The sequence below is a fragment of the Mesocricetus auratus genome, unplaced genomic scaffold (genome assembly GCF_017639785.1).
Source record: "Mesocricetus auratus isolate SY011 unplaced genomic scaffold, BCM_Maur_2.0 Super-Scaffold_100010, whole genome shotgun sequence".
Taxonomy (NCBI): domain Eukaryota; kingdom Metazoa; phylum Chordata; class Mammalia; order Rodentia; family Cricetidae; genus Mesocricetus; species Mesocricetus auratus.
The window spans coordinates 29,152,827-29,254,640 of NW_024429194.1; the positions used below are offsets into that span (position 1 = coordinate 29,152,827).

Sequence of the window (101,814 nt, forward strand, 5' to 3'; positions counted from 1 at the left end):
TTCATTTAGTAATGGTTCATTTTAACTGTCAGCTGGATCAGCTTCACACATACCTAGTGCATTAGTGGTGCACACATTTGGGTGTGTCTGTGACATTTCCTGCAAGGATTGATGATGGGGGAAGATCTGAGAGACCCGGATCTGGCATTTCTGTCTTCTCAAGAAGACACCATTGGAGCAGAGTGTCTGACAGAAACAGCTTAAGGGAGAAAAGGAGGGCTGGGGCTCGCAGTTTCAATCAATCATGGCAGGGAAGTCACGGCAATGGGAACTTACCAGAGCCTCCTCACATCTCAGAGAACCAGAAAGCAAAAGGCTCAAGCTGGAATCAAGCTGAACTCAAGCTGGCTCTAACTCCCAAATGTCCAAGTCACAATAGCCTAAAAATACTAGTCATGCCTCCTGCCTGCCAACAATACCTAACCTGTCTAGAGACCAAGTATGCAAGCACATGCACATGGGGAGGGGACAGTCCATATGCAAACCATAGCAGTGGTGCTGCTAGGTTAAGGCCACATTTAGCCTTCTTAAGTGTCCTGTTTTCAAATACAATCATATTGGAAAGTTGGAGGCCACCCAGAAGTACTACCCCATGGGATCGGGTCTAGGACTGAATGAAAGAGGCAGGGAGGAGGGGGAGGAGGGGGAGGAGGGGGAGGACGGGGAAAGCAGCTGAGCAAGGGCATTTCTCTTTCCTACTTCCCAATTCACCCAAATGTGCTGGGAGTCATTCCTTCTTCCTTCTCCCATGATGGACAATACCCCTTGACACCATGATGCCAAATACACCTCTGTTCCCTTCAGTTCATTCTTGTTGGGTATTTTGTCACAACAAAAAGAAAGGTCACCAATAAATGCATCAACATGACACATGCACTAAAACTGCATCCTTCAAAATTGTTGTGTATCTTAGTAGCAACAAGCACACATAGTGTCCAGATCTGGGCTTCTAAATACCTTTTTTGCCAATGAAAGGAACCATAACTTCTTTGGGGATGGAAAGGCAATATAGGTAAGCCTGGCACATCTGGGTCTAAAGAGCAAAGAATGGGCAGAGGGTTAAGGGCACTTGAAAGGGATGCAGGAAGAGGCCCCAGGGGCTGAATATGGAAATTTGAGAGTGACAAAATGATACAGAAGTGTGGTATTGTAGCACAACCTAAAGTATAACACATTTGAATCCATATTAATGCAAATATATGGCTGAACTAAATAGGTGAAAAGAGATACATCTTTACTACAGAATAATTCTATTTAATATAAACAGATATCCCATCTGCAGAAGATGGAGTCTAACCTCCTTCTCTGTGAGGTAGACTTAGCCATGTGCATCATAAGAACAGTAGATAATGCCAACACCTGTTGACATGTCAATGTGGAAATGGGAAATCCTATATAGTCCCACTCCAAGATGAAGAGCCACAGGCTGACAATGCCTCCTGAGAGAAGAAGAAGAAGTTTCCTCCAGGCACAGGCTCCCATGTAAGATTGTCCTGTCCTTAGTGTTCAACCTGAGACACATGTACATATGAGCAAATTTAAATAGACTTAGTAGTTACACATATATGTGCATATGTGAACTGCTTAACAATAATAACCAAATAAGAGATCACAAATTTGGGAGGGAGGACGGGGAGGAGCTACAAGGAGAGAAAAGGGGACAAAATTAATATAGATGAGATCCTTAAAAAATAAAAGTAAATTCTTTTAAAATTATGGGCAATAGAAAGGGGGAAATAGTGACTTTCGGTGAAGAAGCACAGCAGATATAGCCTAAGCCAAATGACCAAGGGAACGCCCAAAATGAACCATATCTACTTCATGTAGCCCTGAGATGATTGTGAGGAGATGAAGTGAGAGGCTCATCTCTGGTCCTCTTCTCTAAGTTCTGAATCCCTGTCTAGTTATGAAGGACACTACACAAACGTAAACTGAGAGATATCCTACATGACACGACCATTGACTCCTAATTGTCAAGATCATGAAAAAGAGAAAAATGTCAAGAACTTGTCACAGTCTGTCACAAACTAGAGGAGACTAAAGGAACACAGTGACTAAACACAACAGGTCCTTTTATGGGAAACTGGAGTTGCAAGGAAACATTGAGGGGGATATTGGTGACTTCCAAATAAGTCTGATGGAGTTTAGTTCCTGGTGAGGTGACACAATTAATTTCTAAACTGTGACAAATAAGTAATTGGCACTCCATATTATCCTTTAAACTTTGTTATAAGCCTAGGAATCATCTCAAAAGACAATTTTTTTCATTGCTGACAAATAAAAGAGGCCAAGAACTAATATTCTAAAATTCATGTTTAGGGTGCTGATGTAAAGAAAAGCTTTTTGTTTTGAGAGAAGCCTTCCTGCCAGCCTGGTTCTAGAGCCGCATCAGTCCCAAATAAACACACAGGAGGCTATATTAATTATGAAGCTGTTGGCCTTGCTTGTTTCTTACTGGCTAGCTCTGACTTAAGTAATTACCCCATAATTGTTAATCTAAGTATTTCTCTTACCGGAGAATAGTTCCGGGCTTCCTACCCCATGGCGGTTACATCTTGAATCTTGTGTTTCTCTTACTCAGAGTCCTTCTGGACTCCTAGTCCCTCCTATCTAGATTCCCTATTGGCCAGACAGTGCTTTATTGAAAAATGCACAGGACTTCCCCAACATGCTGGAGATGTGATTTGGCAATTAAGAGTTCAGTTCCCAGGACCCATGCTGTGCAACTCACAGCCTCCTGTAAGCCTAGCTCCAGATGATCATCTAGACCCCACAGGCTCCTGCACTATGTGCACATAGCCCCCCACACACACCCCTGTCACCACACACAAACATACATACATATACATAATTAAGATAAGTAAATACGCATCTGTCCTTGTTCTAGGCAACAATGGTAAGGCTCTGAGTTGCCTGGGTTCCCCAAATGGTACCACTATCCCACTTTTACTTCCCTGGTTATAGCACTTTATGTTTATGCCTGGGTATAATGCTATCAGCTCATAGTAAAGGACTTTGTGACATCATAGCATAAACTTGATCTATTATTTGTTGTCATGTTATAGTGTCATCTCCCTGAAGAACCATAGGGAATGCTTTTGAGATTTAGTGCCAAGGACAGTCATGATTCTCTAAGTTGGCTTAGACCCTAGTTGCTAAGAAGCTTAAAGCCAATTCTGCCACACACCTCTAGGAGATTTAAGACATTAAGTACAGAGCCTGTGATCATTTCCCCTTTCTCTTCCCTCTGCTCGGTCTCCACACACAGAAATGGGGCTCTTTCTCTCTGGAACCTCAATGCCCGGCTTGGCACACTGTTTATCACACACGGTGCATCCTCCAAACATTTAACAGAACACCAAGGATATTCAAACTTCAAAGCAGTCTAATAAAACAGCAACTGTTCTCTTCATCATTTTACAGGTCAGGTAAGCAAACATGAGGGAGAAAAGTTATATAAACTGTCCGTGATACAGAAAGAGGGAGTGGTAGAACCTGATTGGAACCCACATAGCCTGACTCTGAAGCCAGTGTTATTAACCTTGGAATGCCAAGCAGTTTGTAAATGAGAAGGGGTGGGTGAGAGAAGAGAGACAGAGACAGAGACAGAAGCTAGGGAGTTTAATGTAAATATAAGATGATGCTATCTGTTGTTTATAACTTCATGATTTGGCATTTAAAAAAAAAAAGGCAGAACACTCTATATTCACCCCACTCAGAAACAATCTGCACCACTAAAAGACACATTGTTCATTCTTTAGATATCATTAAAATGCAAATATCACTTGAAGGGAAGAGAATCCAGTGTTAAAACTCACTTATCACCTCAGCTGGGCAGTCTTCTAGAAGCCTCAATTTGGATGACATCTAATGGGTGGAAAACCCAGCACTTCTCCTCGGGGTTCCCGGGAGACAGTTTCGAAGGCTACAGGAGGCTGCATAAGGCTGGGGCTGGAGGGGAGGAAGTCACAGCGAGCAGCACTGGAAAGCTGGGGAAACTGGCCCATGGGTAGGAGCCTCACCCATGTGGACTGTCCCTGGTGAGGCAGCTGGTTGATTCTGCAGGCCACTATGGACCAGCCAAGCAAAGCAAAGACTTAGAACCAGAGCCTGAAACCCTTGCCGTACCCCTTTCTGTTGACTTCCTCTGGACACTCCCTCTCTTGTCCCCATTTTCTCGAGCCATAGAATCTAAATGAGATACAATAGCCTCAAAAGAACCCGATTCAACTAAGGCACTGATTCCCACTTATTGCACGTGACATGGAACACTTAGGAGGCAGTGCATGATCAGGAAATCTAAGCTAGAATGATGGTCGTAATAGCTGCTGACTGAGAGTTTTCTGGGTATGTGTTTTTGTTTGTTTTTACATCATTTCATTCCAACTTCCTGGTGAGTCTGTGAGGTAATATGACCACTCCTTCAACCACAATTAATGGAAGGTTTAGAGGTATGTGGTGAACTGCCTAAGATTGCAGGTTAGTAGAGGAGAGAGCTGAGATATGAGCATTGATCTATCTGGCTCCAGGCACAGGCTCTTATCTCATTACCCCAGTCTCCTCTTGGTTTTCGTATGTCCTAGGACAAGTCAGTTGGTTTTCAGCTCCTAGCAAGTGAGATCAGCCTTCTTAAAGGCTAATGTTCATATGGCTCAACTAACACTCTAACATTATTCTAAGAAATAGATTGTTGGCCCAGAATAGTGGTGCACACTTTTCATCCCATTAATCAGGAGGCAGAAAGCAGAATTTCTGTGAATTCACCACCAGTCTGGTCAATGTAATGACTTCTAGGACAGCCACAGGTATGAAGTGAGACCCCACATCTCAAGAAAATAAATAACTAGGTAGATAGATAAGTAAAAGGTTATGAATGAAGTAGGTGTGGCAGGATCTGAGAGGCTATCAAGCAGGCAAGTTTCTGAGGTTGATGGCCTAGGGTGTACATCTTAAGAAATGGGACAAAGTCAGTTTTGATTAGTATGCATGAGGAATGGACCTCTTAACAAGTTCAGAGTCCCAGGAATGTCACTTTCGTCAATGTGAAGAATGGATTCCCACATGCATTCTTTAATGAGAATCTCAAGGATGATCCTGCAGGCCCCCTGTGGAATCCACTTTCACAAAGTAGGCTGAGTGATGTGTAAGGCCCCTTCCTCTCTCTAAAAGTCTTTGAAGATACACTCTATGTTAAGATGTAAGAGATACAGCTACTCAATGACTGACGCTGGCATTCTTGGTGCTTAGCTGTTTGTCACTAAGTCCTTTGGGGCAAAAGTCTCTAAAGTAGACTGGAGAGGCAGAAAGGGGTCCTTTGGATACCTCTTTATGTGATAATTGCCTCAAAAGTCACCATGGCTCTCTGTGTCTGGTGTAACAATAATTGGTTTCTATTCTTTAATAAGAGCCGGTCTTTCCTCAGAGCTTACTCGATGTGGGGTCAGTGTCACCCTCATTAAAGCCAAAACACTGTTCAAGAAGGGCTGATAAATGAAAGCAGGGCTCGGCCTCACCAATGAGACCCTGGTGACCTAGAAAAGAACTGGGATACAGGGGTGCCCTGTGGGCAGCCAGAGATGATTGAGAGTCTGATCATTAAAGACTGACTCATTATGATGATGATGATGAGTTCTTAACTCAGAAGTTATCCTGGGAATTAGGTTGTCTTTTCCTTGTGGCCTGAGTGAACTTTGTTGGCCCATGGGGTCTGCCCAAACATCTAAATGCAAATCGCCATAGTTCTTAGAAAGCTTATCTGGTCTGGCATGAAGTCAAGAACTTAAGAGGATAAATTCTTTCTTTCTGCAAAGAGCTGGACATCTCATGACACTTGTCTTCATCGCCCCTCCCCCTCTCTGATGCCTGTCAGTGGAGTCTGGGGAAACCCAGACTGCTGAGTATGGAAAGAATGAAACTGAGAGAGAAAAGTCATGATGGTTGTCTGAGAGAAAGGTGGTGGACTGTGCCCCCGGATGGTCAGAGTAGCCTGGTCCATGCCACAAATCTTCTTGAAATGTGACTTTGTGATTTACCTTATTATGAACAGAATTCCTGGTTCCCCCAAATTTGATATGTTAAAGCTCTAAACTCACTAGCATGACTGTATTTGAAGACAGAATATTTAAGAAAGTAATGAAGGCTAAATGAGGCCTTAAGTGGAGACCTTAACCCAGAAACGCTGGGTCTATGGCTTGCATGTGACATGGGCCCTCCCCAGGATCACATGCTTGCACACTTTGTTCCCCTTTGGTTTGGGAGGCTATGATGCAACTTCCGGGGAAGGAGGCATGGTTGGTGGAGTTGGGTCACTGAATATTGACCTGTGAGGGTTAGAATCAGCCCCACTTGTAGCTTGAGGTCTCTGCTTTCTAACTTGCTGAGATGTGAGAAGATTCTGATGGGCATTTCCATTGCCACGAACAGGGTTATGCCTTCCCTGTCGTGACTGACCATGAGCCAAAAGAAACATTTCCTACCTTAACTCATTTCTGATATCTCTCTGTCTCTGTCTCTGTCTCTCTCCCCCTCTCTCCCAGTCTATCTCCCTTCCCCCTTTGCCCCCCCCCACTCTCCCTCCCTTTCCCTCTCCCTCTCCCTTCCTCCACCTCTCTGGCAGGTGAGAAAGCAGCCATCTGCAAGGTACGTAGTCCAGAAAAATCACCACTGCTAACACCTTGTTCTTAGACTTCCAGCTTCCATAGACAAATGCTCATTGTCATGCTATTCAGACAATGGTATGAACAGACAGATGGCTATGCCTCTCAGCAAGAGGTAGAGTCTGCTCTTCCTCTTTGGATCTTAGATAGCCCATGACCTGCTTTGAACTGTGGCAACAGAAGTGACATTGTACCACATCCAAGTCTTTAAGAGAACTTTCAGCTTTGGTTTTCACCATCTGGGGGGGTTGAACTATAACACAAAGTCAAACTGCTACTATAAAAACCACAGAGAGGAGATGCTTTTGAGTATGAAGTATGACAAGATGGAAGAAGGAACATGAAGATGAGGAGGAACACTGAAGGCATCCACACCAAGGAGCCACACATGTGAGTGAGGTCATCTTCAATTTGCACCTGCACTAGCATGGTCAGACAGCACACAGTGAATTAGATACTACTCACCCAACTGAATTCTGCTAGGGCCAACACATAGAATTGTAAACAAGTATATGACGGTTGTTGTTAAAACTATGGAGATTTGGACTAATTGGCAATGCAATGCTAGACTTTAAAGGTGAGAAAGAGGGCCATTCAGAACGCAGAAAATGGCTTGAATAATGGCACACTGATAGAGAAATATGTAATATAATTATAGATAAATAATTCTGATTGATAAGAATAAAGAATATAAGAGGAAAATGAGAAGGTGATATTAGGAAAGTAGACTAGGTTAGACCTTGGGGCCTTTCACTGCACTTTTTTTATTCTGAGCAATTAAGATGTGTGTTGTAGAACATTATTTTAACTAGGCAAAGATGTGTTACATCTGTTTATGCTGAGGAATATTACTTTAACTGTGTAAAGCTGTGTTACATTTGTTTATGCTGCATTTGTTTAATGACATAAGGATGTGTGTTTGATTATGGAAAGATGTGTTGCACTTGCTTCATCTTGCCTGTGTAAGGCACCTGATTGGTCTAATAAAAAACTGAATGAATGACCAATAGGTAGGCAGGAGATGGATAGTTTGGGGCTGGCAGTCAGAGAGAATAAGTAGGAGGAGAAATCTAGGCAAAAGAAGAAGGAGAAGAGAACAAGGGGGAGAGAAGGGGACATGCCCAGGCAAGAATGTAGACAGCTGCCCGCCAGTCGGACACGAGAGGCAGTGTAAGTAAGATATACGGAACAAAAGAAAGTTAAAAGGCCATGAGGCAAAACGTAGATAAAGAGAAACAGGTTAATTCAAGTTAAGGAAAAAAAATGAGCCTAAGTTAGGCCCAGAATTCATAATTAATAAAAAGTCTTTATGTCATGATTTGGAAGCTTGTTGGTAACCCAAAAGAAAAGGCCTGGTACAGATGTGTCAGGTTCTCTGCTAAACCCTTTTCAAAATGGATGACCTCGTCATCACATGAACCTATGAGATTCTATAGTTATTCCACATTTTGCAAAAAAGGAAACAGGCTCGGAAATTAAGTTACCCTTACTAAGTAATGAGGCTAAGATCTGAAAGCAGGTATTCTACTTTGGGTTGTGAGCCTAACTTTGAACAGCTGAGCCATCTATTGGGCCAAACACAGGCTTTCTAATTCCAGAGCATTCACCCATCTCCTCTGCAGATGATTGCCTATGCCAAAGACAGGGCTGCCGTGACAAGAAGGGCATTATCTGAGCAGATAACAGACCCAACACTTCAGAAAGACTGAGCATCTGTAGACAGATTCTGGGAGCTGTAAGAGTAGGAAGGGGGACTTGGTGTGGTCTGAGTGTCAAGTAGTAGGGGTGTGAACTTGTTGGGGAAAATGTGGAAAGGAGATGACCAAGTGAGATTTGGGGAAGAAACACCAAGACTAAAGGGCCAAGGAAGAGTGCAAATTCGTTCTTTTCTTTATGGTGTCAGTCGTTCCTGTTAGCAAGCATGTGAAGGCAAAGTGGTTTGGGGATGGCAATGACTCATCTTGTTGGTCAGCTTAATGGGATTTAGAGTCACCATCGCAACAGACTTCTAGGCATGCCTGCAAGACACTGCCTAGATTAGGTTAACTGAGGTACAAAAGATCCACCCTAAATGTGAGTGGCATCACTCCATGGGCTTAACGTCCCAGACTGAAGGAAATAGAGGAAACTATCTGAGCCACCGGCATCCATTGCTCTCTGCTTCCTGGCTGCAGATGTGATGTGATCAGCTGCCTCAGGCTCCCGTTGTCATGACTTTCCTGCCATGACGGGCTGCACCTTTGATCTGTGAGCCAAAATAAACCCTTCGTTTGATTGCTTTTGTCAGGAGTTTTGCCACAGGATAAATAATAATACATGAACAGTGCTGTCTTGTTTGCTTTTAGACTTGTTAGGTGGGGTGTGATGGTGAAATAGTAAGTGGAGGTGCCTACTAGGCATTTGGTGGCATATATATGTATATAGAGAGATAAATATGTATGTAAGTATATATGCATATGTGTGTGTATACATGTACACACATATATGTGTACACATACACCTCAGTGATCCAGACTACCTACTGTTTAGGAATTCATACAGAACTCACCCATTCACAGGTATCCAGTAGTGTATCCATGAGAGGTCCTTAATTATTCTACAGAAATAAATCTTCATATAAAGTAGAAAGGGCTCACAGAAGCATGTGTTCCTAAGCTTCTACTCAGAAGGGCAGAGACAAGGACGGCGCTGAGACCCAGATGAGAACTCACAATCTCATTAAGCCAGAATGAGCAGGCTCCTAGCTACTCTTCCCAATCCTTGGAAGACTCAAAGTACTGGCAGGGAATCCAGTTAACTTGGTTAACCTCTAAGCTAGGGGAACCGGGGACAGTCTGACTTCTATTTCCAACAAGGTGGTACATGAAACAGGAGAAGGGCTTCACTGGGCAGAGGGATAGGAAGAATGGATAATGGCTGGCTACATATCTGTCACTGTGTATCCACTCTGGGAGAGTGGGAAAGCCAAGGCCAAAGGCAATCAGTGTCACCTACACAAAGAGGAAGATTTGGTGAGGGAACAGGCAAGCAAAGGAAATGGAAGGATTGCAAAGGACAGGCAAAGCACAAGAATTTAATAGTGCTGGAGGGTCACGAAGAATGATAAAAATCTACTGGGTTTAGCAATGCTACTGGTAACTTTGGGAAGAGAAGAATGGAGTGAGCAGCTCGTGAAGAGGGAGGGGAGACTAATGGTGGGCCTGAGTGGCTAGATTAGAGAAACTCACGGAAGCATCCACGGAGCAGTGATTAAAGAAGTGCTAGGCCCCTTGAAGTGGCAGGAACCACGGGGACTCTCAAAATGTGCGCCTTCTCCTGTGTTTGGTGAGATGTAACTAGAAAGTGATACCTAGCCGAGCACTTAGCAATGGCTGGGTGCTGAAGCTGTTGGTGAGAAGCAGACAATGAGAAAAACAAATCGACTCTCCGGCTTAATCAGTTTCAGAAGTTACAGAAAGAGGAAATTGGATTTACTCGGAAGCCAACTTTAGAGGGAAATAAAAAGACAAATGTCTTTTATAAGCTCAACAGGGACGAAACAGCAGTGCAACAGCCTCCGAAGGTAATTGTATAAGTGAACTGTTCTAAACGGTGTCCTTTCTCTGGGTTGGAACAGTCTTACAAAACAGAATTTGCATCCGTAATGTTGTGTAACAAGCGGCTTTGTGGCATAATATCTTTTAAATAGAGGGTAGATAGGAGAGGGGCAACTGTCACTATCTCAGTATCATAATCTCTCTCAGTCTTCCAGACAAAACACCATCACCCAGTTGGAAGCTAAAGACAGCTTTTACTCAAACACAAGGTCACTTTATGTGGGTCCACGGGGGAGCAGTGGAGGTGGGGTGGGGGGTTCACATTTATTCCATGGCACTCAGCACTGGACCTCATCCAAGAGAGGAAACGAGACTAAATAGATCATTTGTTTTATTCTGTTTGGGAATTTCTTGCGTCTCTCCCAACTGCAGCTTATGGACACAAAGCCAAACTCAGAGCCCTGGCTAGAGCTGGCTAAATGCCAGATCACTTTTATTTATTTATTTATTTATTTATTTGTTTGTTTGTTTGTTTGTTTGTTTGTTTGTTTAAAAAGCTAAATATAGCTTGAGGCTGTAGCCGGAGATTTGAGGCAGGCCACACAATCGCAGGACAAAATGAATAATTTCTTCTGTGAATGTGAACTTGGGAAGAGAGGGCCAGGTAGGAGTTAAGTGATTTGCGTTGCCCAAACAGAGTGGAGACAGAGAAGGGAAGGACACAGCACATGGAAGCACACGTCTTTGAGAAATATACCTGCAAGAAGGGCCAGATGCCGAGAGGAAGGTCTGCAGCTTGAGCCCTCGAGCAGCGGTAGGCGCATACCTTCTCTGGTCCTTCCCTCCGACTATGCATGGCAAAGTGCCTGACGGTGGGAATGGCATGGACAGCGGACCCTGGGCTTTTGCCACTGTCCTGCGTTGTGGGCATGAGGAAGTCAGGCCAACGCCAGCCCCGCGCACTCAGTAACCAACATCGTTGGTATTCCCAGCAGATCACACCGGCAGAATGAGTGAGGCTTTGTTTAGAATCCTTCCCTCTGGGGCAAGTTCACAATCAGTCTGGTCCAATGGCCAAGGAGAAAGAAGCATCCATGGCTGGGTTTATTGTAGTGTATTAGTTAACACCGCATCATGTCTTATTTCAGGACTGACAAGTTCAGTATTGCTCAAAATGTTTCTTCGACAAAAAGAGGGAAGTGAATGTCAGTCGTGAAAATGTAAACAAAAGAGGCATATCCTAAAGACTCCTGAGTAAGGAAAGTATTTGATAGGTGAAGAGTCCAGAGCAGTGGTTCTCAACCTACCTTACAATGCAACCCTTTAATACAGTCCCCAATGGTGTGGTGACCCCAACCATAAAATTATTCTCGTTGCTACTTCATAACTGTAATTATGCTACCGTTATGAATAGTAATGTAAGTATCTGATATAAAGGATACCTGATATTTGACCCCTGTGAAAGGGTCACTGCCACAGGGGTCACGACCGACAGGTTAAGTACTGCTGATCTAGAGCCTATTTATGCTCTAACTGGGAAAATAGGTTTTCCCCCTTAGAGACATTAGCTGAGTTATAAGACACTTAAACACTTCAGTGTTTGTACATCTCTCTCCAAACGATTAACTTTAGGAAAACTTCCCTGAAAAATTTAGAACTGCAAATAGCGTTTTAGATACAAACCACTGTATCTGTGTTAACATCTGAGAGTGGTGTTATGAAATGCCTTTACAAAATGTCACCCCTGAGAAAAACTGAGCAAGGTGTACAGGGATCTCCACCGCACACTTAAAACTAGCTCATTTAGCAACGTCAGTGTGAAGACGGTGTGACCAGAGAGGATGCGGAGAACCCAGCAAGCTATGGTTATGTCTTCATTCACACTTCTAGTGGCTTGTCTCTCTAGTAATTTCTTACATGCCTCCCTCCCACAGCACTTGGGCCCTAATCCAGGACCTTGTACCCATGAGGCAAACACTACTACCTAGCTACACTTACACTCCCAGGCCCTGATGCCCTCATCTGGAAAGCAGCTCTTGGACTTTTCAAACGGGGGAAGGGTTGGTTTCTCTCTGGGCTGTCTTCTCTCACCTCCTGGGACTAGACCCCATCTGAATTCTACCTATTCACAGCGCACCCTCCTAGGCAAAGGAAGCCACAACCCCATCATTACCACATCTGAAAGTCTCCTTTGAATCTGTGTATCTTATCTACACACATTTCTGAGCAATTGCTGAGTGTGGAACAATGCCCTGAGCACAGGTGATGCCCTGAGCTGAGAACTCTGTGAGTCTGGTCTCTCTCTGCTGCTCTCTGGTGACATATCCTGATGAGGGACAGAAGAAAGGCAGCAAGAAGCAAATAGGGCTGGTGGGGGAAATCAAATCATAATGAGGCTTATGAAGAAATTGATAGGGAAGGAAGTGACTTCAACTCAGAAGTCAAAGAAGGCTTCCCAGAGGAGATAAGATCTGACTTGTGACCAGAAGAATGAGAGTCATCTGTCAGGAGCATTTGGGACAAAGAGAATTTAAAAAGGGAGGGGGAATTTATAAACTGACATGACTGTAGAGTAAAGGAAGGGGTTTCTTTTCCGTGATTGCATTTCCTTATGGGGAGGATGCAAATCTCCCACAGAATTTTACCCTACAAGATGAACTGTGAAACACACACACACACACACACACACACACACACACACACACGGCCGTGCCACTGTGGCTGCAGAGTGATTTGAGTTACTCTGACAGTGAATGCAATTTATTTCAGGGCCCTGGGGAGAGTTGCTGCCTTTCTTCCTCACAGGGGCCAAGGTGGAGCCTGCTTGGGGGCGGGGGTCCTGTTGCACCAAAGGCAACAGAGATTACCATGAAAGTTGGGTCCCCACAAAACTCACTTGAGAAAAGGAGACTTAAGAAGGCAGAAAGGGAGACCCAGGTGACAGACCATGGGGCAGGACAGTCATCTGTTGATGGCCTCAGGTCTGCAGCACTTTCCTACTCATAAGGTCTCGTGAGCTGCAGGTACAGGTTCAGAAGACATGGATTCCCAGAGCGTTGAGAATGCCTCATGGTGTCACCACCAGCAAGGGGCCAGTTCTCTGGGTGCCCTTGCTTGTCATGTGCCTAGGAGTCTCACAGACAGCTGATCCCCTAAGCAGGACTAAGTTGGCTCAGGAGGGAGGACCTGTTCTAGACCTCTGTGTCCTGGAACAGTTATCCCCATCACCTGCAGGATTGTACATTGCCTTGGGGCTCCCCTTCTCTCTCCGAGTCCGGATGCAGCCAAGAAGACTCCTACAGCATCCCAGGGACACACCTCTGGTTTCGGTGTCGCCCACTCCTCTCCCCAACCCCACACGTCCATCTGGACTACCCACGTGTAGCTCGACCCCGGGTTGGCGCCGCACCTCGGGCCGGGCGCCTCTGGCCGGCGCATTCTGGGGACCCGGACACCGCCCCCACCCCTCGAGGGGGCTGCATCCGGAGGCCGCGGGTTCGGCAAGGGGGCGTCCTGGAGTCACCGGCGGTGCAGGGACGCTGCGGCCGGCTGCCACACAAAGGCGACGGCGGGAAGGCGGGGCGGGGCGGGCCGGGGGCGGGGGAGGCAGGAAGGGGCGGGGGCGGCGGCTGCGACGATAAAGCCCCCGCGCCGCCCGGCCGGCTAGTGCTGTGGTTGCACGGGAGCGCGGGCTGCACGCGTCCCCGCCGCCTGTCCCCACCGCTGCGCCGTCCTCCCTCCGGGCTCCGGCCGCCACCTGGGGATCCAAGCGAGGACGGGTGAGTACCGGCTGCGCGGTCCCGGCCGCTGGGAGGGGAGCCGGAGACTGTCCCCGGGGCTGCGCCGAGACTGGGCGCCGGGGCGGGAACTTTCTCGGGCCGCTGGGGCCACCGCTGTGAGCTCGCCTAGCTCCCGCGTCCCTATCCCCGAGGGCTGGGGCGTCCAGGTGTGCCCAAGACTTGGGAACGCTCGCCCAGCTTACGCGTGGCTGAGGTGAGTCCTGCAGGGCTGCAAACCGTGACCCTGAACCTGAGGCGCCTGGGCACTCACGGGTATCACCGATCCCGCACTTTGCTTGTGCGCTCCCGGGACGGGGACCAGGAGACCCACTCTCACTTGTTACCTTTGCCTTAGCAGCGTGGAGGTGGGTAGTGATTTGGGGGAAGGCTTCAGTTCACACTGGCCTTTGCAACAGGCTTATCCCTACTAAGCATAGCAGCTCTTTGCTATTATTCATTTCCATCATCTGTTGACCTAGTACGAGGCCGCTGCGTGACTCCAGGTAAGGTGAAAGTACTCAGAAATCCTGGGCGGAATTAGGTATTTAATTTGCCCCCAAGATGAGCAGAGGGAAAGCTGCTATTACATAAGACAGCACTCCACCTTCAGGTATTAGAGAAGGTACTGTTGAGGATTTTTAGTGTTTTAATGAACAAAACACAATCTCCGCGTGTCTCTCTTGAGAAATCTCAACGCGGCTGGATCTTGCTTTGACTACTTTGTAAAGAACGTTCTTATATTTAGCATCAACATAAAAAGGTGTTTGAAGGTTTGACTTTCTCTTTCAAGCTAGGAAGCAGTTTACTTCTCTGAACTGTTCTAGAACAGTTGATCTGGTAATTTGGTACTGTTGGAGATTTTGTATCAGAATGGGAATACAGATAACTGGGAGAAATGTCAGCGTTACCGATTTGTGTATCTGAAGCACACTTAGAAACTGAAGGTGCTTTCAACACTTTCTGTGGCTCTAAAACAGTAATTACACGCTGTTTGCAGCATTTAGGCAAAAAAAAAATTCTCAAGAGACATTCAACCGATAATGCTTCCATCAACCCTGGAGTTTTGGCTGTTTTTCAAAATAGTGTTTGAAAATTTTGTTCAGGGAAGGGTGACTCCTGAAGGTCATGAAACCATGTCATCTTTTTTTTTTCCGTTAAAAGAATCTATGTAGAAACCACTCCCTCCCCAAGAACATGGAATATTAGCACAATTTTGAAAAGACAAATTACTGCATCTCCAAAGTCTGTTAATTTTCAGCTTCACACGTAGATGACTTGACACTAGTCAGAGATGGCTGAAGATGGAAGGGTTGGAAGTGGGACGGTGACCTGACCAGGCTCCTGGTCCCTCTGGTAGATGACTTGACACTAGTCTGAGATGGCTGAAGATGGAAGGGTTGGAAGTGGGACGGTGGCCTGACCAGGCTCCTGGTCCCTCTGGTAGATGACTTGACACTAGTCTGAGATGGCTGAAGATGGAAGGGTTGGAAGTGGGACGGTGGCCTGACCAGGCTCCTGGTCCCTCTGGTAGATGACTTGACACTAGTCTGAGATGGCTGAAGATGGAAGGGTTGGAAGTGGGACGGTGGCCTGACCAGGCTCCTGGTCCCTCTGTGTTGCTGCCCTCTTCTAGCAATCCTTCTCCCGAGTGGCTAGGGACTCCAGCTCTTTCATCCTCCTGTGGTTGTGATGCTGCAGGCTCAATTCCGTGACCATCTCAGGTCCAGTGGTTTTCATCACTCTGTTCACTCTGTCCTCTCAACATGGTCAGGACTTGCCCTCACCTGGAGGTGTTCTGCCTCTGTCAGAAATGCTGGCATCTGCTAGGCATAGTAGTATGTGTTCCTATCCCAGCATGTGAGAGGCTGTGAGCCTGATCTATACCAGGTCTCTCTCTCTCTCTCTCTCTCTCTCTCTCTCTCTCTCTCTCTCTCTCTCTCTCTCTCTCTCTCTCTCTCTCTCTCTCTCCCTGTGTCTCTCTCCCTCCCTCTCTCCCTCCCTCCCTCCCTCCCCCTCCCCCTCCCTCCCTCCCTCCCTCCCCCCTCCCCCTCCCTCCCTCTCTCTCTCTTTCCCTCCCTCCCTCCCCCTCCCTCCCTCCCCCTCCCCCTCCCCCTCCCTCCCCCTCCCCCTCCCTCCCCCTCCCTCCCTCTCTCTCTCTTTCCCTCTCTCCCCCTCCCTCCCTCCCCCTCCCTCTCTCTCTCTCTTTCCCTCCCTCCCTCCCTCCCCCCTCTCTCTTTCCCTCCCTCCCTCCCTCCCTCTCTCCCTCCCCCCTCTCTCCCCATTAGGTTTAAACCCTAAGCTCCTCCTACTCCCCCAGGCTACAAACTGGCTCTCCTACAATAGTCTTCAACACAAAAGTTTTTCTGGTACTTTCCATGCCATCAGACTCTACAGGTGACCTGATGACCCATGCTCCTGAGAGAGTAAAGGGCACCAGACTTGTTCCCTGTGTTGCCTCTGGGCCACCCTGTAAGCATTTCCATATTTACCCACTCAGTCTCCCCAGGCCTGCGTGTGTGCCTGACATTTTCTTTCCACACTCTTCACCTTTGCTAAATACAGCAGGCCCTGAATTCCTGGGATTATCGCTCTTATAGGGGAAAACGACAGACAGAAAAGCATATCTGTGGTAAATCCTGTGGCGTAGAATGGCAGAGAAGTAATCAAGTAGAACTGGGAATTTGCAGCAGATGAGAGAAAAGGCTCCTTGTGTCAGTGACTAATGTCCCCAGCTGTGCCATGAATCCCAAGCCTCCCTCGCTCAGGAGTTTTACTCCTCTCCCTTACCTTCTGCTCCTTCTCTTGCTGTGAACCCCAGTCTATCTCAGCAGTAATTTCCCAATGCTCTAACTCCCTGGCATTTTCACCTTAACCCTGGTGATCACCAGATCATTCCACCATTCCTAAATTAGTTGTCACTTCCAAGTTTCTTGTCTTCTCAGGCTCTGAGAGTCTCCCCAGAACAGAAGAGCCAATAATTTCCTGATTGAGCTGTCTCCTGGGTGCCCGGCTGGTCTCTGCCATCTCCTGGGTGCCCGGCTGGTCTCTGTCGTCTCCTGAGTGCCCGGCTGGCCTCTGGCATTTGACACCAGACACTTCCTTCCATGCCTCCTACAACTTTTCTCCCTTCTGGTTTTCCTTCTGTCATCTCTTCTACTTTCTGTGGTTTTCCAACACTCTGCCTCTCCCTAATTAATGCTATTTGTAGAGTCTTTGCCTGAACCACGTTCCCAGTTTCACCTATCACCGTTATGAAGTGAGTCCTGGGACACCATCTAAGCTAAGAGCATTCTCTTATGCTCCAACCAGTTGCCAGCCTGGTGGTCGGAGACTGAGTTTATGTGTTTGCTTGCTGTATGCAGGTATACATGTATGCATCTGCATGCATGCACTGTTCGTGTTGTGTTTGTTTGTTTTGAGATATGCTTTCTCACTGGCTTCAAGCTCCACAGAAGACTAGACTGGCCAATGAGCCCAAGGGATCCTCTTGTCTCCCCTTCCTCAGCCCTGGGAGTACAAGTACACACCACCGCCATGCTCTTTATTTTTAATGCTAGTCCGGGGATTGAACTCATGTACCTGTACCTGTGCTTGAGTGGCAAGCACTTTGTCATCTAAGCCAATGGTTCTCAGTCTTCCTAATGCTGCCACCTTTTCATACAGTTCCTCAAGCGCGGATCCCATTTTGTTGCTGCTTCTTAACTCATTTTGCTACGGTTGTGAACTGTAATGTAAGTACCTGCTCTGCAGGATATCTGGTATTCCACCCCCAGGTTGAGAACCACTGATCTAAACTAACTCATCAGCCCCAGACGTTAGCCCCAGACTTTTATGCCTACCCTGTATGTCCCTCATTAGCCAAAGTTTTTTTTCTTAATGGCTACATAATTCCCTAAGGCATCCAAGTGGGAGCCCCCAGTAAAGCCTAATTTCTGCATATCCTGCTCTGACCAGTCACAGTCCTGCTGCTTCTCTGTGCTGTGAGATCCCATGAGCCGCCAGTCTGCTTGCTCGCCTCTGCTTTGCTTTCACATGTAGAAATGACAAAATGGTGGCCAGTGCACCACTGTCAGCTAGTAGACACATATTGGCCTGGATGAAATATACAGAAAGTTAAACTCATATTTAGATTTGTTCTGGAGATTCATATCTGGAGATAACATTGAATCTATCACTTCTCTTAAAAGGCAGAAGGCATGGACCCTCATGAGGCTTACATTCAATGCAGAACCCCTCAGCAGGTGTTAAGATGCTAGCACTTGTCTGTGCTGCTATCTGGTCCCTGTGGATCTGTGACCCCTCACTGACATCAGCTTTGTGGCCTTTGAGTTAGTAACTGCTGGCTGGGGCAGCTGTGGGCAGCCTGGGACTATAGAGGGCTTTTACTGCAAGTGCCCTGCACCGAGAGCTTTGCGTCCTGTCTGTCTTCCGTGTCGTTACTGTCTCAGGTCGCTACAGTTCCCCCATATCTGCCTGCATCCTGGCATAACCCAGTACCCCCTCTTGATGTGGAGGTCTCCACCACTCTGGAGTGACAGTGTTGTCCAGGAGATTCAGGCGAGTGCTCAGTGGTCTCTATGCAGGATTGTCCCTGAGGGTCTCAATGCTTGCACAGTGGCTCACAGAGAATTCTGGTATTACCTTACTCGTGTCCAGACTGCAGCCTGTGATGTTTCCACACGCCTCACCTGTGTTTTGAGGTAGACCATTAGGGAACCAAGGCTGTAAATACAGAAGTGTTACTCTGCCTGTGGCCCCTTGAGTTATCCTTCCGACCTTTCTCAGCCCCCCACTGCCTTCCTCGAGATCCACTGGCTGGGCCGCACATTACCTCTCATGGCTTGTGTGGGAGGGAATAATGCATTGTGGGCTGTGGTGTGCTTCTGATGGTGCTGTGTACCTTAGTGACTTTTTTTTTCATGTTTGTTTTGTTCTTGTCATGGTACTGGCTCTCTTTGGCCAAATTTGGTGAAAAGGACCCTAGACTGGATCTGAGCTATGTTGCCGACAGTCTCACCATGTAGAACTTGATTTCCTTCTGTATACAGTGGATATCACTGAAATAAATGACATTCCATGGTGTCTTATTAAATGTCTTATAGATTTTTTAAAAATCTATAACTTCTTGGCTTTCCTTTCTAATCTAGCTTTCTCGTAAATATCAAGTCTAGGTGACTTTTATTCATAAGTGCATTATTCTGTGCTTACATACCGTGAAGTTCCCGTCCATCTCTCCTTTATAATCCTGTGAAGTCATTTAGCATTAGAACTTAGAAATAGCACCATAGGCCAAGGGGAAGATTTAGTTGAAGTTTCTACTCAGAGGCAGTTATGAAATTGTTAAATGAATTAGGACCCTATGCTTGGATCTTTTTTGGGAGCCCGTTCCCCATGTATAAATGTTCTCAGTCTTCACTTCCAAACCATCTTTCTTCATGAATAGATTGCATGCCTGAGGTGGAAATCAATGTTGGTTAAAAAAAAATGCCCTTGGGAACTAAATGGAGTCAAGCATAGTAAACTGCATCTTGAGATTATTTCTTATCTGTACATTCACCATTTGTCTAAGAATGCTGAAAGCTTACTACGATTTTATTATTCTTCAGAGAAGCGCAGTCTTCTACTGAGTAGGCTGCGCCTTTTCCGTAGGCCACAAGACTGCTTTATTTTACTGTCTGATTTCTAGGTCTGGAGAAGCCCAGGCTGGAGAGGTTGCAACCCTCCTGAATGAATCTATTTATTTGCCAGGAATGGATACCAAGCCTTGAGCAGTCTCCTGTTTTGTAATACTGTTGGTGTATTTTTGACAAACATGTCTTCCATTGCATATTTGCGTCTCTCTCAAGGCTGAGTGGACATCCTAGTTCATGATCATATCAGGAACACCCAGATTCTTGCTGCTGTTTGACTTGGGACTCTACCTCTACTGATCCTTAAAAGAAAGAAAACGTGGACAAAAATTTAACATTAAGACATATGCACACACCTACTTATGAAAAAGCTGCAGGCATTTCTTGTTGTTGCTATAAACCTTGGTAGATACACTTGGGTTTTTTTTTTTTTTTTTGGTTTGGTTTGGTTCTTGTTATTTTTTTATACCTTTGCTTCTATGCTCCCTGACAGCTCCAGAAGAGGATTTGGGTTACTTAAGGAATTTCTCTTGAGAGTATACCAAAAATGGCATCAGGACCCTGCCACCCTCCTGCCCATCCTCCTCTGCAGATGCCAACACATCTAGCTATAGAAAAACAACCACCTGTTTTTATAGGCAGAATTCTAAAATGCATATGGGTAGCAAAGAGAGTTTATAAGAGTTTATAGCAAGCACGAAACACACTTGTGTTGTGTAAGGCACAACTGGGTTGAGGCTCTATATGGCAAAACGTTTGTCCATCCTGATGTCAAGCCCTTACAAACCATCAGGTGAGAGATTTAAAAGCATGGAAGGCGACAGCAAAGGCAAGTGACACCTTCCTTCAAGGGGGGTCATCTAGGCATAATAGAGATGCTTGCTGGTAAAATTCGTCTTTTTGTCAGTTTGGTTTTTATTTGTCGGTTTGTGTTCCTTCATATTCTGAGTACGGCTCTATGTGAGAAGTGCCTCTATTGAGGATTTGGTCTCTGTTCAGGTCATATAAAAAAGCTATTAACACCTGCATTGCCTTTTCCTTATAGTGCAAAACCCTCATCAGAACAACCCCAGCAGGAATGTTTTCCATAAGGGGCTCCCGCTGTTCACTTGCTGACCCTCAGATCTGACTCTGAAATTGAAACCTGAGACTCAGGGCCCCAAGGCTCACCTCTTCCTTTTGGTCTCTTGACTCCTCTCTCTTCTTTTCCTGGAAGATTGCAACTAGCTCCAGGCTTATCTCCCCCAGAGCCACATAATGAAGAGGGCAGGAGCTTACTTGCCCCTTCTAGTTGGGGGTGGGGGAGACGCTAGGAAGAAATCTGATTGGCTCAGTTCTGGCCTCTTGCCTTTCTCTGCACTGATGACTGCAGTTATGAGAATGGAGCTCTTAGGAGTGGTTGGATCTGAGTCAGGTGTTCTATGATGTGTAGGGTGCGGGTAGGGTGTGCTAAGCACACACGTTATCATCACGTGATGGATGCTCTTGTGGGACTCCTTGAACTCGCTGCCTACCTCTAGTATAGGAGCTAATATCTCTTCCACTCACACAGTTGTGAAAGAAGAGTGGAAAAGCGGGTGTGTCTGTGGTTATACAGCCTGTGTGTCGTGAAGGAGTTAGGTCTGTTAAGTTTGTGAAATGTGAGCTGATAGCAGAGGTCACCAGACTTCTGTCACTTCTCAGCAGTGTGTATATCTTCCCAAAGAGAAAATCTCCCAAATCACACCCTGCCTTCCAAGTCACTGCCCTTTCCCTAGGGTAAGATAGCCCAAGTGCACGAGGGAGGAATAGGCCGACACTTTTATGTCGTTTGAAGTACTGTGTTTATATCATTTGGCCTCCCAGTTTGTTCCTTAGACATGCCTCCCCACCCCCTAGACTGGAGTCTAAAATTAGTGCTGACCTTTGGATGGAGAATGCATTTATACACATTTCTAAGGACCAGTTTAGCCTGAGCTGGATAACATTCCACAGAACCAATAATGAGTGTAACCTGATTTTTAAACTCAACTCCATTAGGGATTTAACTTTACTTTCGTAAAGTTTATACTTTATTCAAAACTTGTCACTTCTGTATAGCAGAGACTTCCCCTCCTTCCCTTCCTCTGTTCCTCCTCCTCCATTTCCTCATCTCCCTCCTCCTCTGGATTTGGAGCCTCGTAGACTTTGTTCTGAATGTAGATCCCATCCGTTGCAAGCAGAACATAGCCAGGTTTCTAAGGTTTCCTAAGCCCCAGCGTTGTTTGTGAGTTGAGCATGAAGTCACTCACCTCTTGGGGGTTGTGAGGAGAGAGTGGAGAGTATATCTTAGGTAGCTGATGGAGTCTTAACAGGACAGAAGGTGGCCATGGTCATAGTTCTGGGTTGTATTTGCCATAGTGGTGTAGGTGAGTGCTTGACTTCCCCAAGATTCCTCTTCTGTGTGTCTCAGACCCGGTGAGTTACTTGCTCTGTGTATTTGGTACCCTTTGTACTCAGTCTCCCATCCTGTGACACCAAGCGGGCAACCCTCCCTGTGAGCAGTTTCAAGTCAACATTAAGTGACTTCCTCTATCTCTCCATACTTCAATGAGATGGTGGCCTCTCGCTGAGCCTGATTGTGTCTCTTCTTGCTAGCCAGTTTGCCCCAGGGATACTCTGTGTGTGCGTCCGAGTGAGTACTGGGATTCCACGTGGACCACCTCTCCCAAGACTCTTAAGTGTGTTCTGGGGATCCGAGCTCTGGTCCTCACATTCCTGTGGCAAACACTTTACCCAGAATCATCTCCCCAACTCAGAAATGACTGTTTTAAAGATGTACTGCATGAATTTAGAACACAAGTTCATTTAAGTATGATTGGATTCCCTAATTATACAAGAATTCTAAGAATGTTTAACAAGTATTCCCAGCTCAGACCTGCATTTTCTGCTGTAGCTGATAGAGTCGTCTTAGGGTTTTCTTGGAACTTAGCCATTTGAGACTTAATACAATGCTCTGAGTTAGTGCCGGCACCTGAGTTCTTGCTCTGACAATGGCGTGGAAGATGCCATGGAGTTTTGGTATGGTGGATAACTCAATTATAAAAGGATTTCCTTTCTAAAGACATGAGTTTTCTTTCTGCAATTAATTCACTAAGAGATTCACATCACTTTCTGCCAAATCTATGCTAGTTTCTTAATAAGACAAGTGGGTTAAAATAGCAATTTAGAAGAGTGACCAAAGATGCTCAGATATTCGTAATAAACCTATTCTTGTGCAACAGGGTGGTAAATTATGAATACTGAAGTGCTGATCATGTAAATGTGAATTAATTCAGCATAGTCGAAGGGCTGAAAACACAGTTGCTCCTGCAGGCATGAGTCACTTATTTGACTAAAATGTCTTTGTGCAAGGTAAGTCCACCTTTTGCATGTATGATGGCTAAGTTATGTTTTCCTGTCCCTCCCTTCTTGTTCTAGTTGTCTGTGTCTTATCTGTCCTGTGAGTACACACAAGACTATATTGGCTTTCTGCGTTCCTTTTACTGTGCCTGGCATAGAGGAGCTGAAAAGAAGCTCCAAGGAGAAGAAGGAAATGAAAAATTACCAGATGATCCATGTGTCAAGTACTGTTAGGCATTTTATACTTGACTTTGAGTAGTCTTAACAAGGTGGGTGTGGGTCATCGTTTAGAGTGAGAAATCAAGGGATGCAGATGTGTGGAGCATCCTTCTCAGATGCCCATGGATGGAAGAGAGTCTGGAGCCATGTGTCCCCGTGGAAGAAACTTTTTGTTCTGAATCACTATTTTCGGTGGTTGAGCAACAAGGCAGTACAGCTCATATAAAAAGGTCGGACATTGCTGGACAGGGGGTCACTGGGCTGTCAGAAGAACTTGGGTTTAAATCCCAGCCCCACGTGCATTCGCTGTGTGTAACCGATGTCAGGTGTTCACCTATCTATGCTCCATTTCCACAGGTGGGGAGTACACATGGTGGGAGTTTCCTCTCTTCATAAGAGAGAGGTCATGTCTGTCTCATTTCACACCAAAGGAGCTAGAAAATCCAGGGATTTAAATCCATGTCAAGGTTAGGGCTGTGACAGAACTCCCCTTTTCTGTTACTGTCATCTGTTGCTCTTGGGATGTCAAGTCTGGTTGTGGTTTTGCCACAGACTACCCTGCCTGCTTCCTACCCCTGATTGTATCCTTTGTGGGCTGTCCCATCCATTCCCTAGAAACGTGTGGCCACCACGTATCTCCTCTCTGTATTCACTCCCAGCATCCTGAAGACAAATCTGTCTTGAGAGTGGAAGAGATTCTACAAATGGAATGGTGATATGCATGTCCCTCCCATAACATCCAGAAATTGAAAGGCAGTTCTGTCACTGGGGTGAAACTCAACTTAAGAGCTGGATTTGAAGCACCTACTCAGTAAGAGTTAACTGGAGGCACCCAGATTTATGGTCGGGGCAGGCATCAGCCTTGGAGGTTCTCATCCACTTATGCTGAAAGCATGTCTGTGATCAAGATAACCTAGAACAGTGACCCATCATGGTGGCAGAAGGGAAGTGATCGCAGACTGCTCTACACCAGTGGTTCTCAACCTTCCTAATGCTGTGACCTTTTAATACAGTTCCTTATGTTGTGGGGACCCCCCCAGCCATAAAATGGTTTTGTTGCCACTTCAAAACTGTAGTTTTGCTACTGTTTTGAGTTGTAATGTAAACATCTGATATGCAGGATATCTATATGTGACCCCTGTGAAAGGGTCATTCAACGTCCAAAGGGGCCGTGACCCACCAGTTGAGGACAGCGTCTCAAGAGGGTACAAAAGCAACAGTGAAGGGGCTGGAGAGATGGCTCAGTAGTGAAGTGTTTGCTGCACATGTTCAAGGACCTGAGTTTGGAACCCCAGTGTTCGTGTAACATTTGCAGTGTGTATTTATCATCCCAGAATTGGGGAGACAAAGAGGCAGGTACTTGGGGCTAGCTGGCTACCTGTTCTAGTTGAAATGATTAAGGTCCAGGTTCAACAAGAAACCCCATGCCAAAAACTAAGATTGCAAGCAGTAGAGGAAGACACGTGACATTGCACAGCTACATGCATACTCATGTATACCACACAGACACATACAAATATACATGTTCAAAAGTGGCGTTCTAGTTTCCATGGAGTTGTTTTGCTCTTTATCATCTTGCACTGACTTGGTCAATATTCCCTCACCAGAGCAGACTTGATCCTGTGACCTCCATCCTGCCCCTACTTCTTTACCAGGTCAGTCATAAGCTGCTAACATTAATGACACTAATGAGGTGTTTGACGTGTCAGACTGGTTAGTGGTCAGTGTGGACTGAATTGTTGAGAAGACCACACTGGAGTCTCTCCCTCCTATGTCTCTTATAAAAGGAATCTAAAAAAGTAGTCTGTGATCTTGAAAGGCAGAGTAGCCGCTAATGTCCTGATGAGCCCTGGTCTGGGAAGGTCTCTCTGAATCCTTCACGTGGTCTGCAGCAGCTTATGGTTCTGTAGATGAAGAACCCAGACCCTCCACTTAAAAATACAGGCAAGTGACAGGATTTCCTCTGTGACATGAGGACAGTGATAGCCAGTCCTTAGGCAGCTGACTGGGAGGCCTCATGTAAAACCCTTCACGCAGAGAAGTGACTTAAATATCATAAGGATGTCTGTGAGGTAAGTCTATGCACAGGTGAAGGATGGGAATGGAAGTGATGAATGTGGGTGTCTAAATACCCTATGGGTAATATAGTCTTTGTTTCTTTTATTGTGTGTCCACAAAATTCCATTTGTCATAAACTTTGTTGTTGTTTTTTAATTGATTTGTTCCAATTAATTAAATTGATTTAATTGTTTGTTTGGCTCTCTGTAGACAACTCCTTTACAGAGGAGAAATTAGTTTGTACACAAAAGGTGAACGTTTTAGTGGATGACTCTGGAAAGTGTGACCCATTGCTCATAGGAAGCTTGTACTTTCATTTAGTATGTGTGGTTACAGAATAGGCACACATGGAATTGTGTGAACACTCAAAAAGATTGCATGATGGGCCAGGCCTGGGAACAGCATATATTGTCTCTTCTATTTTTCTAAGTTCACTTACATATTCAGCATAGGCCAAGAAATGTCATCCAGCTCTGGGGCTGGAATGATGAGGAAATGGATTAGCTGATATCCTAGTTAGGGTTACTATGTGATAAAACACCATGGCGAAAACAGCTTAGGGGGACATTGTTTATTTCAGCTTACACTTCCAGGTAGCGGTCCGTCACTGAGGGAAGTCAGGGCAGGAACTGAAACAGGAATCTGGTGGCAGGATGATGCAGAGGCCATGAAGGAGTGCTGCTTCCTGGCTTGCTCCCCATGACTTGCTTAGTCTGCTTTTCTTATAGCACCCAGCACCACCTGCCCAGAAGTGGTCCCACCCACAGTGGGCTGGGCTCCTCCATCAATCACTAATTAAGAAAATGACCTACAGGCTTGTCTACAGACTAACCTTATGGAAGCATTTTTTTCAGTTGGAGTCCCCTCTCTGATGATGCTAGCCTGTGCCAAGTTGACATAAAATTAGCCAGCACAGCTGAGGCCCTGCCTACTGTCAGGAAAAGACTACTAAAAGTCACCTTTTAGCATCATCAGTGCTGTCAATCATTGGCTCTAGGGGTCTGAAGGCAATTGTACTGATGTTCCCTCAGGGGCTTCTCACAGCAACCAAGTCAACATTTCAAAGTCAGTGCCTATAATGCGTCACTTGGTAAGGAGTTGTGGTGCCTGGGAACATAGTTAGGAACTACAGAAATGATAGCAAGTACTGGAGGATGACCAAGGAGAGGCCAAAATAAATTGCTTCATAGAAGATGGGGGTGGAAAGAAATGTGCTATTTGTAGCTCACAGTAGATGTGGGTTTCATGTCTTAGTCATACAGTTTGTTTAGTCTGGTTAACCCCCGACTTGTGACGGTAGTGAGGATCTTCTCATTGAGAAGAGAGGAAACTGAGTTTGCATGATAGTCATCCACACTTGGGAGTTAGAAGTCCATTAATGGAATAGTACATCGTCTAGAAGAGACAGTGTGGAGAGGGGTGTTGGGTGTACTGGAGATTCAGCTTCGGAGATGCCAGCTTTGAGAGAGACACACCCTACATGTATCCTTATGTCCATCTCTTTGGCTGTGTGACATGGCTGGGATAAATATCGTCTGCACATCTCATGTGTGATGTGACACGTCAACAAGACTGTGTCCCTTCTAGGAACTCGGTAAGTTTCCAAGGAAATCATTCACTTTCTGCATTGCTGCGGACTATCCTCTTTTCTTTAGAATATGTCCTATGACAAGAAGCTAAGCCAGGCTGCCCACCCTACTCGTTCCCTGATGCACCATCTATTCTAGAAGTTAGGTAAATGGAGAAAGTAAGCTTTTAGTTGGTGGGGCATGGACAGTTATTGTGGGCTCACCCCTACATTTAGTTCTTGTTTTTTCTTTTCTTTTGGTTTGTTTTATTTAGAAATGCTTGCTCTTTTGCCATAGCTTGGATCTGGCAGAGAAAAGTGGTCAATCCTATGAGGAAAAGCTCTCAGATTTATGTCATCACTCCTACCATAGCAGGTCCCTGAAGTAGAGAGTGGATGAAAAGGGTCAGCACTCACTGTGGAACAGGGAAACTAAGTCACTGAGCAGGTCTGCGATCTATGAAAACAGGCAAAGATGAGGCAGCAGGTCTGGGTTCCACGTGTGTGTTGAGTGACCTTAGACCTCTTGTAGGAAGTAGCTAAATGTCCCTCTTGTTGCCTCCTTCCTAGATGCCTTCAGAAGATGTCAGCATCTACAGTAGCAAGGGAAGTTGAGGCAAACCAAGGGAGGAAACTGAATTTGAAACCATGTTCCTATCACTTGAGGTGATTTCTAAGCTTTGGATAATTATTTTGGTTTCATGGTAAGGATGATTTATAAATATAGAATTATTTTTTTCTGTTGCTGTGATAAAACACTATGACCAAGAGCAGCTTATAGAAGAAAGGGCTTACTTTGGGGCTTACAATTTCAGAGGGTTAGGAGTCCTTGATGGGGGAATCTAAGGCACGCCAGTAGGAAGAGTGGCTGAGAGCTTATACCTTACAAGTGGCAGGCAGGCAGAGAGGAAAAGACTAGGAATGAGACAGAAGACAAGTCCTTTGGAAACCTCAAGTCCTGCTTCCAGGGACATACCTCCTCCAACAAGTCCACACCTCCTAACCCTGCCCAAACAGTTCCACCAGCTTGGGGAGCCAAGCATTCAAATATGTGAGCCTGTGGGAGCCCATTCTCATGCAGACAACCACAAGCAAGGCCTCCTCCCCTGCTTCTTACCCTTCTTTCCACTGCTCTGATTCGTTTGTTCACATATTCTTTGTGATGAAAGACTTGGAATCAAGACACTAAGATATTCCCTTACCCTTTGTACTGCCAGGGTAAACCCAGCACCTTTCACACACAGGGCAAGCATACTGTCGCTATATCCCCAGACCCACAAGAGCCACTCCCCTCTGCTTGCCCCTTTTCTTTACTTAGAAGTATTTCCAGATTAGTGCATTTGAACATGTGTGTGCATGCATGTGCATGTGTGTGTTTAGTTTAGTTTGGAAGGTGGCTCATAGAATTTGTCCCATCATTTATATGTTTGTAATGCTTTCTTGGCAGCTAGTTTTGCTTACTGTAACTCACCAGAAAGATCTGCTCAGGAAGTTTGACTGTACCAAACCTGGGTAGGCAGGCAGGAGACTTGCTTGAGACCCCCCAAAAGGGGACTAATATCATGGGGACACATCAATGAGTGCCATAGCTGACTTTACAGCAGCCATAGCAGTGGTAATAACAAATGCAAAACACTGGTTCCTGTTTCCTGGTGGAATCCATTTTAAGTGTGATGTCTTCAATGAATTTTGAGAACTTTTTAACACCTGAATGTTTAGTTTCTATGTCTGTTGGGGAACATGGATGTCTTAGGAATCTAATTTAGCTATATAGATCTTTTCTTTTCCTTCTCTCTCAGCTTCTATACTACAGGCTCAGCTTTTGGTTATGTTCCTTGGGCTTACCCTGGGGGAAAAGATAATAAATATTGTCTGGTGCTATGGGGAAGGGAAACGCATACAGCGAGTGATCAAATGATACTACATTTTTCTTACATGTCAAAAAAAATTGGCTGCTTAGATGACATTTCCTCCTGGGGTCCACAGCGTGAAGTGTGGGATGAAAGTTCAGAGTTTGTGGGTCCAAGCTCTAACTCTAATGCACAGTGGGGTCCATTCTATATGGAGAGATACCTTGCCCAGCCTAGACACAGGGGTGTGGGGGTGGAGAGGGGCCTTGGTCCTGCCTCAGTGAGATGATAGGGCAGACTTAGTAGACTTCCTAGGGAAGGCCTTACCCTCTCAGTGGAGGGGGAAGTGTGGGGAGCGGGAGGAGAGGAGGGAGGGAAAACTGGATTGGAATGTAAAATAAATTAAGAAAAAAGAGTTCAGAGTTTGTCAGGGTGCTCAGTGTTATTTAGAGTTAGAGAGACTAACAGTTACTAATCTCGCAGACATATGACAGGTAAACAGGGTCCTTTGCCTGAATAGCATGCCCCACAATGTGATGGTTCAGAGGCAGAGGCAGAAGGATCTTCATAAATTTAAGGTCAGCCTGACCTATTATTGAACTGCAGATACATCAGGACCACTTACCAAGACCTGTCTCAAAAAAATCAAAACTAAAGCACAATAACAACAAATCTTGAGTGATTGGTAAAGTGGTCCATACATTTGGTCTCAGCACAGAGCCGGATGGAGCTGTAAGATCATCTGAATGTACATAGCAAATTCCACATTTAAAAAAAATCATGTAAGTTAGTAACCCAGTTCATAGAACTAAAAACCCAAGGTAGTTCCATGTAGACTACTTCCTAGCCAGGAGGCACAGTAGGTTAGCTTATCAAAAGTTACACACAACTACATCTCTTCTGTTCTTATGTATAACTATAGATAATGTAAGAGTGTCACCCCTGGGGACAGGCTATTGAAATTTCTAACTTGTGAGTTCTTTTTGTCCTAATTTCATTTCTTATTTTATAGACCAAAGATGAGGGTTTAAAGTGTTACTGGAACTTCCTTACCCTCAGTAGATGTATATTTGATGTCCCTTGTGTTTCCTGACTTTAGAGTCTAATGATTTTTGTTCTATGCTGGTAGTTATTAGATACTAATTACTACCGCTATTGGTCCCTTGTGTCTGTGAAGGAGAGCAATGCGTCCCCTTCTGTTCATATGGTCTTCTACTTATTTACCATATGGTGGGACACTAATAATCAGTGTGTCCATTTATAAAGGCAAGTAGCTGCCTCCCTCATTGGCCTGAAGTTCTTCTTAATGTACGTCATTTTCTGTCTTGATTCTTTTTCCTTTAAGGACATCTGTCATTCATCTGTTCTGAAGGTTCTTGGTACAGGACCTCAATAACTGCTTTGTTAACTTGGGAAGTGCACTGCTACTTCAAAACCCGCAAAGCTCTCAGAAATGGAAGGTGGTCACACATTTCCTTACACCCTTCTTCCAAATAGCATATTTTAAATCCCAGCCTCTGTCTTCATCCCCATGTTGCTATCAACCATCCTGATGTGGAACATCCAAGGGGGTTTTGTGTCTTGAGTCATATAGTTCTGGGTGTTCTTGAGAACTCTGTTGTGCCCCCCTGGTGAGTATGGTCTTATGGCCAGTGCCTTCCCCTGCCAGGCATGCTGGCATCCTGCCTCCATTTTGACCTTTCTTCCCTAGGTCCCACAGGTTTGAACTAGGCAACTCTATGGAATGTTTGTTTTCTCAAGAAAAAGAGCTCCTTTCAAGCCATTGTTTTTACAAGTCACTTGGAGCCTTAAAAACCTCAATCATTAATTCACAGTGCTAAAATTTAGGAGTGGCTGGGGCTTCAGGCAAGCTATATTGAATTAAATGTGTAGAGCACTTTAAGACAGCATTTGATTGTACATTTAAAATAAGGAATGCAAATTGAAATTCCTCCTGGGTGCTTTAAATCATGCATTATATGTGCAGTATTTTCAATTAGCTACAGAAAAAAATTCCTTCAGTACAACTCTATTTTTACAGCTGGGAATTGCTCAAAGAACACAATTGACTATTTTATACATGTAAGATTTATTTAAATGACTTGTGGGGCATTTACAATTTAACCAATAATTGAAAATACTGTTGCAGGGTGGCAGGTAAAACTAGGAAGTCATTTTGCATTCCAGAGGAGGTGCTGTGAGCTCAATAGTGCCTTAGAGTGGGCTGGATAGGGAGTTATGGCAGCAGAGACTTGGTCCCTCACATTTCATACCTAGCTTTTGCTCCACTATAGAGAGAATGATTGGCTGTAAGGTGGTACTTTCAACTAGAACTTCCAGCTCTAAGGTATTATCCACTTTCTCTCTTTCTTTCTTTCCTTCTTTCTTTCTTTCTTTCTTTCTTTCTTTCTTTCTTTCTTTCTTCTTTTTTTATGTGCCAACCCAAATTAAAAGTCAGATGGGGTAAAAGGAAACACAGCTCATTCTCTGAGTCCTGCCCCACCTTCCCATTGTTTGCAATCATCTCACTTCATACATCACCAGGAATATTGATGCGGAAAGCAAGCTGAAACCACCAGGATGGACTAACCCACACCTCTATGGTGGTTTATAAGCCTGAATGGGGTGAGGCAGTTATAACGAATACTCCTACTGAAACAAATGATGTTGTAAATGGTTGTTCAGCCACACTGTACTGAAAACCATCACTATTCTGTTCCAGACAATGAATATAGGTTAATTAGGCGTTTTGTGCTCAGAATGGGAATGGTATCCATTTATTTCTAATTTTGGTAATAGTAGTTACCAACCAGGATCAATCTTCCCTCTATTTTCCAGGGATGTCTGTGAATGTCTCTACGAATGTAGTTACCACTATTGGGTAGAGAGGATGCCAAGAATCTCTTGGGAAAAGCCTAGAGATCCTGCTTAACAATTTATAATACACATCCCCTGACAACCAAGAGTCATCCAGCCCTGCCTGTGAAGTGTGCCACACATTTGTCAAATGTGTTGGACTTTATGAAATGGTCCATGGTGCACCGCTGAATTAAGTTGGTCTTTAGAGGCCTGGCCGCTTCTTTAATGCCTCGTTTGTATGTTGAAGCCCTGGGTGTCCATGTGCCATCCTAGATGCTAAGGAACAGTGATGGACAGGGCAGATAAAGGAACTAAGGGGAAACAAGATGATGTGTGTTGCATTTGAGAAGAACTTTATCATGGAAGCCTGATGCTGAAAAGAAATGGGCAGAATCAGTATACCTGGAGAAAGAAAGCTTGCACCTGGCTAGATAGTGACTTATAGACTGTAGAATGGACTCACAGTTGCTAATAGGAATATTGGGAAACCAGTGGAGAGTTTGGCACAGATATTTTGCAAAAGGTCATGCTCAGCTTTCCTTCTCAGCAGGCAGAGAGCAGTGTGGGTGGTGACGGGTACAGGAAGTCAGTGCTGCCTTCCAGAGAAGTTGGTGACTTAGACTAGACAAGGAGATGGAGAGAATATTTGAGATGCATTCCAGAAGGATAATGAATTTGTTGATGACTCTAACAGGATAAAAGAAAAGACAATTCCCAGACTTTTGGCTTGGATTCTTGGATGGGAAGTAGGTGGTGGGGGGTGCCAACTATTAAGATCTGGCAAATAGCAAGTTTAGTGGTTAGGACTAGCTCCTCCCCCTTCCTAGTATCTCCATGAAAATTGCTAAGGAATGTCTGTATTCAGGAACACTGTGTTTTGGGGTCCACTTACAAACACTTAAACCTTTTCTCCCAGATTGCCTGTTCTGGGGTCACCCTAATAGGCTTTTTACTGTGTACCACATTATTTATAAATGGTCTCTTTGGGTAGTTGTCAAGCATTTCCTGTTCCATGTTATTGTATCCATCTAAACAAACAACGCAGTTCTGAGAGTCAGCTTAAAATCCAGACAGCTGCCATTAAATCTCGTGACCGCCGAGACAGGGTTTGTCTGGTTGCACCACACTAAAGTCTTCAAAAATTGCTTGAATCTAATCGCACCATTTCGGTTTCAGGCTGGTAGGAAAACACTCTGTATTCATGAGTTTGACAGCCTTGGAAAAAAACAGTTTCCCAAGCTGACGTGGTGCTCCACAGTCATTTCTAATCCTGTCATGGAGACTGTAGATGAAACAACACAGTATGTTACCGCCCTGGGGATAGAGATCTGGGCCCAGATGCAAAGGTCCTGTAATGTCATATCCTAGACCTTTGACGCCCTCCTTCATTGAAGAAGTATTGGAAGTGGGTCAGTAATGGAAAAGAAAGACAAGTAAATAAAGAAGGCAACTTTCTCTTTGTTTCCAGGAACCTCTTTGAGTCTTTTGTTCTTGAAGTTAAGGTTAAGGTGGAGACCCTCAGAGAGTGAGGTAATCATCTCTGTCCACGATGGTCAGTAGTAGTGATGGCAGAAGCCAGCATTGATAGAGGTCTTAAGAACTGGCCTAAGCCAGAGAGATGTATCAGGCTGCTCTTCCAGAGAAGCTGGTTTGATTCCCAGCACCATCTCTAACTCCAGTTTCAGAGGACCTAATACCTTCTTTTGCCTTCAGTGCACGCAGGCAAAACACCCATCCGTTTAAAATAAAAATGAATCTCAATTCTGTTAAAAAACAACAACAACAAAAAGAAGTAGCCTTCAAACCTAAGACACATTGTGTTTCTCAATAACTATAATACCTCATATACCTTTACCCGGTCTATACAAATGCAGTACTTTGCATAACAGTGGAGCAACAGTACAACCAGCAAATTGACATGTGAAATCTACTCACCTCATTCGTACTGTACCAGTTTCACATGGTAAATAATTTTCCCTCAATATATATTTTTATTTAAATTAGAAACATGAATGCTTCACATGTCAATCCCAGCTCCCTCTCCCACCCCTCCTCCCCTGTCCCTCCACCAGCCCCCCACCAGTCCCCCACCCAATCCCCATATCATTCCCCAGGGAGGGTGAGGCCCTCCTTGGAGGGGTCTCCAGAGTCTGTTATTTTATCCAGGGCAGGACCTAGGCCCTTCCCCATGTGTCCAGGCTGAGAGAGCATCCCTCTATGTGGAATGGGCTCCAAAGCTCATTCGTACACCAACACATGGTAAAATTTATAAATATTTTCTCCTAGTTTTTTTTCATTCTTTTTATGTGTGCATGTGTGTGAGTGTGTGTGTATGTGTGTGTGTGTGTGTGTGTGTGTGTGTGTGTGTGTGTGTGTGTGTGTGTGTGTGTGTATGTACCAGAGGTTAACCTTAGTGTCATTCCACAGCAGCTACTCACCTTGCCTTTTGAGCAGGGACTCCTACTGGCATATGGCTCACTACATTGGCTGGGCTGACTGGTGGGCCAGTGAGCCCCAGGAATCTGAATGCTTACCCCATAACACTGTGTGGTTGCAAGCCCACACCATCATACCCAGTATTTCATGCAGATGCTAAGGACCAAGGGAAAACTTAGACCTTCATGTCTGAGCATCAAGTACATTCTCCAGCTGAGCCGTCTCCCCAGCCTATTTACAGGATCTTTTTTGAAGAACAAAAGGTCTTTATTTTTACTAACTTTTCTGTTTATCGGTTTTACCTTTTATGATGATAATGATGCTTATAGTGTGAGATCTGAGAAAGACTGGAGTTGGTCCTGCCTCTTACACTGTGCAGTTTCTGATGGCTGTGAGCGGGCAGTGGAGGAAGGTGGACACAGGTATGAGGGGTACCTTAACTGCTCTCTAGTTTGGGCTTTGGTGTGTGTTGCCCGTGAGCAGGGTTTCCCACTCCAGGGTCACCTGTGCCTTGCAGACTGAAAAGTGACGATGGCATAAACAGTGAAGAAACAAAGCCATCAAAGGCATTTTACCCTCCAGACCATCTTAAGGGAAGACTTTCTGACATCTCGCCCTGCTCCTTAGACTAGTTATATACAGCTCATTCTCCAGGCTCTACCGGGGTGGGCAGAGCTTTCCTCGGACTGTTATAGGCCCTCTCTGTGTGGATGTGGCTGGCTTCCATTGCTTGTCCAGCCTACTTGCTTTCAGAGCATTTGTACCAAAGATAGGTAAAAATGAATTCAAGTATTGCCTCAGTAGCATGATGCTTTGATTAAAGTCTTCTTCTCTAAAGCAGGGCCTACCAACCTCTCTGTTCTGTTGACTCACTGGACTGTGTCATTCCTCATTGTTGGGGGCTTTTGATGGCTCTCAGTGTCCCTGGCTTCTCCTGGGGATTCCACAGGACTTTTCTCCCCACCCTTATATGTTTCTGAGAATCACAAATGTCTTTAGATGATGTCCAAGGGTCCAGACCACTTGGTTGAGAACCCTGAGGAGAGATGCTAATGTTTGTGATTTGGTCATCGATTTGACATGCATGTTGAAACAGCAGATACACCTCATCAATGCCATTATCACACGCTATTAAAAGGTGCTGGCACCAAGGCCCGAAACGAGACCAGTGTACTACCTTAGTATTTGTGGAATGGAGGACTGGATAGCTGTGCTTAAAATCCAAAAAATCTTAATACTACCTGACTTTAGGGGAGCCAAGAGGCTTAGCTGGGATATTGAGCCCCAGCAGTCTGAATCCCTCTCTGCATGGTTGAATGTGGATTTCCTTACCCACTACCCCCCACTGACTGAAATAGGAGCACAAGGGCCTTCAGGTTCCTGCCTGATTAACGCCCACATCCTCTGTTAGTGCTGTCAAAACTAGGCCTCGCAGCTCAGGAAAAAAAAAAAAGCATCTCTATAACATCTTTGCAGGGCTTGGATGTCACCTACCCATTTACTGGTCTGCTAAAGAAGACATCCTTCCCCATGAAGATGGAAACTCACACACACACACACACACACACACACACACACACACACACACACACACACACACACACACACACACACCTTCACTTTTTAGGGTAATTTGACATGGGGTCATCTTGAGACTTAATTCATAATTTATTTCCTGGCTAGACAGACAGGTCCCCTCAGATGAAGGAGGGAGTAGAGTTGGGGCTCAGAGTTGCTTAGCTCAGCAGGTCCTGGAGAGAAGCAGTTCAGAGAGTGCCAGGGAATGAGTCCAGAGGTGTGAAACAGCACGGGGTGTGCATGAACGTTAAGGGTCTTCTCTCTGTACTTGGCTGTTCCATTCCCGAACCCGACTGATAGAGGAGCTTTGGTTTAGCAAAAACAAGCAGCCACAGGGAGAGAGCTGACAGTCAGTGGGAAGGAGGACAGACCAAGGGCAGGAGGTGTGATGCCACTCGGCTTCCTGCTGCTGCCCTTCGGAGCGTTTAGGGAAATAACCGCCCAGTGACTCAGTCTGGTATTACCATCTCCCCAGGCTTCTTGCTGGAAGCAGCAGCTCATTAGGATGCCTGCACCTCTGCTTCCGGCCTCACAGCTCTTCCACTGGCTGTGGCAAACTGGAGGTGGCACACTGGATGAGGTGAACTATCAGTCTGAAGGCATGATTGCCTTCTAGGATGCACCAACATAATTGGCTGGATTCCTTCCTCTTCCACACAGGCAATTTTCAGGGTAAAAAAAAAAAAAAAACCAGAAAACCATGATGTAAATTGGTGCCATTGCTGTTGTGGCTTTGGCTATGATTATAAATGAAGGGAAGTCAGTGACATTGTGGTATGGCCTGGGCAGAGGAGGAATGTGAGTTCTTCTGTGCATCCATGGGTTCTCTTGGAGTTCTGAGGCATGAGGTGTGGGAGCTGGTCCATCCCCTGAGGCATGAGGTGTGGGAGCTGGTGCATCCCCTGAGAGTGTCTACCCACAAGGTGCTGTATCCTTGGTCTCCACCCACTAGGTGGCATAACACCACTTACCCAAGCAGTATGACAACCAGAAGTGTCTTCAAAAATCCCCTGGGGACAGAGTTGCCCCCACCCTGAATGAAAGCCACCGCCCTAGAGTAACAAACATTATGTTCAGTTTGGCACCCTTGAAAGCTGTGGTCACTTGTTTGTTCCAAGTGTTTGGTGAGGTAAGCCCAGGTAGAGGAACACAGTGTTTCTTCACCTTTTCCTTCACTGGCCTTTAAACTCCACCAAAGGAAGTACTGTGGCATATTAGCCAAGAATACAGGTTCTCAGCCATGAATGAGCTATGCAATCTAGAAGGGTTACTTAACTTTCTTCTTTTTTCTGGTCCCCAGCTTCCACCATTTGTAATATAGAAACAACTGATGCCTACTTCTTACGTGGAGGATTAAATTGAATTTTCAATGTAAAATACAGTGTCTGGCATTTAGTAGATGCTGTGTTCATTTATTCTGTTGCAGTGAAATACTACTGACTGGTGAGCTTATAAACAACAGAAATTTATTTCTCACAGATGTAAGTCAGAAAAGTCTACAGTGACTGGTAAGGGCTTGCTTTCTATTTGTAGGTGATACCTTCTAATTATTTCCTCTAGTTGTCTCTGGGGTCCCCTTTATACTGGCACTAATACCATTCATGAAGCCCCACTCCCAAGATCTAATCATCTCTCAAAGATATGCTTTTTGTTATTATTATCATTATTATTGAGACAGGGTTTCACTGTATTTCCCTGGTTGGTTTGGAATTCACTATGTAGACAAAGCTGGCCTTGAACTCACAGAGAGGCATGTCTGTCTCAGGAGTGCTGTGACTAAAGGCATGTGTGCACAAGAACCAGCTTCTGATAACATCACATTGCAGATTAGAACTTCAATAAATGAATTCTTAGAGGGTACACATATTCAGACTATAGCAGTGTGCATCCAGTTAATGATAGCTATTATTCCCAAGTACTTAACGGTGTAGCCTATAGATTTTAAGCAAGTTAGAATTGGGAAGAAGGATTTAATTGCCCCTGGCACATAAAATAGAAATGGAGCAGTTAACGTCCATTGAATTACAATTTGTTTCATAAGCATGTATTGAATCCTTTCTATAATCTAGGCACTATTCTAAATACATGGCATAAAATATTAATAAATAATTATCTTTATTTAAATGTCTGATATGGAGATGTAGAGACAAATAGATCAAGTTGCTCATCAGAGTAGAGCCGCCTCTGTTTATTGACAGAACATGGACAGCCTGTAACATTCACCGTAACGCATAAGAAAGGAGCTCACTGTGTTGTGTCCACATTTCTCTCTCTTCCCAGTAGATACCATTTTGTTACAGTTCTTCATGGTCTTCTGACTTACATCTTGTTCCTGTGCTCTGCAGCTTCCTCTGCTCCCTTTCCATCCAGCTTTCACCTTTCAGCTCATGTTGAATCCAACATCCTGTCCTGCATGTTTTTCTAAGCATGATGTGTGTTTCATTTCTGAAACTTTGCAAAATACATAGCGCTGTGCAGCATGAAATGGTTGTCAGGAACAGTGGTATAGTGGTAGCTCAATGATGTCCTTTAGTCTTTTTGCACATGAGTATAATTTTGCATAGCTGATTATATCACAAATAGTCTTGTTGTCAATTAAAGTGTATCTTTTCCAACCCTAGGGGAGGCCGAGGCACAAGATTGACCATTCTGAGGTCAGCCCAGGTTATATAGCAAAAGTATCTTAGCAACAAAAATAAATAGTCCAGTTACCCAGCATTAATTACCTCTGATACATGACTTCTTGGTTTTCATAACAGTGAGTGACACTGTTGGGTTGATGCCATTAACTACTAGTTTTGGGTGGTATAGGTTGTGTATGTCCTCCCAGAAGCAGCAAGGTGTTTGATAAGGAAGCCCTTCTAAATGAACCTAGCAGGGGAATGGGAAGAGAGAGACTTAGAAAAGGGAGAAAGAAACTGCCGGGCGGTGGTGGCTCAGGCACTTAATCCCAGCACTCGGGAGGTAGAGGCGGTGGATCTCTGTGAGTTCCAGACCAGCCTGGTCTACAAGAGCTAGTTCCAGGACAGCCTCCAAAACCACAGAGAAACCGTGTCTCGAAAAAAAAAAGGGGGGGGGGGAGCTAAGCAAGGCATGGTATCAGGGCCAAGTCCCACTACAGAGCTCATGGGCATTCTGGAGAGTCATTTACAGCAAGACCAGGAGTCAATGGCTATTAGCCTTCTGGGAGGAAATAGTGTCTGTAAACACTTAAGGCCCATGAAGAAAAGTGGGCTTTGCTTCCCACTGGCAGTTGTCCAAAGGTAGCAGGTGCAAACGGTTAGCAACGGAGCACACAAAAGCTAGAAGGCTGGTCTGCTGAGCTGCTAAAAGGCTACCCACAGTGCCCCTTCCATTGGAGATTTAGATTGCAATTAAAGTTGCCAGTTTAGCTGCTTATTGCAAACATTTTGCTTCTAGAAATAATCAGTTTTGGATGCAGATCTTGTCTTTTATTCTCTCACAGTTACTTTATAAAGGGAGTTTGCTGTTTAACAGGTACATGCTTTAAAAAAAATACATCTTTATTCCAGACTGGCTTTCAGAAATATTTAAAAAAAACATTCTTATAGCCCCTTGGTCTTCATAGTTTACCTCAATCAGCATTGAGTTCTCCTCAATGAGAGAGGACCCAGAGATAGCATCAGTGTTATTGCAAAAGACCACCGGTGAAGTTATGTTCATGGTCTGGCTTTGCGTATAGACTGAATTAACAGCATCTCAATGGGAGGTAAAGGAAACAAAAACGTATTTTAGGCTCAAACAGTAAAGGCACTTGCCACCAAGTCTCTTGGCCCGAGTTCAATCCCGGAACCACATGCCAGAAGGAACAAACTGATTCCTGTAAATTGCCCTGGGATCCCCACATGTGTGTCATGGTGCACTCTCCTTGCACAAATAATTAAAATGTAAAAACAGTTTTAAAAATGTATCTTAATTATATTATAATAAAAAACAGTTCCCTTTTTTATTAAAGTGCTAGTGAATTCACTATTATTTTGTATCCCCAAAGTACATTATCTGTTACACCTTTTTTTTTAATGCAATGAAATTGTTTTCCTGTTTTTTAAAAATGTAAGCCACTGGTCAATATCACTGTAGTACTGAAGACGTCTCTTGGTTGCTGGATTAGGAAATTCCCCATCTGAGGCATTACAGATTTAATGGCTTAAATTTGCACACTGAAAAGCATAGCCTACTATATGAATGGGTTTGGGGGGATATACACACCACCTTTGTCATCCCACCACTATCAAACACTGTATTCTTTCTTATACCGCACACCAAAATCCATTGCCCCACTCTGTTGCTTGTGTAAATCATCTTAAGAAACCGTAAAGACTCACGTTGAAGTAGTAGAGGAGAAAGCAGGCTTAATGAAGAGGGTCATTTGCTCTGAATCTCCTGGTGAGTGCATGGTAGAAATTGGATTTGAACCCCAAGCAAATTGAGTCTAAAACCTTGAAGAAAGTGGGGGATAAAATGTTCCTGATCTTGTATATTTGAAAGTAGACAACTAACAAATCCCCACAATCTTCTTTAGCCTACCCCCCCAAAGTCAGTATGAAAAATATATGGGTTAAAGGAACTGGGGTGCCAGAGTACACTTTATCAATAAAACATATCCCTTTCAGCCATTGCTGTCATACGTTTCAGTGGTTGAAAATGACTTTCCTAAGCATTTTTAGGCTGGTTCTTGACCTAGTCAATTAGTGTCATAGATCAAACATACACGCATACCTGTTGAATTCACATTAAAAAGAAAAAAACTACAAAGAACTTCGGAGAATTTAAGTTTCTCCATGGTAACCTGGAAAGGCATTTTAAAGTCACAGCAGCTCCAGCTGCCGTGTCCTGTTTGTCCCTCCCTAAGTTAAAAAGATGCTGACTCACATGGATTGTGCCATACTTATCAGAGATGCACATCATGATATGTTCTAGCTCGCTTGCTCTTCTGGTTTGGTTATCTTAAGGAAAACAAGGACAGCCGGAGGGACATTAATTTCAGGAATGGCTTTTAGAAGTTTCAGTTGTAGTCTTCTGGCTTCCATGTTTAAGCCTAGCCGCTTCTTGGCTTCATAGCCTTATTAATTCCAGTTACTTATGGATGAACCCTTCCTACTGCTTTGCAGAGGGCCTTAAATCTTCATAGACCAACTCCTGAAGGGTCTCTAGAGCACTGCTTGTGAAATGCTCTCGAGAGTTGGAAATATTTCTCTGCTGGTAAAAATATCAGTGGGAAATATTTGATCTTGAGCGTCACAACCTGTATAAAAGGTTTCCGTTTCTCCTTTGAGAAGTCCTCATCGAAAGCTATTGAGAGATGTGGTCCTTCTCATGAAATGTGGTTTGCAGGTGTGTTCCTACCAGTCATGTGCCCTTCAGAAGAATGGGGGCACAGGCAGACCAATGAGGGAGCGTCTCAGTGTGAAGAAGAGGCAGCTCAGAGCTTTCCCCGTTGGCTGTCTGTTGGACTGGGAAGAAGTGATGGAGGGAAACTGGGGGGTAGAGTGGGGAGGTGACCTTCCTTGCAATATTATCAGTTGCTATACAATCATTCCAGCTTCCTGGCATTATTGTGACCCTCCTTTTTACAATAGGCACAATTCAGGAGACTCGCTGATTTTTACACATTAGTAGTATACTTTAACCAGTATTACCAATTTTTAATGTCAGCTGGACTTCCCAATTTTGGCCTCATCTAATGAGCCCCCTGTGGTTTTCTTGGCCCTGGGAGTCAAGGCAATTTATGTGCAGGCAGTCTGCCTTTCAAGATTTGGAGACACCCCAGAGAACGACATAAATAAATGTGGCTCTTCAGTCTCTCCATCTCCCAGTATTGCTTCAGTTTACTTGGGATTTACGAGATGGGGGCGTTCTGATGCAATCTGTAAATAGTGTTTTACCCTAAAAGGAGCCAGAGAAGTGGCTGTCTATACTTGGAACAGGAAATATACAGATGAAGCTAAGGACATTTTGTCAAATTAGAAGACAAGGAAGCCGAGGACACTCCCTGATCAAATTGAATGTTTCAAGAATCAACCTAAGGTGACTTGATTCAACTCTCGACAAGAATAATATTTACAGTGAATCAAGTCTCTAGAAGATGTTGAAAACATGAGTTTGTAATGACCAGAAAACAGAACAGAACACTCTGGTGACCTCAGAACTGTTTGATGAAGCCATTTTGAATTGACTACTGTCTGGCATTTGTTCCACCTTCCCCACACATACTGAGGTTCAGGGTAGTCAGCTATGGAGGCTTTCTGTTTATCTAGATTCCTACTAGTGAAAGAAGCAAATTTCGTTATGAGAACACCTACCATTTTGGAACCTCTAATTTAAAAAAAAAAAAAAGGAGAAGGAGGAAGAAAAGGAGGAGGAGGTACTTGGGCAAGGATCCTGGTACAAAAGCAAAGCAGTTGACCTGAGCCTAACACCTTTGACAGCACCGTTGCAATCCAGCCTTCCCTGAAGAACTGCATTAGTCTAGGGGCTTAGCCTCTGGATCAAGGTTGCTGATAACCTTCCAGGTAGTAAGTTTTCTGTTCTTCAGGCCATACTGTCTCTGTTGTCAAGCACTCCACTCTGGTTCTATCAATTTTACCTAAGACATAGGAACGCAGTTATCAAATTCCTATGGTATTAGGACGACAGTTAAAAGTAAAGCAGCATAAGATTTGTGTTGTTGTTCTGAAAAAGATGGTCATCAACTTGTAATCTCTGGAGCTTATGGATATCTTGAATCAAATAAAGTTATACACATAACTGAAGACAATCAGGACAGTGTGAACGTTGGAGAATTAGTATATGAAGGCATTACTGATTTTGCTGAGTGATAATGATATTGTAGGTCTATATCCTATCTAGGGGGCACATGTTAGAATGGTGCCGAATGCTGTCCTATGATGTTTGTAGTTTGTTTCAGAATAATCTTTGACATGTAAGAGAGAAGCCATGAATTTGATCATTATCATCACTAAATGTTGAATATTGTAGACTTATATTTTGCCATTTATTTTATGTATATTTGAATATATGATTCAGTGTGTATACATATACATATGTGTATATGCACCACACATGTAGTTTATTATTGTTAGCTCTCCCAATATATTTTAGTGAGTGATGGAGGATAGACTATTGTCCTTTCTTTAGACACTCTAGAGTCCCCCAGAGCAGATAAGAAACATCCGGCCAAGTCTCAGAACCTGTAGGCTTCTGTTGTGTTTTTTTTTTCATACCAAACTGCTTATATAAACTTGCTATGTTAAATAGAGCATGTGGACATAGGATTATTGTCTGCTTGTGCTATGGATAAGGTATATTTTATATAAAAGTAGCTTGTTAAATAGAAAATTAGAAAATAAACACCACTGTTTACAAGACTATCTCATTTTCTGTTCTACAGAAGGGCAGCAATGAATCAGTCTAGGGCTCTGTTTGCAAGTCCTTATGCAGCCCAGGCTAGTGATGGACAGAGAGTTACAGAACTCAAGGCACATGACCAGCTCCCAGAGGGGTGGCACTGGAAACAGGACATTTGTGGTGAGGGTGAGGGCCCAGCCGTAGCAGCCCCTCTCTTTTTTCACATTTCCTGTTTAGTAACTCTAAATCCAGACTTGTATGTGCTGTCTCCTGAATTTCAGTTTCCTAAAGTATTTTTGGAACACCACATTCCAAACCAAATCCCGAGAAGTGGATTAGGCCCTCGCTCCTGCCTCTGATTGAGTGCTTGCCAATGGTGAGGCTCTAAATAGATCCTGTAGTCTCCAGGATTCTAAAGGTCCCTAGTTTTGACCTCCCTGTCTAGTGGGGAGTAGGTGGGACAGTTTGAAAACAAGCCAAATGAGAGGTGAGGAGAGAGGTGACATATTCACAGAGGAGGAGTCGGGAAGCTCTGGTGGTCACTAAGTGAACAACCGAGAAAAAAGGAAAGGAAAGGCCATCAAGAGAAAACAGTCCTAGAAGAAGAGACATTGGAGGCTGAAGGCCTCCGCAGCCCACCAGTGGGGGATTTTTGTTTATTTGTTTGTTTTTGAGGTCAAGAGAGTGTTGTGGACAGTTAGGGGGAAATAGGTAGCAAGTTACTGGAAGCCTGACAGTGAAATTGGCAGAGTTTCTGCTTTGCCTATGTAAATGTGACAGGTGAAGCCACTGAATCTATAGCATGTGTTTCTCTCATGACTCCATGGACACGTGACATACTTTCAAGTGTGCATTTTTTAATCTGGCATTTGCAGAACTAACAGCCTGTTATTCACTACGCTAAACCATGCTTACCACTTACTTCAGGAGCATTCCCCTTACTGGAAAGTGAAGAGGCTTGGAGTAGGAGAAAGCCAGCAATTGGAAAGCTGTGCCTGTGGCAGTAGTTTCATTGGTAGGCTTACAATCTCCCTCAATGATGGCCAAAAGCACATGAATTGCTTTTTATTGTTGTAAAAACGTTATTCAAGAAAGTGAAACACTCAAACAGATTTATGAACCTCTATATCTATGCTACCCAATACATTTGGGCCAAATACTTATTCTTTCTCTCATACCCAAGTTTGAAGAGTGATTTCTTTTAAAAATGAAAATAAACAGAAAGCATTTTTAAACCAGCCACACTTATTTCATGTAGAACAGTATCTATAGGGCCATGAGTGTATTTCATTATTAGGACTTACTCAAGCCTGAAGTAATGTATGATCCACTCTTACTCCAGGCTCAGGAGCTTATTCTTGGACATGTGTACAAGCCAGGTGACTTTAGATTTGAGAGCATTTGGCCAAGTAGAAGTTATGCCCAGAACGTCCATCAAAAATTGCCCTAATTCCAAGTTCCACACAGCCGGGAGACTGCCCAGTGTGCTTTTCAGAAGCCGAACATGGGCATCACTCAAAAACTTCCCTGGGCAAAGAAACCAAGAAAAATATTCCCACTATAATGAAACTGTTCTTTTAGGAAAAAGAAATTATAACTGAGCAAAAATTCTGGTAACTAAAGTAACTTTGTTTGGGAGACTGTCCGTGCTGATGCCAAGATATTCGGGCTGTCGGGAATTTTACTCTCATTGTCCTCCTTATTTCAAAACTCTCTCTCTCTCTCTCTCTCTCTCTCTCTCTCTCTCTCTCTCTCTCTCTCTCTCTCTCTCTCTCTCTCTCTCTCTCCCTCTCCCCCATCACTAAGGAGCTTTAAGCTACCAGTGACAAAACCAACATAATATCTTTTTGTGCCTTTCAAGTGTACAAATTCAACCATTTATTCAAATATCCCATCACCCAACAGAGTTTCTTAGGAGTCATTAACTGAGGTTGGTTGGGACAAACATTCTGCACATTTTTTTTGTTTTGTTTTTGTTATCACTTTGTGATATGTTAAATTTCAAAGAGGAAATGCATTCCTTGAGGGAGAAAAGGAAATCAGAGCTAACTCAGAGGAGTAAGTAAAGCTCCCATGGTCAGGGCTTGGAAGTCCTCCAATGTCCAACAGGCTCCAGGAAACTCGGGCAATTGTCGTTGTATTAGAGCCAGTCCAAGGTGCCAAAGTCAAAATAGGCCACTGCTGACCACAGCAGAGGCCCACGTGGGAGCGTATGTAGGTCACTTACACATTTTGAATTTAGACAGGCTGAATTTAAACAATTATTTCATAATTAAGCTCTGGAAAAACCGCAAATGTTCTGAATTTTTAGACTTTACCTATTTCACAATGTATAAGAAAATTACAACATGTGCTTAAATGGTCCTTAGTGACTCAGTACATGGATGACCAGGTGGGGAATTCAGATTGTGCTGACACTCCTTGCCCAGCCAGGATGCAGGCATTTCCTTGGACCAGTTTTGGAGTTCTCTGTGATGCTCAGGACTAAACACAAGCATTTCCACAACCACATTCAGTAAACTTTAGTTTGATGTAATGAAAAATAGTTAAATTAGAAATTGGTGCTCATCGTCCCTAGGACTTAATCCCACAAGTGTCTTTTGAGTATCAGGTATGCATGACCTACTGTGGGAAGTTCCCAAAACAGGGAAAGGAAGGCAGGAAGACATAGTTTACCCCACCCTGCCCACACTCTTTCTTCTTCCCATGGCCACTGATTTCCTCCCACTCCAGGTCACCTGTTTCTCCAAATGCTTCCCTCTGTAACCTCCCATAGGTGACAAGGGGGTTCCAATGGCACCACAGGAGATTTGTGCCTCTTGAAACCTCAGGCCTCTAAAGCAGGGATCAAATTAGTAACATCACAAATTCTGCCTTTGTTTTTGCTAAGTGCTGCCGTTGAGTTCTAACTTAATGGAAGTATTTGCTTTCCCATAAATACATGTAAACTCCTACCTCTGTCGTAGCCAAAGAAAGCACTGTCGGTGGCAATCAAGGACTGAAGCATTTTTAAAGCAAATGGCTATAATTGAAATTCTCAGTGTAAGTGATGCCATCCTCACAGTTTATGGATTTAGCAATTGTTCTGCCCTGTTGTAGCTTTAAAGCTACCACTGAAATTTGTTTTAATTAACAGCCCTGTAATTTAAAAAAGTTGTGTGGGGTACATTAAAAGAATCAAATCTGGGTGGTTATAAGAAAATCCCAACAACCTGAACCATTCGCTCTGTTTAAAACCCTCTAAGAAGTCTCTTGTGACCCTTGATTTCTGTCTACCTTGACCTCTATCAGATAGCCTACTTATTCTTCACCAGTCCCTTTGTCCTGCTGTCCCTTTGACTGGCGTGCTCCATCCATGTGTGGCTGGTTCTTTTCTCAATCTTCGACTGTCCTCATCTGTGTTCCTGCCACAGAGGTGACATTCCCTACAATGTGACCCTCCCGTGACCTTCATTCATCCACATTGCTTTGCTTTATGATCCTGGCTTTTATTCTGCTCTGAAGTTACCAAATAACTTGCTGGCTTATTTTCTCCATGTCTCTCTAGGACACTCTGAAAGGGCCAGGGTCACACCTCTCAGATTTACAGTTGTCCGTCTAGCACTTACAGTCGGGCTTGGCACATGGAAGACTTTTGGAAATAACACATCAAATGATTGACAGAGTTACAAGATTTAAATACTGGTTTCAGCCTAGTGCCTGGTACATACTAAGGACCCAGCAGATGGAAATTTACTGCTTTCCATCCCTGTCTGTCTAAACCCCCATGCATCTGATGTTCACTTATCATGAACACAGGAAATCAGACCTAGTTGAGTTCAGATTACTCATCCCTTTTTGTGTTCACAAAAGAGTGATGCATTTCTATCTGCTTTTTTTTTAGGCCGTCCTTGTTGGAAGGAACCATGAATTGGCATTTTCCCTTCTTCATCTTGACCACAGTGACTTTGTCTTCTGTGTACTCCCAGTTCAACTCTCTGTCTCTGGAGGAACTAGGCTCTGACACGGGGATCCAGGTTTTCAATCAGATCGTCAAGTCACGGCCTCACGAAAACATCGTCGTCTCCCCACATGGGATTGCGTCCATCCTGGGCATGCTGCAGCTGGGAGCTGATGGCAGAACGAAGAAGCAGCTCACGACGGTGATGAGATACAGCGTGAACGGTTCGTGTGCACTCTCTCCCTCCATTTGTGAGGCCTTGCCATAGAGTCCTGCACGGGAAGGGCCATGGCTTTGTCTCTGCTTAATCTGAGAAGCAGGGCAGTCAAGAAAAGTCATGCAGTGGCATCTGGAACATAGGGCCAGGGTCTTCTAAAGGAAAGATGACATGCCCGAAGTTAGGTTCTGTAGCTGTTGGGTTTTATGTTACCTCTGTCTGCCAGCACTGCTGTTTTCCTCCTAAGGGAAATCTTTGGTGTTGTAAGAAGCATCCTGGTAGAACATGCCCACATTAGAGACTGGTAGTATGGGAGCGAGCTGGCCAATGAGCTCTGGGATCTACCTTCCTCTGCTTCCCCAATGTTAGAATCATAGACATACTACCACACTGGCAGGTTTGCATAGATGCTAAGGATCCGAACTCAGATCCTCATGTTTATGTGGCAAGAACTTCACTGACTGAGCCATCATCTCCCCCAGCCTACCTTGTCTACTGATCTGAAGCCACTTACAAATCTGAAGTAAGAAGCTAAATGCCCAGCCGTGTCCAGCCACTGAACCTGGTAACTAACATGCTTCTAATCACAGCACTTGAGATGTGAGAAGCATTCAAGACCCTTCTGGATACATACCAAGCCTATCTCAAAGAGATAAAATGAACCTGGAGATGTAGCCCAGTGCTGGGACTGGGGCTTGCCTACCATATACAAAGCCCTGGGTTTGATATATAGTTCCACAAAAGGACAAACAAACAAACCAACCAACCAACCAAGTAACAACAAATACAGGTGAAGGATGATGAGAGGCTTAGTGTTACTGAAAGCTTGTTTTGAATTGCCTGCTTAGCCACCAGAACACGTATCTGCAGGCCGTATTTGTTAGTCCTCCCTTTCCACAACCATAGTGCCCGAGGAAACAGGACTGCTTCTGAGCTCTTCTTTGCTGTCAGGCACACTGAGTGAACAAGTCATGGTTCTTATCAAGGCGGCAGTTACCCCACTGGAAAGTGCCGGAGCTTTCTTGCCACATTCTCCTGCCCCTTCCAGCTGTTGAAGCTCTAAGACTCTTGGAGCTGGGTTAGTGGTAGAAGAATGCTTTTCCTTGGCTGTATCTGCTCATTCCCGCTTCCTTTGTGTTTTCCATGTGACCCTCATATGGGAGGGTCATATGTTGGGAGTCCCATGTGACCAGTGCTATCCCCTGTTGACAGAGAGTAGACTTTGCATGGTTTTGCAGTTTGCCCACCTATGGGATGTGAGGAAAGGCTGGGCTCTTGGAATGTCCTGTTCTGTCTCTGGCAGGGACGTTCAGGGTTGTTGGTGATTTATACCACCTTTGTGAGTCACTGCTTAAATTTATGGCCTTTCTTGCTGCTACCCAGGCCCTGTCAGCCAGCAAAGTTCCACAATAGCAACTGAGGTTGGGTCTTGTTTTGGTTTGGTTTTAAAGTTTATCCACCATGATTGGCATCTTCATGATGTTGGCCTGTTGGCTACCAATCTACCGCTACCTTTTTTCCCTCTAGCATTGCCAACAGTCATATGTAGAAGGTGATATCAGGGTTCATGATATACTTATGCATGCAGGAGGCCTTCTTTGGAGCTGGAGCTCCAACACTATTTGTTGTAGTGATATTCACCACAGAAGATGCAAGATTGTTTGAGGATATGAAAAATGAGCCCTGACCTTTTCCCTCAAGAAGTGTATTAGTTCCTTTTGTTCTTTGCTGGGACAAAATATCCTGACAAAAGCAGGTCAACAACAGGCAGGATTTATCTCAATTCACAATTTGAAGGAAAAATGATGACAGAGGAGCTAGCTGGAGGCAGATGGTCATGTTGCATCCCTAGTCAGGATGTAACAAAAAAAAAACCTAGTGTTCAGGTCACTTTCTCCTGTTTTATTATGTCTGGGTCCCAAGCTCAGGAGTTGGTACCTCCCAGGTGTAGGCTGAGTTTTACCATCTCAATCACCCCTCACAGGCATGCCATGAGGTTTTTAATGTGATTCTAGATCCTGCTAAGTTGACTGGCAATTGCTTATCACAAGGAGGGACTGTACATGTAGAGGGAGCAGAGTCAGAAAGTGCCAGGGCTGTAACTTGACCTTGGAGGTGACTTATGGCCCCCAAAGCCTGCTGTTTCATACAATGGTTTCCCGATAGGATGGTGTTAAGTTGGGTGAAGATTCCAAAGTCCGGTCCATGATGTAAAGCTCTCCTTGTGGATTGGGAGATGGCCTGGCCCTGGTATTCATGGAATCTGAGGAAGATGCATGTTCAGAATAACAAGTCATTCCTCAGACACTGCCAAGGTGACTCTGGAAGGATGCTATAGGACAGTATAATTTTGAAAAGACCTCAGGTGATTAGAGAAGTCCTGTAATTCAGTTCCCTGGGGACACCCATCTCACATCCTTATGACATATTTTTTCTCTTTTTTCGTGCCCCCCAAACTAAATGAAGCATGAATGAATGGCTCGTGTAAAATAAAGCTTATGTTGCCGTAAAATTAATTTCTTTACTTTCCAAGCTCAGTATCAAGTGAAAATCACAGTGTTCTGGTTGGCGGCACTTGACAATTTGTAACGGTCTTCCTAATGCTTATTTTATTCGTTGTCTTTTCTCCAAATTAGGAAAAAAAAATCACACTGTGAATCCTTGGCAAGAAAGGAAGTAGTGCTTAAGACTGTTAGGAAGGGAATCTGAATGAGGAAGCTTCCTGCCATTCATTTCTTCCATGGTTTCCAGTCCCCGAGTAGACCAGCATCCATGCTGACTACAAGGAGAACATCATAGCATCATAATATACTTGGTACAGGAAAAGTGGTCTTACAAGAACTTTTAGGAGTTTATTTTAATGCTATCCGTGTCTCCAGAGATATAGACCCTTTACAAGGCACACTTAGTCTCTTGTGACTCCTATCTTGCTTATTGTTATTATATGCTGTAGTACAAATGATAAGTGTGTGTATGTGATGTCTCCTTGCATGTATGAGTTTAAGAACACACATGTGCATCCATGGGAAGATTAGAAGCTGACATGGAGTTTCTTCCTTGATTGCTCTCAACCTTAAATATTCAGCCAGGGTCTCTCACTTGATCCCAAAGCTCACCAAATTGGCTTATGTAGCCAGCCACTTCTACTTAGGGACTCTCCTGTCTCCTCCTCTTTCTGCAGACTGGAATTGTAGGTGCCTAGCTTTTATGTGGGTGCTGGGGATCTGAATGCCAGTCCTTATGGGTTTCAGGACAATACTTGACCTGCTGAACCATCTTGTTTTTTAACAGTGTCTTGCTTTGTAGCCTAGGCTGACTTCAACCTAAACTCTTGCTTAATACTCTTGCCTTAGCCACTCAACTCCTGGGATTACAGGTTAAGCCACAATGCCCAACAAGAATTTTTTAATATGTAAATTATCATAAAATATTGCCATGTCTTCTGATTTCTCCTTCAGGAGTTGGTAAAGTGCTGAAGAAGATCAACAAGGCCATTGTCTCCAAGAAGAATAAAGACATTGTGACGGTGGCCAATGCTGTGTTTGTCAAGAATGGCTTTAAGATGGAAGTACCCTTTGCAGCCAGGAACAAAGAGGTGTTTCAGTGTGAAGTGCAGAATGTTAACTTCCAGGACCCAGTCTCTGCCTGTGATTCCATCAACTTTTGGGTTAAAAATGAAACCAGGGGTGAGTAGCTCTCCTATTATGTGCAGATTCACGTTTTTTTGTGAATGAAAGAGTAGAAACTCAGATTTTCAATGTAGTCTTCAAGACCGCTGCTTTCTCTACCAAGAACCGTGTGAGCTTAGGCAGGCTCTGACAGACGTCTTCATTCCCCATGACCCAAGTCTCAGTCTGCCTGCCTCCCCCACTCCATTAGGGTGGGGAGCAGAAAAGAACACAGCTGTCCCTACATCCTTTGCCTGCCCGCAGAGCCCTTACCCATGGGTTTAGCAGATTTCCTTGTTTGCCTTGTCTCTTCTTGCACCTACTCTTTCCTTGGCCTGGAACAGCCTTCTTAGGCTTTGGCTCTGTGTCTCCTGTGATCCCAGCATCATCTGCTGTCACCAAGCTGTAGGTCCCCCACCCTCCCCCACCCTGGCTTTGTTTGGCCTGTGATGACACTGCTTTGAAACCCCTCCATTATGGCATGTTCAGCATCACATAATGACTACTTGTTTAGATGACCCTTCTCATTAAATGGAGTTTTCCAGTGTTGGGGGGGGGGGGGGGTTTCAAACCTGCTGACTCGTCGTAAGCCGGAAGTCTCATTCAGGAGGAGCTTGGGCCCTATTGCAACAAAGCGAAGCTGTTTTCGTTTCATTTCTGTTGCTTGATAGAATATCCTGACAAAGATCAGTTAGGGAAGAAAGGGTTCATTTTAACTCACAATTCCAGACTCCAGGCCATCAGTGCAGGGAAGTCCGGCCAGAGTTTAAAGCAACATCGCATCCACACTCGTGAGCATAGAGACATAAACTCACACATACTCCATACTCAGCTAGCTCTCTCTCCTCCCGCACAGTCCAGGTCCACAAAACCAGGAAATGGTGCTGTTCACGTTCATGCTGGTTCTTCCTGCATCAGTTAAAGCTGTCAAGGCAGCCCTTTGTTGATTCATCCTTCGAAGGTGATTCTAGGTTTAACAGTTTAACAATCACAACTTAACACTCACAGATGATAAGACCAGAATGTGCTCTCCAAGTTAGAATCTTAAAAGAAGCAGAGACTCAATAGGGTAAACTCTGCCTATGGGGGAACAAGCTTCTTTTACAGGTAAAGAAGGACATAAGGTACAACGACATGACATCACATAGTCAGCATCAGCACCTGAACTAGGATTACCCAGGGACAGGTTTAAAGTACAGTTCCCTGGCCCCCAGCTTACCGGAAAAGAATTTCTAAGGGAGGGGCGGGGTACCTCCAGTCAGGCTCCATAACCCATCATCCTACTTATACATTTGAAAACGTGATCATCTCAGAGGAACTAATGAGGGGGGCGGGGTGGAGAAAGATGTGCAGGGAGTGAACCAGTAATTTTCTCTCAATTGCTCTACAAACTGGAGTCTACTCCCGAAACTGTGCTGCTATCAGAAGAAGAATAGTGTGTATGTCCAGGGCTGATTTTGTGATGCTGGATCATGTATGTCTGGTGGTAGCAGATTGCAGCAGATAACACACAGAAATGGCTCTGGGTCCTGATGCTGACTAAGTGATGTCATGTCCTTCTTTACCTGTAAAAAGATAGTGTTGCGTAGCGTTGGTGCACATCTGATGGAGCCCCTGACGACCTGTACTGGGAAGCTCAAGCAGGGTTTTTCAGTTCTGTGAGACCCAGATCCTTCTGTTAGTTTGTTCATGTGTGGAACATATAGGACTTTATACCCATGCTAAATAAACCCTCAAGCAATTAACTACATCCTTAGCCTGCAACTCCATCCTAACTTGAAATGAAATTCATAGATAATATATAGCAATATATCTATATATCATAGATATATATGTTCCCATTGCACACATTAACAGATTTTTATTAAAAAAATTTAAAAATGATAGAAAGAAAAACAAAAGGAATTTATACATGTGATTAAATAAATAGCTCTACCTTTGGGTCCAAGTACACATGAGTACATGGTATATTTTTATTTTAATATGTTCGCCAAATTCTCAGGATACGTGCGAACTGGCAGTAGTAGACTAAGTCAGGTATGTTATACTATGACACAAGGAACCACAGGCCGTCACCATTGCTGATGCAATTTGAACAGGAAAAAAGAAAACCAGCAAGAGACTTTCCTTATATCTCACAGTTATAATAACCCCAAGCAGGCTGCTTCCCAGGCTTTTCTGCTGTAATAACAAACAGACCTATCTTTCATTTCTTGTCATTAGCAATTATCATGACATAATTGAAAATCAGGGAACCACATGGGGCTTAGCAAAGAGAGTGACTCCCAGCTCTTAGTTACTACTGCCATCAATAACTGATGCAATTCTTTTAAATAATGGTGCAAAATTCTTGGTAAATTTCCAAGCTTGTCTCAAAGCAAACAAAATGGGAATATTTAGAAGTAGGAACTGAGAAGATGGCTCGGCGCTAAGAGCACTTGCTGCTCTTGCAGAGGACCAGAGTTCAGTTCCCAGCAACCATGCTGGCTGGCTTACAACTGCCTATGACTTCAGGTCTAGGGGAATCCAATCACTGCAGGCTACCATGAGTACCTGCACTCATGTGCACATACCCATATAGAGACATACCCGTACAGACATAGTTAAGAATCAATCTTTTATTATTTTTAAGATTCTCTGTTGTGCGGGGCTGTTTTGAATACCATGGAACGAACACGAGCCACTACCAGCTCAACCAAAGCGCAGCGCCAGGTCTCCAGACAAGCAACCTCTGTCCCCAAACTGCTAAGCTTGTCTGAGGACATGTGCTGCCTGCAGAGAGAGCTAGCTCCGGGGTGCTTTGCTCACCCTGCTACCCGTCTGACTTAGAGGCCTCTGCAGCCTCAGCTTCTCCCTGCCGCCAAGGCTTCTCTCATCCTCCCATCACAGACGCCCCGCCCCTTGACCCATGCATGCTGCAGCCTGAGTGCCTCCCGGCCTGGCCTGCTGCCCTCTGTAGCTCCAGATCAATTTTGTGCCGTCACAGGCGTGACACAGAACCTGCTGGCTGGGTTCTTTCTCAGTCTGAAGTCCATTCTGCCACTTAACAAATCGTCTGTGTAGCCTTGGTAACATGTCTGAACAGCCCCCTCCCCCTGCCTCAGCCCCTGATTTGCAGAACATATTGATATGTTAGTGATAACTGCCTGAATAATAGTCTCATGAAGGCTTTTTGGTAATGTGAATGATAGCACAGGGCCTGGCCCCTCACAAAGTGAGCTGTTTACACAGTGACTTGCTCATTGGTTCTCAACCTTGCTAATGCTGTGACCCTTTAATGCAGTTGCTCGTGCTATGGGGACCCGAGCCATAAAATTATTTTCGTTGCTACTTCATAACAGTAACAAAATTACAGCTATGAATTGCAATATAAATATCTGTGTTTTCATGTGGTCTTAGGTGACCCCTGTGAAAGAGTCATTGACACCCCCCCCCAAAGGAGTAGCAACCCACAGGTTGAGAACCACCAGAAATTCTGCTAGCTGGGGACCGTGGCCGCCATTTCAGATGTACCTTGCTTGCATTTGCTGCCACAGACTTGAATGCTTTCATTTCAGTGTGTTTGTTAAAATCGAAGCTTTGTGCTTTCCCGAATCCTTTTGGCATCTACCTCTAATCCTTAGCTCTTTGTGTGAGAGGGACCCACTTGGGACATACTAGGTAGCATCACATCCCAAGATGGATGGAGGAGAGTCAATCTGTATTTATGGCAACACGGTCTCTCGTGTGCTCCCTCACCTCTAACCTATCCATTTCTTACTGCTTTTTTTTTTATTTTTTATTTTTTGCCATTTCCTTTTTTATTTCACATACTGCCCTAAAAGTGACAATATAAGGCGTTGCATGTTTGTGGTTTTTTTTTTTCACTTTTTTTCCAAGATGAAGTATAATGTATCCCAGGTTGGTATTTGTGGGGACACCAGACCTTGAGCAGAGACCCACTTCCCCATCAGCCTGGGACCAGGCAGCTATAAGACAATGTTTACTAAAAACATGTTTACTAAAAACAATACAATGCCCAGGGCAATAAGTTCCTGAAAAGGGCTTGCCCACGGGAACCACCCTGTCCTCAACCTTTTCCAAAGACTAACCGCCTCTTCTGACCCACCCACCACCACCTCTGGTGTCAGGGTATATAATAACCAGCCAGAGTAGGAAAAAAGGAGAGCCTTCTTGAGGAGCCTTCTGGGTCTGTGTCATCAATCCCGACACTCTCCGCACATTCTCGGATATAGGCTGCGCAGCGGGCGCGGCAGGTATTGAACTCATTATCCAACAGAGGCTTGCCTTGAACTCTTGATTTCTTCTGCCTCTACTTCCTGAGTGCCAGGATTGCAGGTGTGCCCTGTGATACTCAACACCTAGCCCTGAGCCATAATTTATCTCCATAAAATGGTCTGAGGTTTCTTCTGCTTACTGAGCCCTGACTACATTCTGAAAAAGGAATAAAAATCCTTGCGGTGACGTGATGCATGGTGTAGCTGAGGGAAGCAGACTCGTTCAACGTGGCTAGAATGAACACCTTCGTGGTGGCTGGTGGCACTAACCCTCAGACTTTGCGGAAAGTGAGGGGCAAGGTGGGGAAGGGGGGTCAGGGTGCATCGGTTTTAAAAGAGAAGGATGGATTCAGTTGGGTAATGTTCTCTACAAGGGGCAGAAACAGCAGCTGAAGTACTGGGCATCAGCTTCAAGGAGTGCTGTTGGAGGACCCTGTTTGTGAGGCCCCCTTGCCCTGAACTGAATGGCTGATGGCTATTTATGGCCTGTAGTTGTCTCCCAGGGCCAGGCTTAGGTGGCAGCGATGCCCCCTTGTGGAAGGAAGAGCACTGAAGACACTGTGTGTCAGGCACCAGAAACTTCCTTCCCCTGTGATAATTGCCAGTTCCAGAGGCTTTCAGAGAGTATTAGGACTCCTCTTTCTTGAGTTTCATTATAAGAGACATGAAGGTCTCTGCTTGAATTAGACATCTGGCCTCCTTGGAAGCTGTTTATTTTACTCTCACCAATTTATTCGTGTGTGTGTGTGTGTGTGTGTGTGTGTGTGTGTGTGTGTTAAAATCTAGTGAACTAAATGTTAATATCTTTGGATTTAAGGAACCCCTATTTAATACACACACCTATACACGCCTACCTTTTTTTTAGTGCTCGTTGAGACAGGGTTTCTCTGTATAACAGTCCTGGCTGTCCTGGAACTTGCTCTGTAGACCAGATCTGCCTGCCTTGGCCTCCTGAGTGCTGGGATTAAAGGCATGCACCCACTCCTACCTTTAAACTTTATAAAACCTGAACATCAAGCATGGGTGACATTTGAAGGATTCTGCCAATACTCTAGAGCGAGAAAGTTTGTTTGTTTCTTCACTACTGATGCCACATCCTGGCATCCCAGCAAGAGAACACTTGCCTTCAAAGTCATTTCCTGTAGGCTAACCCCCTTTCTTCCCATCTCTGGGCTCTTAGTACATAGTTCAGTGCCTAGACCTTAAATGGGGACATGGTATTCAGTTTTAGTTCTTCTTGGAGTTTTCAGGATGCTTGTGATGACCAGGGATTGATCCAAGTGTTTGTGGCATCCTAGAAGAGATGAAGTTTAAAGCTTTGATGTTTCACAAGCTGGAATGTTTACTTTGATGGGGACTTCATGAACCTATCTGCTTAAAAACAAAGAGAAGCAAAAGCTATCTCATAAACACCAAGGACCCTCATCAGCAACCACATGACAGTTGTCAACAAAAATATCTAAAATAATTCTTAATTAAATACAGCTTATTCTAGACAGATAAAAATGTTCTAAATGTTGTAAATATTCTAAACACTGTGATTTCCTGAGCTGAAGTTTAGAAAACTCTTAATGAACCAGTACCAGTCTGATGATTTTAATTTGTTTTTAGTTTTACTTAGATTTTTTTTCAATTTGAGTGAGAATAATTAGTATAAAAAAGTGTGCTTTGTAAATGCAGGTGAGGAGCTGTTGGTATAGCTCAGCTGGTAGAGTGCTTGCTTAATTCAATTTCCAGTGCCACAGAAACAGGCATGGTGCCACACACAGAAATCCCACCACCTGGGAGGTGCAGGCAGGGGAGTCAGAAGTTCGGTTATTCTCAGCTACATAGAGTTTGGGCTACATGAGACCAGAATGTCTGATTTATGTTAACAAAACAAAACAAACAAACATACAAAAAACAACACATTTTTTTCTCTTGTCTCTGCAGCTAATTGCCCTCAATGTGACTTTCCATTCCTGATATTTTCCCTTGTTCTCGGACTTCACAGGTATGATTGACAACCTGCTTTCCCCGAATCTGATCGATGGTGCCCTTACCAGACTGGTGCTTGTTAATGCAGTGTATTTCAAGGGTTTGTGGAAATCCAGGTTTCAACCCGAGAGCACAAAGAAACGAACCTTCGTGGCAGGTGATGGGAAACCCTACCAAGTGCCCATGCTGGCCCAGCTCTCTGTGTTCCGTTCTGGTAAGTGCATGTTGGATGAGGTCTATTCTAGAATGTGCTGGTAGCAGAAAGGGACAGATCTTTGTTGGGGGTGGGGGTAGGCTGGGGGAGGTGGCTGTCACCTGGAATGCCTATATTCCACAGAGTGAATGAGGTTTCTCTGTGTAGCCCTGCCTGTCCTAGAACTCACTCTGTCTACCAGGCTGGTCTCAAACTCACAGAAATCTGCCTGCCTCTTCCTCCCAAGTGCTGGGATTAAAGGCATGTACCACCATCGCCAGGCAAGGCAAGATTTCTTAAAGCACATAAGTCTTTGTACCATGCAAAAAAGTTATGTATTAACACATCACATGTGTAGGCTTCTGGGTTGAAAAATGTAGGATGAAAAGATAATTAATAAAACCAATATAAATGGACATTGAACTTATGAAGGAATCTATCAAGCCACCATTAGAAAACTTACATTACTAAATAAAAATTATATTTCTTTTTCACTTCTCACATTATCAAAAGTTAGAAAAGCTAATAAAGCCCACTTGTGGCTACTACATGGGGTGGGCAGGCCCCTTGAGCAATTGCTGGTGGTAGGGACCTGTTACCTGAAGGACTTTCTCAATGTCATTACCCCAGCAACCCCACTCCATCCAGAGAACTTACTACCTGAAGGTAATCACACACTGGCAAATAGAAACCTGGTACAAAGCACCACTCAGGGCCTTGGAGTGTGTGTCTTTGGATTTAACCTACCTCAGATGGAAAATATTTAAAAAGAAACAACAGCATATCAACTGTACACAGTGATGTTTTTTGCCATTATCCCTAAACAATATTATGAAGCAGCTATTCACCTTGCATTAAGTTTGATAAGTAACAGGCAATTTAACATACTCAGTAGGATTTATATAGGTACATGAGAAGACCACATTTGGTATGAGGGAGCTCAGCATGCTGAACCTTGTGAATCCTGAGACATGGCTGTGCCCTGGAACACAGGTGGTAATTAGTTTAGATTTCCATAAATAGAAAGATTGTACAGCGTGTATCCGATTTCAGAAGGCAGGTTATAAACCAGAAGATGCTGATGAACCATGCATGCATAAATACTTTCTGTACATTTGTCTATACAGATGTGTCTTGGAGAACGTTCTGGAAAATGTTCACAGTGGTGGGCTTCGTATACACTTCCTCATTTGAAATTGAAATTTCCCGTGTTTGGATGTGCACGTGTCAGTGTGGTGTGTATGTGTATGGGTGGATGCCAGAAGAGGACATTGGGGGTGGGAGTCCTGCTCTGTTTCTCTCCACTTCATTCTTTTGAGACAGGATCTCTCACTGGGCCTTGAGCTAACAGTCAAGATGCTGCAAGCATCCTCCTGTCTCCCAGGTTTTACAAGGTCCTGGGGATTAGAACTCAGGTCCTCATGCTTGCCTGGCAAGCTTTCTTCCCCTCTCTCCAGCCCCTGAACTTTCTTTTTAAGGAATATGTGTCATCAACCATACAGATAGAGGAAAAAAATCTTCCACGCATGTTGTCGTTTCCACAACACAGATAACATGGCTGATTACTTTTTACATTTCACTTCACTGGAAACTCACCTTAAATCTCATTTTCCTGTCTGTATGGCAGGCTTCAAGTCTCCGATCTATACTGGACCCCCTGGGTGCCAAGTATCCCCTTCCCCCCCTTTTTTTTCTTTTTTATCTTCCCTTTAAAAAAAAAAAAAGAATTTACTAGACTGGGCGGTGGTAGTGTATGCCTTTAATCCCAGCACTCAGGAAGGCAGAGGCAGGCGGATCTCTGTGAGTTTGAGGCCAGCCAGGTCTACAAAGTGGGTTCCTAGACAGCTAGGGCTATTTCACAGAAGAGGAAAAAGAAAAAAACTGTATGTCTGAATCTCCCAGACGAATATCTAAAGAATCCTAGTGTTTTAATTTTCTGTTTTGCTTTCAACAGACTGTATAGGGATCCATTTAAAATAGAACACTTCTGTCTAGATAGGCACTGGGGGTGCTGCCAGCATTCCAAGGGTGTCCTCAAGCAGCATGGCCCAAGAGATTTCCCTGCCTCTGCCGCCCAAGTGCTGGGATTAAAGGAGTGTGTCATCGTCACCCTGCTGACATACAGTTTTTTTATAAGAAGGTAGCCTGCTCTTCTTAAGTATGTGATCTGTTCCCAGAGAGAAGCACGTGGGAGCCTATTCTGAGTCCAGAACTGACTTATCCAAGGACATGCATGTGTGCTGTTACCTCTGCTGTACACAAATGCATCTCTTTTGTGGTGCTGAGGATCGAACCCAGGGCCTTGGGTGGGCTACGTGATCACTCTATTACTAAACTGCACCCTCAGTTGCATTCTTATCAGTTAAGTTAGAGGAGAGGTGGGTGGGGGAAAAGGGAATGAGTGTCTCTCTCCCTTGATTTACTCACCCTCCTTTCCTATCTCCTTCCATCCTGTCTGCAGCTGAGGCTGCCTGTTGGGGCTCTCTTGCTCCCTGGCTTCCTGTGGGAGTGGCCAGTGTAGATACTACAGGGGACCAGAGAAGGGCTTGGGCATTGACTTCCCAGTCTCTCCCCACAATGGGCTGCAGCCTTCTTCCCACTGAAAGTCTCAGCTCCTTCCCGAGGAGTGTGATCAGGGATCCCTTTCCCTGTAGGTCACCCTACCCGCTAAGGCTGAGAATGGTGACCGCTGTCTATAACCAACCCATAGCAGTTGCTCTGTGTTCTTCCTGCGCTTTGTATAATGCCTTCACTAAGCCGTGCTTAGATGGCCCAGCCTGATGGCACATCTGTCTCCTGTCCACTGTGACCGCTGTACTGAGTCAGAACAGGGTCTGTGTAAGTGGTCTCACCTCTATCCCATTTCCTTAAATGTCAGGACAGTGAGCAGGGTGGGCTCATCCTTCTCTCCTCACTTTTGTGCCTGTCGTTGGGTCTACCTGGAATCTCAGCTTCTTTCTGGATTGTGTGGTGTAAGAGTGTCATACACTCCCTAGTTCACAACTTGGGTACCAAAGCAGCTTGTCGGGATAAGATGGGTTTATACGCCTGGGCCTATGAGGAGGATCCAGCAGGCTGCAGGGGCTCCAAGCAGGCATTCATTTTAATGACTGCAGACCTCTTAGCCTGTTGGCCATTCTGCCCATCTCCTCACCAATGCTACCAGCCAGGACTCAAGAGGCTGCTGGGCCCAAACCCGCAAGACTCTCACGGTGTCCTGTTGGGTGTTTCCTGGGCCTCAGCCATGTCTTAATTCCCTTAGCTAAAACACTGCCTTTCAAAGATTTGCCTTCTTTACTTCTCTCCCAAGATGTCCTCGGTGTCTCTGGAGAGGGAGGAAAATAAAAAGGGAGGACGGTGTTTCTGACTGAGCCTCCTAATGAATAAGCCTTCAAGGACAGATTTCTGTTTAGGAAGAGCTTTGACATACTATTTGGTGGAAGGGCATCAGGGTTCACTGCTAAACCAGCTGCCACATACATAAAGAGAAAGAAAATGTGCTCCTCTACTCCCACTTGGAGGATAAAACCCTTTTAAGCTCCATGTATATAATTTTTGACCTATTCTATAAATATGTAGGATGCATTAAAAGTCTTTTTGCATGCATAGGATCACACTGCAATGCTTATTCCGCAATCTATTTTATTACTTAGCTACTATAATCATTGAACTTTTTTTATCAATTTGTTAGGATTTACAAGACTGTTTTTAGCTGCACATTATTTCATAATATAAACTTATATAATATTTTTCTAGCTAGTTACTTTTTTCCTCTAATAGATAACCTGGCAGTGAGTGTTCTTATACATAAATTTGTAAAGGCTTTTATCACTATTCCTAGAGGAAATTTGCTTAAATAGGAATTGCTGATCAAAGTTGTTATAAATGCTCAGCTTAAATGCTTGAATTTATACTGTAGAGACCTTATCCTGGGGGAAAACACAACAAATGTGCAGGCTTCTCTGTATGTATATGTGTGCACTTGCTCATATGTGTGCAGGCTTCTCTGTATGTATATGTGTGCACATGCTCATATGTGTGCAGGCTTCTCTGTATGTATATGTGTGCACATGCTCATATGTGTGCAGGCTTCTCTGTATGTATATGTGTGCACATGCTCATATGTGTGCAGGCTTCTCTGTATGTATATGTGTGCACATGCTCATATGTATGCAGGCTTCTCTGTATGTATATGTGTGCACATGCTCATATGTGTGCAGGTATCTGGGTCTGAGGGTACATATGGAAGTCAGAGGTCCCCGTTTGGGCATATTCTGTAATCACTGTCTACCTTATTTTTTGAGGCAGGGTCTCCCACAGATTCAACTGGGTTAGCTGGCCACTGAGCCTCCAGGATTCACCTGTCCCTGCTTCCCCAGAACTAGAATTAGGAGTTTGCACTGTATCTGCATTTTTATATGGATGCTGGGAATTGAACTCATGTCCTCATGCTTCTGTGGCAAGAGCTTTACTAACTGAGATGTCCCCACAGTCTCCCATCTCTAGATCCCTTTCTTCATTTCCAGCTCATATCTTTCCACCAGTATTAATTCCCACTAAGTTGTGGTTCCCAAGACTAGGTGTATTCTTGTCCTTGCCTGCCAAGCTCTCCCAACATAGCTCTTTTATTGACTCACCTAGTTGGCTTGGACCTCGTTTCTTCCCCGTCAGCTGTCCTCAGGTCCGCTTTGGACTCTTAGTCTGTAATGTAGACAACCATACTCAAGAGGATCCATTTGTTGTTTCCGAATACATTTTACAGTTTCTATTCAAGTGGGGTCAGAAAATTCCCTTTGACTGGTAGCCAAAGATCATTATAGGGACAGCCATTTCTAATGCTTACCCGATAGTAGTTAAAATATTCTTCTTGATTTTCCAGACCATAAAGCTTTTGTAGCATTTCAATGAGTTGAGTTATGTCCTTCCTTGTAGGACTTAACATGGGAATCAGAATGCTATAAGAACCTTTCTAGAAGAAAAGGTCTCACTCCAAATGGATCTCCTAAGAAAAGTCTCCAATCTTAACACTTTTTAATCCTTGACTCTTAATTATGTCATTCATCTAAGAGAAAGGGCTTCTTTGTTTCTTTTTCGGAGTGAGGGAATTGCTTGTGTGTTATACACTATAGAAATTGTCCTCACAGAAGAGCACATGGTGTACTTGGAAGATACAGGGTTTTACACAGTTTAGAATATGACACTTTAAAGGGAAGACCTAGGACAGGCAGAGGCCTTGTGCCCTGACCCCAGCTCCCAAATAGCCTTTCCTGTATGGTTTGCCCTAATGGGGAAATGCACACCCATTGCCAATGTGTGGTTCCCCATGGTAGGTCAGCTCTATGTCTAAATTGAGAAGTAGCCAATCATTCCAGAAGTAAGGTAGCCAGGCATCATCCTGGCTGCACTCTATAGTCCCTGCGTCTGGCTGAGAGAGATCTTGTGCTTGAGGTTGGCCTGGAATCTATGGCAAGATCTTGTTTCAAAAACTGGTCGGGCACCATTTCCATCAGTATGAATGTTTGTGCTATGTGCCAAATTGTGCTGTGTGTTGCATGTGTACATTGTTTTGATGAATTTTACTGGAGTCATTGACTGAGTGAGCTGTTCAGATTGACTTTGAGTCCGGTTGGTTCTCTGTCTCTAGCCTGTGTTCTCAGTCTCACATTTGTCCTCTGTATGATGGGTTGGTATGGTAGTGCCTGGGGTGGGTGAGAGAACAGAGGTGGCCATCCATCTGCCCACTTCTCAAGCTGACGAGTACAGCATGGGTATGGGTAGATGCAGCCTGCTTGCCGGCACTGGTCACCCAATCTTGGGGTCAGACGCAGAGATAGAAAAGGTCAAACAGATGTGTGGCAGCATAGAATGGTAGCTTCAATCCTCTTTAGCTGAATTATACATACTTCTGTAGCAGCTAATCTCCCCAGGTCTTTGTTTTCTGCCCCAGAGCAATAATTTGGTAACTACTTCCCACATTACAGAGTTTCTAAGAATTAGCTCCACTAGAACTTGATGTTTTCCTCAAGGATTAAAGGGCTCATTAGGAGGTGATTTTTTTCTTCTCACTTTCTCATTGATTTTTCAGTTTCTACTGAGACCGTTTTATCAATCAGGCTAAATGTAAAGATGAAGAATACTAACTTTGATTCTTGGATCATCCCAACCCAGAATCCAGGCTGGTTTGAGCTTACAGCAATTCCAGGCTTAGTCAGGCCACACTGGATTCCTATGCTGTTTTACAGCCTAGTGCAGCCTATGGTTGGGGAGAACAAGAGATGCCACAAATCCCTGGAAAATTCTACGATCCTATGGTGGCTGTTCTAAGAGTACTTGTCACAGAACAAAGCTTGCTCTCAGTCTCTTGGCTGTCTTCTCTCTTTCTTTGACCTTCTGTCCTCTTACTCTGAAGGTGTGGCCTGTCTAAAATTCCTCACCTCAAAAGCTATGATTGGCCAAGGGCTTCCACCAAGAAAGGTCCAGTGAAAATGACAGGAGCTCACTTTTACTTTTCTCTTTCTTGTGTGGTACTTCATATAGAGGAGGTAGAGGAGGGTCTCATGGGCACCCTGCTTACTACTACATACATGTTTTCTCATGTTGTCATCCCAGCAACCTTACAAGGTCCATACTTTAATATCCCCACACTTCCGTCTGTGTAGAGGGATGGCACAGGGAGGCCATGTCACCTCACCAGGCTCACAGAGTTTATCTTTAAAGGTTCAATGTTTAATAAAGATTTTAGAAATCCCCCATCAATCTAGAAGTGCCAGCAGGGACCTTTTGACTGCCCAATTGTACTGTACAGTTCCTGCCATAGTCTGTTGTCGGTTGCTGTATTAGTTACTTTGCTTGTTGCTGTGAGGTAATACCTGACCAAAGCAGTCAAAGGAAGGTAGGGTTTATATTGGGTGGCATTTTGAAGGTGTAGTGCATCTTGGTGGGAAGTTAATGGAGGCAGGTGGTCATCCTGCATCTGCATTTGGGAAACAGAGATGAAACCTGGTACTCAGCTAACTTGTTCCTTTTTACTTTAAAACAGGTAACTATGAAAAGTGATGGGGCTGCTAATTGACTTCACTATAGAAATGCTTTTGCGGTGTCTTGCCTATGCCATCATATTGTACACCTTAAATACAATTCAGGGTGTTTTCTAAAACAAAGTAAAATGTAAAAGAAAATCTCAGAAGTTGCTTTAATTTATTCTTTTACCCATGTAAAGGTCAACCTCTTACAAAGCTCTGTGTGGTGAGTACCTAATGATCTACTTACATTCTATTCAGCAGAATTAAAGTGAGTTTAGCAATGCCCAGAGGCATTCTGTCTAGACTGAAGACAGAGAATTCTCCAACAGGGAAGAAAGAAGTCATTGTCCTTATCTTTGTCCTTCTGAGGGAGCTATTTGTAGCAAAGGGAGCTTTGTGGACTGGATTGCTGTCTTCTCCCTACAGCTTCCCTGGTGACCGCCAGCAACTTGTGCCCTGTCTAGAAGTCATCAGGCATACACTAAATGTGCCTCTGATTTCTCTAGGATCTACCAGCACCCCAAATGGCTTATGGTACAACTTCATTGAGCTGCCCTACCATGGTGAAAGCATCAGCATGTTGATCGCCCTGCCAACTGAGAGCTCCACCCCACTCTCTGCCATCATCCCTCACATCAGTACCAAGACCATTGATAGCTGGATGAACACCATGGTACCCAAGAGGATGCAGCTGGTCCTGCCCAAGCAAGTATCCCTTCCCTTGAAAGAAAGGATGCACTTCTCAAGGGATAATTGTCATATTGCATAGTAGAACCAGGGAACTAAGAAGGTTTGTATGTAGAATGTGTGTTTTGGGGGGGGAGACCAGGCTGTCTTTTCTAAAAGCATTCTCTGAGACCCTGCAGTGCCTGTTTCTGGTGTAGTAACAATGATACTCAAGGAAAGCGGGAGGCCTTGGCCTTAGTACCTCCTCACGGGTGCAAATTCATGAACTGTAACAATTTCCATTCAGAGAATTGAAAAGCACACACATATCTTCATTTAGTATGGATGAGAACACAGCAGTCTAAGGAGCTTGGTAAGATAAGGAATGTCATTGATAAGTCAGATATCAGCTAGACACTACTAAAGGCCAAAGCCATGAGGCTGTGATCAGTTAAGTTCTTTGCATCCACATTTAAGGCAGCTTTTCTTTTATACCCCCAAAGTAAATTATAGGTAGAATTTCTGATGTTATAACTCGAGGCTAGGGCAAAAATAGCCCCAGTTCTTGGTGCATCCTAATTCCTAACAGTTCAAACCAGCTCCAGCGTGCGGAGGGAGTGATGGAGTTTGTCTCCTTTGTGAACTTTTCATCATTACCAGCTTTCTGACTCTCCAGAGTGTCTGGCCACACCTCAGTGGCAGTAGAGAATTCTAAGAGCTATTAATTCTCTAGCCTGAGTTAAGTAGTCAAGAGTAGTACATTTATAAGCATTAGAACTCTTCCTCCCGAGGTGGGCGGAGTGGTGGCTGTGCGGTTAAGGGTGCTTACTACTCTTGCAGGGGATTTGGTCTCCAACACCCACGTGGTAGCACGCAGCCATCTTATAACTCTAGTTCCAGGGGATCTGGTGCCCTCCTCTGACTGCTTTTTTACCGTGTATACATGTGGATCACATAAAAACATGTAGACAAAATATTTACACATTTAAAAGATAAAGATGAATGCATCTTAAATGTTAACTGCATCCTAACCACTCTTATAGAAAGCCACTGAATAATGTTTAACCAAATATCTGATACGGAGTGCCATGTCCCATTGTCACGCTCACTGCGAGTGAGGGTATGTTGTCTACCTACCTGGCATTGGAATATCAGGGTTAGAAGTCAGACTACAGTTCAGAGTGGTGACAAAGGTCTCCCTTACAGCGTCTGCTTGTAAATAATGCACCGATTTTGTCATGTTCGAATCACTTACAGCATTTTGATCCTCACCATACTCTCTGTTCTCATGTAGATTTACAGCTGTGGCACAGACAGATCTGAAGGAACCACTGAAAGCCCTTGGCATTACTGAGATGTTTGAGCCATCAAAGGCAAATTTTGCAAAAATAACAAGTATGTCAAGTTGAAAACTTAAACTTCAAGAAAATGTTACGGGTCCTTATGTGCTCAAAAAGAAAAGTAAAAATTAGGAGTGTGTTGCCCCAACTCTGTGCAAGTTTTGATGTATTGTCAAAGGATGCTGTTGACTGTAAACCTGTCAACCACCTTTCATCATTTACTCCTTCATTTCAAGTGAGGCCCAAGGGACCACAAGAATAAGGACTTCTACATGTATTGCCTGTTATCCAAAAACTTGGGTCTTTTTTTTTCTTCTCTGTGCTGGGACTTGAACCCAGGACTGTGTGCTTGCTAGACTTGTGCTGTACTGCTGAGCAATATTTGTAACTCCAGAGTTTGTCTCTCAATTAGGACCTAGTTGTTCTTTAATTTTGAATACAAACTTTTCCCTTGGGTTTAAAAAAAATCTGAAGACTTTTTTTAATTCTAAAATATTAGTTTATTTCCACAGAGCAAGTATAGGCTTGCCTGTATCCAGAAATGTATTTTGTCGTATCTGAAATAACTCAATCAGTATGCCTGATTAGGACTGTCCTTCACCCAAGCAGCTATTAATAAGGCATGCCTTGTATCATCTCCCTGTATTTGCCATCCTCTGCAACTCTTCTTGGAGTTGTTTGAATGGTTCAGGTCTTTTACTTCTACATTTCCAACACTTTCCAAAGAAAGCTACAGCTCTGATATGCAAAGTACTCCAGCGAGTATTTTATCCCTTGACTGGTAGAGAATTGGTTTTATTACCAATTCCAGTGATATGCTCAAGAATGTTTGAGTACACACACGTGCACACGCGCACGCACACACACACACACATACACACACGCACGCACACAACCTTCGCTGGAACTGCAGGTCCACTCATCCCCAGCCCAGAACATTAGCATCACTTGTGACTGTGTTAGAAATGCATATCTTGGGTCTGATCCAGACCTCCTGAGTCACAACCTTTATTTTAATGGAATCCCTTGACCTAATAATATTTGAGAAGCACTTCTTGTTCAGAATCACCTGTTAGAGTCTGAATGCTAAACAGGAGGACCAGGGCTCCTAAATCTCCTTATGCTGTTCTCGTTCACCTTGTAGGTGACCTGAGTCACATAACACACTCCTCGTCACAATTAGTCATATGATGTAAAACCAGGTGACCCAAAAGAAGCACTTTGCTCTCCTCATCCAGACCCACGTCCCGTCAGCTCATGCTGACTGGAGTTGGTGTCCTCCTGGACATTGCTACCCCCTGGGAATTACTTGTGGCTTGGGCTCTGGCGAAAAGGAAATGAGGGTCCACACTTGAGGGTCCCCAAGACACTGCTGCAGTTCTGTGCCTGCCCCTTTCCAGGTTCCCTTCTCATATGACTGTGCTGGTGGCTGGGGCTGGGAAAGCCAGCACTTCCCTATGCCTAACTAACCATGTGACTATGGAAAGATTTCCTAACCTATGAGCCTCAGTTTCTGGGATGAACAGTCTATAATTTGACAATGCCATTGTCTTTCTTCGTCTGGAAAAATGGTATCTTTACAAATATCTATTCTTTTCATTCTTAGTGATTAATAGTGATCTGAGTTGAAACGATTAGATGTGCTAAAACATTTGGGGCCTGGGGATCCCTCCCAGAAGTAACAATTACAAATCATTTAGCAGAAATTGAAATCCACTGCAAATGACAGCCACCTGATGCCCTCAATCTGTGTCATGGTCAGAAGTTGCTTTGGAGCCTTTTTTACAAAACTGGAAGTTGCCATGGTTTTGCGGTTACTCCTGACACTGGAGATGGCATGCTCATTGAACAAGTGCTGATTTTGTGTTTTCTGGGAACAGGGTCAGAAAGCCTTCATGTCTCTCATATCTTGCAAAAAGCAAAAATTGAAGTCAGTGAAGACGGAACCAAAGCTTCGGCAGCCACAAGTAAGTGCTGGGTCACGTGACAAGGCCACTTCCAGCAGGGAAGCAGACACACTCCAGTGGACCCATCAGCTTAGCAAACTTTTAGGGAGACTCGTTTCCAGCTGAGAACTGGGGAGGACTGAGCATTGGGGGACAGCAGTGAGTATGGGTAGATGAAGTATTTCATGGTGATGAGGAGGAGGAGGTAGGAAAGCCCCTCCCCCTTTAGATGGAAACATAATAGCAAGTATGAGAGCATAGCTCATCAGTCCCCCCAGGACGACATGAAAAATCAGTATCATTTATAGGACTGCACCAGGAATGCTGTGTGTATTTCCTTGATCATTAGAACATCGCCCATGGCCTCTTGGCAGCTTATGCACAAAGAAAACCTACGTTTGCCCCCTTCAGCACCATCACTGCCACCAGTCACCCAAATGTGATGGAGTGAGGAGATTGAGCTCTGATCTGTAAGCTCACAGAATAACTTCACTGCACATCCCGCTGGATGGTTGACTATTTCTAGTCATGAAACAAATTTATTCTACAGAATCAGCACCTTATCACCTCGCAAGCAAATGCTCAATTTTTTTTTCTGTCACTTTAAAATAGCACTTAACATAAAGACCTAGAGTACTAGATTTGGTATTTTTAAAATGCCCTTTGTCTTTTCTAGGTGATTGTTGCATCTTAAATTTGACCAAGTAATTAGTCAGGTTTGCTAACTAATATTCCAGTCAGGACCAACTGCATGATTTGTAGAGGAGCCGTATTTGAACAGGAAGGAATAAAAACTCATCGTTCTAAGTTTTCCTAGGAATTTCAAGACCACTACGGCCGAGTGTACGAAACCAAGTCCAAGGCTGCAGTCACCACCCTGTCACTGCTCAATTATCTCAGACTCCCATAACAATGCGAGAGACTGGAGAACTTAACAGATACTTATTTCCCGCCGTTCTTGAGGCCAGAAGTTGGGGGTCAGAGTGGCGTCAGGCTTGGCTTATCTCGAGGTCTTTTTCATTGGCTTGTGTGCTCATATGGTCTTGTCACATCCCTGTTGCCTCTCCCTATCTTAATAAGGACATCAGTCCTGCTTGGTCAGAGTTTCACCTCTAGGTCCTTCTGCATCCCTTGTAACCTCCGTGAAGGGCCTATCTCCAAGTTTAATCATATTAGGAGCTTAGTGCCCCAACACAGGAATTTTAGGGAGACACAATTGAGTCTGTACTGCCTACTGTTTATTTGTAATTCTGGGTGAAGCAATTTGCCCAGCCTAACTTTCGAGTATTTACTTTCTAAGAGCAAGCCCAAGTCATTCACGTCGTTCAGAAGTTTGAGGAAAGCACTGAGCCATTTTACCAGACACCGGTAGCTGTGCCAGCCTTCTCCCTTTTGCTAGCCTTCATGGTCTTGTTAAAGGGAACCAGCCATCTGTCAGCAGAGTAGACAGATCCGATATCTATGTGTCTGAAGAAGCTTTCTTTCAGGCTAGAGTGGTTCATTGGCAGATGACTTGCTCAACAGTCCCGCTGTCCTGGGTTTATCCCCAGAATGACAAGAATAATAAAACATGCTTCGTAAAGCAGGTGGCTGCTTTGCTATCACAAAGGGTACCAAAATGATATGCCAAAGGAGAAGGCACAGAACCAACAGCTGAGCATTCTGAGCTGGCTTTATGGGCAGAAAGTGTGTTAAAGAGGTCCAGAGGCTCCGTCAGCATGGCAGATGGGATGAATAAAAATAGCTTATAATAATCACAAATATACATTGGATGCCTATTTGGCGGTGGTCTCTGTCCTGAGAGCTATAATGTGTTTTATGTCCTTCAGTCCTCAGAAGTCTATGAGGACTAAGTACATCTCTTTTGGACATGGAGCCTTTACGGGATAAAGGAGACAGTGAAAAGCCCAGCCCAGTGTTCAGTAGATGGTGACCATTGAGACCATTATAGCATTGCCAACTTATAAGACAAAGCACATGTCTCCTCAGACACCAGCATCAGGGAGTGGGTTGCTGGCCCTCTGCTGACTGGCTAACACATCTTCTTCTTTCCATAGCTGCAATCCTAATTGCAAGGTCATCACCTCCCTGGTTTATAGTAGACAGGCCTTTCCTGTTTTTCATCCGACATAATCCCACAGGTGAGTGGTTCTTCTGTTTCATCCCTGGCTTTCCATCCTCAGACAGGTGCTTTCCAGCTACAGTTGCACCCATCAGTGTGGGCCCTAGTAGGTGACACTGCAGATACCATGACAACCTACTTTAAAGAGGAAGGAAAACCAAGTCTGTGTTACACAGTTTGATGGGACCTTTTAAATATTGCCCAGACTGTAGGTTTAGAAGAAGGTGGTAGGTTTTTTTTTGGGGGGGTGTCGTTTTGTTTTGTTTTTTGTTTGTTTGTTTGGTTGGTTGGTTTTTGGTTTTTTGAGACAGGGTTTCTCTGTAGCTTTGGAGGCTGTCCTGTAACTAGCTTTTGTAGACTAGGCTGGTCTCAAACTCACAGAGATCCACCTGCCTCTGCCTCCCAAGTGCTGGGATTAAAGGTATGCACCACCAACGCCTGGTGAAAGTGGTAGTTTTTAAGAAGGTTCAGCATACGCTTCATAGTTCCAAAAATACCTTAAATTTTTGCAATACACTCTGTATTCATGTTTTGTGAGGCCACTCAGATATAATGCCTTGGGAATTGTCCATGCAGTAGATCTTAGCACCACAGTTCATTCCTTAAACTGGGCTCTGATCTTTAGCTTCTGTGTGTGTGTGGCGGGGTGTGTGGGGTGGTGAGGTATTGATATATATATATATATATATATATATATATATATATATATATATTTATTTATTTGTGTGGAGGGGTATGTGATATGTGTGGTATGTGTACTTGTGTGTGTAGTGTGTGTGTATATTATGTGGTGTGTGTGTGTGTGTAGGGTATGGGGGTGGCTGTATGGATACATGTGCACATGTATGCATGTGTAAAAGCCAGAGGTCAAAGTTGGTTGCCATCTATCCTTGTTTGTTGTTTGTTTGTTTGTTTGAGATAAGGACCCGAGGCTTGAAGATTAGGCTAGGCTGGCTGACTGGCCAGCCCCAGGAACCCTCCTTGTCTCTGTGAGATATAAGCTATAAGTCTGTACCACCATATTTGGCTTTTTCTATGTGTGCTAGGGATTGAATTCACATCCTCATGTTTACATGGCAAACCCTTTACCTACTTAGCCATCCCACCAACCCACTAAGTTCAGGAAATTTTAAAAAGAACTGATCAAACTTTTTCATAATTAAAAAATAATGTTTTTAAAAAGTAACTAGGCAAAAAGTAGGGCTGGAGAGATGGTTCGGCAGTTAAGAGTACTTGCTGCTCTTGCAGAGAAGCGGGGTTCTGTACCCAACGCCCACATCAGGCAGTTTACAATGGTCTGTTGGAGACGGAGTTTCTCTTCTGCCAGGTCCCATGGCTGTTTAGCCCCAAGTATATTATTATATTAATTATGAACTGTTTGGGTGATGGCTCAGGCTTCTTATTGGCTTACTCTCTTAATTATTAACCCATTTTTATTAATCTAAGTATTTCCACATGGTCTTATCTTGCTCCAGCATGTTGCTCTTTCAGCAGCTACGTGACGCCTCTCTGGTGGTTCCTCTCTGCATCCTCCCCAGAATTCTCATCTCTTAGCCCCGCCTATACTTCCTGCCTGGATATTGGTCAATCAGTGTTTTGTTCACCAACCAATAAGAGAAACATATATACAGAAGGACATTACCCCATCATCTCCTCTTTTCTGTTTAAATAAAAAGGCGGGTTTTAGCTTTTTTTTTTTTTTTGATTGTTTTGGTTTTTCGAGACAGGGTTTCTCTGTATTGTTTTGGAGGCTGTCCTGGAACTCCCTCTGTAGACCAGGCTGGCCTCGAACTCACAGAAATCCGCCTGCCTCTGCCTCCCGGGTGCTGGGATTAAAGGTGTGCTCCACCAACATCGGATTTAGCTTTTAACTTTAACATAGTAAAATTATATATAACAAAACAGTTAAGAAAATAGCATTGGTGGTGCACGCCTTTAATCCCAGTACTCAGGAGGCAGAGGCAAGCGGATCTCTGTGAGTTCAAGGCCAGGCTGGACCGACAGCCTCCAAAACAGAGAAACCCTGTCTCGTAAAAAAAAAAAAAAAAAAAAAAAATATTCTATCATCTATCCTATCTTTAGGAATATAAAGTTTTATATGTAACTTATCTGTTTTTTTTGTTGTTGTTTTTTGAGACAGGATTTCTCTGTGTAGTCTTGGAGCCTATCCTGCCACTCGCTCTATAGACCAGTCTGGCCTCTAACTCACAGAGATCCACCTGCCTCTGCCTCCCGAGTACTAGGAGTAACTTATCTTTTATAGTAACTAAGGAAAACCATAACTGTCTTCAACTCCATCAAAGACCTCAGAAGGATAATATGTAAACTCTAGAATTGGCAGACACTTCAGGTCCAGGTGATCTGATGATGCCCTCTGACCTATGTAGGCACCTGTATACATTCAGTGCACATCATCTCAGTCAGGCACACACATACATATGGATGAAAGTAATATATCCCATAAAAACTAAGATAAGGATGTAACAGTCCCTCTCTTTTATTTATGAAGTATAAACATGCCTTTATTCAAAGGTTGGTTTTACATCATAAACTGTGGGTGCTAATAGGTTTTATCATTTGCTGCTATTTCAGTCAGAAGGGGTAGTTCCTTATTCTTTTTTTTTTTTTTTTTTTTTTTTTTGGTTTTTCGAGACAGGGTTTCTCTGTGGCTTTGGAGGCTGTCCTGGAACTCGCTGGGTAGACCAGGCTGGTCTCGAACTCACAGTGATCCGCCTGTCTCTGCCTCCCGAGTGCTGGGATTAAAGGCGTGCGCCACCAACGCCCGGCTCCTTATTCTTTTGTCTCTTTGTTTTGTATGTCCTCGTTTGTGTGTCAGAGCTAGTCAGTCCAACACTGGAGCGTCTCACCACTTGTGGCTTCTTAACCTAAACTTTCATTAAAAGGATAAAGTTTCCATTTCTTAGTCACACTATCCTCGGTGCAGCCACCACATCTGAGTAGTGGATTCCATCTCGCACAGTGAAGGTGGAGACTATGTTTGCCCTTGGAGAAAGTTCTAGAGAGGGCACAGATCAGCATGCAGCGCCTTCCATCTTGCTCCAACTGTGTCTCTCTTCCATCCTCTAGGTGCTATCTTGTTCCAGGGGCAGATCAATAAGCCCTGAGGAGTAGACAGAAGAAACCCATGCAAAGCCAAGACGACTTTGGTGTGAAGAACGACTCCCCTCCCCACGTCTTTCATAGTTCTGTTAAATATTTTTGTACACTGCTTTCCCTATCGAAACCGGTTCATAGCAGCAGTTTGGCGATGCAAGTGTTTCTGGTCAGGGCAGTGTCAGAAGAAAGTGGGGGATGGCCAGGATGCTGCGAGTGAAGAGTGAACAGGCGGGCTTCAGGATGTCTAAAAGATTCCTTCAACTGCTGACCAGTCACCTAGGCTAACACCCCCCTTGAGCATTTGCTGTCTATCCAGTTCAACATTTTTGTTTCGTTTTTTGTTTATATGTGTGACTTTCCAAGAGAAGTTTAATCAGTGTGACAGGAGGAAAAAAAAAGACATTTTATTGTTGATTTTATGGAAGAAATGTCATTTGCCTTTTTAATTCTTTTTCCCTCACTTCTACCAAAAGGCTTGAAGGTAGCAAGGGGTGGAGCTAGCGAAAGCTGTAGCCGATTCGTGTGTTGTTTTTGTTGTTGTTGCTACTGTTGTTTTATATAGTGCATGTACTCACTAAAATAAAGTTTGAAAACTAACGTCTTGCTAGACACAATTTGCTGTCAAGCCTCGTGCCTGTCACTACTGGTCTGTACTCTTTGGATTGGCATTTTTGTATTTTGTACAAAGTAAAAATAAATAAATAAAGTGTTAAGAGTAGTAAAAATGTAAAAGAAGCCATTTCTCTGTTTGAAAAATAACATCAAGAGAAACAGCCTTTTCGGGAACCATGCCTCGACCTCTCATGGTAAGCCTTTGTACTTAGGCAGCTGGCAGGTGCTTCAAAGCCCCTGGGTTTTTTTCTTTATTTTCTTGCAACCTGACAAGCAACTGCTGTTCCTTGCTCCAGTGCTTCTCAGTTTATAGAGCTCTTCCAGAAGTGACTGTTGCGGTAATCCCAGTTCGAGTCCCAGCTGCAGTTCCCTTGAGCAGTGGCTAAGGATTCCCCACAGATAAGTACTCCATAAAGTACAGAAAGAAACTTCTGGAGACATCTGTATTTTAGAAATCCAAGCAACAGTGATTGTTTTGGTTCAGATGACTGTCTCGAAGGGTCACTGTTTGAATTGACTTTTTTTTTTTTTTTTTTTTGGTTTTTCAAGACAGGGTTTCTCTGTGGCTTTGGAGGCTGTCCTGGAACTCGCTCGGTAGACCAGGCTGGTCTCGAACTCACAGTGATCCGCCTGTCTCTGCCTCCCGAGTGCTGGGATTAAAGGCGTGCGCCACCAACGCCCGGCTTGAATTGACATTTTTTGTTTTCATTTAGGGAGATAATTTTTCATGTTGAATTTAAGCATCACAATTATGATACCATTTACTGGGCATTTTAAAAAGGAGTTTCTAGAAGGATTGTATGGCCTGTCATCAGAATAATTGAAAACACTGAAAGATCGAGATGGCTCAGCAGGTAAAGGAACTTGCTGCCAAGCCCGATGGACCTGAGTTCCATCCACAGGACCCACATGGTGGAAGAAGGGACTCCCAGAGGTTGTTGTGACCTCCATGTGCACACTGTGGCTTGTGCACACACCCAAATAGCAAGAGTAATCTAAGATTTTAAGACCATTTAAGACACTTCTCATCAAAACTTAAGAATTATTTTTTAAGCCCAGAAGGTCTACAATTTATGCTACATCAAAATGACAGTCATATTCAGCACTATTTGGCCTTCTTGTTAGATACACTCTTTGTTACTTGTAAAGTGCTTAATCGTGTGTATTTGAAACCACAGAAGAATTGGAAGTAAATACCAAAAACCTATTTTGAACAGTTTCCTCCAGCCACATACATTCTAGCAAACATGCCCCCTGTTATTAATGCCTATTAATGGGTTTTATTCTGCCCTAAGTCAGTAATATTACTTAAAACAATAGTGCCAGTGGCAATGAAATGAAAATTATGTACTGCCTTCATCTACTTGTTATTTACTCAAGTCCTGCATTGTTCGGCGTTTTCTGGGGAAGGAACTAGTATGATACAGGAGGAGAGACATGAGAGGGAGTTTGTTACACAGTTTATTGTCTCCTGTGATTATGGAGACCAAGACTCTTGCAGTACACTATCTATAAACTGAAGAACCAAAAAAGATGGCAACACAGCTTAGTCTGAGGCCTGAGTAGTGGAGGAACCATGATATAAGAGCCCGGTGTTAGAATGTACAGTCAGGAGATGGGTTCCTACTTCCAGAAGAGAGGAAATGTTGCCTTTCCATGGATGGGACAATGCCCTCCCACCCTAAGTGATGGTGGGTCTTCCTTTGTCCTCTGATCCAAGTGCCCGTCCTCTGGAAGCACCCTCAGGGACAAACCCGGAAGTAGAGCTTTACCGCCTACATGAGCATCCATCTTTTTTTTTTTTTTTTTTTTTTTTTTTTTTGGTTTTTCGAGACAGGGTTTCTCTGTGGCTTTGGAGGCTGTCCTGGAACTCGCTCGGTAGACCAGGCTGGTCTCGAACTCACAGAGATCCACCTGCCTCTGCCTCCCGAGTGCTGGGAATAAAGGCGTGCGCCACCAACGCCCAGCTTCATCCATCTTTTCTTCCAGACAGGTTGACATTTAAACCTCACAAGTGTCTATGCTGGGAAGTCCTTTTCCCAAATCATGGGGTAGACAGACACAGCATTGGCTCAGCAAAATACTTGCCTGTTTCAAGAGCATGAGACACAGAAGCAGGACAAACTGGAGATGAGCCCAAGAGAGAAGATGTCCAAATGTCCACAGAGCCAGCTCTCCCTAGCAGTGCCCCTTCCTAAAAGGACCAGAAAGTTTGCTGTATGCTGAAATGGACCTTGTGTATAGTGTAGAGATGGACCGTTCTCCAAGAATATGTTGCTCATACTTCGCTGGTTATGTTAAATTTCTGAGTGTCTGGTAAAGTTTCAAAGTTTCAGTAATGCACTGAACTTGGAAAGTCATGGCATCAAGGTGCTAGGCTATACTCTGCTCCCTTAGTTCTCTCGACTCTGCCATCTCTACTGTTCCTCTGCTCAACACCCACACTCTGCTCCCAGCACATCTGTTTGCAGTGCCCTGGATCAGAGGGGAAAAGTTCCTCTCATCTTTTTTAATGCATAACCTTTTACCTTGTGATATACTTAAGCCAATCAGTCTGCAGGCCTTGTCTTCAAATATACCAATTTTCTGAAAGCTCGTTTCCTGAAGGGAAACTGGGATAAACGTAAGATACGGAGACTTCTAGGAAAATTACAGGCCTGTGAGAGACTACTTTCACTCTATAGACGTGGTTGAGCGAATGATTTACCATAGATTAGATGCCACACTGAGTTTGAGCGAGCAGGAGGCAGGCTGCAATTTTCTTAAAGTAACAAAATGGTAGGCCTAGGGGAAAATGGAACCAACTACCAGTGAAATCACTCTTCTGTCACTTAATGAGATGGGTGCTTTCAGTTTTTCCTGGGATACTGGAAAATGAGCTCAGACACTGACCCAGATATGCTTGGTACTCTGATATCTTACTGGCCTACCAAGTGTTTGTCCCATAGAGGATATAATGGCAGGTGACCCAGAAAAACAACTCCAGCCACCCAGAACTTCACAAAAGGATTCAAGGGAGTGTCCTTTATGCCTATCACTTTGTTTTCCTGAAAATGAACTGGGGCTCTCCTGAGCTTCACATGAAGGGGTCTGAAGAACTAACATGGTTCACTCTGTCAACAGAGCACCCAGCACTCCCTTCAAGGACCCATCAGCAGTGACTTCTGGGAAATGAGATCTGGCTAAGCCGTGGGACATAGTTGTGTCCTCAGTTTCCTGCGACTGCTGAAATGTTGTGTCCTCTGCCTCCTGAGAATCGACTTGAAAACGCCACAGAGTGGTAGCCATTGCTGTTCCTTTTGAGACCAGATCTCAGGTAGCCTCAGACTTTATGTAGCTGAGGATAACTGATCTTCTGGCCCTATTGCCTCTTCCGCACAAGCGCTGGGATCACTGTGCTCAATTTATGTGGTACCGGGGCTTTGTGCACACTAGGCAGACGGATACTCTACAGACAGATGAATCTACAACCCACAAAGCATCTCTGGGAATTCCCAAACAACTGTACTTTTAAAAAAGTTTTAAATATTTTTGATGTTATAGTTACATCACTTCTTTCTTCCCTTTCCTCCCTTCAAGCCCTCCCATGTGCCACCCACTCTCCTTGCTCTCTTTCAGATTTATGGCCTCTTTTTCTTTAAGTGATGTTGTTGTTATGTGTGTATGCCTACATGTGTAATACAACCTGCTTGGTCTGCATGTTATTTGCATGTATGCTTCTGAACTGACTGTTTGGTATTGGGGAAGACTCTTCCTACTCCTGGTTTTCTTTAGTTGCCTGTGGTTCTTTGTCTGGAGTTGAGCTTCCCTCCTGTATTACCATGTCTGTTGCTGTCTTCCTTTCTTGTTCAAGTCATGTTTAGACAGCCAGTGTTTGAGTCTTCATGGCTACAGCTTCTCTGACATCCCTAGGAGAAACAATATCATAGCAAACTTCCTGTTTCTCTGACTTTTAACTACCTGCTCCATCTCCCACGGTGATCTTTGAGCCTTGGGTACAGGAGTTGTGTTGTAGATGTATCAGTTGTGACGGGGTTTCGTAGTTCTGCATTTTGTTTGGGTGTGGTTTTCTGTAATTGGCTCCTTCTGCTGCAAAAGAAGTTCCCTTGATAAGGGGCAAGGTCTACACTTCTCTGTGGGTATTAGGATAATATTTAGAATGTATTTAGGGATTATGATAGTTTAGTAAAGTCGTAGTTTTAGGTTCTCCAAGATCCACGAACTCACTAATTCTAGGCAGTTGGCTAGGTTTCCAGTGCCAGGCATAATTTGTGTCTTATTGAGTGGGTCTCAAGTCCAATTAGAGAGCTGCTGCCAAGGTGTGCCTAGATGGGAGCGTTTTATTTACACTGTATATGAGCTGGGCATGGCGGCATAGGCCTTTCATCCCAGAGCTTGGGGAGCAGATGCAGGTGCGTTTCTGAGTTTGAGGCCTACTTGGTCTATAGACAGAGTTCCAGAATAGTCAGAGCTACACACAGAAACCCTGTCTTAAAAATAAATGAATAAATAAATACGTATATGATATGTAGATTCACATGTATTATAGGTATTTTTAGGTAGACAAAAATATGATTCCTCAGCCAGGTGGTGGTGGCGCACGCCTTTAATCCCAGCAGTCGGGAGGCAGAGACAGATGGATCTCTGTGAGTTCGAGGCGGAGCTGGACCGACAGCCTCCAAAACAATACAGAGAAACTCTGTCTCGTAAAACCAATATAAATATATATATGTGTGTGTGTGTGTGTGTGTGTGTGTGTATGATTCCTCATAACTTTTTCAGACATCCTATTATTTTACCCCCTTCTGTATTCATCTCCATCCCATCCCCAATTACCCCCCCCCATTTTTCCCATTTTCCCTGTTAGATCACATATACTGCTATCCCCCACTCTATTGCTCAGCCCTGGTTTCTGCAGTTACCCAGGTGTTATATATTCACATCTCAGGTTTGTCTTCCTGAGTCTGGGTTTCCTCACTCAATGTGATTTTCTAATTCCATATGCTTACATACAGTTGCCTGTTCATGAGTTCCTTTCCTGTACAGCAGAATGGTATGCATAATATCCATAGTGTGTATATACATTTGTACTGTCCATCCATCAGGTGAAGGACATTGTCTTCATTTCTTAGCTATTGTGATGAACACAGTTGAGCAATTATCTGTGTAGCAAAATGTTGAGTCCTTTGGACATACGCTCAGAAATGGTATAGCTAGGTCGTATGGTAGATTAACTTTTTGAGAATTCTCCACACTGATTTCCATAGTGGCTGGACCAATTTGCAACCCCACCAACCCACACTCCCCCACACCCAGAATTTGTCAAACTCCTTTTGTCTTCTCCTGAATCTTGAGGGAAGATACATACGTGACTTAAATGAGAAGCATGCTGGACAGAAATCATTGTTTCTGTCATCCCGTGAGCACTGCTGACCAATGCTTGCAAATGTAATTGACTATCACTCAGCAAATAGAAGTGAACTTTCAAACTTAGCAGTCCAGCCTCCATCTGGGGTCAGAGAGCCCAGTGCTAACCTAAAAGGCGGGGCCGGCTTAGGAACAGCCCTTCCTGGATGTGACACCTGTCCTAGAGCCAAGAACTGAATCCTGGTGACCACCTGCCAGGCTACCCATGAACATCTCCGTCAAGTCGGTCAGCTGAGCGTTTTCCATCCCTTTGTCTCATTCGCTGTCAGTCTATGGTAAATGTCTCCAGGCCTTCGGTAACCGGCTGCCTTGATGTGAAGGTGCTCGTGTACGGGGAAGCATCTTCAGCAAGCTGTTCTCAGGCTTAGAGATAACCTTTCTCCATCGTAAATGACCTCGTGACTCATCTCTTCTGCACAGAAAGGACCAGATAGATTAAACTCATTAGACCACTTTGCAATTTTAATGTAGCACAAACCTGACTGAAAGGTCCTCTGAATAATTAAGGCATCCAACTCTTTCCTCAATGGCAGGTTTATGGTTTTTAGTTTTCTCATTACTTTTCCTCCAAGAACATTTTTCTGAAATCAGTACTTTTTTATTGTTAGTGAATGACAGGCAGCTGAATACACAGGTATCAGTGAGAATGCAAACACCAGTTGAGCATTTCTTTTTCAAGAGTATGTGCCTGTGTCTGTGAGTTAACTTCTTTGTTTTGTTGTTGTTTTGAAATAGGGTCTCATGATGTAGCACAGCCTGGACTTGAACTTGTGATCTTCTAACCTCAGCCTTTCTCATTCTGAGTGCTCTGATTCCATTCACCACACGAAGTTTGTGCTTTGTGATTAAGATGGGGGGGGGCACAAAATGGGGAGGAAGTTGGAGTCTTCCAGAGTTGACTGCTGGTTGGCCTCCAACTTGTATTGCCAAACCTGACCTTGAACTCCAATCCTCCTGTGTCTACCTTCTAGGTGCTGTGATGACAACCATATATTACCATGTCTGGCCTGAAGATTTTGAGTGTGTGAATTTTCTTCTGGTGGAAGGGCCAGGGTAGCCTTAGTTTGCAAGATGAGAATAAATAAAGTCATCCTCAGTATTCTGCTGAGAGTCACAGACTTCAGGTGTTCTCATACACAAAGTCAAAAGCCACAGATCTTAGGCCTTCAACTACAAGGGCCTTAGGTCTTTACAAGCTGAGGACTAGAACAACAGTACATGGTATCTGTGGAAGGAACTGGAAGCAGTAGGCATGAGAATGCAGGTCTGGGTGGTACACTGCTAGCTGCAGGGTGTTTGCATGGGTGTTCAAATAGTAATAAAGGGTTAAAAAATCTTTAAAATTGTTTATTTTCAGCATCCATACTGTTTTCCCTTTCCCCAGTGAAAATGGAAATGAAAAACCAAACACTCATATATTAGCATCAGAGGGAAGTATTCATGTATCAGATTCCTAACTACAGAATCCCAGAGTGAAACAGGAAGTGGGCTAAGGCAGGTGGACATTTTCATAAAGCTGTAAAGCTGTGTGTGGCCTGGAAAAGTCACGTTACATAATCATGTGCCATACACACATACATCCTTTCTTTCCTAAGAGGAAGACAGCAGTCCCCACTAGGTTCATGACATCCTAAGTTGTGCTAAAGGGCTGGAGCGCCATCTTGTGGCCAGGATCAGCCCAGGACTTCGAAAATCTCTCTTGATTTGTTCTGTTCTTAACCAGAACTGTAATCCCTAGAACATTCTCTTGTAAGACTTTGAGAATAATTTTCTACATTTTATATGTGCATATAGTAAAAATACAGTTTGAGTTTAAAATTACATGACTTATGTTATCCTAGCTGTTCCATCTTCTATCTTTGGCTTAGGACCTTGTGGGCTAAAAGTATAGTAAAAAAAGACAGGAGAGGTAAAGTATAATAGATTACCATCTTTTCAGTGCCAAACTAACAATGTCTTTATAGCTCAATAATTCCCTCGTGTTCTTATGATTGCCTTTACAATGCGGATAAGGCATTGAGTCACAAAGGTAGCGCTTCAGACAATCCTTGGATGAGTTTAGTCACATAACCCTTATAACCCACATGCTCCTCTAGAGCATGTATGAAGTTTACTCTTAACAGGGTAAAACTTGTACAGAGATTGATTCCAAGTCTGCAGCTATTTCCAATGGAATCATCACTTTTCAGTGGTTTTAAAAAGATTTAAAATGCAGATAGCCTAACAATTTGAGTTCAAAGACTTCACTTAGAAATGTGCTGAGAGTATATTCCTTATGAAAAATGTGGGTCTTTTTCATTGCAGACTATTTTATGTACTGAAGCTACAATTGTTACTTATGTAAACCTCTATGTATAGAGAGTTTTGAAGCTTGAGAGATGAAGGGAAGTGTCATAAGCCAGGTTTTGTCCCCAAACTGGTTCTTTTCCTTTCTCTGAATTCAGTCAATAAGGAACAAATGGAAGTAAACTAGGAAACCAATCTTGCATCCTAGGGACTGAGAAGCTATAAAAAAAAAAAAAAACTGGGAGGGAAGGCTAAAATCACTGAGTGACACTGAGATGTCACTGGCAGGTGAGACTGCTGAGAGTGACCTTCCCCACTCAGTGTCAGAGGCAGAGGGCCTTCTTGCTCTACACAGACCAAAGCTTTACAAATGTATCGTCTCCCATCTCAGCAGTGTTTTTGTAGCTTCAGAGTGAATGCTGTGTAGACCAGTTTGTCACAGGCCTAGGGACGCTTGCTCTTGTTTTCCAGGGGCAGCCCTGTAGAGACCAGAAACAAACACACTCAAGGCTTTATGAATCAGGGTCAAAATAGTACTATGTTCCTGCTCTCACCTGTAGTCATCCCCGGTCCATGTGATCTGTCCAATGAATAGAAGCACAGGGCTTCTTGAAGTAGATAGACAGGGACTCTATTAAAGAATAACATGAAACACTGTCAAGGGTGAGAGTGTGCAATGACCAAAGGGACTACTTAGAGGAAAATACTCCCAGGTGATTGGATAACAGGACACTATGATGACCTACGTGCCTAAGTTGCCATATACTATATTTTCTAGTGTCTGGAATGGTTTTTCTGAAGTGTGTTTTCTGTTCACATGATCAATAGACCCTTTTGAATTAAGTCTTAAGGAGGAGACATGTGTCTTTGTCCTTTTGGAATTCCCTGCTAGATAGTACCCTTAGGCCATTTAGAGCTGTGCAGAGACAATGTCAGAGATATGTCTTAGATTCTATTTTTTAACCAAAACAAAAATCAACTGGTGAGGCAGATTAAAAAGAAAGACAAGCTGTTAAAGCCATTTGAATAGTTGTGCTATATCGGGCGGAAGTGTGTTTCTCTCAGTGGGGCCCAGCAAAGCACCGCTACTTTGACCTTCCTCTCAGTCGTGTGGCACTTGAAAGCTCACTAGTATTTCCCTCCTCGTTACCTGTTTTTCACACATAAAATTCATCCTCCTGGAGATACAGGAGGTAGGCCTGGAAGCTAGTGATGAAGCAGCAGTTCTGCCGAGATCAGGCTGCACCCTGTTGTAAAATGCCCCATAAGAAGTAAAAGTTTCAAAGACTGCGCCTGGTCCTGAGAGACTTCATTACTATAGAAGACTGATTGTCTTAACTTGGTGTATAAGCACACATGTATGTGTGCAATGTACATGCAGTGCTCATGGAGGCCAGCAGAGGGCATCAGGCACTTGGAATTCAAGTTAGAGAAGGTTGTGAGCCAGCACGTATGTAACTGGGAACCCAACACCTACAACAGTGCTAAGTGCCCTTAACTGCAGAGCCATCTCTCCAAGTTCGGAGTGACTAAAATCAGCTTTTGAGGATAGAGGATGACTGTGCACCTGTGCAAACACATGAACGGCACCATGTGTCTGGCACTTGTTTAGGACTCTTCCTCTTCCTCCTCCTCCTGGCAGACCTGGCCCTGCCATTTTGCCTCTACAGTAGGACTCAGTCCCGGTAGCTTTGCTCTCAAACTTGTGAGACTCACAGCCACTGCTGTTTCTTCAGCCTCTTTCTCACATTAATATGAAAGGAAATGCATCTGAAAGAATAACTTTTTATTCGTATTACCATGAACTTCACATATTTGCCTATACTTCAAAGCTGGGGCAGAAAAAATATTGTACAAATTATATACATAGTAGTAACCAATAAATGAGAAATAGAGAAACGAAACAAATACCTGTCACCTGATACACACTTGTTTAATTTTAAGAATACAGAAATAATGAGACAAGACATGTTCCTCCCTATTTTGAGCTGTTCAACCAGGAACGTCGTCGGCACGGTCTCACTGCTTTGCTCTAGACATGATGGCGTCGCCCTGCTCGCTGCCTAACTGGCAATGCTGGTCTTCTCTGCTCTCGAGCTCTCCTTTGGTTTGGAGTAGTCCCAGGGCCGCCTGTTCTCTGTGAACCCGTAGAGCTTCCTAAGTGCCACTCGAGCAGCTTCCTCCTCGGCAACTAGCACGGTTTCCCCAGGCCCTTCTGCAACCAGCTTTTTATCACTAGAAAAGAAACAGATGGTTATCCTGATTGACAGGAGGACAGAGCACATGAGCCAGCTATGCCTTGCATCCCATCCCACCCCATTCCATCCCACATGAATATAATAACCCAGGGCTGGAGAGACGGCTCAGCGGTTAACAACACTGGCTGCTCTTCCAGAGGTCCTGAGTTCAATCCCCAGCAACCATATGGTAGCTCACAACTATCTGTAATGAGATCTGGTGCCTTCTAGCCCGCAGGCATACGTATGGGCAGAAAACTGTATACATAATAAAATAAAGAGTAATAAATAAATATAATAACCCATGAGGCGAGGCCCAGTATTTTCCAAGTCAAAGCACAAAGTAGCAAGAGGATTAGGTGTTCAGAGGTTAGAGCTGGGTGTAGTGGTGCAGACCTTTGGTACAAGCATTTGAGAGGCAAAGGCAGGTGGGTCTCTGAGTTTGAACCAGCTGGGTCTACATGGCAAGCTCTAATCTTTGCTAGTACTCTAGTTGAACACACTCTCTCTTTCTCTGTCTCTGTCTCTCTCTCTGTCTCTCTGTCTCTCTCTCTCTCTCTGTCTCTGTCTCTCTCTGTCTCTGTCTCTCTCTGTCTCTCTGTCTCTCTGTCTCTCTCTCTGTCTCTCTCTCTCTCTCTCTCTCTCTCTCTCTCTCAGGCAAACATTCTACCACTGAGCTATACATCTACCCTACTTTAATCTTAAAACCTGAAATCAATTTCAGAGAGGTCCTTTTCTAGCAAAATGAAAAGGCTCTAAGTGGGCTGAAACCTTGATAGACAGCAAAGCTCCTTTCTTCTAATCTGAGACTCATTGAAGCTGCTCCCAAGAACAGATTAAGGTAAGGCTCCAACAGATAGAAATCAAACATTTATTTTTTCATATAGAATATGAAGTTAGCTTATACCCCATGAAATTCTACAGCAAACAGCTGGCCAAAAGAGACTTAGCAGGAGCTGGAGGGAAGGCTCGGTGGTTCAGAGCTCTGGCTGCTCTTGCAGAGAGCCCAGGTGTGGTTCCCAGCACCAAAACAGCAGCTACCAACCATCTGTGACTCCAGCAAGACTGACACCATCTTCTGGTCTCCACATGAATGTGGTACAGACACACACACACAGACCAATACTCATACACACAAAACCTTTAAATGTTACTATTACCAAAACACAGGTAACTTGTCCTCCTCTAATAGGAGAAAGGAAAAATAAATCCAAATATCAGAGATGACCCCACCCTCCCAGGGTCTCACTGTGTAGCTCTGGCTGTCCTGGATGTAGACTAATCTGGCTTTGAAATCACAGAGATCTGTTTGCCTCTACCTCCTGAAGGCTAGGCTAGGATTACGGCATGCACCACCATGCCCAGCTCAGAAATACAATTTTAATGCTGTTATAAGTAACACCTAAAAACTGGAAGTCTATCTTTAAGGCTTCCAATCAAAGTTATGAAGTGAAGAATAATTTCTACTAACCAGTATAAGCCAACAAAATACAAAGGCAAAGCAGTTGTGCTTCCAGATTGCCTGGTGAGTCTTGACTCAGGAGCCGAAATGTCTCTCTTTTTCAGTTCCTCTACGAGCAGTCCCATGGGATTTATGACAGTCCACATCTCAAAGAGCTCTTTCCCCGTCATTTGCGTAATTAAAAAGTCCTGCGCATAAAATGACCAGTTACACATCTAAATTAGAACAAAGACTATTACAACCACATTCAAATCCACATTTACTATAAAAAAAATGATCAGAATGAATGACGACAAATGTATATGCTAAAATCTAGCCTGAAAATCTGAAATGCTCCAAAATTTGAAACTTTTGCATCAAAGTATTGCTTACAAAACTTGAGATTTTAAAACATTCTCAGTTTTAGGCTTTGAAATTCCAGTTTGGGCTTCTCCCCATGGGCTCACACATACAGGGCAAGTAAACACTCTATCAGAGTTATACCACAGGCTGTTTGTGTTTGTTTGTAGTTTTAATTTTTAAAAAGTTAATTTAAAAAATTCAATTTCAAATCCTAAGAAAACAATGTTAAGCAATATGACATATCAAAAGTAGAAGACAAGCATGTATCTACCTACCTCCTAAGGACACCCCCCCACACAGCCAGACTTTCCCACTGTGGCAGACTGAATTCCTTTCTAGACCCTGAGCTAAAATAAAGATAAAGCTTTCTCCTTAAATTAAAACAAACAAATGAAAAACAAAACTAAAAGCTGAAAATGACTTAAATCCTTCAGAACTCACAACCCAGTATTTAATATTTGCTTTCTGCTCTGTCCACAAAAGAAAAAAAACATTGAAAAAACAACAAAATTACCAAAAAAAAATAGTTTGGGTCTTTTGTCAGTTTTTCTGGGGGGAAACAGTCCGTTATATACATATCAAAGGTGTGAATGAGAGAAAGAAACTTTTCCTTCCATCCTCCTAGAGCACGTGTGAACAAGTGTTATCAGTGATACCCACCCTGACGAAAAGCGAGGCCCTTTCGGGTCCGCTGCTCTGTAGCAGTGCTCCAATCACTGCGAAGAATGTCCGTCGCAAAACAGGCAGGGGGACAGGGAACTCCGCACTAAGGGTCAACTGCTCCACAGCCAAGTTCCTGGCCACATGACAGACAACGGCCTCACCAGTAAGGAAGCCAACTAGACTTTCAACGCCTTCAGTGGGCAAGTCCGGGAACTCATCTCCAAGACACTGTTTGAGGCACATCTGTGAAAAAGACAGCCCTTGCTCAGATAGTTCTTGATTGTCCTTAAGATTCAGAAGAACGGCTTCTTTCTCAATCCCCAGTTTCTGACGCTTCGCCTCTTCACTTTTAATGTAGCAGCTGTTGACGAATGCAGTTTTGAGAAGGTCCAAGGAAAAGGTTTCTTGTAACCGCGCCCCAAAGGCTTGTATTTCCGCATGGTAATCCCAGTTTGGCTTCTCTGAACTGAGGATGTAGAGATAGTGAGAGACAGTAAGAATAGCATGACACCGTGTACAACTGTGCTCTAGCTTCACTATATAAAGGAAATTATATAAAGCGACAAGACGTAGTTTGCTTCTTTGAATGTCAAGTTCTAACAGTTTAAATACAAAACAGCAAGTTCTTTGTTACATTCTACATATATGGTTAGGATTAATTTTCCCTTTGACTTAACTGCTCACATTAAAGTGATTGCTCCCATTAGATTAGACGATTGTTCTAGCTTTTGAATTTCTTCTTTCGGCCCTAACAATGAAATTATGCTTTACACACAAGTGTAAACAAATTATAACTATATAGATTCAGGCCAGAAACTAAAAGTATGTTATATTCTGTTTATGTCCTATTTACTTAAATTTCAGAAATGTCCACTTAAGCTAGTAGCAGTATTATTTTAAGCATGTTAAAATTCCGTAACCATGATGAGGCTTCAGACTGCTGCAGTTTAGCGGTGGAGTGCTTGCCTAGCAAACACAAGGCACTGTGTGCGCACACACCTTAAATACACACACAACTCCAAAATTAGAATTAGTGTAAACGTGATCATTATTCTCCTGCGGAGCAAGATGAAAGTAGCAGTCACAATTTCACATCAGTAAGAAGTTCCCCACACACTAACGACAGTTCCCACTTCTTTGGGTGCACTAACAATCTAACGGAGGTCAAATGCCAGTGAGACTCTAAGAATGAAGTAGATCTACGTGTACTTTTGTCCACAAAGACACAGTAAACAGAAGATGCAAGATGCAGGATCACATATAAGCACGATGCACTTCATAAGAACGTATGGGTGGGATTTTTTGTTTTGTTTTGTTTTTGTTTTTTTGAGTTTTGCCAGACAGCGACGAGATTAACTAGATCAAAAACCTAAACGTTTGCCCCTCTCACTCCGGACAGTGGACACGTAGTTCGGTTCTACACAGAAGTGAATGTTTCTGCCCTGGTTTGCAGTGCTGTGTGTGGAATGATGCTATCACCCTTAAAGGTGCCTGAGACTGGGCAATCACAAACCTGGGTCAACCGCAAGCGACTACTCTCTAGCAGGCCCCATTTCTCTCCGTGGGTTACTGAGATCTGCAGGGGACAGCCCGGCCAGTTGTCGCCCTTCTCCTCTGCCCCAGGTCGCGTGCGGCCACCCCACCACCTGTCCTTGGCCGCCCACCTACCGTCGCACGGGTGGCGGCGGGCAGCGCAGCAGCCGCCATCGCTCCAGCTCCTTCTGGAAGCGGAAGGCTGCACGGAACCCCTTCTTCACTCCCCGAACCGGGGGAACCAGTGTGGGGGCGGCCGGAGCCAAGAGGCAGCGAGGGCCCCGCTGCAGCAGCCGGACCACAGCAGAAGCCATGGCAGGAGCAAGGCAATGAAGGACGGAAGGAAGGCAGCCGGACCGGTGTAGCCAGAACACAGTTCCCCAGGAACTGAACGGCAAAGGGAGGACTCAAAATTAGGAGACACCCACAAGGGCGGATCGGCGGCGGGCTGCGTATTCTGCGCCTGCGCAAGTGCTCCTTCCTACCGGAGATGTGAGATTCCATTCAGAAATTGCAGGGAAAAGTTTTCTTACCCTGGCAGTCTGTGTTGTGCTTATTTCTCATTGAAGTAAAACAAAAACTTGTTTAACTTTCAATTTGAAGAAAACAGTTAAATTCTCAAGAGGGAAAGTGTGTGTAAGCGTTTTGTCGGGATGGGTCAGGACAGGATGGAACAGGAGTGGGTCAGGTATTCTGGCACTCGGGAGTCACAGAATACCCAGTGTTACACAGCTCAGGTGGAAAGGTATCCTGGAGCTCGGGAGCCAAGGATACTGAGTGTTACACAGCTCAGGTAGAAAGGTATCCTGGAGCTCAGGAGCCAAGGATACTGAGTGTTACACAGCTCAGGTAGAAAGGTATCCTGGAGCTCAGGAGCCAAGGATACTGAGTGTTACACAGCTCAGGTAGAAAGGTATCCTGGAGCTCAGGAGCCAAGGATACTGAGTGTTACACAGCTCAGGTAGAAAGGTATCCTGGAGCTCGGGAGCCAAGGACCACCACAGGTTGCAGTAAGCTTGGCAGCTTACAGCCTTGCCTCAGAGAAAGGCTTCTCTGGTGTGTCAGCTCCACTCCGGCAGGACAGGGTCTTCCAGCTGGGGATGTTCGCCTAGTGTAGCAGTTTTGCTCCGCAGGAGGTTTCTCGGGCGAAGTTGCTACAGTTCAGCTCTGCTCCTGGAGAGCGGAGAGCAGAGAGCAGGGAGCCGGGCCAAGGAAAGTTTCCCGGGCAAGTGTTACAGCGCTGCTCGCTCTGCTCTGCTCTGCTCTGCCCAGGGTCGCCTCTGCTCTGTCGCCGCCGCAAAAGAAGATCTTCACCCGAAGCTTATCCAAAGGGGTTTATTGGAAGACAGCTGGACCAGCCAAGCTGAACATACACAGGGTTTATATAGGGATTCCTGGGGTTGGGGAAGTTTTTCCAGAGTAGGGATTGGTCCGATTTCAGTGCTGAGCTCAGATTGGCTAGAGCTCTGCTCCGGGATTGGTTACTTTTTTACACAGGATTAGGGTCAGATTTGGCTCTGGTTTCAGGGCCAAAGTGTGTTTCTTTCTCTGGTCCTTTTTAGCCTTTTGGCTCCAATTTTAGGGCCAGGGTACATTTCTTTCACTGACTCTGATTCCAGGGACAAAGTGTGTTCCTTTGGCACTGGTTTTAGGGTCAGGATACATTTCTTTGGTTCTGGTTGCAGGGCCAAAGTGTGTTTCTTTGGCTCTGCTCAGGGTGTGTTTCTTTGACTGGTCCCTTTTCCCTACAGTGTGTAGGACATCAATCCTGCCACTACTGAGCAAATGTTTTCCTAAATTCGAGGTTTTACCTGACCCTTTTCCAAAAAGTCTCCCTCTCAAAGGCCTTACGTTCAGAAGTGTGTTTAATTTAAGCAATGTTAAAGTTTGTATTTTAGTTTCTATCCAGTTAACATCCTACCGCATCCTCTGGCCCCTCTCTCCTAATCAAGTTGCCCTAAGACTAAGCGCCTCCACAAGTATTAAGGCTGGGCAAGGCGACCCAGTATGAGTAGGGTCCCAAAAGCTAGTAAAAGAGTAGGAGACAACCCCGATTCTCAATATTAGGAGTCTCTTAAGAGGACCAAACTACAAAAGTGTCCCACATATGCAGAGTGCCTAGGTCAGTCTCAAGCAGGTTCCCACGCTGTCGGTTCAGTCTCTGTGGACATCTATGAGCCCAGACTAGTGACTGTGTGAGCCTTCCCTTGGTGCCCTTGACCCCCTCTGGTTCCTACACTCCTTTGTCCTCTTCCTCCGCAGCATTCCTGAACTCTGCCTAATGTCTGGCTGTGGGTTTCTTGTATGTATGTATGTATGTATGTATGTATGTATGTATGTATGTGTGTGTATGCATGTATGTATATATATATGCTTTTACTTAAATTAGAAACATGCTTGCTTCACATGTCAATCCCAGCTCCCTCTCCCACCCCTCCTCCCTTGTCCTTCCACCAGTCCCCCCCCTCGGCCCCCCACCCAATCCCCACACCATTCCCCAGTGAGGGTGAGGCCCTCCATGGGGGGGATCTCCGGAGTCTGTAATTTCATCCAGGGCAGGACCTAGGCCCTTCCCCATTTGTCCAGGCAGAGAGAGCATACCTCCATGTGGAATGGGCTCCCAAAGTTCAGTCATCTGCCATGGTGAACACTGATCTACTACCCAAGGCCCCAGAGATTTCTGAGGCCTCCTCACTGAAACTACATTCATGGAGTCTGGATCAGTCCCTGCTGGCCTCTTAGCCATCAGTCTGGGGTTCAAGAGCTCTCCTTGTTGGGTCAGCTGTCTTTGTGGGTTTCACCAGCACGGTCTTGACCCCTTTGCTCATCACTCCTCCCTCTCTGTCACTGGGTTCCAAGAGTTCAGTTCAGTGTCTAGCTGTGGGTATCTGCCTCTGCTTCCATCAGTCACTGGATGAAGATTCATGTTTCTGCATCTGCCTCCATCAGTTGCTGGATGACGCCTCTCTGATGACAACTGGGCCAGGTGCCAATCTGGTCACAGGAGACAGCTAGTTCAACCTAGGTTTGTATTTTAAAACAGCTATTTTTAAACTATGGGGAAAAGAAGTGTGTGTATGTGTTGGGGTGAGGGGTACATCAAAATATTAACAGCAAGCTTATTACTTAAAAAAATCTTCACTGTCTGCAACTTTCCTAACAAAGTGTAGATGGAAGTCACAAAGGGAAGTGTCTCTGCTTTAGTTTCATGTTGAGCATCTTGACCTTTATAGGGTTCTATATAAAGGCAGCAGTGCCCTTGCAGTCACCCAGACTAGGCTCCTATGTCTTTAATGATGCCTGTTTTCACAAACTGCTTGTTCTGGTTACTAAATTACTTCTCAGTTTATTTCCACAGCAGGCACCTCCCTGCCTCTTTTTCTGGTTATTGTAATTGTACTCCAAACAATACACTTATCTGTATTTATGCCCAGACATCCATTTCATCTCCCTTGAAATACAAATCAAGACATGTTACTGCCTAGTTAGAAAGTCTTCAGTTCTGGGATTGTACAGCCCAGTCTGAGGTTCTTAGTTTAAAGCTTCAAGATGGAGAGTCTGAATGGCTTCCAATGGACATCCAGTTGAAGCAAAGTCTCTAAAACAGATCAAAAGTAGTAAAAACATTGAAAATTCATACAGCATCAGATAAGGGGATTCACCAAATCATGGGGAATTGTCATTTCTGCAATATTTCATTCATTTATTTATTTCTGCAATGTTCCATTTATTAGTGGGAGAAATAACCTAAAGCTGCTCAATGTAACTGATGAACTAGCCTGCCTCCATTTTGGGCTTGAAAGCCATTTTATAGTAAAGACAAACTAAGTTCCTTCCTGTTTAGGATTAAATCTCTGTGCCTTCCTATTCGCTACTTATAACCTTAACTACAAATGGTTCTGCACTACCTGTTACAGGAAGCAGCAACCATGCCTTTGTTTCAAATGGTTATTATGACCACCTTGTCATGACCACTTTGCAACCATGTCTTTGTTTTAGGAGTTGCTATGTTTATGCTCTGCTTTCTGTAGTAACTATTTGCTTGCCAAATCCCCTATAAGTCCCCCATTTGGAGACCCCTTATTCCTGAATTATAAAAGACCTTAACTTCCCCCATCTTCAAGACTGATCTCTCGAACCCCATGTTTAGGGAGAGAGAGCCCATATTCACAGTTTTTTAGGCTTGCTTTAATTAGTTTGACCATGATGATTTGGGTCAGTGGTCTTTCTCTTCACATTTGTGGAATTAGCTGTAACCTCAAGCTTCATAAAGTTAAAGTGACATGACTCTATATGTATACAGAGACTCTCGGCAACAACAACTAGAACATGATTTCCAAATTAAAAAAAAAAGCCTCAAGGTCTCAAGAAGTGTTTCCCACTAATGCCCCACATGCAGCTCAGGAATTAAGGTATGATTTAGCTTCCTGATATTCTAACTGTTGATATAATCACTTCAAAACAAGGAAATGTTTATTTGGTCTGGTGGTTATTCTTAGATATTAACTTGACTACAGCTAAAATTAATTAAAAACCAATGGCTGGGGAATTTTTTTTCTTAGTTATGTTATTTGAAGTGAGCAGATCCACTTGTAATCCAGATCCTAGAGGTGGGAAAGCAACCTTTAATCTGGGCCACACCTTCTGCTGGCAGCTTGTGTAAAAGACATGGAAGAAAGAAGCTTGTTCTCGCTGGGCGTTGGTGGCGCACACCTTTAATCCCAGTGCTCAGGAGGCAGAGGCAGGCAGATATCTGTGAGTTCAAGACCAGCCTGGTCTACAAGAGCTAGTTCCAGGACAGCCTCTAAAGCCACAGAGAAACCCTGCCTCAAAAAACCAAAAAGAAAAAAGAAAAAAAGAAAAAGAAGCTTGTTCTCTTTGCCTGCTTGCTGTCATTCTTGCTGGCAAGACCATTCCTTTTCTGGCATTAGAGTCTACTTCTTGGGGATTCCAGCATATACTGAAGACAGGCTGAGACATCAGCTTCAACTATTTGGATTCTTGGACCTTCTGTTTGTAGGCAACCATTGTTGGATTAGCTGGACCATAGCCTGTATGCCATTCTAATAAGCTCCCTTTTCTCTGTTTATATAGAGATTCATTCCATAGGTTCTTTTCCTGTATACAACTCTGACTAATACATTTGGGCTCATATTTTTGGAGATGCTAGTCCATGGTCAGGCACATCCATTGCTTTTGAGCCCATGGTAAGACAGTAATACATCATGACAGGGTGTAAAATGGCACAAAGCCTATTCATCTCATGCCTAAGACATAAGAGAACGTTAATTGAAGATTAAAGGGCTAGAGATATAGAATCTCCTTCAAGGGTCCATTCCCCAATGACTGACAACTTCTCACTAACCCTCAGCTAATAAAGGTTCCACTATCTCCCAATGGTGCAATGGGCTGCAGACTGAACTTTTACCACATGGGCTTTGGAGGGATATTACAAATCTCAACCTAGGAAACTTGCTTTTAAAACTATGTTTCAATGAACACAGTAAGAAGACAACTACTTGGATCCAGGGTCCAGGCCCAAAAACTTGGAGAGAAAAAACATTTGTTGTTGTTTTCTCTTAAGAACCCAATTTTCGAAGGTCGTATGCCTTTAATCCCAGTACTTGAAAGGCAGAGGCAGGCAGATCTCTGTGAGTTCGAGACCAGTCTGGTCTACAAGAGCTAATTCCAGGACAGCCTCCAAAGCCACTGAGAAACCCTGTCTCGAAACAACCCATCCCCCCCCCCAAAAAATCTGATATTTCCTTTAATCTGATATTATTCCTAATTTTCTCAAAGCTTTACAAGTGTCAAAATTCTGTTTTCTAATTGGTCAGTATTGGGTGAACAGTGGGCAGAGTCATATTTAGAAAGAAGAGAGGTAAAGTAATGAGAGTTCACTTTCACCACAGGTGAACACTTTAACCTTTGATGTTTTTTAATCAGGGGCCTTGCTTATTCAATCCATTAGTGATAGTGTGGGCAGCTGAAACACAGTTCATAGAAAGGTGAAAAATAACAAAAATGATAAGGCCTGTAGTTGGCTTGCCTGCATACCAGCAAGCTCAACCATTTGAAAGCAATCTGTCTCTCATCTTAGCTAAGGAATCACATCCAAAATGGTCTACCTATAAACACCCTCTTGAAGAAAACAGCTGATAAAATAATTGCCATAAAATAAAACTACCAGAGTTAAAACTGCTTAAAAACCTGGAGTAACTAAGATTGATAAAGAATTAAGTCTGCTCCGCTGGAGTTATATAGTTGACTCTATAGAAACAATAGCCAAAGCAAAGAACTAGTAAAGACCACTATAGGCTCACAACCATGTGGAATTCCATTTCTAGGGGATCCAATGCTCTCTTCTCCTTATGCCATCACAAGTGTAGTATACAAAACAATAAAATAAATGGAAAAATCTATAAATGTCAGTATAAATCTAATGTAATTATTTTAATACATAATTATACTGCAAGAGTCTTGATGGGGTAATAGTCACAGAGACCCTTCTGTCTGAAACAGCTGTGTTCAGGGAGTCTATATAGAAGAAGGGTCACCAATGCCAGACAATACCTTGACTGTAACCCCAGGAGAGATCCTGAGACAGAATTACCCAGATACTCTGCTCTCATAGCCTAAGCTTTTGGGGACTATGCTTGAAGACACCTAGTTTTATAGTAATTTGTTATTTGGGGTCAAATCAATTGGGTGAAATGGAAACATAGCAAATATTCCACATTCCAGAAATATATCAAAAGGTGGGGTCTAGGTTATACAGATTTGCTAAATGTGGAAGAGATGAGAGAGAAAAAAAACCAGCATTTCCTACCTATTTAAAGTCACAGAGGAGAGAATTATTAAGACTTTGTAGAGCTGAAAGAAGGGTTCATTGGAGTGCACCAATAGCAGGCATCCTATAGTTGAGATGACATTCAAACATATTACGTCCATAGAAGCAAATCATGAAGTGTAATTCCCTGCTAACCCAATATGATTTAGCACCTATACACCATTTCATAGGGAATATGAACAACTATATGGAAATGTAGATGTTTTGTAGGGGAATTTACTAAGCTTGCAGAGACATGGAAGCACATGATGAAGTTTCTTGGGCAGGAAATGCAGACAATAGGTTGCAAGTGACCCTCACTGGAATAATGAGTGGTGCCCTCAAAGACAATGACCTACAAGGATGCCTGTCCAGGCCTCTTAGAAGACTTCAGTCTTTCCCCAGAGATAATGGAAACTCAGTGGAGAGGCCAGAGGTAATCATTCATTTCATTCGGGTTCAGGTGTTAGGTAGACAAGAAAGTATTGGAGCTCTTTCTCTCCCATACATCGCTGCTCTCTCTCCCTCTCTCTCTCTCTTCAGCACAATTGGTATTGGAGAGTGTATTTTGATATGACAGTCCTTGGACCATTAGTAAATTCCCCTCAACCTAGTGAAATTAGTCCTGCCCTTTAACCGCTCATAGTTTCAGATTCTATTCCTATAGAAGAAACAAACTCTAGAGACAGAAATTGGTAGTGTTGGGTGCAGTGTCTACACCTTCCTAATGCTTCTTTAAACGGAATGGGACTTGCACTGGAATAAGAGGGAAGAGCGTGGTGGGACAGGAGCATTAACAATAAGGAAAACCAGGTGGCTGGTGGGATAAAAGTGGAGATAACAGACCACATTGGCTCCCGACCCCATTGTGCTGAGTCTGTTTTGTGTGCATAATCATGTAAAGGTTGTTTGAGCTTTATAAAGAGAACAGTTTGTGATCAGGTGAAATGGCCAGATGAAATCATGTCTCCTTTCCCCTCTGGGAAAGACCATGTTTTTAGATCTTTTGTCAAGGCTAAGATGAGTTAGCCCAGGAACAAAATGACACTGAGATTCCACTGTCGGTTTATGCCACAGATTTGACATGCTTCGAACAGACAGATGTTTGTTAATGTAAATGACAAGTGTAGAGAGATGCTGATAATGCTAAATGCTTCCTCCTAATTAACTGTATTATAGCCACTAGCATTATAAACAGCCTCAATGCTGTATGCAAAAAAGCTTTTTAGAAGCCTATAATATGAGTTATATTATTTATGCCTACTTTAATATTTATTGTATTATAATGTAAATACATGCTTTCATAGTTTAGTGATTTTACTATATGGTCCTCGTGATGATATTGGTAATTCATTAGTATCACAGTGTTGACTGTTTGGGGGTTTTGATTTTTTGTTTGTTGTTTTTCTGGTATCCCTTCTATTGTGTGTGTGTGTGTGTGTGTGTGTGTGTGTGTGTGTGTGTGTGTGAGATTTCTTGAAACAGAGTCTTACAATGTAACTCCAGTTGGCCTCACACTAATGGCTTTCCTCCTGCCTCAGCTTCCCAGTGTTAGTATTACTGGGTGAGCCACTGTAGCATGAATTCTAATTGATGTTAATAATAAGAACCTGGGGCGGTGGTGGTGCATGCCTTTAATCCCAGTACTCAGAAGGCAGAGGCAGGCCGTTCTCTGTGAGTTCAAGGTCAGCTTGGTCTACAAGACTACACAGAGAAACCCTGTCTCAACCCCCCCAAACAAAAGATAAATAAATAAAAACCTGGAGTCAGGTATTGAGGGGAGGACTGAAAGGTCAAAGAAGCAAAGCAGCTAGCCACTAGCTCTTTCCTCTACCTCGGACCGAATGCGCGATCCTAGCTCCATGAATCCTCAGACTGAATGCTCTAGGAAACCTCCACTTACATCCTCAGACCGAATCCTCAGACTGCCTCAGACAGCTGCTCAAACTGCCCTGAGCTCTCCTGTCACCTTCTGCCTTATAGTCCTCTCTCTGGCCAGCCATATCACTCCTGTCTCCACCTCCCTAGTGTTGGAATTAAAGGCCTGTCATCCCAAGTGCTGGGATCACCTTTGTGTGAGCTCTGTTTCTCTTTTACACTGGATCAATTTTGTGTAGCCCAGGTAGCCTTGAACTAAGTTTTATTTCTGCCCGGAATTAAAGGTGTATGCCACCACTGCCTGGCCTCTGTGGCCCACTAGTGGCTTAGCTCTGTACTCTGGTTTTCAGGCAAGCTTCATTTGTCACAGCATAAACAAAATATCACCACAAGCCACTATACCTATATATCACAGTAATTGTATCAGTTGGGGTTAAGCATGAAAATAGGACCCACATCAGATGGCTTCCTGGAGCAAGTTAATGAGAGGAACTAGTTTTAAGGTGTTGGAAGAACTAAAAGCCCTGCTGGGGATGCTGGGTAAGAATTTAGAAAGACAGGGAAGAGATATCATCACAGCACATGAGAGAGCCCCGAACCCTAGAATCTCAGCCAAGCCTGACCTCTAAGAGCAAGGACAAAAGAGGGAGCTATATCCAGTGGAAACTGGAGATGCTGGGAAAAGACTTTGCTGCCTGAGCAGGAAAAGCAGTTAAATACTCTGTTTTCCCTTTCCCTCCCAGCCTCTAGTCTCCTACACCTGTTGGCCACCGTGCAAACATAGCAGGAAGACTGCAGAATTAGCTGTCTGCGTCATAGGCTGAACAGGGAAAGCCTGGGTAGCAAACAGGAGAATGACTAGCAGGGCAATTATCCTCAAGAAGCAGGTATGAGAAGACTGAAAAGTCAAGGGCAAATTAGAATGCTGACCTGTCGAGCTAACATACTGTCAATTCATCCAAATGTTAAATGTAGAAACTTTTTTAAACTAGCAATTGGTGATAATTGCTCCCACTATTACCACTGTAAGGAAATTATAAAGACATTCCCTCAAGTGGAAGACCCAAGGATTTACAATTAGAAAAGGTGATAAAAAATGGGTAATTAATAGTGAGGTCCCAGGTCAGGAACCTGGGTTAACTATCATGGTTTCTCTCCATAATTGCTGCTTCCTACATCACCAATCAAAGTTAATACGACTTTCACTGTAGCAATGCAATACTCCGAAAGGCTAGCTAGCTAGCCAAAGATGTCTCTGCCACTTAACAGCAGATCTGTTCCTAAAGATCCCACTCTTGCCGGGCGGTGGTGGCACACACCTTTAATCCCAGAACTCCAGAGGTAGAGGCAGGTGGATCTCTGTGAGTTCGAGACCAAGCCTGGTCTACTGAGTGAGTTCCAGGACAGGCTCCAAAACAATACAGAGAAACCCTGTCTCGAAAAAACCAAACCAAAACAAATAAACAAACAAAAAACAACAATAAAAAAAGATCCCACTCTTTTTGTCGCTGGGGTAAAGTGACATCTGAGAGCACATGAACAGCCATCAATAGTAGAACACTGTTAACAGGCTCTGCTAACTCAAGCAGGGTAACTCAGAAATCAATTCTCCTTGTGAATCCAAGTTCATTGGTTTAAAGAGACTGCTAATTACTATCTATTGTCACCACTCAAAGCTATTTTCTTCAGGTTTTGCCAATGATCTCCAGAGGCTTCCAGCCAACTTATTTGACTAATCATTTGCCATGGCCAACCATTCCCTCATCCTTAAACTAATTATCTTCCATGGGCTCCAAAGCAACGCATTCTTAGCCTAATTTTCTCCTAATTCACGGGCCTCCTCCTCTGGCCTCCTTGTGGGACTTCTTTCTCTTGATAATCTGTAAATGTTGATGTGTGACAAGGGCTCTGTCTTCTTCATTTACACCAGTCGTTCTCAACCTTCCAGTGCTTTAATACAATTCCTCATATTGTGGTTACACTAACCATGAAATCACTTTCACTGCTACTTCATAGCTATAATTTTGCTACTGTTATGAATTGTAATGTAAATACCTGACATGCAAGATATCTGATATGCAACCCCCATGAAAGGGCTATTCAACCCCCAAAAGGTGTTGTGACCCACAGGTTGAGAACTGCTGACTTACACATATATAACACATATTTTTCTTCTGGACTTAATTATATTTTCTTATCTGTAGGAATAAAATATATACTTAAAAGCTAGTGTGCATTTGAGCACTGATTTTATGAAATATGATGTAAAGGTAAAATTAAAACTTAATTTGTTTGTATAAACTGCCTCCAAGATATAGTGAAAAATGTTTTATGTGCCTTTTGGAGGGAACCACACAGAACCAACCACAGTTACAGGAGACTTGAAGAGAGACACACTTTTGGGCCAGTCCATCCCAGTTGTTTGAGGTGAGGGTTATTTGGAATTTGTATACATTGAACAGTTATAGGGGGTGATTCATTCTTCTCTGCTTCTTAGTTTGGAAAATAAGGCATATTAAGGAGACAAACTAATGAACAATAAAACTACAAAGAGTATATCTGAGCAAATAAAAAGTAATAAATCAGAAAGGTTCAGACCCAATGTGGTTTAGGGGCATCCTTTGAAGAGAGGCTTTTAAAAGATGACTGTTAAGGAATCATAAAAAAATAGCTACTCATAGCTACTATATGGGATTGTTTGATCTGTCCCACTGGGAAGATTCTAGTTGTATAATTAAGATCTTGTTGATGGCTTCTGATTGGTTGAGCTTAAGTTTTGTTTTCCTTTACTAAAGGCATTTATAAGAAATGGGTCAAGTTAAGTTTCACTCATGTTTGCAAATCACAAAGGATTAATGATGGGGGGTGTCCTTCTGTATGTTTTAAATATATGTTTCTTTTATTGGTTGATAAATAAAGCTGTTTCAGCCAATTGACAGGCAGGATGTAATGAGGCAGGAAGTATAGTCAGGGCTACTAGACTAGGAGAATGCTAGGATGAGGAACACAGAGAGTGAGTCAAGAGGAAACCCCATGTAGCTGTTGAGGAAGGAAGAGTTCCGGGCATTCTCCAGGAAACCAAGACCATGTAGAGATACATAGATTAATAGAAATAGCCTAATAATTAAGAGAGAGCTAGTTAATAAGACGCCTGAGCCATTGGCCAAACGGTTTATAATCAATATAAGCCTCTGTGTGTTTATTTGGGACTAAACGACTGTGGGATAGTGTGTAAACCCAGCTTTGTGGGGCACAGTTGGAACCAGTTCATTCCTGAAAGGGGGAGTGTGGATTGAAAAAGGGCAGATAAAGATGCTAACAGAAAGACAGGAGACACAGGATAGAGTCAGGAGGGCAATTCAGTGAATACCAAACACCCCAAGTTTATTCTTCACCATTCTTAAATACCTTAACCAAAAAGGGGAACATGGTATCATGTACACAGAAGAAATAGAGTTTCTTCCTCAATTTTCCAAGGATTCAGTAACCACACCTTGGATTCAATTTCTCATTATCTGGTGTTGAGGGTCAAGAGTAATCATACCTCAGACCAAGTCTGTTGTTAACATCCTACTGAGGCCACACCTTAGACCTTTAGATCTTATGACTTACTAAGGACAGTTTCAAATTCTCTGACCTTGTGCCAAGATGAAGCGGAGCCATCTTTATGGGCTCTGGCAGGGAAGAAACTTCTACCTACAGGTAAAGGTCTCTGATGAGGTTTAATAGGCTTTGTGTGCCCAGACAGAAATCAGGCCTGAGTAAACACTGGTCTCATGCGTCCCAGACAGGATTCAGACTCACTATATAGCTAAGAATGATCTTGAACTTCTAATCCTCCTTATTCTACAACTGGGATCCTGAACCTCATACACACCACACAAGGACTCTAGTACCTGAACTACATACATCGCCAGGCCAGAATTCCTGAACAACTCTTTATAGATAACCAACCTTTTTTACTTATTTTCAACCATCATGCTGCCTTCGGAACAAAAATAAACTTGAATCATTTCTTTTGCTGCTAACTGAGCACCTCTGGCTGCTAAACACACTGCATCTGTGTGCTCTGACCTTCTGAAGTGACGTCTGCAGTGCAGGAAGTGCTGCCATTCTTCCACACTGTGTGAAGAACTACCTTCACTTGGAGACCCTTCAGCTTCCTGTTGAAAACTGAACCCCACATCAGCCTGTTCCTTCATCATCTTGCCAGCTTAGAAAGTGGAAACTCTAGTCTTCTTGTTGATCAGCCTCCATTTTTATCTTCCTTTCATGGTCTGTGAGAGCAAAGCTGAGTGGTAATGCACTTGACTAGCATGTGAAAACCTTAAGTCCATCCTCAGCATAACATAAAAATCAATCAATGAACTGTTCAATCAACCATTCAACCAACCAGTCAAGCATTCAATCAATCAGTCAACCAACCAACCAACCAATCAATCAATCAACCACTCAATCAACCAACCAACCAACCAATCAATCAATCAACCACTCAATCAACCAACCAACCAATCAATCAATCAATCAATCAATTCAATCACTCAAATTGTAAGTAGCTGGGCATGATGGCACACAGCTATAATTCCAGTGCTAAGGAAGCTGAGGCAGGTGGATTGTGAGTTCAAGACCATCTTGACTTTATGGCAAGAGCATCTCAAAACCAAAGCAAATCTTAAAAGTAGATCAGTCCAATCTCCCCAAAATCTGTCATTGGCCTCCCAACAAATATGAAGGAAACCCCCAAATCTTTATGGGGTCTTCTGGCGCAGCTTTATCTATTTTGTCTGTCTTATTTCTCTTCTTGCTGCTCCACCCCCCCCATCACTGGTTGCTGCTTTATTCCCATAAAACCCCAGGCCTGCACACCTCTGGGCCATGGCATGTGCTATTTCCTTGTCCATGATATCATGTTGCCCACATTCCACGGGCTTACTTCCTTACTGGCTCAAATGTCTTTGCAAGGAGGCATCTACTGGTCACCTGACTCAGGTTGTATTCTCTACAAGCAGAAACTGAGCTAGAGGCTAGCATCCAGGATATTATTAATTGAGCTTAACACCTGTGACAGGGAGGGTGCTGGCAAGATTAGGTAGGAATAGTCATTAGTAACAGCTTTGATAAAGCCCTGCTCAGGCCAAAAGAGAGCTCTGGCACTGGTGTGGAC

At 43.9% G+C, this 101,814-nt stretch overlaps 2 protein-coding genes across 2 annotated transcripts; one reads left to right on the forward strand and one right to left on the reverse strand.

Moving 5' to 3' along the window:
* The first annotated feature begins 13,823 nt into the window (after positions 1-13,823).
* Positions 13,824-74,113, forward strand: Serpine2 (serpin family E member 2). The gene is made up of 9 exons (XM_040753233.1): positions 13,824-13,971; positions 46,780-47,060; positions 50,512-50,739; positions 56,992-57,189; positions 64,697-64,895; positions 66,151-66,251; positions 68,077-68,163; positions 70,200-70,283; positions 73,352-74,113. The coding sequence occupies exons 2-9, from the start codon at positions 46,802-46,804 to the stop codon at positions 73,387-73,389; spliced, it is 1,194 nt and encodes a 397-aa protein (XP_040609167.1). The 5' UTR covers positions 13,824-13,971; positions 46,780-46,801; the 3' UTR covers positions 73,390-74,113.
* A 9,364-nt stretch (positions 74,114-83,477) lies between these two features.
* Positions 83,478-88,320, reverse strand: Mrpl44 (mitochondrial ribosomal protein L44). Its single transcript, XM_005082507.4, has 4 exons — positions 88,079-88,320; positions 86,408-86,876; positions 85,415-85,593; positions 83,478-83,941 (listed from the first exon to the last, which is right to left on the reverse strand). The coding sequence occupies exons 1-4, from the start codon at positions 88,255-88,257 to the stop codon at positions 83,770-83,772; spliced, it is 999 nt and encodes a 332-aa protein (XP_005082564.1). The 5' UTR covers positions 88,258-88,320; the 3' UTR covers positions 83,478-83,769.
* Between the last annotated feature and the right edge of the window lie 13,494 nt (positions 88,321-101,814).

What these genes read in the sequence shown, in the direction of transcription:
- Serpine2 (XM_040753233.1), top strand. Translation starts at nt 46,802, where the DNA reads ATGAATTGGCATTTTCCCTTCTTCATCTTGACCACAGTGACTTTGTCT. An exon ending in GATGAGATACAGCGTGAACG is followed by an intron (nt 47,061 to 50,511) that starts GTTCGTGTGCAC and finishes TTTCTCCTTCAG; the next exon opens with GAGTTGGTAAAGTGCTGAAG. An exon ending in GCTCTCTGTGTTCCGTTCTG is followed by an intron (nt 57,190 to 64,696) that starts GTAAGTGCATGT and finishes TGATTTCTCTAG; the next exon opens with GATCTACCAGCACCCCAAAT.
- Mrpl44 (XM_005082507.4), bottom strand. Translation starts at nt 88,257, where the DNA reads ATGGCTTCTGCTGTGGTCCGGCTGCTGCAGCGGGGCCCTCGCTGCCTC. An exon ending in GGGCCTCGCTTTTCGTCAGG is followed by an intron (nt 85,594 to 86,407) that starts GTGGGTATCACT and finishes TTTTATGCGCAG; the next exon opens with GACTTTTTAATTACGCAAAT. An exon ending in TATTTTGTTGGCTTATACTG is followed by an intron (nt 83,942 to 85,414) that starts GTTAGTAGAAAT and finishes TTTCTTTTCTAG; the next exon opens with TGATAAAAAGCTGGTTGCAG.